Here is a 144,179-nt window from a genome sequence, read left to right as displayed (position 1 = left end):
TTTTAGCTTTTTTCCTTATCGTCGTGAGGTCCGATTGATAGAGGTGCACGTAGTATTGTGGGGGGAAGTTGTTAAACGACCGCCACTGAACAGAGGGGGTCAGACTCGTGTGTTTTTAGGTCAGCGATCTCATTCTCAGTTTTTTTTTTGGGGGGGGGTCAATATGTCGACACCATTAACACTCCATCACTCAGCGTTTCAGACCACGTACTATAATAAAGCCATTAAATGTAACACATGCAGGGTCAGGTTAGGATCTGATGCCCGTTTTTTTGTGTGCGTGCGTGCGTGTGTGTGGATATATGAATGAGTAAGTGTGTGTGTGTGTGTGTGTGTGTGTGTGTGTGTGATTTGGGCAGTTGTGTTATCTTCTTGGACACACACAGATGAACTCAGACTTACAAACTAACAGGTAGTTGTGACATTTACATGTAAACGTTTCACTGTTTAACACTTTTTCCGTTATATTCTCTTACAGTCTGTTACTATTTGATATATTTTAAAATGTGTGTGTGTTTGTGTGTGTGTTTGTGTGTTCGGGGAAGGGAGGGGTGGGTCCTTAAAGTGAGTGGAGGCAGTTGGGTGGGATGGGTGGGATGGGTGGGGGGGTTGAAAGGCCAACGAGCAGAGAGACGACCACATGCCTCAGTCTATGGTGGGAAACAGGACGGAGGAGATTTGTCTTTGTTTTTGTTTTTTTTCTTTCTGTTTTTATTTTTCCAGATCGCAACATGAACTTTTAGTTTTTATTTTTCATCCTCCATGTTTTTGTTTTTATTTTTTATTGTATTTTTTGTTTTGTTTTTCACACACAGTGACAGCTATGAAAAAGCGATGAAGTTAGTGAGTGTGCTGTATTATTAACGTCGACCCTCCTCCTGCAATGGACCCAAAGTATACAGTACATGACCGTGGCGGCGTTGGTGTGGCGCGTCCATAGAGACGGTGGTGACCCCCTTGTAGAGCCGTTGCCATGGAGACAGGATGCAGGAGGGGTCAAAGTGTATGTTTTAGGGGTAGAAACCTTTCTAACACTCCAGCCGTCGCTCAGAGCCGACGGCGAAACTAACCTATAATAGGACGGTAGAAAGTTTATTTATTTATTTTTAGGAAACATTGTTGTTTATTGTTTAGTTCGTCTAATTTGTTTACGTTTTTTTGTGGAAAGTGCTTTCCAAATAAATATTGAGTTTTTTTCCATTCTTGTGTTCTGTTATGTTTTGATTTTAGATTTGTCATTTTTGTTTTATACATTATCCTCATTTTCTTTATTTAGTTTATTTAACATAAGGCAAATTATCATCAAAACATCACGGCATTAACGCACCAAATAAATTATAGATATTTTTATTATGCATCTTGAATCCTAAATTTAATATTTTACTCATTCAGCTGCAAAATAACTTCTTTCTACTTTATCCTATGATGGAAATGAAACGCTTAGGAACTTCATCCCAAAACTGCTGCACCTGTTGTCACCTTGTGTCCACTTCATCCCAAACCAGCTCAGTAAAAGTCAATTCAGGGTTGGTTAAAACAACAATCTGTCTGTAGCTGCTTGTAGCCGATTAGTTTGGTTATTTGGAAATAACCTGCTGCCCGACCAAAGACCAAACAATATTAAAATGAGAAATCCTGAAGGGAAATTCATTTGTCTGTCAGTTCATCTACCATTTACAGAAGAATTAAAAAGCCTGATGGCTGTAGATACAAAGGATCTTTTTTTTTAATCTCTCTGTCCGGTATTGAAGAGAGGAGCCGTTCAGGAGACGTCCTCCGCCGTTTTGTTGATGGTGACAAATTTAGCAACTAGCTGGTGAATAGAGACATTCACATCCATGAAGACAGATATTCCCTTTAAGAACTAAAACACAACTAAAGGCAGCTTTATCTCCTAATTATAGGCTACATTTTTTATTCTAGCCTATCCAGCCTGTTTGTTGACAGCTTGTTGCACTGCTTCCTATTGGTCAGAAGAATTATTAATACAGGTTTGAAGAAGGAGCATCAATTGTGTGGAAATAGACACATCAATCTCCCAGATAGAAAAATAAAACTCAACCAACACTTAGGGCGAGTTAAAGGGATAGTTCACCCAAAATTCAAATTTCACTCATTATCTACTCACCCTCATGTCGACTAAGGGCTGAGTCCTCCGTGCCTTCTCTGAGTTTCAGGGGGGCTCCGTGCAGCACTGCATGTCCATATGATGGTAGCGAATGGGGCTCACTTTTCTTTGTCCAAAAAGACACACCAAAAAACTATTGAAGCCCCAACATGAGAAATTGTTCCGAAAAAACTTAAATAAGTAGGCTATATGTTTTAAGCTTGTTTGTAGCAGAAGCTCCCAGTGCCTCAGTTCACTGCTTTGCCTGTGTCTGTGCAAATCTTGTGCGATTTGTATTGACACCCAGTTCACAGCTCCGCAAATTGCGCGAGATTCCAGCAATACAAGAAGGACATTACAGACGAGCACTATGGAGGTATTTGGATGTTTTTTGGTGTGTCTTTTTGGATGAAGAAAAGTGAGGCCCATTCGCAACCGTCATATGGACATGCAGTGCTGCGCAGAGCCCCCCTGTAACTCTGAGAAGGCACGGAGGACTCTGAAACTTCTCCCAGCCCTTAGTCGACATGAGGGTGAGTAGATAATGAGTGAAATTTGAATTTTGGGTGAACTATCCCTTTAACTCTTCTGGCCATGTAGGGCCTATACCCGCAGTTTCTTCGACCCAAATTTGGCCCGCCATACACAGCATGATATGCTTTGCTATGCTATGAAAAAAAAAGCAACTAAGTGAACCCAGCTTACATTGAACTACAGCATTTTGATTATATCAGATTATATCAGTCGGTAATGGCCTGATGCAACATAGGCTACTGCCTGTTGTATTATGAAATCTCCCGTTAAAGGAATTTCCTTTTAACCTGTTCCAAAAATAATAAACAGTAGTACTTACCAGTTGAATCATTAACTAATACCTGAACAACACAGTCAACTTGAAAAGTGGACATCTGCCAAACACCATTCAGATGATTACGAACAGTAGGCTGCTACAGGTAGACTCGCCTCTGGGAAACCTGTCACGTTACTACACTTACACAGCATCAGAGTCACTGGAGCAAATATAAACGTGTGGTTTATTTGTTTCCTGACTATGATACAACAACTTATCCCATTAATAAGGAGTCGACAGCCATATTCTGTACAATACTGCTACTCAGAAACAACTGCACTGCCCAGGACCTAAATGCTAACATGGCGTCGACACCAACGTGTTTGTGTTTGGAAGGTTTAATGTAATATTCATCAATGTCACAATCTTGATTAGGAAGCATTTTAGCATGCTGGGATTTTCTAATTAGCACATAAAATACATGAGGATGCGATGGCAAGAGGTGAACATTTGACCTGTTGGTGGCGCTGGATCAACAGTCAAGAGGATCAGCAAAGTGACCAAAACTCATCTGAGAGGAACATGAGAAACTGTAGCAAATTTTGTGCTTAATCCATTTGGTAGTTGTTGAAATGTTTAAGAGGACAAGTGCAAAAGTGGCCCTATTGGTGGCGATTATAGGATGATGAATTTGGGATTCTGTGGCTGCAAAAATATTTGTTTTGGGTTTTTTTTGTATGCATTACAATGATAATCTTCTTTTTGTGAATGTACAAGTGTGTTACCTCTGCTGCCTTTGCACCTCTGTTAAACTGCCTTGTGTGAAAAATGCACCAGGACATAAATGGTCCGAATTATAACATTTTTTAAATCTGTTAACTTCCGTTCTAATTTGAAGGCCAGGTTTGCAGGAATAGATGTGGAGTGCAAAAAAAAAGCTGAAACGTCATGTACAAAACGTTTATTGACGTTTACTGACGTTCATTGTGTTGACAGTGTTGACTTTTTGTTGTTGCTTCACTGCTTGTGCTGCTGAGGAGAAATCGATGAACCACATGGCTGCTGGAAAAGTTGTGTCATGTTGACTCCCCCTTTCATACTTTCATTTCGGTGCATTCAGATGCAGTTTAACCAGTTGGATTATAATCGTTTTCCTTTAAATATTTATATGATTTTGTATTTCTTGTTTTTATTCTGTAGAATGAAAATAAAGACATCAAAGTGAAACAAAACTGTGTGGAAAAATAAGCAACGTCCACTGCACACTGTTAGGACTCTACTGTGATTTATTTGTGGCAAACAACGTGTTTCGCATGTGGCGTCATCAGGTTCGCCTCAGCTTTTGGTCACATGACCCATCGTTGTCCCATTTGTACATGCCTACATTAAAAAAACGTACATTATATGGACATTATAATAAAATTATAATAAGATGTGCAATATTAACCATTGTATCTCACTGTAGCAATAAAGTTTAAAACACATAAACATAATTTCGGAATCACATAAATTTATATGAAAAGTATAATAACACATGAAATAGATAGATGTAATCTCCATAAAATTTACAGTAGAATAACCAATACAATCGATGGCCCACCACCACAAACACACTACAAGAAAATTACCCGTCCCAACTGCTACAGTATGTGGGGTGTGTGTATGCTTCGAGTATGAAACCAAACTGTGTTTATCTCTTAGATATACAGTAGACATAGCCCACTGTAAATACCCACTTCCCTTTTTTTGAATGTGCTCTCACCACAGTCATCAAGCAGTAAAGGTTTTATTGGCTTTATTATTCACAAACCATGTGAATCTGAACTGGCTGTAAACTGTTTAGATTAAAGCAGGTCTCTGCAAGGCGGCTCATAACGTTACACTGGGCTGATACATGATCATAGAACCAAACAAACTAATCCTCTCAAGCATTCAGAGCATTCGAAGCAGCCTGGGGGGGAAGTGGCAGGCTGATACAAGGTCAGTTTTACAGTCTCATGGTAAAGGTAAAACATGAGGCCAGGGAGTCTGACCTGTAGACCCACTAAAGAAGCAGCTTCAACATGGACTGACAAGACCTGAAGCAGGTTTTAGGACTTTCATTTTGGTTTTCCATTAACTGCAGCCTGCACTTCCCCTCGTCTCCGTGGAGCGTTTTAGGCTCTTTCACCTCATTGTTTCGGTTTTCTGCCCTCAGCCTCATCAGCAGTGATTACGGCATCAGCATCAGCAGACTTCATGACAAACAACAGACAAACAAAATTAATTGTTTAACACCACAGCGAAGAATTTAGCAGCTTTAGAGCCAGTAGACGTGTCATCACAGGTGGTGGAGTGGAGACCAAAACAGAGCCACAAGGAGAGTGAAGACTGGACTTTCATCCAGGTGTTTTCATCAGGTGTCCAGAAACATGACTCTTATAAAAAACATGCAGCTACAGTAGAGTAAGGAGTAAGTATACGCACACCAAAAAGGCTCCAATGCGAGTATAGCATGACGTTTTGAGCCTAGTTGGCTCTTCCTCAGATATATTTTAAATATATCAAATAGTAAAACATTTTTATATGTAAGCATCTGAGGAAGAGATGACTAGGCTATAATAGATTACACTCACACTGGAGCCTTTTTGGTGTGCAGACTTTCCTTACTACATGTGATTTCTTTGGTCCAGCACCCATCCCTAACACTAGAACCACCGTGAGGTCATTTTGACCTCTCTCGCTTCTTAAAATGCACGTAACTCTGTTTGCGTAAAAACCCTATGTCTCCCAGTCGGTGACTTTTCCTAAAAGTGTGTTCTACATCATCTTATGCGTTTTCATGATTCTAGTATAAAAGAGAACGAAAAAAAGAGTGATTTTACCTAGAACCGCCAAGAGGTCATTTTGACCTCCATTCATTCTAATGCAAAAATGCTAAATGTACTACATTTATATAGCCATATATATTATATAACCAGCCAGACACACAGTTCAAAACACTTTATAGTAATGCTTCACATTCATATACATACACATACTTTACCAAAAATAACAATAGTCGTTGCTAGGCAACCAATATAGACGGCTCTTTATTTTTCTATTTTTCGAACAGTGTGTGTATATAAAAAAAATATAAAACTGATTTTCCAATCATTGCAATCTGGGCTAAAGAATGTCCATTTAGTCACTCAGTTTGTCAGTTAGTTAGTTAGTTAGATAGTTAGTTATTTAGTTAGTTAGTCATTTTGACCTCATCCCACAACACAACACGAGTTCAGATATTAGAAAGTTAAAACAGGTGTCAAACAGATAACAAATGAACATTACTCATAAACATTGAACATAACAATGACAGTCCCTTGCTCTCATGAGAAATGGACATGAATTCAGAAATTTGTAACAATTTTGAAAATTTTTATATACACACACTGTTCGAAAAATAGAAGAATAAAGAGTCGTCTATATTGGTTGCCTAGCAACGACTATTGTTATTTTTTGTAAAGTATGTGTGTGTATATGAATGTGAAGCATTACTATAAAGTGTTTTGAGTTGTGTGTCTGGCTGCTTATATAATATATATGGCTATATAAATGCAGTCCATTTACCATTTTTGCATTAGAATGAATGGAGGTCAAAATGACCTCTTGGCGGTTCTAGGAGTACATGGAATGTTGGCGGTTCTAGTGCTAAACTAAGAGGACGTGCATGTTGTTTTTTCACACCCATGTTTCACTGTAACTGCAAGACGTATAATTAATTAAGCAAATGTTTGATGATTAACATTGCTTAAAGGGTGGTGGCAAACGGTAATGGCATTTACACATCATCACATGACATTGTGTTGCACATCCACGTAGTCAAGAAAGTTACAGGAAGTGTGCATTTGCCCTTGAATTGACCTCAAACCTACATAACAGGCGCAATGCTACTGTGAAAGAGTGTTTTAGGAAACTGCCCCAATATCGGAGGCTGCGTCAGGTTGCTGCAACATTTCACAGGGAGGCCTCAGGTGACCCCGACAGTCCCTACCTGTCATGTCTCAGGACAAAGAACCAGCTGAGTCTCAGTGATGCATGTGTGAGGGATGGTCATAAGACTGTTGAAGCAGGAATGTGTGTGAGTGTGCGTTGGGCTGTTGCATAGGGGAGAAAGGTGATGACAATAGGGCCAGAGCAATGAGGCCGTGTGGTCTTGGGCTTGGCCATGCCAGTTGTTATTACATAGACATAACACAGTAACTACATGCATACAAGGTATTGAGTAAATGGTGTGATGTATGATGACGTGAATGTGACTGAATGGATGAGACGATGTATGGATGAGTATACTTTTTAATTTAACTAGAGTATTTAATTGTTTTATTTTTATGCTACTGAGCCCAGCATATGAGTGCAATGAAATTTTGTTGTATCAACCATACAATGACAATAAATCTCTCTTTAATCTCTTGTTATTAACTTTTATGCCTTGTTTACTGCTGAATGTTTGTATAGTTGTGCATATTTGCTATTGTCTTTTAACCTATCTTTTCTCCCTCACAGCCCCCCTCAAGAAGCTTATGCCTCTTGTCAGGCCATCATTGTAAATAAGAACTTGTTCTTAATTGATTCTGCCTGGTTAAAGCAGAAGTAAGCGATCCGGTCGTTTTGGGTAATGCTGCGTTCTTTTGAAACCGTAAATTACAGCTTCAAGTCACGACTTACGACTTTGTAGCGTTCCAGGCAACCCACTCGTGTTTTTCCGACCTGTTTTACCTGTGAAAGTCACTATAACGGCCACTCGTAACTTCCGACCCGTGAACTCGTACCAGATCGAACTGGTACGAGTTCACAGGTCGGAAAAACACAAGTTACGAGTTTCCTTGAACGCACCATAACAGTCCTCGTCCCTACGTCACCACATTCACGGCGTTCCTTGGCTGCACACACAGCCCTGCATGCCGTTCTCTCTCCTCATTGGATAAAAATTGTAGGATACGAGAAAGGTTTTCTCCTCGGCTCAGAGCAGAGCAGAGTGACTGACAGACCCGTGTTTCGGTCCAAACACTCTATGTAAGTGATTGCTGTTGGAAGATATAACTATTTAAGACTTATATTAACACAAAAATATCGCTTACTTCTGCTTTAAATAAAGGTTAAATAAAAAAAATAAAAAAAATCTCTTTAATCTTTACACAGGAATTGCCCAAAATATGGTTTGACATAATGAATAAAAACTGATAATAATACTGGATCAGCCCATATAATACATGACCCTCCCATACTGACAAATAAAATGCACTGTCCCTTACCATATCAATGCTAAATCAATCTATACTCTAATGCTACACTATGTTTTTACATGTCTGGTATGACATTAGAAACAAGAAAACCAAAAGTTACATAAGACATTGTGGAGAGGCATTACATTTGAATGACAGGCAAGTCGTTTGTTAGTGTCACTCACTGTCATCGTTGTCCTGGTTGAAATTTAAAAAAAAAGAAGATAATACCTACATAGTCTATGAAAAAAGTAGAATGAAAAGTCAGGAAGCAGGGGCCCAGAATTACTGCCCTGCTTCCAGCTAAAGTCACCATTGGAAATAAATTGTAGATCAAAGGTGGACCATCTTTTGTTGAACTGTGCATTTCTTTGTATTTCTCATCAGACCTATCCCTGCTGTTTTATTGCTTTGCCTCTTAACTCTTCCTAACAATGACCTGACAAAAGAGCAATTCTTCTCCTTAACAGGACATAGTAATTGGAAATACTAAATCAGGTTAGGTTAAGGTTAAGTTGGAGACTGCGTGGGACTTTTTTTTTTTTTTTTTTACGTAATGTAAGATAAATTCAAGCAGAGTTAAGGTCAGGTAAATTAAAGTTAAAGGTGAGGTATCGGTAAGGGGAAGGTATGGTAGGGTTAAATGAAGTAAAGTAAGTTAAGATTAGGTAATTTTAGGTAAGTAAGGTATAGTTTGGTAAATTTAGGTCAGGTAACGTAAAACAGAGTAGGCTAAGGTAAAATATGGTAAATTAAAGTAAGGCAAGTCAAATAAAGGTAAAGTAAGATTAGGTAAAGTAAAAAAAAAAAGGTGAGGTAAGGTGAAGTAAAGTAAAGCAAGGTACATACATTTTATCTTGTCATACAGAGTGAAAATGCCAGATTAGCACATGCTCCAAGACTACTGACTCAAGAGTAGATTTAATCTAACACCCTCTCCTGACTGGAGACCAGCTAAACTAAAATACATATCACATCTGCAAATGTGAGCTTGATTTGCGACAGGATGCAAAGAGGCGGATGAATCCTACTACTTAATCTCTCAACAGAGGAAATGATCATTTCTGACTGTGTTGCTGGAATCATCTAATCAATGAGTCACATGTTCACTTTCTTTATCAGTTTACTATATTTAACTTTAACTGGTGGTGCATGGCCACGGTCTCTGGCAGTAATGCAGAATAGATCAAATCACTTTATTTGTGTGTATTTCTTGTGTTTCCCACACATCTCTGCTGCTGCTGCTGCTGCTGCTGATAAAGTCTGGGTGAGAGGAAGCCAGATAGAGCAACGGCTACAGAGGAACAAACAGTCTGTGTCCACACTACGGGGAGCACTGACAGGTGTGAGCTCTGATTTTCCCTTCCATGTATAAACACACACACACACACACACACTGAAACATCCACATGCAGCAATGTACATCACACACAAACACATAAACACACAGTGCTGCACTGGGATCAAACAGCCACTGTTGAGTTTGTCTTTCTCTATTGTGTGTGAGGTTTAAAGGAGGACAGAGGAAGAAGATGTGAAATGCACACACACACACACACGGAGGCAGAGCAGGGATAGAAGAACAAGACTTTGATCAGGAGGCCTGAGGAGGACAAAGAAGTTTGATTGGGAAACAAAATAAAAATCATTGGAAAGAAGAAAGTAAAGAAACCATGAGAGATGAAGAGGTGTGGATCAGTTATTTCTTCATACTGTAGGTTCATCATGACTAAAGAATCAGTATGAGTCATTAGGTGTGGACGGATTAAACTAATTGGAGCAGAGAGGATGGGTGAGAAGAGGATAAAGAATTTTTTTTTATTTTTTTTTTTTCTGTATAGCTTGTGTTACATAATGATAATCTCATAAACTACCACATAATCAGGGTGCAACTCTGGCAGTGAGAACTGTACGTGTTCAGTCTTTAGAAACATCAATAAGTCAAAGAAAGCAACAGCAATAGGATGTGTTAGGTTCAGTATTTTAAAGGTGGTGCAGTTGCGCAATTACATGCAAGGTTACGTAATAGAGCAGTGCAATACGAGACCAATTAAAAATGTTTAATTAACATTGGGCGTGAGCTCTGAGCCTTTTCCACAGTGTTGAGACAAGAGCAAAAAAGAGACGCTCAAGTTTCAGATGAGTCAGAGGAGATAATAACTCTCTGAGCTATATGGGAGGGATGAGCAGCTGATAGGTGTTTGTTCATCTTACAGTAAAGACTCTGACACACTACAAATTCAGAAAACATAATTTATTCATTGGACATATGCTGACAAATGTGCTGCATATTCACAACAGAAGTGATTTGGGAGAAACAAAAATGTGATTGACTCGGCTACGGTGCTGTTTTGTGGTACAAGGGATGAAACTGCACAAACTGGGTCACTTGGCCACCTCGGCTAATCTCCAGTTGAGCGCCACACCTGGAGATCGATTACTCATCTAACTATCGCTCTGTTCCACATCTACACAGACCAGTGCCTGTGGTTTTCACACCTCTGATCTGTCGGTGCGTTCACGTCTGTATGGAGGAAAGCTCTAGAGAATCTCGAACCACCACAGGGAGTTCCACCTTGCCTTGCCGAAAAACTGCCCCAGATGGGAATGTGCATCAGCGGTTTTGCATGAATTTACCTCTAAAACAACTCAGTCCTATAGCGTTACATTATTATCTCATAGTGTGGTGAATGTGCAGGTCACAACTTGTCCACCAGAGCGTTTTGGAGTTGTTGGATTGTGTATTTGATGAGTTTGATGAGGGAAACCAAGAAATCCCATGAGCCTCCGTAGCGTGGCTCTGAGCAGCTCGCGGTTCTGCTCTGCCGTTCTAAAAATAGCTTGCACCGACAATTAAAGGTAACGAACCTACTTCTAAAACTGTAGGGATTATGGCAATGGCAATCAATTTGCCAAAATGTTGAACTATCCCTTTAACACAGAGACATTTAACTGGTATTTATGGTCCCATCTAAATCCTGACAGAGGTAAAGCTGTTTTCCCAAAATGTTGGTACAGTGGGAACTTATTGCCATTTCCAAGCACAGATCTAATGAAACAGCAGAAATAGACGGTTTAAGCAGAATAAAACAGAGAAATAATTTTATTAGATTTGGGATTAGGTTAGTCACAGGACATGAATAAAAAGCCCAAAATCATTAAGAGATATTGTATTGTGCTTGGTTTTCATAAGATATACTATATGTGTATCTAGACTGATAGCTTTGTTTCTGAGCAACAGAATGATATCAGTTTTCCATGATGGTTTCAGTTCACGTGTCTGCAAGCAGCAGCAACAACAACAACAACAGCGAATGTTTAAAAAGCCTTTACCATCACAGCCGGGGTAATTTCCTATCTATTCAGGTGCTCATCTCATCACCGGTGTCCTTTATTCTCTCCCCCCCAGCATCAGTCACGACCAGACGCTCGGGCTAACAGGCAGAAGGCACCGTGCTGAGGGCAGTATTGACGCAATGATGCTGAGTCACAAGAGCGTTTGAGCCTGTGTGTGTGTGTGTGTGTGTGCGTGTGTTCATGCGGAGGGCCACAGGTGTGAGGCAGCCATCTGTCCTGATGTCTTCATCAGAGTAAACAACATTTGTTCAGAGAAGATGTTCCCTTTTGCCTCACTGACCCGAGCATGAACAAGTACCTGTGTTGTCAGGGCCGGTTAAATGGTCGTGAATTACTAAGTCGAATCACATCAAGTCAAGAACATCAGAGGTAAAACTGGGCAACGCAGAGTCAAAGTCAGGGCAAATCTACATGACAACAATGCACGATCACTGAGAGACCCTATAGATGTGAGAGAGCCTTCATTCTTCCTGTAGCAAGTCATTTAACCATCACATTTACTCTGAAGCTGTTTAATTAAGGTGCACATCTTGCATAGTTCCTTCTTTAAGTCTTGTCAAATCAATTTAAGTCAAGTCAAATCAGTGTAAGTCAAGTTACTTCATATTATTATCAAGTCAAGTCAAGGCTTCCATTTGATCTAAACATCCTTTAGATACATTGACAGTCACCGAACGGCATCGATCTAAAACATTGTATTCACGGGAGCATGCCTATGTTCCCACAGCCCTATGTTCCCTCAGCCCTATGTTCCCAATGGACTCTCTCTACCTATCTGGACTCTATCTATCTGGCCTGTCTAGCCTCTACCTGGTCTTTTTACTATAACCAACTCCTTTCTTCATTGCCTAAACCCAACCAATGGTGGGACCAAAGGGCTGTGGGAACATAGGGCCTAATTTTCAGTGACAACAAAAGTTAGAAATGTGGGAACATAGGAATGACCCCGTATTCACTTGTACTAAGATGAAAACCTATCTGCTCTGGTAAATGGTGATCACTATCACCACCCTCCTCACACCATATGACACAGTCAGACGTTTCAAACATGGTATTTTCTTTTTTCCTTTACCACCACAGGCTTCATGAATAAACTGAATGAATACCCACCATGTGGTGCCCTGTCTGCCTACATGATCTGTGCCTTTAGGTCATGGAAATGCATCTCACACAATTCCTTGTAGGTCTCTGTTTTATGGATCCTCACATGACCTCAATAAGACATGGTAGTGGGCCTGGCTCAAAGGAAGCTGGATTGGGGCTGGGAGGCATTATTATTTAAGTTTTTCGGCTGTGAATAACCTGAAAGGATACAACGGTAAGCAGCAAAGTATCCAAGTTATATGTAAAACAAAGAAAAGGAAACAAAAATAAAGTATTTCTAATAGAAAATCCTGAAACTTTCATGGGTTAAGACTGTCTTAGTCACAACATGAAGGCTCTGGATGTGAACCTGCGAGCTGGGGCCTGTGTAGATTTAAAATGTCGTGCACGTGTCTGCATTGACTTTCTCCAGTTGCTCCGACATCCTCCCACATTCCTGAGAAATACAGGTTAGGTTCACTGGTAAACTGCCTGAAGGTATGAATGGGAGGGACTGTTATAATGAAATGAATGAACAAATGAATGAATGTACCTCCAGCTAGGTGGCAATAAAAGTCAATGAAACCTTGAAAGTTAGCTCCTATAAGATGATGATGAAGACTGTACCCAATCAATGCTGCATCAAGCGTAGTTGCTGCACAGTACTGTAATGCTGTCACTTTGTAAAAACTGGGAAGTGCTTGTCTTTTTTTAAACATGAAAACAATTATGTTATTAAACTGTTTGATAGGACTTTATCGCACAAGAGGGGAACTTGTGATTACAAATGCATGACTGCCCTGAGGTGGAGGACACGATGATCCCTGAAGCCACCCAATACATTTCTCTCAGTCTTTGCATCTTTTGCTAAATATAAAACAACACAGTAGCTCACACAGGGAAGATCACGATCCACATTAGATATAAAATTGAATTGTGTCCGTTACTCACATGCAAATGCGCAGCTGCATACACACGGGAGCATACTGTACACCCATGTGTCCTCTGACAATTACTTACATGCAAATGCACACAGAAACACACTCTCAAACACACGCACACACATGCACACACACATGCACACACCCTAGGGCGCCTCAGACAAGCAACAAAGGTTAGCAGTCAGGAGTGAGTGGTGGGCAGAGCAGTCATGTGAAGCATTGATGTCTGTGTCTGTGTCTGTGTATGTGTGTGTGTGTGTGTGTGTGTCTCTCTGTGTGTGGTCAGCTGATACAAGTGTGTGTGTATGCCTGTATAACCTTTTGTGAGTATTTGTAGTTCCTGGGAAGGAAAATTAATATCACAGTTTGCTGACAGATGGTTGGAAAGAACTGATAGCTGCAGCAGAATCCGGCTTTGATGAATTAATGTGTTGCTTCTAAACGTTGTCTCTTTTATTTTATTTTATTGTTATTACTGCGAGCAGTTATGAAATAATAACCATGAAGATAAGGAACAACAGTTCTATTTAACCTGAGAAGAATGGCCCATTTTAAAAGGGGTAAAAGCACAGATGAGACATCCTGACTCGTATCATGACAGCAATATATCAGCCAGCTTGTACAATGATTTCAGCAGCCTCTTTTCATTCTGGGTAATATCAGCCTCCCATCACAAAGCAAGGATTATTGCTCAATATCCAGATGTCATCTTGGTGGGACATTTTATCTTCTTCCCAGTGTCAGGTGCTAAAATATTTCCGATCCTCTAATTACTAAAGCGCTTCAAAGGTCAGCTGGAAGTTGTTGTGTTATTGTAAAGCAATAAGTTATGTGTGAAGGTTTTTGAATGACTGGGTTCAGAGAAACACACACCTGCCCTCTCTTGGTCATTATGGGAACTGTCATCCATTATTAAAATGTGCTGAAATTGTCTTTAGAAATAAAAAGACTAAAAAATGACTCTTTAAAATTCAATTTAGTTAAGAAAACTAAATATTTCTTACATAACAAACCATAATAAAAAGAATGAGTCACTGCTGCTGCTGCTGTTTCTATGTGTGTGCGTACAGGGCATCTATACTTTATTGCTCATTAGTACCTGTCGGTTTCTCTCTGTGACATTCCACACACACTGAAGATAAATGCACACGTGTATTTAAACACATTCAACACTTCAGCTTACGCAATGCACATGGGGATATGTAGTGTATAGGCCTTCTTTCTAAGATCACTCAATCACTGCTACACTTTTATTGTTTTACATAATTTATTAATTTTTTGATTGTTTGTTAGTTTCAAAGTGATTTAATGGCAACTTATTTCCGTATATAACACATAACACTGTCAATCTGTCCCTTGATTTCAGTGTTGTACAGTAAGTCATTGTTACATGTGGTGTTTGACTATAAAATGTGTTTTTATTTAGGCTATCCATTTGTTTAATGAATGAGGGAGACAGAATAATAGAGACACCTCACATGATAAAATGCCACCAAGCTCAGCACCTTCAAACAGCATCAACTGAACGAAAGGGCACTTCTTTATATTTTGAGTATGTTTACTGTATATGTCTAAAGCCTATATCTTATGACTTTTTTCTTAGGTTTTATGAAATGAGAATGAATGCAGGAGAATCCCACTTACAGTATCTATTTTTATTAACCTTTTATTTCTTTGTGACTCATTGGATTGTGGATAGTTTTATTTACTTATTTATTAAATAGTTAAATAATCAGAGGTGTATGAGATTAGGCTTTGAGTCAGTTATGTCGCGAGTGAGTATGTACATGTATGTGTCGTGGTGTATCTGTTGAAGTGTTGTCTCTGTTAGGGACACCCCAGGAAGAGTCGACATTATTACAATTCAGTGGCCAAAAGAAATATAATGAATAAAGACACATATACTGTGTGCTTATCTATTCAATAAATCCTACAATACAAGTAGGACATATTATTACAATAGTCACATTTGCAGTAAGAAAATGACCTGCATCATATTACTGTAAACCGTCTTTGCCTGTGCTAAGCAACATCCGGGTCTCTAGGGGGCGCTGCTTTATTTCCGCACTGCTCTCTTACGTCGAGTTTGTTGCCGGAAGTAAATCCCTCCTCCCTTGTCAGTGTAAAAGTACTGCCATGCGAGTTTGTTTGGACGTCCACGCGGCACACAATTCACACAAATAACGGAAAACTTCACAAATAAAAACAAAACAACAATAAACCGAAATGGGCAAGAAAGGCAAGAAAGAGAAGAAGGTGAAGGGAGCGGAGAAGACGGCCGCTAAAATGGAGAAAAAGGTTTCAAAGAGGTCAAAACGAGAGGAGGTAACAGGTTTAACATGGACTAACTATTTATAACTGTGTCTAATTTTATTTAATTACAAGTTATAATGTTAAAATCAAGTTTATCGTTTGTTATTATCCATAAACGGCCGGTAAATTATTGAAAATGATTGTGCGAGCTGGTTGCTAGCATCAATTGTTCACCACAGTGTTTGCTAAAAGTGTTCATTGAGATTCATCTGTAACTTTCTTTCTTTCTTTCTTTCTTTCTTTGCATCTAGGAAGACCTGGAGGCTCTAATTGCAGAGTTTCAAAATCTGGATGCAAAGAAGACCCAGGTTGTGGAGGCATCATGTCCACCTCCATCACCGAGGTGAAACACTGCTGCTGCTTGACAAACTTTTTGCTTCATTGACCTTGTTTGGAAAGTGTGTTTCTCACAGCAATGACCATCACAGTTATTAATAGTTAAAACAGCATTATTCTCAAATTCAGTTTGGAAGATTATAAAGATTTAACATTTAGATAAATAATGCATAATATTCAGAGTTGTGTCTGATCCTGTGAGACGTAGCCGTTTCGAAATATACTGTACAATACTTTAGATGACACTCTGACATGTTTTACAAAACCAGTTGACCACTGAAGCGTCAGTCGCAAATGATGCAGTGCAATGGATGATGGAAAAATCCAACCCGGAGGTGGATCCTGACTGGACGCTGGAAAAAAATTGTGCAAAAAATGTAATAGTAATCCACCTAGTTTACTTTAAACCATGAATAAGTCTTAATGATGCAAGATGAAAAGTCACTAAATCACTAAAGATGACTAAACTCATCAAGATAAATTGGTGTTAAAGCAACCAGTCTGCATATTTCAATCCTGACCAATTGGCCAACACACTGACATTCCCTTTAGCCATGGGCATTAATAAAGCAGACTGTACTGTGACGTTATTCATAAGTCCTTGTTGGAGGATGTACTTTTTTTGTAATCAATATCGCATTACAACATTTTTGTGTATTATAAACACCATAAATCACCTATTTTTCACCTATCATCTATTTCATATCATTTTAAATGAAAAATAAAAAGCATAATGAAGACTCCAACTGTTATAACATATCACGATATCTGCCCATATAATCTCAATGTGGTCATTTTTGCACATCGTACCATCATCACTGATGTCACTTCATTCTTTTCAGATTGAGCGCGTCTCTCTCTGCTCATCCTGAGAAAGATGAACTCATCCTGTTCGGAGGAGAATTCTTCAACGGAAGGAAGGTTGTTATAAAAAAATACATGCTCCTCTACATTTGTGAGATAAAAATCTTTTCACTTATGATGCAGACTTTCCTAATATGTCTGTTCAGGCATTAAGCAGTTATAACAACAGCTGTTATAGATGAAAGCAGTCTTTATTCCTACTGTAAATGATCTCTAATTAACACACCAGCACTATGAAGTAGAGCTCATGAGCTTTGATATATTTGTTTCCTTCTTCCCCAGTTTTGTTATCATGCTTCCCTGAATACTAATTTCCTATGTAAAAACCTGTTGCTGCTCCTTTTGCAGACTTATCTGTACAACGATTTGTTCTTCTACAACATCAAGAAGAACAGCTGGGTTAAGTCAGAAATCCCCAACCCTCCTCCCCCACGCTGCTCTCACCAGGTAAGTCTGTTATAAGTGGATCCTCAGGTTTCTATTGGTAATATATCAGCTCAATATGAGAGAGCTGGACACATACTTCAGCTAAAGAAATGATTAATTAAAACTCATCTTATACCCCTTTCCCACTGGCCAAAAAACTGTTTGTCTGTGCTGAACTTCCTCTGCCGTCTGCTTTTGCCTGCTGTCACCAGACCTCCTCCATGTCCATGTACCTGCATGCTCTGCTTTTATTGAGTCAGTCTGTTTTGTATATATTGTCCACGCTTTTCATGTCTGTGTTCTTGCTCTGCACGACTGTTGGGTGTTTAATGATCTTTGTTGTCTACTGTACGTTGTCCTTGTCTATATTTTATTAACATTTTAATCTCATTTTATTGTTTGCATGTACCTCCTTTACTCTTATATTCTGTTTTAGGATGACATTTTAACATCTGTCCAGGGACTACAGATGAAAAATAGCCTTGTCGGAGCTATTTGTTACTTTTTGTATTATTTAATCACTTATTATTTAGTTATTTATTTTGGTTTAGTTTTGGGAAATACACCTTTAGTTTGTTTATGATATTTAGTATTGATTAAGTTTATTTTAGTACTTAACCATGCTTTTATTTTGAAGGTACTGGGTAGCTGGAGCGCACTGGGTGAGTTTACATATAGGGGTTGGCAGACACAGGTGAGCTAGGCACCTGGGAGGGCAGATGGTTTTTTAGCAGGGCAAGAGAGGTGGCAAAGGGCCATTGTTCTTTGTTTGTTTGTTTGCCAATGGAGAGTAAACCCAAGAAACTTTCATTTTTTGCCTGGACAACAACAGTTTTGATATTTTGAGTTTTTTGATTATTGACACCGAGGACAAATGGCTAACTCACAGCAATGTTTATTGATGTGCACTGCACTGTCCATGCTAAATAAACTAATGAATAAAAAAGAAAAGAAATAAGATCTCTGAGAAGTATATTGCTCTTTTATTTAGAGCCCAGCTGCCATCAAATCCCACATTTCCACCTATTTGAGAGCATTTCATTCATAGCTGAGGGTCACATTTTGACTGGGAGTCTTTTATGAATGTAAACTTGATCAATGTGAGTCTCCATTTGCGCCACAAGGGGGCAGTCTGCTGTAAACAGATCTGGGGAAACTAAAGCATATCAGCAATGTCATCATGGCTGATGGCCTGTTGCTAGAAAGCCAATTAAATCTGAGGACATCAAGAGCTCCTTATCTCTCTCTGTTTATACACTCCTCTTCTTCCCCTTTGTCTCCCTCCCTCCCCTCAGGCGGTGGTAGTTCCCCAGGGCGGGGGCCAGCTCTGGGTGTTTGGGGGAGAGTTTGCCTCTCCAAATGGGGAACAGTTCTACCACTACAAGGACCTCTGGGTGCTCCACCTGGCGACAAACACCTGGGAGAATATCAAGTGAGTGCACGGGGACATAAAAACACATGTAACAATAAATGAGACGCTGGAGAAATGGAAGTAACGGTCAGTGGATTTAATGCACAAATTTATGGACTATAAAACTACTGTTTGTTAAATATTATATAAGAAATAAATGTACTAGGACATGTTAAAGAATTGCACACAACTAGTCCCATAGGTTGAGGTGTTTCCTACAGATTTTAGACACTTTTTTTTGTGTTTATAAATGACTGTTGTGTTTCTCCAGGGCGCCTGGTGGTCCGTCGGGTCGCAGCGGCCACAGGATGGTCCTCAGCAAGAGACAGCTGCTGGTGTTTGGAGGTTTCCATGAGAGCACGAGGTAGGTGGAATAATCACTGATTAATAATGATAATAATAATGAATTATAGTCTATTTAATGGTGATGATAGTAGGCAGGTAACATCTATGGTTACACCATCACGGTCTTAAAGTAGCACTAATAATAATAGATTTAATTTTAGGCACCTTTCATATAACCCCTAGGTCAATTTATATAAAAAGCAAACAAACATATCAGAATTACAATGTATGTAAGTATGATTGTAGTTTCATCTGTGCTCCTTATTTTACTGAGGTGATGCTTAATGGCAGTATAAAAAAACGACACATAACTTGAACTCTAACCCGACTCTGCAGCTCCTCTCAGTGTTATGAAGTGTTTCAGTGTCTTTAAGTGTGTCGTTTGGGTTTTGTGTTACACAACTTTCACTTTTTGGTGTACTGTCTGTCACTACTGCCACCTCCCTCACCTCCAGCAGCAGCAGCAGCAGCAGCAGCAGCAGCAGCAGCAGCAGCAGCAGCAGCATCATCTATTTGCAGATGATTAATCCACAGTAGACTAGAAACAACAACAGCCTAAATTCATCAGAGAACAAAGACGTGACTCTAAACGAGTGCTCGTGCTGCTCTGTGTCCGCTGGGTGTGTCAATAAATAACTTCATAAGGCCACAAAAAGTCAGGTGTGCATGTTTTGGAGTTCTATCCCAAAGTGACCCCCCCCCCCCCAAAACAACAACACCAGCTAAAAACCCATTACCACAGGAAAAGCAGCAGCAACCAGTTCACTCACCCGTGTTTGATTTCTGGTCTGTTTCATCCTCTTGGCATCAGTCGGTACAGTATAAAGTATTGCAGCAGATCTGCATGAGAAGATGGATGAAATATTCTGTGTGCAGTGTAGTGGTACACTGGTGTTGTTGTTATTAAGCTCTTGTCATTCATGCGTGAAATTGCTTCATGGAGCTTGAAGATCTTTTTGGTTCTTCGTCTTCCTGCAGCCGGTTTTCTACTTTTTTTTTGCAAGGTTTCCACTCATCTCTCTCCTCTGACCTCCTCAGGGACTTTATCTATTACAACGATGTCTACTCCTTCTCCCTGGACACCTTCACCTGGTCTCGCCTCGCTCCGTCAGGCTCTGGACCCTGCCCGCGCTCGGCTTGTCAGATGACCTCCACGCCCGACGGCATGGGTGTCATCATCTACGGGGGATACTCCAAAGTGGTGAGTGTACTAATTGAATGTAAAACTAAAAATAATCTTCTGTTATAAAAGTTTAAAAAAAAAAGAATTACAAATAAAACAAGTGCATTAGGAGTGTTATAATACCATTCATTAATTCTAGAGAAAAAAAACTTGCACTTGACAAAAACAAGTGCAACTGGCAACTATTATACATATTGTATATATAAAAAAAAACAAGAGACGAACATCAATGTTGGTTTACACAGTTAATTTAGACTAGATGCCAGTTTCTTTGCTGGTGTTTTTGGTTCTGTCTGTGTTCATGTCAAGAGGCTTAAAAGCAGCGGGATAAGTTGTTGCACACAACTTGTCTTTTTCCTTATTCATTCAAATTCAAATATTCACTCAGACGTATTCGTCGTGTGACTGTGTGCACTGAACCGTGACCCCCCATACCCTGACGGCACGGGATGAATTCAAATACTGTTACACCCCTACTTTTCATAATGTGAATGAATAAATTAATGAATGACTTTTATTATTGTGTCATGCAAAACAATACGGGACCAGAGCACATCATCAACACATCAAAGAAATAAGAAAACAAACAGGGGTTCAAAGCCATTATCCAAAAAAAGAAAAAAGAAAACAATGCCAGGGTTCAAGGGAAATCATCAGATATTAATTAAATAAGGTCACAAAATGTCGGATGTGCATGTTTTGGAGTTCTATCACTGATAATGTGATGTGCATACGTTTATTTAGAGGGTCAAGAGGGACGTAGACAAGGGGACCATCCACTCTGACATGTTTCTTCTGAAGCGAGACGGAAAAGACGGCCAAGGTATTAAAAACAAAAATGACATTCAGCTTCTCTCCTTCTGGTTTTCATTTATGTGTTTTTGTGTGTGACCTACGTGTCTCTTTCTCCGTCCTGCAGAGAAGTGGTCGTGGTCGAGGGTGAGTCCCTCCGGTAGCAAGCCGCCTCCGCGCTCCGGTTTCTCCCTGGCGGTGGGCCCGGCGGGGCGGGCGGTGCTGTTCGGCGGCGTCTGTGACGAAGAGGAGGAGGAGACGTTGGAGGGCGACTTCTACAACGACGTGTATCTGTACGACACGGTGAAGAACCGCTGGTTCCCGGGGCTGCTCAGGGTGAGAGTCAGGCAGCGAAGTCACGCACACACCAGCCGCAGTTCACACATCATCACATCTGTCGCACACGAACGCTGTCTGTGGCTCTGTGCAGATTCATCTTAATTTCTGTTGCCCGTGTTTGTCTTCTTATGCTTACAAGTTGCAAAATGAATCAGTGGATCTTCTGCGCCGATGCTTTGGATCAAACACTGTCAATTACTGTATATACAGCTCTGGAAAAAAATAAGAGACCACTTTCACAAATGTTTCTTAAAAAGCATCTCTACATGTATGACAGTCATTATTTTCTTTTCTTTTTTAAACACCAACACAAACACAACTCATTCTACTTACTGAGACACTGATGAGGTCATCACCTGAACCACATCTGGTTTTATAGGAAGATTATAAAAACCACTGCTGGGATTAAACATCGACATTATCCCACAAAAACTGATTTATAAACTCTTCCTGAGTTAAAATATTCTTGCTGTGTTGTTTAGGAATAAATATGAACATGTTTTCTTTGCATTATTATTATTCAAGGTCTGAAAAGACTTGATATTTTTTGTTATTTAGACTAGTTTAGTCATTTTCAGCCAATAAAAGCTCTAAATGACAATATTTTTATTTCAATTTTGGGAGAAATGTTGTCAGTAGTTGATAGAATAAAACAATTTTTTTCAAATTTAATTTTACTCAAACACATACCTATAAATAGTAAAACCAGAGAAACTGATCATTTTGGGAGTGGTCTCTTTAATTTTTCTCCAGAGCTGTATTTTTCACTGTTATTTCCACTTTACAATTCTTTGTCAAACTGAACCTGATGAGATTCATTCAGGTTGGAGCGGTGCTTTGCTTTTTCTTGCCAGTGGAATCCGATCCTGCCAGCTCGTGGATTTAGACATTTTATCAATTACATCTTATCAAAAATACAAACTCTTTGCTTTTTGGCTTCAGCAGAACAGGCTGCATCCGTCATCTGATAATCGCTCCATTCATCCATCCACCTCACTTCCACTTGACAATACCTATTCACCTACATTTGTTCCGACCGGCGTCTCTGGCGCGTGACCAAATCATTACAATGTGAAGTGCTGCCAAAACGGCTCCAACATCTGTCCGTGGTTATTTATCGTTTGTTTCCCGATCAGGGGAACAAGACGGAGAAGAAGAAACGACGAAGGGGGAAGAAGGGCGGAGCGGAGGGGGATGGAGCGGAGAAGGAGGAGGACGCGGGGGAGGGGGCGGCGCCTCAAGGACCCACCGAGGTCGTCAAGGAGATCGTCACCGAGGACGGCACGGTGATGACCATTAAGGAAGTGATCCCTGGAGCTCAGGGGGAGGAAGAGGAGGAGGAAGAGGAGGAGGAGGAGGAGGATGGCAAGTTGACACACACACACATGAATACTTAAACCATTTAAAGGGATAGTTCAGCATTTTGGCAAATGGGCCCATTGCCATAATCCCTATAGTCATAGCAGTAGGTTCGTTACCTTTAATTGTCGGTGCAAGCTGTTTTTAGAACAGCGGAGCAGAGCCGTGAGCTGCTCAGAGCTACGCTACGGAGGCTCATGGGATTTCTTGGTTTCCCTCATCAAACTCATCAAATACACAATCCAACAACTCCACAACGCTCTGGTGGACAAGTTGTGACCTGCACATTCACCACTCTATGAGATGATAACTGAACTTTATGAGACAGAGTTGTTTTTGAGGTAAATGCAGAGTCTGCTGATGCACTGCCCGTCGGGGGAACGTGTCAGCAAGCAGTCTCTGCATTTGCCTCGAAATCAACTCTGTCTCGTAAAGTTCTGTTATTATCTCATAGCGTGGTGAATGTGCAGGTCGCAACTTGTCCACCAGAGCGTTTTGGAGTTGTTGGATTGTGTATTTGATGAGTTTGATGAGGGAAACCAAGAAATCCCATTAGCCTCCGTAGCGTAGCTCTGAGCAGCTCGCAGCTCTGCTCTGCCGTTCTAAAAATAACTTGCACCGACAATTAAAGGTAACGAACCTACTGCTATGACCATAGGGATTATGGCAATGGGCCAATTTGCCAAAAATGTTGAACTATCCCTTAAAAATTCACAGATCTCTCACATGTAGGTCATTTTTTATTCATTATTTCATTATTTATCTCAACAGCCTCCGCTCCCCTGGTTGAACCCTGCCCGAGGTCCAGCGCCATGGCCACAGCGCGTCAGGGCAAACTTTACCTGTACGGGGGCATGTTCGAGGTCGGGGACCGGCAGTTCACCCTGAACGACTTCTACTGTCTGGACCTCCACAAGATGGACCGGTGGGAGACTCTGGTTGAGATGGATCCGAGTGAGTCAGACAGCGAAGTGACAAAAGATGATCTCAGATTGAATCGTTGTCGCCTCAGCGACGGATGTGTTGTTGTGTCTGAGGAGTTAAGAGTGAGGACGAGAGGAGAGGAGAGGAGAGAGAGGTGGGTGTGAGGTTTCATTTGGATTTATAATTCTTTCACCACAGAGACACAGGAGTGGCTGGAAGAGTCTGAGTCAGAGGATGATGATGAAGAGGAGGAGGAGGAGGAGGCGAAAGGACCAGGAGGAGGGGAGGAGGAGGAAGAGGAGGAGGAGTCTGAAGAGGAGAGCGAGGAGGATGAAGGCAAGGGGATTAATTCTGCCTCTTTTTCTTTTTTTTTTGTCTTTGCACTCATCTTTCTTCCTTTTCATGTGATTTATAATGAGCAACAAGCACTGATCCAGATTAGGATTCGCTCAACATTAAACATTCACAGCCACTTCACTCCACAATAGCCCAGCTGTGTGGAGGTGAAGCAGTCGGCACGCGCTCCCTCAGGCCTCATGTCTTCTGTCTCTGCTTCTGTCACGTTCCATAGAAACAATTCAACACAACAATATGAATGAATCCCAGGAGAGATGGGTTCAAAATGCACACATTTATCCCCACACATAATAGAAATAGTAACATAACACTATTATTTTTTTATTATCGCTACATTGACCTTTTGTCTGACCTGTAGTTTGAATCAGCTACAGTCACAAACTAAACCATCTCTGTGAATGGTTTCCACTCGGATGGCGCCATCAAGTCACATTTGCATAGAGTACGGAGGTACATTTGTGTCTTTATTATTCAGTAAAAAGAAAAGTTGATTTAAACAAAAAAGATATTTTCAATCAAAACAAACTTCACTTCAATCAAAGAAAAAAAGGGTTTAAATGCAATTTTTTGGGTCTCAAATATTTTTTTTGCATTCAAACACTTTTTTTTTTGATCGAAAAGGTTTTTTTTTTTGATTGAAGTGAAATTTGTTTTGATTTAAAATATCTTTTTTCTTTTGATTGAATAATAAAGACACAAATTTACCTCCATATAAAGCAGCATCTTTGTCCCTATCAATAGACATTTGAACATGTACGATTATTTTATAACTAATTGTGATTAAAACGTGGTTGTTGGCATGTTGAAAATGAATATTTGCCTAAAATACTATAATCAGATGTTTGAACTCATGAGATCAGATGTTGGTTGAGCTATAATCTTGACTTTAACTCCTTAAATTGTCATTTTCTGCGACAAACTTGCGACAGGTTATCTCTGCAGTCCGTTGGTCATATTACCATCATTTGTAGCCGTATGTCTGTGTTGCTCTCACAGATGTTTGCAGCATTATAACACATATAATCAGATTTTTGTAAACAAACGAGTCCCTGGCAGCTTCTACTCAACGCCCTCTTTGCCATCAGATTTGGCAAAAAAAACAAAAAAAACAGCTGGATTGCAGCTGTCCTCCTCAGTAAATGTTCACCATGATATTTTGAACAAGCACCTTTAACCTCTCTGACTGTGTGTTTCCAGATGAAGAAGACCACCCGCCGGTGAAGGAGGGGGAGAGCGTGACGGATTACCAGACCCGGACGGAGCAGTACTGGACCGGACTGGCACGAGCGAACATGGGCTCTGACGCCAAGGACAAAAAGGTCGCCAAGGTCGCTCTCGCCATGGCTAAAGTCTTCTATGAAGACCAGTAGTGGGACATGCCAAACTGTTGTGTGAGTGTGTGTGTGTGTGTGTGTATAAACAAATATTTTGTTTTTGTAACATCGCTACAAATAATTGTGCAAGGTGCAAAGTGAAATTTCAAAACAAAACAACAAACATTTTACAATCCTCCATCTCATCAAAATGAAATTTAACATCTCTAAGTATTGTTAATGTTAATGTGTAGGTATATCTATACATTAAATGTGTTATTACAGTTTTTCAACATCAACGGTTTTCATTTTCAATAAAATAACGTGATAACAACTATTCATCGACTGGGAATTGACAAAATTATATTGCTGATATATGATAATTGTGAATGTCTTTGACTGATGAATGATAGAGTTGAGTGATCATAGATCCAGAGACTTTAAAAAAAACAACCCAACAACAACTCTCCTGGCTGTTTGAATCATACATGGCCCAGCTATATACTGGGGTTTGATCTAGTCTTGTTAGCAAGCCGTGGCTACAACTCTCACATAGCAGATATTGGTGAGAGCAGTGAGATGGAAGCAAAACATTACATTAAAAGACACTAAAACTCTCCATTAAGGATTTATTAATGCAGCCTTAAAGCCCATTGAGGGTAAAACATGTTGAAATGACATGTCACATGACCTGATAACATAATAGATATGCTTTTTGTACCAAATCATGTGGATATTTCAGAAAACTTGGGCAAATCCCATCTATATAAATAAAATTCAATCACCCATACTGTGCAACATATACATGCTTTTCTAAATAGGATTTGTCCCCATCTAGTGGACGTCTTTGTTAGTGCAGCCAGTCGCACGGGTGGAGAGTGATATTCGACTACTTTGCAAACTTGCAAATATTAAGGGGTGATGCAAATAAAATGAAGGAACCAGGTATGTTAATTAGAAACAGCTTTTTATTGGAGGCTTGAGTGAAGCTACTGGAAAAGTACGAATGGTACAGCTCATAAAAACACAAGTCTTTCTTCTTCTTTCCTCTGATTCCTGCTTCCTCTTTTTTATTTATTTCACTCACTGGATCCTTCTCTCCCTCCTGTCGTGAGATCCACAGATATGATGCAGATAGAAAGCGGCAACACATTTCCCTTTGTCTGAGTTTCACTCCTCTACAACGAGAACGAAAGGAGCCTGGGAGGAGAGAAAGAGAGAGAGAGAGACATTGAGCTGAGCAGAGGAATGAAAGAAGTCAGGAATCATCAAAAGATGGGAGGGATGTGAGAGGATGGAGAGTCACACAGAGAGGGAGAGAGAGAGAGAAGAGAGCAGGTGAGGAAGATGGGATGGCAGGCACGACGGTGGTGGTATCAGCAGTAAGGGGAAGTAAAAGGGGAAAGGAAGAGGAGCGAGTGATACGGGGGAAGTAGGAGGGGATGAGTGCACAGTGTGTCAGGCAAGACATCAGTCAGTGTGCGAGCACCAGCCGATCCCTCTGTGGCCTATTTTATCCTCCATCAGCATGCTGTACGAGGGATGAGAAGAGGCTGATGAATAATAGAGGAGAGGAAGAGATGGATGAGAATGAGCCTGCCTTCCTCTTGTTCACTTCTCCCTCCTCCATGGCCACTCTTCCCCTCCTTTTTTTTTTTTTTTTGCCTGCACACCCCCTCTCTACCACAACCCCCTTTTTTTTATATTATTTTATTTTAACTCTGGGGACCAAAAAAAGGCTTTATAAATAACTAAAGAGGTGAGATTTTTTTGGGTGCACTGCTGACGTTGGGGCACGTTGTGTTCAATCGTCACAGATACGTCAGCTGTGTGTGTGAGAGAGAGAGAGAGAGAGAGGAAGAGGAAGGCAGAGGAGAGTTCCTGTCCTTCTCTTAACTTTATGAACCTTTTTATTGGAAGTAAAGATGATTTTAATAAAGACTTTTCAGCCGTACAGATAAAACGAATAATCCATCAGGAGTCAAAAAAAACATTCATTTCCCTTTTGGAAACCAGAACATACAGAACCGTATATTGTTAAACCTTGTCAGCAGATCTTTCATTATTTTTGTTATGGGGGAGTGTTGCACAGTCTCTTCATCCTTATACTACACAAGCAAGTCTTATGTAATCATTGACCACCCAGAGGAGCGTCCCTTATCGATTGCTTGGAGATGTCACGCACTACAGATGGACCAGATGGTGAGCAAACACAGTATTCTGCTAGATGAGGCTGCTGGATAAGAAAAAGGAAATTAAAACTGAGAGTCAGCACAATTTTATCATGTATGTATTTAATCATTTATAGAATTTATTTGATAAAGAAGATGCATGTTAATCATCATCAGGACAAAGCACACTCATAAGAATGATGAGTACAGATTACAGTATAATAAAACTTTATTTGGATAGGGACAGTGCATATTGATGAACAATAGTAAAAAAAAAAAAAAAAATACTGTTGTAAATATGCCGGATTATAACTGAGGGAAATCTGTTAAATTTCCTGTAAATGTCCAACCTCAATCCCTAATAAATAAATGAATACATAAAATACAGCAGACAGTACACTACATAGAATAAAAACAGTACAATGAATAAAATACAAATAACAGTACACTACACAGTCAGGATAAGATAACACAGTTAATAGATTATAGATTACAGACAGGATAAAACAAAGCAACAGCATTAAAACGACGCGATAGATTGAGTCATCAACAAGAGTCTGATAACTGTGTGGTGTTAACAAAGGTGGGTATGGTGGCCCTGAGGGCTCAATGCACTGCAACTAGAGGAAATGCATGTATTTGCATGTGGTTTGAACTCTCAGGGCCACCGTAGCTGAAATTTTAGTGGAACAAATTCACATTTTGCTCATTTTCCTCAGTCTGTGCTCCTCATAGCAACTACATTTTGAGCAAACAACTGCTGAGGGTTTTGTCAGTCTCACCTGTTGCTCCTGCCATCGCTGGTTCTCCCACAGCGGCATGTTGGCTGCTCTCCTCCTCCTCCTCCTCCTCCTCTTCCTCCTACAACATCCCTCTCTCCACTGGCTGCATCTATCCCCTGCCTGACCCTCACTTCCTACTTGAATCCTAGAAATAAATTAGAAAGCTAATCACACCGGTCGAACCGTCAGTTTTTCCCACATGTTTCTCTGTCAAAATCGGTTGATATCGACCAGCAGCTCTGACTGTCCGTCGTCTTCCATGTATGGTCATGTTTTCAGAGTAGGAGCGGCTTTTCACAGACCTGGTAACCAGATCTCTGTTGCAGTTTTGTGCAAAATAGAGAACACAAAACACAACTGCGTGTTATCTGTGTTTCTATCGAGTGATGTTAATCGAATACAGCAGAATTTTCTCCTCTTGCGATATCACTGCAATTAAATGTGATGATAAATTTCCAACAGTCTGTCTCCCTGGGGCGAAATACAAGAAAATTGTGATATTAGTTTGTTTGTTTTTTTCTTGGAAATTCATGTGTTTGGATATTAGGTTTTTTTCTTTTCTAGGATATTTATGTGTTTTCATTTCTTGTTTTTAGGTTCCCTGGTTGAAATTGCTCCTTCAGCAGGTGTTTGTGAGGGAACAAGAGAGAGAACAATATCTTTAGATGTAGGACTCTTTATGAAAATACATAGAAACTGGAATAGGACTATAAACTCAACCGTAGACCTGCAGCCTATAAAAACCTGAGATGAGTCTTGTCATTATCTCATGTGTTAAAAAGTTACACAGTCTGTCTTTAATGAGACACACAAACCTGCACTGGACAGATTTAGTCAAATAACCCTGAAAGAGACGTTTTTTAAACAATTTTTTGTGTGTGTGAGATAAATTGTGAATGGCTCTTGATGATACATACTTTTTAATTGCACCTGTGTTGTGCTCTTTACAATATAATGGCCCGGTAATCGTTATCCATGGTTGTGTCAGTAGTGACAGCTTTATTCTAATTGATTGTGTTCACATGATGTCATGGATTTGTGAGCGCACACACACTCGTGTTACTAACTTCTAAGTCCTAATCCCTCTGTTGTGGTCAGGAAATCACACTAACTCTACAGTACCTCCCCCACCTGTCCTACTATTCACCTACTCACCTTTTATGCTTCCTCCTCCTCCTCTCTCTCTCCCTCCCTCCCTCTCTCTCTCTCTCTACTACTAGTGTGTTTAGAAGCCTAAGCCTTAATCCGCAGCCTCACAGTGATTTTATTACTGTAATCTGGGCTGGAATTGGCTTAGCTCTCCCAGACACTGGCAGGCAGAAGGACAAGGACAACAACAGCAACAGGACAGCTGCAGGGAGGAGCTGAACAGGAAAAGGAAGACGAGGAGGAGGAGGTGGAGGAGGAGGAGGAGGAGGAGGAGGAGGAAGATTGGTTTAAAGGTGACTTCGTATTGTGTCTGTCACCTGTTGTTTCATTTCTGTGGAGAACAGGAACAAGTAAACTAAGCACATATACGAACCAACAGCAGCATCAGTGATACTGTAAAAGGAATAGATCTCGATAATGTACTGTTTTTACTGACATTTAAATATGTGATAAAGACTGAATTAATGTTTAATACAGCTTCTCCATCTCCTGCTGCTGTTAAAATATCAGCTGACAGAGATTCCGCCTCATAATACAATGCAAAATTGCACCAGCACAACTAAACAAACTGTTTTTGAGAACAAATATGACTTCCTTTCTTTGCTGATGATCCAATGAAGGACAGAGTCAGTTAAGTCCTCCTTTATGTTCCTAATAAAATGCTCAGCAAGTGTTAAAAATGCTGCATGTGAGTGACAAACTATTGTTTAGTGTTTTGACATCTGATCAGTCTTTAAACAAACTGGACTTACAGGATCGAACCCACTGCCACAGTTGGTTTTGTGCCTTTGATGCTCCTATACAGAATCCCACCAACATACTACAGTAGACCTCTTTTTTTATATATAAGGGTTAGGAATGAAAATGATGAGGAACCAAGTTAGTTATTTGTTTTTGTTCTACTTGTTTTGTCCTATAGACTTTCCAAGACCCTGGACTCCTCTGGCAGATGCTCCCAGGTAGGAACTTACACTGGCAAACCTCACAGCAGGAAGATCCTGTATTCAATATCTGTGTGGAGTTTGCATGTTCCCTCTAGGTTCTTCGTCTTACTCCCACAGTCCAAAGATATTCACTATAGCCTGACTGGTGACTCTAAATAGCTGATTTAGACCTTGTCCCTCGCCCTATGTCAGCTGGGATCGGCTCCATCCGCTGCAATCCTGCGCGGATAAGCGTTATAGCTAATGGATGGGTGGATGAATCTGAAGCTTCTGGTATCATAATATCTAATCCTCTGAGCATTGTTGCTTTGCTCCCATCGTGGAGACATCTGGTATTGAAATGAAGCACAAACCACAAATCAAAGTACCAACTGTCGAATGAAGAAACATCCCAGCAATCCCAGATCACTTAGGATCCATGAGTCGGTCCAGTCAGATCCATGAACGTAAAATGCGTAGTAAAATTCACCAACATTTTAAACCACTTCCCGTGCTTCAACCGGAAATGTGTCCTTTTGAGGGAGAATTCAGCAGCAGCGTTTGGTTTTCAGGTTGACACGATGAGTTGCTCTTTAGCCGTTAAACTGCTTCTCAGAGGCCACCGGTCAGTCACAGCCCTTCGTGGCTATAAGGTATCTATCTATCTATCTATTCCCTGGTGCAGCCTGGTGTCTCTTAGCTGGATAATGTGCTGCCACTCTGCAGAAGGTTCAAGGTTTCAGATCTGAATCTGATTGAACATCAGTCTGACTCACAGACGCCCAACCTTACGACTTGTAGTTAAAGCAGAAGTAAGCGATCCGGTGGTTTTGGCTAACTTCCTGTCAGCCGATGGAGTTAGCAGTCCCCGCCCTCGTCCCTACGTCACCACATTCACGCGCATCCCTTGGCTGCACACACAGAGAGGACCGCCCCTTTATGCCGTTCTCTCTCCTCATTGGATAAAGGTTGTAGGATACAAGGAAAGTTTTCTCCTCGGCTTACAGCAGAGCAGAGTGACTGACAGACCCGTGCTTCGGACCAAACACTCTATGTAAGTGATTGCTGTCGGAAGATATAACTATTTAAGACTTATATTAAAGCAGAAGTAAGCGATCCGGTCGTTTTAGCTAATGCTGCGTTCCAGGCAGGCTTTTGAAACCGTAAATTACAGCTTCAAGTCACAACTTACGATTTTGTAGCGTTCCAGGCAACCCACTCGTGTTTTTCCGACCTGTTTTACCTGTGAAAGTCACTATAACGGCCACTCGTAACTTCCGACCCGTGAACTCGTACCAGATCGAACTGGTACGACTTCACAGGTCGGAAAAACACTAGTTACGGGCTGCCTTGAACGCACCATAACAGTCCTCGTCCCTACGTCGCCACATTCACACGCATCCCTTGGCTGCACACACAGCCCTGCATGCCGTTCTCTCTCCTCATTGGATAAAAACTGTAGGATACGAGAAAAGTTTTCTCCTCGGCTCAGAGCAGAGCAGAGTGACTGACAGACCCGTGTTTCGGTCCAAACACTCTATGTAAGTGATTGCTGTCGGAAGATATGACTATTTAACACTTATATTATTTTAATTAATCTAATCGCGATTAACGCGTTAACTCTGACAGCCCTAATATTAACACAAATTTTCCGCTTACTTCTGCTTTAAGCGTCTCACCTTCAGAGGTCTCATGAAGTGCATAGGCTACTGTGCCTCGATGGGTTGGTTTCTGTGGAACAAGGCGGACCTGAGTAATTTTAGGGCAGGTGGTTTTGGCGTTATGGCTGATGGGTGTTTGTATGTATGTATCACCACCACTGCAGTCGTCGTCTTGCCTGTCTCAGATCAGGCCAGACGGAGCGAGAGACGGAGGCTGAGTTAATGATAAAAGCTACAGGTGAAGGAGGAAGAGAGAGGTTCCTCTCTGCGTGGAGTGTGTGTCTCTTTAAGAGCCGGAGCGTGCTACTGAGCTGGAGGAGGGGAGGGGTGGCTGGCTGCAGTGGAACAGTCCTCTCTAATGAGCAGATTTTCAGAGAGAGAGAGAGATAGACCTACACGGGGGGAGAGAGAGAGAGCAGGAGCAACAGAGAGTGAGAGAGAGACAGAGGGATTCAGCCATAGGAGGAGAGGAGATTGTAAGACCAAGACAGCAGGCAGGCAGGCAGGCTGTGCGTCAGCCGGCGCTCCATAGGGAAACATGGAGCCGAGCAGGAGATGCTGAAGAGGACAGAACGCTCCATAACAGGATCACGTAGATGGATGTTATTTCATCAAGCCAGGCAACCTGAAGGCAACCCACGCAGAGGATAAACTACTTATGGACGCAGTGGATTAAAGACCTGCAGACAGACTGAGAGGGAGAGGAGCAGGAGCAGAGCAGGAGAAATTAATCAATTCGGTTGTTTATTTTCATTGTCTGTGGCGTGCGCATTTGCTGTCAGAAAGTGTGTGTAGTGTGTGTGTTTGCGTGCTTGCATAGTGTGTGTGTGTGTGTGCGTGCATAAGGAAGGAGACTGCATTGCTGCTCTCCAGCACCACAGGACAAACAAAAAAAAAGAAGCAGCCAAGCAGATTACCCTGTGTGTTTTCTCCCATTTTTTTCTCCCCCCATCTCATCTCTCCCTCTCTATCTCTCTATCTATGCATGTGCGACCCTTCGCTGTGTGATCAGACACAGTGTGTGTGTGTGTGGAGAGGATGGTGAAGCCTGAAGTGAGCCACACATCGAGAGCCTGACTGTTTTTTTTTGTTGTTTTTTTTAATGTCTGATCAGTAGGAGCAGACTCGAAAGAAAGAAAGAAAGAAAGAAAGAACATTTCTTAAGAGGAGAGTCTCTTTCTCCGTCACACGACTCGTATGTCACAGCTCCAGCCGGGTCCCGGTCGGTGCTGCTGATCAGGGTGGCTTCTATGCTCGAAGCTCGCAGCAGGATTGAAGGGTTGCCACCGGGGAGACTTCTTCTTGGCTCTGCACCCCAGAGAGGTGGAGGCATCATCATCATCATCATCAGGTAGGAGGAGGAGGAGGCAGCAGCGGCAGCGGCGGCGGCGGCGGCGGTGGCAGAAGAGCGAGTGGGCCTGAGCGGAAAGCCGGATTGGAGGGAGGAGTAGGAGGGAAAAGAGTTCTGCATCTGTGTCGTAGACTGACTGACTGACTGACTGACTGACTGTGTGTAGGCAGCAGGAGGACGATGATGATGATGATGGTGGTGGCGGTGGCAGCAAGCCGCCGGTGGAGCTGCCTGATGGTTTCATCTCCTGCTGAGAGAGGATAATGGCAGCTCTGGGCCCACTCTCCTCCTCCTCTTCCTCTTCCTCTTCCTCTTCCTCCTCCTCCTCTCTCACCTGCGGCTCCCACAGAGAAGCTGGGAAGTGTTAGCCGATGCTCCAAACTAGCGCCCATCACCACCACCACCACCACCACCAAGAAGAAGAAGAAGAAGAGGAGGATGGTGTGAACTGAACGGCATCACGCTGCCCTTTTCCCCACCACCACCACGCCGGGAAACCCCTGACGCTCCTGTGAGGGGGGCCAACGTTTTTGTCATTAACCTTGTTTCTCCTTTTCTCTCCTCCAAAACCAGCTGAAAACAGAGAGTGGCTTTTTCCTCAATTTGTATGGGAGCTCTTTCCCTCTCCCTCCCAACTTCCTCCTCCTCCTCCTCCTCCTTCTCCTCCTTCTTCTCCTCACCCCTGACCTCACCGAACTCTTAACTTCAGCTCCATGGATCGGGCCTAGCACCAACCTGTCCTTCCTTTTCCTCCCTTTGTTTTCTTTCTTTTCTTTTCTTTTTCTTTTTGTCGAGGCTTCAGGGGAATTGCCAAGACCTGTTTCATGCATGTCCACTGGCGGCAGGTTCAATTTTGACGATGGGGGGTCATACTGCGGAGGGTGGGAGGAGGGCAAGGCGCACGGCCACGGGATCTGCACGGGGCCCAAGGGCCAGGGCGAGTACTGCGGGTCGTGGGCCCACGGCTTCGAGCTGCTGGGCGTCTACACCTGGCCCAGCGGCAACACCTACCAGGGCACCTGGGCGCAGGGCAAGAGACACGGGGTGGGCGTCGAGAACAAAGGCCGCTGGGTGTACAAGGGCGAGTGGACGCACGGCTTTAAGGGACGCTACGGCGTACGGGAGAGCACGGGGACGAGCGGGAAGTACGAGGGGACGTGGAACAACGGGCTGCAGGACGGATACGGGACAGAGACGTACTCAGACGGAGGTAAGAAGAAGGGGTGCATTGTGGGTGTTTTTTGTATTTGGGGAGTATGGGAAACGATTTGTTATAGTGGAGAGAATGATTGACAGACTGGTGGTGACACTGAAGGTGACAGATTGTACAGTAGGAGATTGTCTGGAGGTCTTCCTGGGTCATCCTTTCTTCTGCCGCGCCCTGTCAACTCTCTCTCACACACACACACACACACACACACACACACACACACACACACACACACACACACACACACACACACACACACACACACACACACACACACACACACACACACACATTCGTGCAGAGGCAGCAGGGGTTGCATGAGGACAGGATTTGACAATTATACCCAATCTGTTCTGTTCCCTTCATTTTCTATCGCCTGGTTCCTCTTTTCCTCTTTTCCTCATTTCCCCCCTCTTCCTCCTTCCTCCCTTTTTATTCAGCTGCATGAGGACGCGCTGTATTTGCAGGGCTTCAATTCAGGCCACGCAGTCTTAAGGGATGAGTAAAAGGTTAGAGAGACAGAAAAGGACAGTAGCTCTCAACTAACAAGTCCCAAGATAATGAAGCATTTTAGAAAACACATTACGGCGTTGTAATGATCCAATAAAAGAGGTAGAGACATCAATTCAACATGTGGCAGTGCAGCTCGCCAATTTTCAACCATTCTTTCACTTCAATAGAGACGATTTCAGGTATTCAATGTCTGCTACACAAAACAAGACTGAGGCCACGTTCTCAACAACTTGATCCCTGCGTCCTCAGTTGTAAAACAGGCCGATGTTTGCATCTCTACATTAGTTTAGAGTGGAGTATTTTCTGACAGAGCAGGAAAAAAATCAAATTTGCGATGGCAAAGTTTGGCCACATGACTGTTGTCTTAAATTTTATTGCAGAAAAAGCTAAAAAAAATATATGTAATATTTTAAAAGATGTTTAAATTTGCAGAATAACCATTGAATCTGTGCAGATTTGCCCTGAAATCAAAAATCAATGCCGGGAATCTTCTTCGAACCTATAAGACTAAAGCTCATTCAGTCACTGTTGAGAGACCATGAGACCGTATGGATCCCTGATTGAAAACAGAAATAACGACACACACACACACACAAACACACACACACCCATGCATACGTGCAAAAATACACATGTGAACCCTGGGGAGTGTGAGTTTGAGTTAAGCCACAGAGCTGACAGTAGCATACATGCAGTTAAAGCCTTGTTACATAATAACTCTACAACTAGCAGGCCGTTTTACAATGCCAGACTGGACCACACACACATACACACACACACACATACACAAAATCCGCAGGCCAGACTGGTATGAGAGGTTGAATCAGGACATAGAAGAAGAAGAAGTCGGCTTGATAGATGACCAGACAGATGGATTGGACGTAGGGATGGAGGGATGGAGGGAGGGAAAGGTGGATTGACAGCTGTAGTGATTGATGGATGAATGGATCAGTCGAACGATGAACAGATAATAGAAAAATGGCTGGCGCGATGGATGATTATCATGATTGCAATGAGAGATACTCTAATCAGGAACCGAGTGAGGTCATTACAGAAAAGAAAGAGAAAGATAAAAATGGAAAAAAGAAAAACATCTGGTGGTGGATATGAACACTGTAGCTCTGTGAAGTATTTGAACCCACATACTGTAAATGCAGCAGAGATTGGCCTAGTTATGAGTGTTGATCTCGCTCCAACAGTACACAGTGTCCTTATTATAACAGCAAGCATTTGACTTTTACATATACTGTATATGTAAGGTAATAAAAACACCAGTCAAACTAATCGTATGAAATAACCTCAAATAGTCTCTTCAATAAAACTAATAATGACATTGATAATGATGAATAGTGATATTGATAAACCATTAAACTTGATGTTTTTGCTGCACATTTTCCTCCTTTAGCTCTACGCCTGATGCTTTAGTCCTGTATAAGTTCGCTTGATTGCCAGTTGGTAGCTAATCGAACCCAGAGCCCCTGAACAAGGCTTGTAATGTGTACTTTGACTTTTTGTGGCTGGGTGTTGGCTAATTCATACATTTAATACTATAAAGTAGCTACTGCACCTTTTACAGTTAACTATTTTAGCGTACAAATTCAGTAATCTCATCAAAACTAATAATAACGATAAACCTTACACTTGTTGTGCGTTTTTATGGCAAATTCTCCTCCTTTAGCTCTATGTAAAAAGCTACAGTCACTTTTCTAGAGATTATCATTAAAATAACACACATGTAGGCCTACTATAGGCCCGACTGTGATTCCCGTTGATTGCCTCCAAAACGTTTTACAGTTTACCGGTACTGTTTATTTCACACATTCAGCAGACACAGAGCTACAATATCATTCAATTGTAAGCAAAGTTAATATAAAAAAACAACAACATATGTCACTTAATAAGCTGCTAAAGCTTAGCCAGCTGCTAATTGCTGCAATTTTTAGTGACATAATTGCCAGTTTATGGTGGTTGTTCAGTCATTTAACAGTTGTTATAGGAAAGCATTTTGTATGCTACTAACACTGGATATCTGTCCAATGTAAAAGGGGCCATGAAAGAAATGTTATAGCCTACATTTGGATTTTTACTTGTGAATTAATTCATAACTTTGTGTAGTTGTTGTAACCGCATGAATAGAGTGATTGTGGTCTAAAAACCCCAACAAGACTCAATCTTTGTGTACTGGAATTCAAAATCCACAGTAATTATGGTGCAGCATTTAAGTGGTTAAATGACGACAGGTAAGTAAACACCCACAGTCAATAGCTGTAGCTCTAAATAGGTCACAGAAATTGGCACCTGCTCATTGCCTGTGAAATGAAAAAGACAAAGTTATTGAACGTGACCTGTCGTCTACATAACACAAGACATTTTAAGATAAACTCTGCGACGAGGAGAGGCGCAGTTCTTTAAGTGGTCATCATCATCATCATCATCATCATCATTGTCTTGTTGCTGAGCACGACGACGTAGACTCGGATCAAAGCTGACAGTCCACCTCCCTCTGCAACCTCAGGACTCTGTCATGTCTGAAGCAGAATAAGAGTGAGGAGCCAAAACAATCAAAAAGATGCCGTGTCGCCGAGGCCTCTTCTAGTCTGTAGCTACATACTTCATACTCTCAACACGCTGTGTCACTTTTGGAGCCCGGCGTCGTTTCCCACAGTCATGTCTGGCGTCGTCCTGCTCTCCCTCCCTCCCTCCAACTACACCTGATGCCACAACATTTCTAGGAATTTATTCTCATCGCTGCTGTTTGGCTTTTTTCTTTCCTCGTTCGCTACGTTTGCTATCATCCCTCCATCTCTCCTCTCCTCTCCTCTCCTCTCCTCCCACCTCTCCCTCTCTCTCTGTCTCTTTCCTCCCTCGCTTCACTCACTGCGTTATCACCGAGCCACTCTACTGTACAGTAGGGTTGCCATAGCAACGCTCACCGACATGCAGCAGGTCAGCATGTCACAGGGAAAGCAGGAAGGGAGAGGAGGAGGAGGAGAGGAGGAGGAGGAGGGGAGGATGAAGGGAGGAGGAGAGGAGGAGGTGGAGGTGGGGATGGGGGGGAGCTCAGTGTTCCTCGATGCTATTGGCCACTTAGCCGGCTCTGCTGTGCTCTGATTGGCTGGTTCGGGGCTTCCGGGGCTAATTGTTTACTGAGATGAAGAGCTAAGCTGACTGATTACCAACCGCACACACACATGCACATGCACACACACACACACACATGCACACGCACACACATGCACACACACACACACACACACACACACACTTGCATAAAAAGACAGCAAGTAATCATTTTAGCGAGAAATGATGAAGTGAGTCACAATGGGAGAGGCAGAGATTACAACTGTCGGTGTGTAGCTACAACAGTAAGCAACAGCTAAAGATTACACCGGTTCTCAAGCTAATGTACCACACACAACGTCAAACACACACACACACACACACACACACACACACACCGACTGTCCTGCTAGCCTATAAGTATGAAGACAAAATCTTATTATGTGTGGCAGCGTTTATATCACATGGCACAATGTCACATCCAATCACGGACGCTTCATGACATGACATGACACGAGGCCTGGAGGCGTCCCAGGACTCTCCCGTCCTCCCGTCCTGTCCTGTCCTGTCCCGTCCCTCCAGCTGTTGGCAAATACGCTACAACAACATTATAATTGTCCTACATCAACATAACTCGCCGGCTCTCTAAAGGCCACTATCAGCGCTGTAATTATTCCAGCTCTGACCACGTCGTTATGTAAGCAAAACATAATGGATTCGCTTCTCATGTTTCACTACATAAACCATTATCAACACTGAGATATGATAGCTGTTTTTTCTACTTAAAGTGGGAAACCAAATTGAGTCAAAATCCCTCTTTCCTTGGAGTGTATTTGAGAGAATATATTTGCAGCCTGTTTGAGTGTGTGGGAGGAAGCTCTTCAGATTGCAGTGCCAGCTAACAGTGTTTCATGCCCATGGATGTGGTTGGTTTATGTTCAAATTGAAAATATTGAGTAGGATTTTTTAAATGTATTTATTTATATTACATAGCCTGACAGGTGGTTCAATACTGTATATATTCTCACTGCTGTGGTATACTTATCACTTTCAAGGCAAAACTATCTTAGACGACATGAGGCCAGAGTCTCAGACGGACAACTGGGCCAGGGCTCATCCTGCAGCATGGCAGTGTGTCCGGGGACCGAGGTCGCCAACTGACCGAGTTGATAAGCAGCCTAATCCTGGTCTGGACATGTAGTTTCTTGGTGTTGTTCACCTTAAAGGAGACATATTATGCCCCCTTATCCACAAATTAAAATAGTTCCCAGGTGTCTTAAAGACATGCCTGTGACATGCCTTGGTCAAAATACCCCAAGGATCAAACATCACGGCTCTTTATATCCTTTCAAAACGGCCTTGTTCAGAACGGCTGGTTTCAGTGCCTGTCCCTTTAAATGCAAAAGAGCCACTGCTCCCCCGACCCACCCCCTCTACCGGTACCAGTATTCTCAGGTAGGGGTGGTATTATGCAAATTCGAAACCTAATGACATCATTGTAAGACAACTGAGGGAATAGCTCGTAAAACCACATGGATTTCAACCTTGGGAGCCTGAAAATTACAGATCTTTTTGTCAATTCTCACATTTTAGGGACCGGAAGGCAAGTCAAACACCCAAATATATGTTAAAGAGCCTTCAAAAAGTGATATTTCCATAATATGTCCCCTTTAAGTACGGCTGCTGCTTTTGCTTTTCCACTTCCTGCTTTTAAGGCCAAAACCCCTTACAGTCCTGGTTGTCAGTGGCACAGCTGGGGTGTGTGCATGTTTGTAGCCCACACATTCACCCATGTACATAAGAATGCCCAAACTCTGAAATGAATACTAATCAAGATAATAATGGAAATACAGGATCTATAGAGCATGGTGTAATAATATTATAACTTCAACTGTACTAAAAGTAATTTTGTCAAGTTGTCAGTTTCTTTCAAACAACCACAATGCTGATGCATCCTCAAAAAAAAGAAAAAAAAAAGAAGCACATGTGGAGATTTTGAAACGCCGTGGCATCTTCTCATGGGTCTTTTTCATGACATTTTTTAGCAGATAAATAATCCTCCAATTGCAATCTGAAAGACTCAGACAGAAAAGGGGCCCAAGCAAAATCCCTTAAACGGATCATGGTCCCACACAGTGATTTACGCAGGCAGAGGTTTAGGTCTGAACTGACTTTTCCTTGCTTTTAGCTCGTCTGACTGTCGGCACGCCTCCTCTAACGTATCAGCTACGTGTCTGTCCAGCTGTTTATCCTGCCTGTTGCCTGTCACTTGTCTTGTCTTACCTGTCTCTGGTTCTTCCCTGTTGCCTGTGCAGCTGTTGCTCTTTTTTCTCCCCAGCTGATGTGTCTGTGTTGCCTGTTCCTCTTTAGGGTCGTCCTGGGGTAAATCTGTTTTCTGTCTGTCCCTTTTATTTCCTTTTGCTTTTACAGTATGCATCATTTCACTGCAAGTGCGGCTACACAATATAGATGCACAGACATTCAAGGACACACACGTCTGACTAGATTGACCCCTGTCTTCACATTACATCCACACAATTGTTAGGAAACAAGTGTTTTCCCATCGCTTGCTCTGGGTTTTGTTAGGGCCACTGCAAATACAGTACACACCTCCTCCTCCTCCTCCACCACTACACTACACTACCACCACTACCACCACAACGACTCCACTGCAGGCTTTAGCTTATGTAATGGAAGTGGTTTGATGTTTGTAGTGAGGATTAGCGGTGCTGTCTGAAACATGAAAACTCTAAAATATCTATCTTGGATGTCTGCCCTTACAGAACTAACTACACATACTAATGAGCGCGTTTGCCTGGTAAAAAAAAAAAACACTTGGAGCAGCACAGTGCTGCAACTTCTGTAAAAACTCTTTGTTGTTAGGGAACATCTGAAAATTAAATTAGTGAGTGAGAGTTTTAAAAAAAAAAGGACAAGTATTGAATATTTTCCTCCTTTTTTGGGGGAAGAGTCAATTTCACATTTCAGAATTTTCATTTGCAGATGAATTAAAAAATATCGGGAATGACACAGAAAGGTCAAACATTGGCGAGAGGGTCCAACATCTTGAATTCTTCATGGTTTACCTCTTTAAATTAGTAATGGAGCATTGTTCTACCAGCACTGCTGCTTTGTTCGGAGGTGCTGGGGGAAGGGTGTTGTAGTCAAGAGCAGAATCCAAATCTACAGTCCATTATTATTATCATCAATACCGGTATCATCAGCCCTAGATGGGAGCTTGGGAATTAAAGTCTTTACAGTTGAAACCCCCACTGACACAACCATGTTGTTAATGTTTCTTGTTCTTTCTCTCTATCTCGCTCACATACAGTAAGACAGACATTCTGCAGACATGCAAGTGCTGACACGGAGGAAAGAGGATATTAATAATTCACAAAATAACAAATTTCAACTCTTTCACAGTCTGTCCTGCTCCACGCCTCGTCCTTCCTGTGCCTTACAAATGAATACTTTGAAAGTAGCAGCCTGTGCTCCTACGCAATAACGCAGCAGCAAATGAACTTAGTTTTGAAGTCTTGTCATCATAATGTCATCATAAATACAGTAGTATTCTGGTTATGAATATATATATATATAAAAAGGGACAAGTAGAGTTCAAACAAACAAGCAGGATTTACAGATTTCGACAAGTGTCTCCCAGTGTCACATCCTTAGAATGAAACAAAGGCCCTAAGAGACAGATGGTTTTTAACCTAGAAACAGAGGACAGACGCGCGCATTTGTTAAAGAGACAATTATGAATTCAGCCCGGGGGTTGGCGCGTGATCAAATCACTGTGCCTCTGTGATGTTTCCGCAGCTTTGATCTCTCCGCGTAAACTCTTTCCGTGCTGCTGCCTCGTGCCCGCGGTAGCCTCGGCCTGGGTTACAAGCCCATATGATTTGAGAGCACTTCCTGTTGGCCTCCAGGCAGAATCAGTGAAATCGTTTTGGCGTGCGAGTTGTGAAGCGGATTCTCCTCGCAAACTGTAGGCCGGGGGTTGAAGCATTTATATATCCAGAAGTCTGTTTTTCCTTTTTTTTTTTTCTCCCCCTAATACAACTGTGACAGGTTCATAGTGAATATAATGAAAGGGGGATAACCCGATCCGCTGCTGCATGTCTCTCTTGTCATTGAGTGGGTAAAGTGTTTTTTTTTTAGAGCCTTGTCACTGACTGATTTCACATAAATACTCAAAATAGGTTTGATTTTGAAGAAAAGCACCACCAACTGTTTTGCTTTGCAGAGCTTATTTTTCAGCACCATGGAGAGCGACAGGCAGACACTGAAAAAAGAAGCGTAGTGAACCACTGAATATTTTATTCATCCAAGCATTACTGATTGAGGACGGGTACATGCTTCCAAGAAATCATGAAAAACACACACTGCTCCACATGTATTCATTCATTTACACACTTATCTGCACCTTCTTTGAAACTATAATGCAGTCTTGTACGGCAGACCTGTTGTAGCTCCTGCTTCAGTTCAGCTTCTGTTTAACATTTCATTTTCCTGTTTAAAGAGTTGTTGATTCAACTCAATGGTCATTTTGGAGGCTGCTATTGAACTGCATTGTTGAAATTAAAGATGAAATATCAGAAACACACTTTAAGCAGCAATAAAGCAATACTTGGTAGTAGTAATAAGAACAAATGTAGTTATAATCATTTTCTTTTTTTTAAAACATTGTTGACCAGAATTGGCAGAATTGGCCTCGGCTGTGTGGGAAAACCCACTGTTTTTCACACTCACTCAACTAAAGTTGTGAAGGACTCTGTTTAGGCTGACAATTTGTTTTTTGGAGAAATGTGGTGGTGTCATTTGGTCTCTCTACCACAGCACCAGAGCATCTGACATGTTACAACAAGTATATATTCACAAATGCATTTGCCAGAGCGTGGAATAACCAAAACATTGGGCACAGAATAGATATTGGTGTTTTATATGGTTGAGAGACTGTATGAATGATGACCAGCACTTTGTCTTCTTGGGAGAAAACACATGAGAAATGTCCCAGATTGCACAAACCATTGAAGCCCTCAGGAAGTTTCAGCGGAGCCGTATGTACCATTTCAGTCAAACCTCTCGTCAACCATGTCTGATGTGCAGAAGAATAAGACACAAGGCAACCATCCTCTTGCAGCCACCACATTTTGGGACATTAGGTTCATAAAAATAGTCTTTTGTTTTATTGGAAATGTGGAAACCATTGAATTACGGACCATTAGACATCCAAGTTGACGACTATATGGCAGGAGTTGGACACACTTGTTACAGCTTTTCAGGCGAATCGCACAGGGAAACTATGAAATGCAAAGATACAAGGAGGAAAAAAGTAATCGAAGGGAGTGAGGACCTTTTTTGCTTTGGTGAAAAAGACATGAGAGCACATCTCCGGTGCTCAGCAAAGTGGCAAAGAGACACGTCAGGATTTTTGCAACCTCTGCTCCAACAGGGAGGCAGCAGAGACAATTATTCAGAGGTGAAACATGTTAACACCTTCCTTTTCCTCAACACCAAAACTACAAGTCATGTAAAATGTCAGCTTATATTCATTGAGGGCTCTAAAGAAATGTCAGAGTGTAAAGGAAACTGTAAGTTCCCCTCCCCGGCTGTTAGGAAGTGTTAAAGGTTTTTCACAAAGTTTTTCTGAAAAGAAAACTTTGGAAAATGTCAGAATCTGTTTTTTTTTCTCTCACTATCAGCCTAAAATTGGTTCATGTGAAAGTTGAAGTTGTAAAAATCATGACCTATGTGAGAAAATCAAGAAATCCTCAATAATTTACAAGTTATATTGTTCTATTCTATTTTATTTATATTCATTCACTTATAGTGTATGCATATTACTTATTTTTGTTATCATTTAGTCACAGCATTTATTTAAAGTATATTTTTTTGGCTTTACTTGACAGCACATAGTGAGATAGACAGGAAAGGGAGAGGCAGAGAGAAGGGGAATGACATGCAGGAAAGGTCTGCCTGACGCGGGATTCGAACCGGGGATGCCTGCGTTGAGGACTGTAGCCTCTACATGGGGCGGCCGCCTTAACCACTGCGCCACGCACCGCCCCCACAGCATTTATTTAAAATATATTTTTCTTAATAACACTGTCATTTAAGTTTAATTTACTTCATTTCATCTCTTTTGAAGAATTGCAAACCCATTCAATTTTCTTTTTTTTTTTGGCACAGTTACAATACTTAGAGTAAAAGTATTGGTGTCATATTGAGTTCAGATAGTTTGGTATATCATCCATCCGTAGCTGTTTCCCTGTTGTGTGAGAGTGTATTTCCTGTCAAAGTATTTCTTTAAGATCTTTGGAGCTATTCTCACCTGTGGTTTAGTCATTGTTATATTATTTTCCATCTGAGAGCAGCATCGAACATCAACAGCATCTTTTTTATCAATAATTTTTATCAGGCATACTGTTTCATCACTTTTTTTTTTTACTGTATTGTTGAATATAGATGTTTGTTTTGGTTTATGAGCTCTTCAGTAATCTCATCACCTCTCTGCACTGTCGGCACAAACCCAGAGAGTCTCACACAGACACAGGTGAGACGCTCTATCTGTCTCCAGATGCTCAGGCCTTGTCTCTCTCTCCTCCTGTTGTCCTCCGTCTCCCACTCAGGAGCTCAGCAGCCATTTAATGACATGGTAATCTCATCACGCAGTTGCATGGACGTTTGTGTGTAGGTGTGTGCTTGTGTGTGTGTGTGTATGTGTGTGTTCTTTGATCTGTCTGTCATATGGTCGTACAGCTGTGTACGGACATGATTACAAAGGCCTGGCCAGATGTGCTGGCCAGCTGTCTACGACTCAGACTCTGAGTGTTTTTGTTTGTGAGCATGTGTGTGTGTGTGTGTGTGAGGGGATAAGAGGCAGCATGTCATCCTAATGACAAGGGCAGGTTCAGAAACAGCACCTTGTTGTGTCCGCTTTGTAATCGTTTTGCAGAAGTTTGTGTAAAAAAACAAACAAGAAAAAAACTCTGTGTATCTGCTTGTTGAGCGAATCTCTCGATGTAAGTAACGTTACAACTGGCTCATAAGATCGGCTTCATTCAGCAGTTCCAGTTTCACTGATACTTGAGCCCACCAGGGAGATGTTTTGCGTATGTGTGTGTTTGCGATAGAGACGGAGAACGTGATTGCAGCCCATATATGGTCATGTAGTTTGGTTGGAGCAAGTGCGTTTGCTACAGAATGAATCAGAGTGCTGTTACATCAGAGGTAACGGGCAGGCGGGATGGATCAGTAGCTCTCTGATTGGAACACACACTTCCGTTTGAGAGAGAGAGAGAGAGGAATGACGGAAACACACACACACACACACACACAAAAACACACACACTCGGTTGCCCTACTTTTCAGCAACATGGAGATGTAAGGACTGTTATGCAGCAGCAGCAGCAGTCAGTGCGGGTAGTGCAGGCAGGGACATGGTGTGAATGAATGGGGATGGATGGACTGAAGAGGGAGGGAGGCCACTCCCATGCACTACTACTCTTACTCGCATTAAAACTTAACATTGTTGTAATAAAACTATAACTATGTGCACAATGTCCTACACACAAATCAAACATTGTATTATTTTAGTTTGGGGATATTTGTAGGTCCAAAACACAGTCTTTCCACAATAAGAATGACTTTATCAGCAATGCAGGCTATGCATAAGACATATGGAGCAATGGAAACATTATAAATCGCTGAATGCTTTACAGAGGGAAGACATTGACACAGCTTTCCTGAAATACTGTTTTAAAAAAAACACTGATTTATGTGGGAATAGGACTGCGAGCAATATTCTGTTATTAAAACAAATATTGAAACCAGACTGACTGAAATCGCAATTACAATACAATGTTTTTTGCATATCTTGCAGCCTTACTAAAATGATATATTATCATAAAACAATATAACCTCTTGTCTCATCTCCGTCTAGTTTCAATATTTTCTATAAGGCAGAGTATGCTCACAGTCCTATTGACGAGACAAGACTAGGTTATATTGTTTTATAAAAAATTATCGATCATGTTAGTGGGGCTGCAAGATATGCAAAAAAACAAAACAAAAACAAAATTGTAATGGCAATTTCAGTTGGAGTGGTTATTTCTACTTTTCACTTTCAGTTAAAAACAATATCACATTGATGATGTGAGTTTTGTTAAGTCCCAAACAAACAAGTCCCTTTATGTCTTGAGCATATGATAGGCTAATAGAAGTTGTCCAGGGTATTTCTATACTGTAACAGCACAACACTTATGGTGCTTCTGACAATGCACAATAATATTATGATAAATTTAGCTCCTATTATTTGGATATTGCACTTTTGATTAGCCTATATTGTGATTAATTGTGCAGCACTGGTTCAAAGTTTGAATGTATTAGTGGTTGTCACTATGGGCTCTCTCAAAGAGCATCACACTTTTCTCTACAACGAGTCATAACAGGCCTATAAATGTATAAAATGTGTTTCTCTCTCTCTCTCTCTCTCTCCAGGAACATTTCAGGGTCAGTGGGTTGGCGGGATGCGACATGGCTCTGGGGTCCGTCAGAGTGTCCCATACGGCATGGCGGCCGTCATCCGCTCCCCGCTCCGCACCTCCATAAACTCTCTCCGCTCCGGTTCGGAGCACAGCAACGGTACCGCTCTGCTGGACCGGACCGGGGCGGTGGTTCCCGGTCCTCCCCCGGTCCCCGGCACCCTGACCACCAGCGTGTCCATGTGCAGCACGGGCAGCAGCGGCAGCAGCCCCGCGGTGTCTCGGGGGGGCTTCGTGCTGATGGCGCACAGCGAGGCCGAGCTGCTGAAGGGCAAGAGGAAAGGCGGGCTGTTCCGGAGGTCCATCCTGTCCGGGCTCAAGCTCAGGAAGTCCGAGTCCAGGAGCTCTCTGGCCTCACAGAGGTCTAAACAGAGCTCGTTCAGGAGCGAGGCTGGGATGAGTACCGTGTCCTCAGCTGCGTCCGATATCAACTCCACTATCAGGTAATAACAGGAGGGGATGAGCAGACTCTGCTTCCGCTCAGACAGTCTATAATTAGTTATCGAGACTCACTAGGATACAATGAATTAAAATTGGATAATAAAAATACATTTTGACCTTTGGTTTGGATTCCAACCCAATATCTGGTAAATCATGTCCATGGATAATCCCAACAGGCATACTCACAGTGTCAATGCATTATGTAGGCTACAGCACACTAGCATAGTAAGTCTTTCTTTGATAGCCTACAGAAAACTGGAGTTTGTGGTGTCACAAATCCTCACTTAATGTTTACCCCCGAGCCTTAAAACTGCACTTGACCACTTTTGACGCTGGCTTCAATAGCAAGTCAACCCCTATAATAGCTTCCCATGCTATAATGTCCAACTTTGCAGCAGATAAAAACACCCCTAAACCAAAAACTCTCTGATTGAGCATCAACTACTGTAGGTTTCTGTGGAATAATCTTAGATGACGTCCTTGCCTGCAAAGTGGGTTGTTTTTTTGGGGGGCATTTTTGCTATTGTGGAGAGAGACAGGACGATTGGGAAACGCTCCAGCGATCACTACATTGGGCATTGCCAACATGGGATGTGCTCTTAACCACTCCAACACCGAGTGGGTTCTTGTTGTAAAAACAGTATACTATGTGAAACAATGTTTTTACATATCACATGAAAACTACAGTTTCTCTGGGGTTAAAAGCTTAAACCGCTCACACTGTCTTGTTATATCTTGAGGCCTGGTAAAGAGTGGAGATTTAAACAAAACAAAAAACAACTTAACCCCATTTAGTACTCCATAATGTACTGGCTGACTTTGCGGTCTTTCTACTGTCCCTCTGTGAGTGAGTGAAGCCTAAAAAACAAAAAAAGTTACATAATAGGCGACATTGGAGAGAAGTGTGTCAACAGTGTCATGAGATCATGAAATAAAAGAAAGTAGGGAAAAGAAAGGTGGAGTGAGAGGACGAGGGAGGGTGGTGTACTACGAATGGGAACTGTCCTTCATCTGGAGGACATAGATTTAAGGCACACCGAGCACCTGACCTACTTAAGTACCTTTAAAATGGATTGTCATGCAGTGTAAAGTGGCTTATGGGTCAAAAAGTCAATTTACTGGTCAGCTGCTCCGGTGTCTGGTAAAAAAAAAAGTTACTGATTGTGCGTAGTGTAACTTGGTGATAAGCCTGTTATCTATGTCCTCCTGCTCTGCTGTTATACATATTCACATTATCTCACCAATCATACTGGTCTCACCAGATCGGAGCCAACCAGAGAGTGGGACGTCCTGGTGTACGCTGTTAACCAGAGTTTATTTGAGTCGGATGTGATCAATCATTTCTGTAGGACTTCCAAATTCCAAGTATGGTGGCCTAAGCTCCGGCAGCTCTTAACCCTTGTATTAGCTCAGTGGCTGACAGCAGCTTATCAGGTCTGATTAGTAATTAGCAACGTAGATAGTGAGATAGACTTCTAGGTTTTTTCCTTTCTGTTGTTGTAAACATGCAGAGAAAAGCGTCTGTACGAATCAAAGATGAAATACAACATTTATTAATTTGCATATACTGTCTAATCAGTTATTTAACAATATGCAATTTACTTTTGTCATCTGATGGTGCATGTTATTATGAGCACCTTGTAACAATCTTATGCTTGGCTAGTGAAGACATACTAAAAGTAAGTCGTATCTTATTGAGTCATAAGGAGGAAAGATGAAAACAATTGAATCCTATTTAAGGAAGACATATTATTTCCTACTGGAGGAACTGCTCTGTGGCTTTCCATTAGGGAGTATTATACCAAGGCTTGGTATTGTCTCCATATATAGGGACAAAAGCAGGGCTAATATGTACCAGGATAGGATCAGAGACCTCCCAGATTGAGACCGCCGCCTATTTAATTGGATTCAGAACATGGTCAGACTGGTCATCAGGTGCACCTAGAGAAATCCTGGTCTGTGGCCTGATCCATAAAGTCTTTTTTTATTTTTTAACCATCCCTACCTCTTGAGTCTATAATGCATTCACTGAGAGTGTGTAAATATCTTGACCCACCAGAACAGCACCCTCCTGGACTCCATCTTTACATATTAAAGGGACTGTGAGGAGTTTTAGAAAGCGAAGTGTTTTCACACTACATTTCCCATGAGCCTCCGCGCACATGGTGAAATTCTTGGACCGGCACGGCGGACAAATGTTTTCATTAATCAAGAACGAAAGTCGGAGCTTTGAAGACGATCAGATACTTTCGTAGTTCAGACCATAAACGATGCCAACTAGCGATGCGGCGGCATTATTCCCATGACCCGCCAAGCAACGTCCGGGAAACCGAAACTAGTAAATGCTGGGCGAGTTGACCACTAAATAATAATATCAAAATAACTATAAAGACAAAACGATTATCGAAAATGGACCCATTAACAAGTGGGTATCATAGATTCATCCACATTAATATGAGACTCTTTTATAACCAAAAGCAAACTCCTCAGGGTTTCTTTAAATTCAAGATTTTGGTCAAACCTGTTTTAGTTCTTCTCAAACCTTCTTATACTATAAATATGTCGGACTGAACGCACCATTCAAACCACTATAACCTTTCATCTTTCCAGTCTCGGAGATGCAGATGCAGAGTTGGCCGTCGCTGACGATGATGTGGATGCCACGGCGACGGAGACCTACTGCGGAGAGTGGAAGAACGACAAACGGACAGGATTTGGCGTGAGTCGGCGGTCTGACGGATTGCAGTACGAGGGGGAATGGCTCAGCAACAAGCGACACGGGTACGGCTGCACTACGTTTCCCGATGGCACGAAAGAGGAAGGGAAGTACAAGCAGAACATCCTGGTCAGCGGGAAGAGGAAGAACCTGATCCCCCTGCGGGCCAGTAAAATCCGAGAGAAGGTGGACCGGGCTGTGGAGGGAGCGCAGAAGGCCGCCAAGACCGCCCAGGAGAAGTCTGGGATCGCTCTGTCAAGGTAGTGGCTCTATGGTGGTTTGTGGATGAGTCGGTGTGTCTGTCATTTCTTTTTTTAAGTGTGCGTGCGTTGTGTGCTGCCAAGGGTACAGAAATCCAAAGTGAGGAGAGTGATGAGAAAGAGCTGATTGTCAGATTGTTTCTCCAGCTGGAACGCAACAGATGTTAAAAAGGAACTAGTATGCAGGATTTGCACATTAATTAAACAGCTTTGGAGTAATCATGATGGGGAGAATGGGAGCTTTCAGCCTTCCACCTAGCATCTCTTGGCCAAAAACCAACCTTATTGCAAGATCAGGTGTCCCAGATTTCGTCTCATGAGAAACATGGACTGCCTCTACGGCACGACGACACAAACTGGTAATCTGTAATCTCTTGTAATCGCTACCCACCTCGGTAGACTTCGCTCTATGGATTGCCTTCTCGCTGGCTTCGTTGAAAACAAATACACATGGCCAGTGGGGAAGGAGGAGGGTTAGCAGTGAGTTTTTAAAAGTATACTTCACCCAAAATCAATAATTCACCAATTTTCTACTCACCATCATGCCAAGGAAGGGTTTGGAGAACTGCTTGTCCGTACTGACCCAAGTGTCCTGAAGCCGTGACATGAAAAAGTTGATTAAATTTATTTGATCTCTGTTTTTAGCCTTGTTGTAGTAGTAGCTCCCAGCGGCTCTGTTGATATTTGTGCGCATGCGTGAGATTTGCTGCGAGATGTTCGTTCGTTGTTGTAAACCATTGGATGTATGATGTAAACACGGAAGAACATCTCGGAGCAAATCTCACACAGCCACTGGGAGCTACAACAAGGCTAAAAACAGAGATCAAATTAATTTGTTCCGAACAACTTTTTATGTGGCGGCTTCAGGACATTTGGGTCAGTACGGACGAGCAGTATGGAGGTATCTGGATGTTTCATAGTGTGTGTTTTGTACGATTCAAAAGTGAACTGTGAAATCTGCCGCCATTATATGAAAATCCGTTTCCAGCCAGACCCCCCCCTGGAACTCCAAAAGCGTTTTGACGACTCTGAAAGTTCTCCAAACCCTTCCTTGGCATGACGGTGAGAAGAAAATTGGCGAATTATCGATTTTGGGTGAAGTATCCCTTTAACGACAGTGAAAATATGCACTCTGAAACTGTAGGGGGAGCTCCGTGGAGAAAAATGTGACCAAGACAGTGAATAAGTGACCAGACCTCATAGTTCCCCTTTAAAGGGCACATACCAGGTCGATCTGAACCACCAAACAAAACAAAGACATACCCTGTGTGTCCATTCGGATACTTACGTTTGTACACTTCAGTGTGGTATACTATGTAGGTACACTATGCACTTACAGTACCTCTGTAGTGTGTGGATTTCCACAGGGCAGTGTTGTTTCAAATCGAATACGGTCGTTGTGCACTTACCAGAAATGATGATCGCAACATTTGCTAACTGAAGTTACCGACCGTGGAAGTCCCTCCTCTTTGGCTACGTAGCCGAGATGGCGATCATTGAGGGTGAGAAGTGTCCAGTGCACCGTCTGGGTACTTACAATGCTACTGCGTTTTGCCGTTAGTGTAGGTACGGAAGTGTGCGAATCAGTTTGTGAAATTTAAACCCTGTTGCCCGATTCTTCTAAAACTTTGGTAAACTCTGGTCATATTGTGTTTTAGACGCTGCCTTTTATCAACTAATTACTCACTGTATTAACTTAATCAAGCAATCAAATCATTTATCTTCTAGTTATACTCTTCCTTTTTTCCAACTACCAACCCAACTATTTTCTTGCCATGGTCTTTGAAGAGGTGTTGGAAAAAGAGACTCACAGGACTTCCACCAATAAAACTGAAGCAGAGTTAGGGTCATATAATCTGATTCATTCCTCTGTCATTTACTATCCCTCTCTTTTTGTTATTATGTATTGTATCGGTGTCCACACGCAGCTGATGCCCTGCGTTTGTAGCAATCACTGGGGAAGATGACCCTGCCTGTAAACACTTGTGGATGGCTTCGGTTCCTCTATTTAATTGAGATCAATGACAGATTAAGAACAGGATTAAGGTTAAGGTGAAAGAAGGGTTAAGGGGTGATGGTACGACTGAAACAGCGAGTGAAGCGAGACCGTCTGGAGCTGTTAAGACTTTGATGAAGGTGCTCTGCTGAATGGAAATGAGAGCCTGCTCTCATTATAACTCTGCTCATTCAACTAAAACAATGAGCACAGTTGGGGTTATGGTGTTAATGGGCATGGCCTGACCTTCTTTATAGTGGCAAGAAACTTTTGGACAGGAATAAAAAAGCAACAATTTTTGTTTTTCAGCTCAGAAACTCAAAGCAGAAATTAATTAGTCGTCCTGGGACCAGTAGTCATGGATACACATTGATAGTCCTGTCATGTGGGGACCCATCAGAAGTAGGCCTATGACCCATTTTGGTCTCAGTCCTTGTTGTTTCAAGGAACAAGGTTACAGGGCCATAGATGCAGTAGTTCTGTCGCAGCATTTGTCGTTTTTAAAATGTTTATTTTTTATTTTTTAAATGCTACAAGTACCAAGGTGAACAGTTTGGATAACCTTAAACTACGCAGATCAATCCAGAGAATAAAAATTTGTGTACTGCATGAGATGATTTACCTACCTACCTATACTGGCTGTATTGTCCTTTAACATCCTTAAAGGAGGAGAAGAGTGTGTTGTATGTTCTTTAACACTGAGTATTGAAAAGGTTTAGGTTTAGGATCAGGGTTAGGTTTGAGTTTACATGAGTGTTAACAATGAATCGTTTGATGTTATGGTACAGTAAAAACCCATTTTCACTTTCTGGGTGAAAGTTCAGGGGACCAGTATCATGCACAAATCTGTCTGTATGTAGATGTTAACACATGGCTGGTCTAAGACTGACTTTATTTGTTTTTTAATCTGCTGCTTTGTCATCTAATTATCTGAACTCAGCATGAAAAACTTGTCTATATGTGCAACAAAACCAAATCTACATGAAACCTGCATTTAACTTTATTTCATAACACTCAGTATAATGGGAAGAGAGAGAGAGAAAAAAGCAGACTGTATAATTTCAGTGTTATCCAGTCAGTCAGTCAGCTTCACAGTTTTGCCTCTATTGGAGCAACAACTGAAGTAAATGGCTGCAGAGTGAAAACAGCCTCAGACAGTGTTGTAGTGCAACTGAGTCAATGATGTGGTTGAAAAGAGGTTAGGTTCTTATTATCTGATTAACAGTTGACCTTGGAAATAGAGCGGTGATGTTGCACGCTGACGTTATGGTCAATAGCTGTGACTTATGTTCAGTATATGTATGTGTGTTTACTCTGCATGTATTGAGTGTGTGTGTGCATGTCTGTGCGTGCATGAAACCAGGAGTAGATGACCTGTTTCGAGGCTTAGATGGTCGAGGTCGGAGATGGAGATGGAGAACTGACAAAGAAATGGTGTTAGGCAGGAAAGAAAAACGAAAGTGAGATAAAGAGAAAGAGAGTGAGACAGAGACAGAGAGAGAGAGATTTCCGCATTATGCCAACAATGCTGGCATGCAGCCTGAGAGAGCAGGGAGGCTGAACTAGAGGGACACACACACACACACACACACACACGCTCACACACGAACCTGCTCCTCCTTATATGCTTATAAGCTTACTTGTGCACTGAATGCAGCTGCTGCTGGACATGCCTGTGTCTGTGTAGTGTGCATGCAAGAGGACACATGAGCTGAATCAGTGAAGATCCAATCCTATTAGTCCTGATGACAGTCTTCTGTTGAACGCAGCACGACCACAGAGCGCTACAGCTGCTCAGCCTAACTCATCTCACACTGTTGATAAGTCACGCACAAGAAGAGAAAGGCAGAGATAGAAACAGGAAGAGATGAACAGGGATGGCAAAGAACGCATCAGTCATCAGTTGTCAGGTGGTGATAAGGTTTCTTTCCTCTTACATAGTTTAAAATTATTTGTGGTTAAATAATTATCCGATCTTAATTCTATATAAAACACTATTTTGATGCTATTCACCATAACTTGCTATTTTTAGGGCTTAAGATTGGAAGATTAGGGTCATTTCTATTCCTCTGAATATTAAAGTTTATTATTGCTCGTATTTTAGATGGCTTTGTAGCCTTGATTTTTGAGTAAACTTATGATCTACTGCTGCCAACCTAATATGAATAAAGAGGACTATTGGACTCTCCATTGCTCTTTTTTGAAATAGGAATAAGAAACATGAATTTGAGCTCAGCTAGAGTACCAAAACATGCCATAAATTAACCATTTCCAAAGAAAAAGCAAAAATGAGTGGTTCAGGAAGTTGGCTGGTGTGGCAGGTGGGCAACAGCAGGTATGTGTAATAATAACTGTAATTAGGTCACTGGTTATTTCACCTCTTAAAGTGGAATTTCTCCACTTGGTTTTTTATCCGTCATCACTGTGATTCATTGTTCATGGACGCGTTAGCTCAGCAGTAACTCTGGAAATGAGTGGAAACTCGCCAGCTACATGTTGTTTCTGGTGCATTTGGATACAGAAAAGGAGACAAATGTAACACATGAGCTCCAACAGCTGAACCTGTAACATCACACTTAGTGAACTATGCCTTTACTTTCCTAACACTGACTCGGCAATATATGTTATTCTGATAGAGGCTAGATGAACCTACAGCTGCGTTAATGCTTATCTAAACTAATCTCTTGTGGGAGCTCTTTATGGATGTGCAGGGATGATATTACTACTGAATATGTCTTATGATAAGACAAACAATAACCAAATTGACTGACACTTTATTAGAAGTCAAATATTGAATCGTGGCATTAACCACACAGCAGTTGTAGTTACAACGATGACATGTACTCTGGGGCCTCCGTCAGATTTTTAATTAAAATATAATTCTGTGTGTGTGAGAAATTATTCACACACGAGTTGTCATTGAACCCATAAGTGGATCTGTCAGGGTTAAGCCATGAAAAACACAAATGAAGACACTCTGGTAGGTGTAAAGGAAATCTGTGTTGAGGAGAATCATGCTCAGATATTTGGAGGGCAGCAGCTCATGCACAAGGGGGGCCTTGAATTATTTTTGGGGAGGGACAGAGTGTCCTTGTTTAAAGTAGGGTGCCACTTTATGCATGCTTAAAGCAGATAAAAACCCAGATCTCAACACAAAAAGTACTAAATGAACTTAGACGGTGAGTTCAGGCGGAGTAGCAGAAAGGAAAAACAAGACATTGTCCGAACCTGGTGTACTCTATATGCAATATTGATGACATAGTTTAAAAAAGGTTGTAAACAGCTTCTTTCAGTGGAGAGTAGCTACAGTAAAGCCTGGTAGAAAAGTTGTTGGATATCATATCGCAATGCGGTCATTAGCATTAGCATATCCATGATGTCATCACATAAAATTTGCATTCTAGCCAATTTGGAGCCAGTTTCATCTGTTTACTTAGCGCCTCTGTGCTCACATAATTTGTATTTTTATACAGTCAAATTCCCAATCAAGTTGTTCTCATTTACAGTATTTTCATTTTTTCATATTTTATTTCTTGCAAAGGTCCTACAACATAAAAAAAAAGCTGCTTGTTGACTTGAACCACACTCTTTTCCTAAACCTAACCAAGTGGCAGTCCAAAAGTCTAACGGCCTCTGGGATAAAACCAAATTCTCATTTACTTTAAACAGGTGATCTAAAACACATGATGACTCTTACTGTAGCTCTCAGCTTAGTATCGACAGAGAGGGCATGTGTGGTGTGTCAGTGATTAAGCTGTGCGAGGGATCATTGTGTTTTGCCATTCATCTCAGAGCTGGGCTAAACAACACCTTGAAATTAGCTCTTGAAATAAGAAAATAAATGAAAAAGTTTAAATACTTATTTACTCTGATCTGCTTCAACAGATTTCAGTTCAGATCTTCTTTGCTTCATCTGCTACACTCTTTGTTTTTTCTGTTTTAAATAAACAGTGCAGAAATATTGCCATTACAAGTCAAAGCTCGAAATTTGTACGAGATCTAAAAGTCATAGCACGTTTCTCGACGTCTGGAATCAGCTTTTTGAAGGTGCTCAAGCTCACCACACCTTCAGCAGGAGCAGGAGGCAACATGTCGATTTTACTGATGCGACCAGAAGCAAAGTGTTGGCGACGCTCTGAATATTTGCCGATTAAGGCCAGTCCAGCAGACAGGTGTTGCACTGTATTGTACTGTAGGTTGTGTGTGTTTTTTGTTTTATTGGATAATCAGGAATCCAACTTCACACTATACAGCCCTAACCTAACTGTACATACAGTTAAAGCCTGGCCTGTAAAACACACACACACACGCACACACAGAGATGTCTAACCCAGATTCAGACAGCAGCATGGCCCAGGACAGGACAGCCTCCCTCCCTCCCTCCCTCCCTCCCTCCCTCGTTCTTTCCCTCTCTGCGTGTCCCAGAACTGAACAACAGGGTATTTCCTTGTGGAACACCAGGAGAAGCCCTGAGAGGTGAAACACAGTCACAGGATAATTGCTGCAGATATTCTTTCTTGGAGCTGAACGAAAGCCCCCGTGGCAAAGTGGTTCAAGGATGATGCGGCTCTTTCACTAACTTCCTAAAGTGTGTTTCTATCTAAAGACATTTCTAGATAGACATCCGGCTTCTTCTTCAGCATGGTGCTACAGTAGTGATACTTGATAGGTCAAACGTCAACGCCATAGGGCCGTGTCACTGTGTCAGCTGCCTGTCTGCCTGGTGTGACAGTGAATCATGGATTTATATATACTGTATGTGTGTGTGTGACTGTGTTTATGTGTGTGTGTGTGTGTGTGTGTGTGTGTGTGTTTATGTGTGTGTGTGTGTGTGCGTGTGTGTGACAACATGTATGATGTGAGCTGATCTCTGTACCTGTGATAAGGTAGCTACTAGTTACCAGCCAAACACGACTCGCTGCGCTCCGTGGATCGAGCCGTTCACTGCAATCCTGTGACCTCGTTTCATCAGCAAGCCTAGAGCCCAACACACGCAAGCTGCGCACACACAAGCTCACACACAAGCTCACACACACACACACACACACTATTAGCCATGATGCAGACCGGAAAGCTCTGTTAGATATTCAGGTATGAATCATCATCATCAGCTGGTTCAGAGTGACATGATGGAAGAGCTTAGTGCCTGAGTCCTGGATTAGACTTTCCCTCCCCGTCTCTCTGCTCATCCTCATCGTAGCCTACGTGGTTGTCTTCCTCTATCTCTTTCATCTTGCATTTTGTTTTGGTTGAAAGGCGCCACATCATGTAGCATTTTTTTCCTTTTTTTTGTATCACCAACATAACTCTTGTCAAAGCGGCTGTGATACTTCAGTGTAATTGACCTTTTGCTAAATCAAACCAAACAAACAGTAATTATCCCATCACAGCTCAGCTAATGTAGCTACCCAGGCGCAGCCAGGTCTCTCAGACTTTGGATTTCTTCACATGTTGATGCCTTGTAGCAAAAATCACACGTTTTCAATCAAAACATAAGATCATATTCCAACTATTAGCAAGTCTGGCAGGTACTACCTAGAGTAACAAGTGTCACCTTTGCAACATATAATTTCTAATCCCACAATCTCAAAAGCTTCATTAAAGCAGAAGTAAGCGATCCGGTCGTTTTCGCTAATGCTGCGTTCCAGGCAGGCTTTTGAAACCGTAAATTACAGCTTCAAGTCAGAACTTACGACTTTGTAGCGTTTCAGGCAACCCACTCGTGTTTTTCCGACCTGTTTTACCTGTGAAAGTCACTATAACGGCCACTCGTAACTTCCGACCCGTGAACTCGTACCAGATCGAACTGGTATGACTTCACAGGTCGGAAAAACACCAGTAACGGGTTGCCTTTAACGCACCATAACCTCTTGTCAGCCGATGGAGTTAGCGGCCCCCGCCCTCGTCATGGATCTATTGGTCCTCGTCCCTACATCACCACATTCGGGCGCATCCCTTGGCTGCACACACAGCCCTGCATGCCGTTCTCTCTCCTCATTGGATAAAACTTGTAGGATACGAGAAAAGTTTTCTCCTCGGCTCAGAGCAGAGCAGAGTGACTGACAGACCCGTGTTTCAGACCAAACACTCTATGTAAGTGATTGCTGTCGGAAGATATAACTATTTAACACTTATATTAACACAAACATATCACTTACTTCTGCTTTAAAATACAATCCTGTGATGTTTTTTCAATAGTATCAATTAAGCACAATATCATGTAGCCTACAGCCCTTTACTTGTGTTCATGTTTAGAAACATTAAACAGTTTTCAGCCAACTGAAGATGTTAGTACCAGCTACATTGTGCTTATAACCACAAGTGATATATCTACATTTCAGCAGCCAGAATCTACAGCCATTAGCTAGAAATCATTTAAATAAGTGATTTTGTTTACTTCTCTGCGAAACAGAGGATGTAACAAATTACTTCATTGCTACTATTACCATTTACTTTATTTCATGATAAAATACCTGCTAAGCTTAATACACCCAACAGCCTCTGCTTTTTTTTGTGTCTAGCATCAGCAGATCAACCTAAAATGGTGAACATGTGAAATATCGTACATGTTAAATAAAATCATGCTAGCACTGTCACAATGAGTAGGCTACGTTAGTATGCTGATGTCAAGTCAAGTCAAGTCAAGTCACTTTATTAAATGTCCCTTGGAGGGCAATTTGGTTGCAACAGACACACACACATTCGTGTGTCAATAAGTTAACTATTTCACCACTGTTGATAATAGGCTGTTTGATAATAGCCTATTTTATGGCAAGATTGTTAGATTTCTTTGCCGTAAATAGTTCCTGTTATGTTTGTTTTACAATTTTTCCTGTTTTAACTTCCTTTCTTTTTTGTATTTGTCAGTGCACTTTGAACTTACTACTACTTACTACTAATAATAATCATCATACTAATAGGCCACTAAAAATATATAGGCCTACGGTAATAACAATGAATGCACAATCAGTTATAAAACTTTTCAAATGTAAAATCAGTTTCATGTTGCAATATGTTTGGAATTGATAATGTGGGGGCGAACAGAGTTTTATAGATTATTTCGTATAATGACGATATGGTCATCATACAGTAGCAATGTGATAGCCTACTCATTGAAAGTAGATATGTTGATAACCAATTATCCTCCAGGCCCTCATGAGACCACACCAGCAACAACAGGTAGCTTTGTCTTCGTATCATCTGGCGCCTTCCTCTCATAAAGGAGAGCTGGCTGCCCGTCCTCCCTCCGCTCCTTTAGCTTTAATGTAGAGGTTGTCAGTCTTTGAGGCGCCGCTATAATTATGCTGGCTCACAATTAATCTGGTAATGATTCATTAATGTTGAATATGTAACACCTTTTAACTCCATCTTCTTCTTTCTTCCTTTGCAGTCTCTCCCTGTGCCTTTCTCCATTATATGCTGCACCCTCCTCTCTTCTTCGTCATACACCACCTCCCTCCCTCCATCCCTCTTTCTTTTTCTCGCTTCTTGCCCTCCATCCATCTGCAACTCTTTCTCTCTTTTTTTCTCTTCTCTCCTCCTTCTTCTGGACAGGATGTTGTGTTGTATAATCAAGCCTCCTTTGAACAGGCAGCTCTTTTCTCTCCAGGCAGTTGATTCATCCAGAAACAGGTTGTTCCTGGGGAAGACAGGAGGAGTGGGCTCGGAAGTTGTGGAGGGAAGGAGAGAGAGAGAGAGAGAGAGAGAGAGAGGGAGCGAGAGTGAGGGAAAGAGATTAAAGGAGTCTTTTGTGTTGTGTTGAGCACCAAGGTGAGAGCAGGTTGTGCCAGTGTGCAGCAGTGTGTTTGCATGGGAAGTTTTTTTTTTGTTGTTGTCTAAAACCTCGTTAAAGGGATAGTTCAACATTTTGACAAATTGTCCCATTGCCATAATCCCTATAGTCATAGCAGTAGGTTCGTTACCTTTAATTGTCGGTGCAAGCTATTTTTAGAACGGTGGAGCAGAGCTGCGAGCTGCTCAGAGCTACGCTACGGAGGCTAATGGGATTTATTGGTTTCCCACATCAAACTCATCAAATACACAATCCAACAACTCCAAAACGCTCTGGTGGACAAGTTGTGACCTGCACATTCACTACGCTATGAGATGATAACAGAACGTTACCAGACAGAGTTGTTTTAGAGGTAAATTCATGCAAAACCGCTGATGCGCGTTGCGTTCAGGGACAGTTTTTCAGCAAGCAGTCTCTGTATTTACCTCGAATACGGCTCCGTTTCGTAACGTTCCATTATTATCTCATAGCGTGGTGATGAGGGAAACCAAGAAATCCCATGAGCCTCCGTAGCGTATAGCTCTGAGCAGCTCACGGCTCTGCTCCGCCGTTCTAAAAATAGCTTGCACCGACAATTAAAGGTAACGAACCTACTGCTATGACTATAGCGATTATGGCAATGGGCCAATTTGCCAAAATGTTGAACTATCCCTTTAAATGTCACATTTTAACATGTGATTGTGTCTTGAGAAAGAGTGAAGTTGTTCTTCTTCTCCCTCCTCACACCTCCGCTCAACACACACACACACACACAAACAAACACACACAAACACACACACTCACAGTGGTGTTGAGTTTACTGTGAGCCTGGCATAGCAGTGTTGGCAGAGAGTGCAGAGAGGGGTAAAGAGAAACAGAGAGGCAGAGAGGCAAAAAAAAATCAATAGCCATCGACATGCAACACTGCATCAAGACGGTTACTGTCCAGCGAGAGGGAGGGAGGGAGGGAGAGGCTTCGGCTCGAGAGCCCCTTCGGAGAGACAGACAGACAGACAGACAGGTGAATAGAAAGAGAGAGAGCGAGGGAGGTGAGGGTGAGGGAGAAGGTTGTAATTGAGAGAAAACATCTACTTGATATAGCCAGAGAGAAAGAAACGAGAGGGTGGGATGAGAGGCAGATGAAAAGGGGGGATTATGACAAAGAAGAAAGGAGCAATTAGGGAGAGGGAGAAAAGAAAATGGGCCGAAATAAAAGAAAGAATAAGAGAGATATGAATAGATGAATGTAGAGGAGGAGTTAGAAAGATGAGGGAGATGTGAAAAGCACCTTCAGGCACAGACACAGCGAGATAAATTATTTTTTGATGGTAAATTCATTTTCTAGCAAAAGATGACAGTAAACAGATGAATACATACTGTCTCATCACACGGTGCTGCCGGAGTAATTGTCCTCCCTCCTGCTACTGTGTGAGGCATCGTGTAATAGGTAGATGTCCACATGCTGTGTGTGTGTGTGTGTGTGTGTGCGTGTTTCTAACCCTGACTCAGGTGTCTTTCATAATGAGATCAGTCAGGCATAACAAGACCCACTAGAACAGATAACTCAAATATAAATGAAGCTGCTTATTCTTTCAATAAAAACACCTGGAAATAAATGCTTCATATGAGCAGCAGCAGCGGCGACGTGATTGTTGTAGACGGATTATTTAAGTTGTGTAATCACCAGGGGAAAAACGACGAAAATGACACTGGCGAGTAATAATGCACAGCAAAGATACGACCTTTAAAAAGATACAACCTAATTTAATGCAAAGTTTTCCACTAAAATCACATCTGTCCTTGACTTCTCAAAGAGGGAACCACAACAGGGGTTGTTGAGTGGGTTCCTGGGGGTCCCCAGAAAAAAGGGGAATAATCTATTGTAACTATAAGTAACACAATAACATAATACAATATATGACACTCCTAAAAATCAAAAACCTTGTTAGAGAGGAGACTGTGGGTCATTTTTTTATAATGCCTTGATGTCATAATGTTAGAGAGAAACAGTATTTTAATACATTTTGATACAACCCAATAAAGTTGTTATGTGCATGTTTCCCCATGTCTTTTGTCAGACACTTAACAAGCCTGCAGAGTAACTTTCCAGTCTAATTAAGCTCAAAATGCTGATTTCATAATTATGATTTTGTCTGTAAAAAATCTAGATAACACTGTGCTGTGACTCTGGCTACATTTACCCAGGGGGACACTTGAGGGATAATAGTCACTCTTGTATGGAAAGTAGCTAAGGTTTGTTCAGAAATTGTTGCTTGTTGTCACTAAATCAGCTGCTGAAGGGGAGTTAGTAAATCTAGCAACAAATGTGCTGCAGCTTATACACAGGTAGCTGACCTTTAACTTTTTTTTTTTTCCAACCATCAAAAATCAATGCATTCACATTGGAAGGTATACAGTACTGTCACCCTTTGAGTAGCAAACACAATAAGGAGGTGAACTGTTTGTCACTGTTATTGTCCCGAATGTCAACTTCTCTTTTTTTCTTTCTTTCTTTCTTTCTTTCTTTCTTTCTTTCTTTCTTTCTTTCTTTCTTTCTTTCTTTCTTTCTTTCTTTCTTTCTTTCTTTCTTTCTCCTACAGTTTATTAGACGATTATTTTCTATTCTGTTTCTTATCTCTCTCCAATCTGTTTGTACTTTGTTCTTCAAACAAATTAGTTTTGGACTCTCCAGCCTGTGTGCTTTGTTTGTACTCTCTCGCTTTCGGAGATTAAAAGTTAAAGTTTACTTCATTTATTGTATACTGTCCAACTTTGTCCCCTGTCGTCTGTGTGTGTCAGGACGGCCCATGCGCAGGGTAAAGCGGAGGCAGCGGTGGGAGCGGCCCAGAAAGCCCAGGAGGAGAGTCGTATGGCCCGGGTCACCGCCAAGCAGTTCTCCCCGTCCTTCCAGCACCCGGGAAACGGTGAGACCGACCGAGCGCAACATGTGCATCCATATGCAGCAACATCCCTTCAAGGGATAGTTCAACATTTTGGCAAATTGGCCCATTGCCATAATCCCTATAGTCATAGCAGTAGGTTCGTTACCTTTAATTGTCGGTGCAAGCTATTTTTAGAACAGCGGAGCAGAGCCGCGAGCTGCTCAGAGCTACGCTACGGAGGCTCATGGGATTTCTTGGTTTCCCTCATCAAACTCATCAAATACACAATCCAACAACTCCACAACGCTCTGGTGGACAAGTTGTGACCTGCACATTCACCACGCTATGAGATAATAACAGAACGTTATGAGACAGAGTTGTTTTAGAGGGAAATTCATGCAAAACCGCTGATGCCTGTTCCCGTCAGGGACAGTTTTTCAACAAGCATTTGCCTCTAAAACAACTCTACCTTGTAACGTTCTGTTATTATCTCATAGCGTGGTGAATGTGCAGGTCACAACTTGTCCACGAGAGCGTTTTGGAGTTGTTGGATTGTGTATTTGATTAGGGAAACCAAGAAATCCCATTAGCCTCCGTTGCGTAGCTCTGAGCAGCTCGCTACTCTGCTCCGCCGTTCTAAAAATAGCTTGCACCGACAATTAAACGTAACGAACCTATTGCTAAGACTATAGGGATTATGGCAATGGCCAATTTGCCAAAATATTGAACTATCCCTTTAATGTGGCAGAGCAGCCAAGCAGACACATCCGACAAACAACACATGCGTGTACACGTGTGTGAACAAACGAAACACATATACCTGGTTGTGTGTTTGTGTGTTTATGTATGTGTGGGTTGGTGATAAAGGTCAGTGCCAACCACCCTCTAGCTTTGAGTTTCTGTCTTTGTCACTCACACTTGTACAGCGCTGCAGGTAGCCAACCCACATGAACATGCATCCTGACACACACACACACACACACACACACACACACACACACACACACACACACACACACACACACACACACACACACACACACAGCCACTGACTTCATGACATGTACTGTACACTCCCACACACACATACCTGAGATGACAGTGATTGTTCTTTTGCCTTCTCCTCCGCTCTCAGCAGCTGTCTGTTTGTCCGCGTTATTGTGACGACATCTATGTCAACAAGCATCAGCGCTGACATTTTGCAACGTTTTTTGTGTTGATATCCCGCGTATCATCCTCCTCTACCCTGGAGTTTCCTCCGCATCTGTTCCCAGATAAAAACAATGGACTGTGAGGGATCGTATTATTTTTAGGTTGTGAGAAGGTCCCAGAGAAAATATGATCAGAAATCTTGCTTTTGTTTTGTTTTCCTTTAAAATATATATATATATTTTGTAACCCCTCTCTCAAACATAATATTTTGGGCTAATGATTAAGGCACAAACCACATAATTGCCTTGTCGACAACTCAGTTCCAGCTGTTCAGCTCTTGTTGCACATCAAAACAGTTTCTCCTGTCGAATGAGGACAAAATGCTCAACAAATGATCCTAAAATAAAACTAAAATCATTTGTAGGTGATTCACGTCCAAACATAGCAGAGGACATGAAGGTGCCTGTTCTTTTCTCTCTCTCTCTCTCTCATTGCATTTTTTTTTTTGGGCCATTTTCTAGTTTTAACACAAAACAGAACCTGTTTTTTTTTTCATTTGCTAATAACTATTGATCATTTTCTACCTCACTGGGCTTTTATGTGTAAGCTAGAGTGTAAATAAAATCCATTTTCATCATTGTCAAGACACATTCACTACAGATATGAAAGTAAAATACAAGAATGAAATGCATTGATTGTAAATTGTAAATCTAATTTAACATGGACTTATCCACCTTTTTCCGAATGTCACAAACGTGTGCCGGTTTTGCTTACGTTTCCATGGTTTCGGTAGTCGCGGTAAATGCATGGATTTTTTTTTTTTTTTTTTTTCAATGAAAATCTGTAAAACGCATTGGATCATCACACCAGCTATATCACACAAATTGACATCCGTGTTAAAAGCCAGCGTTAATAGATCCATGCTTTTAACGCAACTATGGCAATGACTGAAAACCATGGAAACGTAAACGTACAATTCCACCGGAAATGCAAAACCTGCTTCCGGTTTTGACCATAGATGACGTTCGGAAACTTGTGGATAATATTAAAGGGGACATGTTATGCTCATTTCTGCTTCTTGACGTCTAAAAGTAATGTTAGTAACGTGCTTTGGTCAGAAAAACCAAAAGATTGAGCACAGCTGGGTTCTCTACACACCAGTTTGTTTCACAGCCCTGCTCTGAACGGTCGGTTTAGAACCTTCGCTCTGGTAGCTGAGGTAACCATGGTAACCACGGGAGCGAGGGCTGGAATATTCATATCACCCGGCTTGTGATGTAATAAACCCGGTGAAATTAAAACGGCTAGTTAAGAGACACATTTTCTGACTATGGCAGTTTACAAAATGTTGACGTAGTTGTCAAGACGTACATTTAAGGGGTTGAGGAGGCACAACGGATATGCAAATACACATACTAAAGCAATGAAAAAGTGAGTTTTGCATAATATGTCCCATTTAAAGGTCCCATATTGTGAAAAACAGGTTTTTTTCTGGTCTCTACATACATAAACTGATCCTCCCACCCTGAGCCTACCAACTCCTAGAATGAGGAAAGCAAACGGGTCCTGCATCGACTCTACAGCCCACCCACTGGTAAAACGGTGCTAAAACAGGCTGTTCACTCAGCTCCTGTGGTGATGTCACGACGGGAATTAGGCCGGCCCCTCAGCGCTATAAAACGCCTACCACGTCTATTTCTCCTGAGCTAAATTGATGAAATACCGACCAATTTTAAATCATAAAGTGGTAATAATCTTTGCCGTGTACAGTAACCATGTTACTTAAAGGTGCAGGCACAGAAACAGCTTGTTCTCAGTAGAGCTCATTTGAGCGACTTTTAGACAGCTGACATTCAGGACCACGGATCAGTTTGGGGCAATACATTTCGAATACAGTTTAGTTGGACGTCTGACAGCTGAGTGAAATTGAGTAAAAAGAGTATGATATGGGACCTTTAAAATATAATATGACTGCAGCATCACCTCTGTCTCCTGCAGGCATGGAGGTGCAGCGCCCCAAACGCCAGGTGTCCAGCGAGGTGGAGGGCGAGGGGCTGTCGAGTAGCGCCGGGACGGCCGATAGCCCCGATCTCTACGTGAAGAGCGGCGCATCTGACGACCCCTCCAACGACGCAGCGACCCCCGACCTCAGCCCCCCGTCCTCCTCGCCTCCCCACACCCCGCCTCCCCCCGCCCGGCCCACCCAGCGCAGCAAGAGCGCCCGCTTCCACCGGCAGACCGCCGTCGACCACGGGGACAGGAACAAGGAGGGAGGGGACAGGGGGGAGAAAGCTGGGGGAGGGAAGACGGAGATCCAGGTGTTGATGGAGGGAGGAGGTGAAGGCAGCGGGGGAGGAAAGGGGGAGTACCCACGGGCCAACAGCTGGAGCGAGGACAAAAGGAGAGGGATGTTGTCAAAAAGCGGGAGCGCGGTCAGCGGCCGAGGGGCGAGTCGGACCAACGGACACAAACACAGCTCCTCCAATCACAAGTCGCGGGAGCACGGCTCGTCCAATCACAGACAGGCCCGCGCGGACAGGTGGACAGAGTCGTCCTCGTCGGCCTCGTGGACGTCGTCGGGGCACAGGGGCGTGCACGGCCGCGGGGGAGGGGGAGGGGGGCGGCTGCTGGAGCAGGACGAGGAGAAAATTAGCAACTACGAGATGGAGATGAAGCCTTTACAGCCCAGAGACTCCGCTACTACCCACAAGCCCCATGGGCACGGGGGCGAGGAGAGGCCGCAGGGGCACGGCGCGCACGCCCACGGAGAGGGGCGCTCGCACGCCGCGCCGCGACAGAGACACAAGAACCGCGACGGGAGGGAGGGGAGGGAGGGGAGGGAGGGGGGGAAAGAGGGGGGGAGTAAAGACTCGTCGGTGCACAAGCTGGACAGACCGGGGGAGAAGATGGATCCGCGGCCGCTGCGCCGGGACCTCACCCTCTCCCCCCCTCTCAAGTCCTCACCCATCACGCCGGAGCAGCAGGACCACGGCCTCACGCAGAGCAAAGGCAACTCGGTAAGACGCACACACACACACACCGCACTGACGTAAAAACTCTGAGAGGCAAGTTTGACCCTCCTGTTCCCTTCCTCCATCCTTCCTTCCTTCTTTCCACAATCCTTTTCCCTTCCTTCCTTCCTTCCTTCCTTCCTTCCTTCCTTCCTTCCTTCCTTCCTTCCTTCCTTCCTTCCTTCCTTCCTTCCTTCCTTCCTTCCTTCCTTCCACAATCCTTCCTTTTTCCCTTCCTTCCTTCCTTCCTTCCTTCCTTCCTTCCTTCCTTCCTTCCTTCCTTCCTTCCTTCTTTCCACAATCCTTTTTCCCTTCCTTCTTTCCTTCCTCTTTTGATCAAATTGACCTGATTTGTTCCCTCCCTCCATCTTTCTTTCCTTCCCCTTTCCCTTCCTTCTTTCCCTCTCTTCCTCTCCTTCATCCTTACTTCTTTCTTCCTTTTTCACCCAATTGACCCAGGGTGTTCCCTCTTTCCATCTATCTTTCCTTCCTTTCTCCCTTCCTTTCTTCCTTCTTTCCACAACCCTTTTCCCTTCCTTCCTTCCTTCCTTCCTTCTTTCCACAATCCTTTTTCCCTTCCTTCCTTCCACCCTCTTTTGATCAAATTGACCTGGTTTGTTCCCTCCCTCCAGCTTTCCTTCCTTTTTCCCTTCTTCCTTCCTTGAACGAATCTGTTCCCTCCCTCCATCTATCTTTCCTTCCTTTTTCCCTTCCTTCTTTCCTCCCATCTTTCCCTTTGTCCGTCCGTCCTTCCTTCCTTCCTTCCTTCCTTCCTTCCTTCCTAGACCCAGGAGGAAAACAGGAGGGTTAAGGCCACAGACTGGGACCGAGTGTCCCCGACAGCGTAAATAAACAGTTTCCTACAAACATTCAACTGGAGCAGAGTTGACTTTTGCAGCTTTTAATCTGTGTTAATGTGCTGTATAACGCTGCCACAATTATGAGCCTGTTGACACAAAATACAACTACACAAAAACCCGCAACCCTGTGAATATTCCCAGCTTTAAAAGAAAAAAAAAAAAACCACAGCCTAGAGGATTAGAGGATTAAATAGTTTTTTGGGTGCACTGTTATGGGTTAGCAGCACTATGTGGCACGGCACGAGCAGAGAGCCAAACAAACAGCTCCCACTCTGCCGAGGTGTCGGCGGTGCAGACACACTCAGGAAACTACGTCTGTAGCTCTGAGTCTGACCTCTGACCTCCCTGTGGAGAGGGTCAGCAGGCAATTTCCTCAGGATCAGAAGTTCCTCCACACTCACGTTGGTTCAGTTCTTAAGTTTTATCACAGCTACCACAATATATTTGATAAATAAACACATAAATAAATCATAGATTAGCACAGTGCAATAATAACACAGAGATGAATTACAATCATAGTATACAAACAAAATATACCTTACACACAATCTGTCAGCTTCAAAGGCTACACACGGTTAAATTAAAGGCTAATTAACTCTAATTACATTGTTAACGATAAATGAAATGCTGGGGGACTACAGCACTGCTATCATAGGAAACATTTATAATCACAATAATCTACAAACATTATACTGTACATAAACAGAAGAGATAAGAAAGGGGGGGGGGGGGGTTATTATTGTGCAACCATAATAACAAACCCCACTTCATACAACACTAAAACATCAGTCATCATCATCTTTTAAAACATTTTTTCTCATGTGCAGGCATTAAACTATTAATACAAATGTATTATATTTTCATTTAATTATTTGGGTATTTACTCACTTAGTTTTATTTTTTTTGCTTTGTTGGTGTTGTCTTCAGTTTGTCTGTGTATATGTGTTTGTATATGTCTTTCTGTACATGCCTATATATTAGAGAGATAAAGATTAGTGATATTAGAATAAATCCAGCTAAATACATTTATAAATTAACTTGTTGTATAGATTATAATGACAAGGAAGCTTGATAGTTAATTTATGAATAGGGGGTGGGAGTAGATAAGTTTCACTTCTTCCCACTCCTTCCATATGAAAAATCGAATTATTTTAATTTTTTTCATGTGTTGTCTTTGTAAAGTGTTTATTTGTTATGTCTAGTCTGTCCATTACTGTATTATTTCTTATTTTTCTTTTAACATGTCCGAAATAAACTGAAACTAACTAACTAACTAACTAAATAAATGAACACAAATTATACTTATCTAAACTGGAATTGATTGAAAATAAAAATATATAAGTGCCTCACAGAGCCAAATTCAAAGATCAGATATCTCCCTCCAGTGAAGTTAGTTGGACCTACATTCATCAGGTGCACATGAACACAACTCTAATAAGCAATAACGTTGTTCTGTATGTGCTGGATGTAAACGTTTCCTACATGTCAGCATCAAAAGTGATAATATTTCAGTGTTTACAGCTTCCACTCTAAATTATTTAGCCAGTGAAGAGTAAAGCTGATCATGCTGCACAATATGGCCTAAAGCATGTCGGCACTGTGAACATTGCACCATTTGTGATTGACCCATTTATGACTGATGACCATGTTATTCCAAAACCGTAAGCAATAATCTGCTGCTGCTGCTGCTGCTGCAACAGGCTCCACTTTTTCCGGGAAGGCTTTCCGCCAGATGTTATGTTAGAACCTGGCTGCAGGGATTTTGCCACTCGGCCGTTCAGCTGCAGCAGCGTTAGTAAAGACTGTGCTGCCGATGCTGAGCAATAACGCCGCCTGGCTCGCGTTCCACTTCACTCTTTTAATGTGTCGGGTGGAGTCGAGCTCATTACGTGGGGCTCCGTGTCAACGTCCTCCACATTAAACTGGGAAAACCTTATCTTATAAAGTTGACATTGCAGAGGGTTCGGCCATGCAATTACAATTTACACCCTGCAGAGACGTGTTGTTGAAACGTTAACATCCATTTGTTGACCTTTCTCGCAACCATGATGAAGCATAACTTTGCATTTTGCTGTTTTTCATTGAAGGGAAATATCAATAAAATTCTTCACGATCTAGTTTGTAATTTAATCTGCCATCTGATGCTGAAATTGAACCAATAATACATCTACAAAGTTAAAAAAAACAAAACAAAACACTGTTAATTCCCCCACTAAAAGAAACCCAACCCATGTCCTTTTACATGTAGCTAGTCATTTTACCAGTCGTTGAAAATATAAAAATATTGATGCTAGCAGCTTCAGGTTTTCGTAGTTTCAACCTCTGTGTGGCTTTGTTTGGCCTTAATTTCTCACTGGACGGTCGGCAGCTGTACGGTGCATTTGTCATATCTGTCATGTCACTGCCACACATTGATTTGACTAAAAGGATTTGTTGCCCACTGTCATGAGGATACATCCCATCCCCAATGACATAACACAATGTTATCCCACATATTAAGATAATCCTGGGGGAGAGGCACAAGGTTTAACCTTGTGAAATAAAGAAAGATTTTTTTTTTTTTTTTTTTTTTGCAGTATGAGCTAGCAGAGGGGATTACGCTGTTCTAATATAATTTTTTGGCTACGTCTTGACTCAGCCTGGTGGATGGCCCCAAACACACTAATCCTGGATGATAATACGGCAGCGGCATTAGCTAATGAAACCAACAGGAAAATCAGCAGCGAGCGCAAACCACACATCGTACGCTACAGACATACACTGAGCATATTATGAATAATATCCCACACACACACACACACACACACACATGCAATATTTATGTGTAAACCATTAAATGTAGCTCCATTCTCCCTCACACAACTCAAACTTAAACACTGATATGTATCAAGCAGTGAGTTAAGGTATTTAGTACCAGCCTTAAACACATGCACACACACGTGCATGCACACACACACACACACATGCACACGCTCTCACTCACACACACACACACATGCATACAGGCGGAGAGAGAACCTCGGCGGTCCTCTCTGCACCTTAGTAACAGCAGATTGGCAAACTAGCCCCTTCCTCACAGAAGGCCCCCTATTGGTTAACCAGCGCTCTGTTGCTAGGGAACAGCTTATGCCTTGCTTCAATAGCGGCCAATCGGTGGGCGTGTGTCAGTGAAGGGGTGGAGGTAGGGAGGGGAGAGGGGGGTAGCGGGGGTTGAATGGAGGTGGGGTGCTTGTTGTGTGTGTGTGTGTGTGTGTGTGTGTGTGTGTGTGTTTGCAGCCGCAGAGAAGAAAGTGAGATTTGTGTAAGACAGGTTCACAGCACATACACAGATACTATCACACTCTGATATATATATACACACTCGGAGCGCACCGCGAACACCGTGGGAACGCTGGGGCTGCTCTGACACATGTGCACACACACACACAGACACACACACACTGGTTCCTCTCTAAGTCTATCCATCAATTGAACTATATTCCTAGTGCGTCATTTTGTGTAAGATTGCTCATTATGCAGAAACAACAATACACAAGATGCTGCTGCTTTTCTCTTTTACTGTACCCAGTGTAGCATGAAACCTCTTTTCCAAAATAGCTGCTGTACCTCCGTGTCCACTCAAACACATCATCCAGTCGTCATCATGGAACACACAAACGAACCTCTGTGCATCCCAGAGGCTCATATTTACTGGAAGATGCGTCCCCGAGGCGACCGACCGACACCATCATGGTCGACAATAACAAAACTTAACGCGCTGACGAAGTAAAGAAATAAAATATTAGAGTTAAATATGAGCGGTTGATACACAGATTAGGGATTTCAAGAGCAAGAGCGTCGACTGATTGTGATGCGAACGGCTCCGGAGGATTATACACTCGTCTATCTGTGGCAGATCATGAACACACACACACACACACACACACATATCTTTTCATATAGAGCTGCTGCTCTTTGTAATATTGATTACAGAGACCCAACACCACACCATTAGCACCCCTGGTAACAGTATGAAGGAAAAAAAAACCTCCCCTTTTAACACCAGCATCTAAAAATGTACAAAGAGGAATATGTTACCAGAGGGACTTTAAACAGGTGTGTGTGTGTGTGTGTGTGTGTGTGTGTGTGGCCTCTCATACTGGTCAGCTCACATGCTGCTGCATTTTGGCCTCTCTGCAGTTTATCTAAAGCTTTCATGGGTCGGCCACACAAAAAAGAGGAAGCATTACAGCACAGCAGTGAAACCCGATAGTGATAAAAGCACGCATCGGCCTCTCGGTATCTGCGTGGGAGAGATATGGCTGTACCTTTGCAGAATTTCTTAAGATGATACAAAAAAAAAACAAAAAGAAAAAAACAAGAGGCCATGTTGGTGACACTTTATATGTGAGCTTCAAAATTCAGATTAGGATCAGGAAGTAGGAGGTTATTTTCATGATGGGACTATTAGGACTTTGCTGTATCTGTATGTCTGTAATTAATTAAATAGGTTTGTGACATAAACATTAATTTAAGAATTTAAGAAATAGTTTTCATCCAGAGCGTTTAGGTGTGTGTGAGGCAGCTACTGTAGTTAAAGGGGTAGTTCAACATTTTGGCAAATTGGCCCATTGCCATAATCCCTATAGTTTTAGGAGTAGGTTTGTTACCTTTAATTGTCGGTGCAAGATATCTTTAGAACGGCGGAGCAGAGCCGTGATCTGCTCAGAGCTACGCTACGGAGGCTAATGGGATTTCTTGGTTTCCCTCATCAAACTCATCAAATACACAATCCAACAACTCCAAAACGCTCTGGTGGACAAGTTGTGACCTGCACATTCACCACGCTATGAGATAATAACAGAACGTTACCAGACAGAGTTGTTTTAGAGGTAAATTCAGAGACTGCTTGCCTCCGACGGGAACGCGCATCAGCGGTTTTGAATTTACCTCTAAAACAACTCTGTGTGGTAACGTTCTGTTATTATCTCATAGAGTGGTGAATGTGCAGCTCACAACTTGTCCACCAGTGCGTTTTGGAGTTGTTGGATTGTGTATTTGATGAGTTTGATGAGGGAAACCTAGAAATCCCATTAGCCTCCGTAGCGTAGCTCTGAGCAGCTCGCGGCTCTGCTCCGCCGTTCTAAAAATAGCTTGCCCTGACAATTAAAGGTAACAAACCTACTCTTAAAACTATAGGGATTATGGCAATGAGCCAATTTGCCAAAATGTTGAACTATCCCTTTAAGGGTTAGCATCATTTGGTCTGGACCACCTGATGAATCTAAGTCCAGTATTATTCACTCTCTTTTTTAGCTCTGCTTTGGTCTCAAACATCTGGCTTTGCCCTGTGTTGCTAGGCAGGTGGAGCACATCTGGCTTATAAGAGGTTGCCTGCCAAAAAACATCTGCAGCTGGAAGTGGTAAAAGTGAAAAAAGAAACAAAATGCAGCGCATTAAATAAAATTTAGCAAAGAAATTTGCTAAATGGACGTTGGGAAGTAAAATTCAGTGATGGATCATTTTCACACCACTCGGTCAATTGATTAAGTGTTAATGTAAAACACAATGATTAAAGTATAGTGCTGTTAAAACTGTCCCTTATGATGATTTCAGCCGTATATACTGTAAATGTTAGGAAGAAGAATCTCAGACGCGGCTTGTCTTTAATGGATGCTTCACAGTGTCAGCGCTCTGTGCCCAGGGGAAGATGTCAGTGGGCTGAGAAATTATTTGTTCTGTGCCAGCACTTCATCCTTGTGATAATGTGCATTCTGTTATAAAAAGGTGTTTGGTGGGGGTCAAGCGAGCTGGTGCAGAGATTTAATTAATGGCAGCAAAGTGGTTCATCGTAGTTTCAGGCAAAGGGAAAAGGAAACCAAAGGCGAGGAGGGCTCACACAGCTTTGCTCTGCGATCATACTTAACCTGACCTTTGCTATCCCTCAGGGCTGCTGCCCTGTGCTCTGTCTGTGCATTTGCAGGATTTACACACCAGGAGGATTAAAGAATAAACCAGCACTGTTGTGGAAAAGTAAACAACAGTTAAGTACAGTAGTAGTGAGTTCAGCATTTTTAGTGGCAACTGGCAAGCCTGTCAAGTCACACTGAAGGATCGAAGAAGGAATGATTGTTGCATTTGGGTTTTTAAAGCACTATAGGTAAATGAATCACTGTGAAACCGTTTTAGATGAATAAATACAGGTTTTTACAAAAGGCAGTGTGCTGAAAATGCACCAACATAAACTGCGACGCCTCAAAGTGTTACCCCTAAAAAGATTCAAAGTAAAGAACTTTTCCTTTCGTGTTGATGGTGGCGACCCCTGCTGACAAAAGCGTTAGTGTTTCTCTCTTTGCCGATCCTGCAGTTAGCAAAATAAAGCGATGAAACTGAGCTCAGGTTTTTACTGGCTGGCGTAGCAACAACTCAATGCTCAGGTGTGCCGTCTTCTCCGGTCTGAATGCCGTAAATCGTTTCGTCCGGCGGACCACTGCCTCCCGAAGGTTAAGAGTTACACTATTTAGAAATAGCGTATCTCCCCACCGATGGCATCATTTGCTGTTGTAGGTTATACAGAGACACCAGCAGAAATGAGAGACTTTTGCATATCCAGTTAACAGTTCTTTGTAGTTGCTTTAAGTGACAAAAGAATACGAACCATCCATTTTCTTTTTATTTCTCAATTTTTCTCCTTGTGTTTAGGGTAGATTTAACCAAAGTCCCATTGTGAAACTTAAAGGGCCACCGTATAGCTCAATAGGAGATGCAGAGGCTACAGTCCTCACTGCATTTGCTCCTCATTCCCCCTCTCTTTGCCTCCCCATTTCCTGTCTCTCTCTACAGTACTTTCCCATCAATTAAAGGCAAAAAGCCCCCAAAATATACTCTGAAACTACTGTATAGCCCCTTAAATGTTTATATTAAAACACGGAAAAGCAACAACAACAAATATGTCTTCTAACGCAGGGAGGGAAGGATAATAAACACACAAATACCAAATAATTATCATAACTGCTCAGTAATGAACCAACCACTCAAAGATAGAAGCTCCTGTGTGAAAAATTATACAAATGTCTAAATGTCAAGGATACTACTGAAGTGTGTGGCTTCATATTAAAAATAACTTTCTTATAAAATAGAGGCAGAAAAGACGGATGATGAGAGGATTCATCACCTGTGGTCCTGTAATCACTTTGACACAGATCTGGGATAAGCCTATCGCCGGTTTGATCAGCAGAAACCTTGTTAGCAGCCACTCTGGACTGATTCATTTACAACAATGTTACTGATGCAGCTTAATATCAGTGTGTAGTGTTACTCCGAGTCCCATTTTCTCTCTCCCGCTGCAGCTATTGTAAAAAATTATTTTAGCCGTAGTAGACTTAATTAAAAACATAGGTCTTCTGCACCTCCCTGTTTGATTAATCCTTTAGTAAGACCAGAATATAGGCTGCTCCATGTTAATACCAATGCAACAACAACAACAACAAAAAAAGCTGCTGCATCAATGATATTAATGTCAGTGAAAATACTATATTCACTTTCACATATTTACCCAGAGGTAGACAGGTGGTCAGAATGACTGGCCTTCACCCACGTGACCCAGGTTGTCAGCAAGCAGCTGCTGAAGTGTCACTGAGCAAGACACCGACCCCCCCAACAGCTACAGGCTACTGGGCCACAGCCACGATCGACCTCTGACCTCACTCTGTCGGAGGAAGTGGGCGTACCGGTGGAATCAACACTGGATTTAGTTATTTGTCTTAAAGGGATAGTTCAACATTTTGGCAAATTGGCCCATTGCCATAATCCCTATACTGTAGTCATAGCAGTAGGTTTGTTACCTTTAATTGTCGTGCAAGCTATTTTCAGAACGGCGGAGCAGAGCCACGAGCTGCTCAGAGCTACGCTACGGAGGCTCATGGGATTTCTTGGTTTCCCTCATCAAACTCATCAAATACACAATCCAACAACTCCAAAACGCTCTGGTGGACAAGTTGTGACCTGCACATTCACCACGCTATGAGATAATAACTGAACGTTACGAGACAGAGTTGTTTTAGAGGTAAATTCAGAGACTGCTTTCCGAAAAACTGCCCCCGACGGTAACGCGCATCAGCGGGTTTGAATTTCCCTCTAAAACAACTCTGTCTGGTAACGTTCTGTTATTATCTCATAGCGTGGTGAATGTGTAGGTCACAACTTGTCCACCAGAGCGTTTTGGAGTTGTTGGATTGTGTATTTGATGAGTTTGATGAGGGAAACCAAGGAATCCTATTAGCCTCTGTAGCGTAGCTCTGAGCAGCTCACGGCTCTGCTCTGCCGTTCTAAAAACAGCTTGCACCGACAATTAAAGGTAACGAACCTACTCCTAAAACTATTGGGAATTTGCCAAAATGTTGAACTATCCCTTTAAGAAGTTTCATTCTTCATCACTTCATAACTTTGTTCATAACTTTGTTTAATATCATTAACTTCCTGAAATACTGGGTATAGCTCAAAACAATAATTCTGTGCGGGACTTGTGTTTATCAAACTTGTAAAAGTAAAAAAAAATGGACTCAAGCAGAAAGCAGGTAAAACAAATTAAGAAACATACAACCTAGAAGTTATTTTGAAGGTAAAACAACTCCAGGTGTCTCCTGAGTTGGTTACGAGTAGATCTGAGACAGTTTGTGATAAACAATGTCAACAGAAGCTAAATAAGTAGAAACCAGAATAAGGTGATTAGCATCAGAGATGTAAGCACTACAAATAAAGCTGACATTTATTTTTCAGTGTCAACGTGGCACTAGATTCTCTTTATAAGAATTTATTCCAGCTGCAGTTTTGCTTTATCTTTCATTTCCAGTTATTTCATCCATATGTATTTCCTGAATAGATTATACTGTAAGCATATTAGATTGTAGTTACTTTGACATGGTAATTGCTTTTGGAGATATGGAGGATTTGACACAAATTAAAATTAGATATTGGATTAATTAGATTTTGAAGGATGAACTGTGAGGTGAATCCTGTTCTCTGATTGGCCGCTGCTGTTCTGAGCGTTAATCATGAAGGCTGCTGTTAAAGTTTCCTCTTCACTTTAAATATTCATACGCGTCACTATCATTCACGACAAGTGACGATTATTTTCACCTCTGAGCTGACTCTATCATTTGTTCTCAAGTTTCTCAGAAACAATGACCACACATGGTTTATAGCTTTAATGTGGACAGACTTTGTTCACGTCACCAAATAGATGGGCTTCCTCCGAAGAGAACATAAACCACACTGTGGCAACTCAATACAGGTTGTCATGTGGGAAAAAAAACTCTAAATTGTCACAGGATTGTATTTAACTTGACACCTGTGTCTTTGAATTCGCTTATATTTTTCTTTCTGAAAAGGGGTTTTTATAAACCCCAGGGCTGTGGGATTTTCTGAACTAGTAAAAGAGCCTCCTCCTCCTCCTCCTCCAGCTCAAGTGACAGTTCCCAGAATTCACCAGACAGCAGAGCAGTGATTGATGCACATGCTGTTACGCAGTCCAGTGAACACTTTCATAGAAATATGGTTATAAAGGAGTCGGGGTTGTTGACCTTTCTGTTCGAAATAGTGAGTTTGTTCTGTAAAGTGCATTAAAACTACCACCTACACGCTGGTTTAGAAGTTTATGTGCCCTATTATATTATTATCTAATTGAATAATCCTATTATATCATGTCGTATTGTATTGTAAATGTATTGGTTGTTGTTTTGAATGGTAAATGGGTGAGTATGTGTTGTGCAGGTTAGATATAATGAACGCTTGAAAACAGCTTTCTGTGTGTGTGTGTGTCCTTATTATTGACACGCTCCCCTTCTCTCTCTCTCTCTCTCTCTCTCCCACGCAGGCCTACAGCTCTATCCTGGTTGTCATGGTGATTCTGCTCAACATAGGAGTGGCTATTTTATTTATCCACTTTTTTATTTAAAGACAGCACTGCTTTCAGAGTCGGCCTATCTATGCTACAACAACAACAACAACAACTATAAATTCATACTGTATGAGTATTATGACAAACCCGCTGTCCCCTCCGCCCCCCCACTACTTCGTGTTTTTCCGGTGCGAGGACTGAACTGAACTGACCCGGACCAAGGAGGGCTAAACGGGGGCTAAACCAACCCGGGCTAACTTTGGACCAGCTTGGTGCAGTTGTTGTAGTGAAACAGATGTGCGACGTTGCGTAGAAGCCCAAAGACGTGGACGACGTGGAAGAAGAAGAAGAAGGAGAAGAAAAGGAAGGTGGACTGTGTGTCCAGTTTATACCGGACCAAAGGGGGGAAGATGATATATAATTAGTCCCCAAACCGGACTCAAGTGGGCTGAACCGGGTCTGACTGACTCTCAGGCCAGGAGAGATGCATCTGGCATTTACAGCTAGGATGTCTGCTTCCACTGTCTGCAGACAGGACTGACGAGACAGACTTTTTCATCTTCAAATCATAGTTTTCAACAGATTTGTAACTTTGAATTTATTTATTAACATTTCCTCTCATGTACAAATACGTTGATGATGATGGATATATTCTTTATTTTGTAACCCTCCACACCTCTTTATATATAACAACTCCTGCCTTTTTTTGGTTTTTCCTCCACCTGCCCAGGTGCCTGCCCAGGTGTTGTTACTGATGGTTCGAGGTCTGTGTCGGTGTGTGTGTGTGTGTGTGTCTGCGTTGCTTATACTGCCAAGTGTGCGCTGTTGTCTGGATACATGCTTGGTTGATGGCTTCCCCACACACACACACACACACACACACACACACACACACACACACATACACTCACACACACATGCACACTTCATCTACCCTCTGATTCATCTGTCCTCTGTTGCTCTGTTGTGTGTCTCCTGAGCAAATGGGTGCATGCTTGTGTGCATACTGTACTGTGTAAATACAGTATCGCCGGCTGTGTACATCTGTGTAAATGTTTTTTTTGTGCAGAATGTGAGTGTGTTTGCATCTGTGACAACCTTCGACGTCTTTTCCATCAGTGTATGTTTGTGTGTGTGTGTGTGTGTGTGTGTGTGTGTGTGCGTGGCCTCCAAGTAGCTCAGTGGCCTTTCACGCTGTTCATGAACTTTACAAGAGCATCTCATGAGGACACAGTCACTGCTCATCCACATCTAGCCTACTAGCATCGGCTGACAGCTGTGCTCTCTCTCTCTCAGTCTCTCCCTCCTACTCTCTTCCTCCTCCACACACACACACACACACACACACACACACACACACACACACCAGTCAGAGGACGGAGCTTCCTCTGAGTTGGTGGTAGTTCAAGGATGACCATCCTTCGCCTACTGCTCGCCAAAAAGTATGTAGAGGAAACACCGCCTTCAGTGAAGTGTGTATAACAACGTAAATATGGCTTTTAAAAGACTAAATGATATTGATAAACCAGTGTCTCCCACTGCTTCTCTCAAAACTTAACCTGAAGACAACAACATCTTTTATACTGTACTTGCATAAGATGTCTGAAAAAAAACATACTAGTCGACTCGCCACCTGCCTTTGCTTTTGTAGCGCAAATACAAAAACAACAACAACTACAACAACAATGCATGTATATGTACTGTAATATCTTAGTTGTGCATTGAATCTGAAAGCAAAAAAGAGATGCTTCAGAAGCACATGCGACACGTTAGGTTTTGATAGGAGCAGCGCCTGGAGAACGGCCTATTTGGCACCGAGAGCTGAGTAAAAGCAGCAGATGCCAGAAACCAACTGGAAGTCTCTACGTATGTGGGGCTAAGTGATGCTCTGAACAAACTTTCTCAGAGAAATTTTTAGTGCAAATGTATGTTGGAAGTGTGTCGTATAGCGTATAGTCGGCAGCAGTGGCTTGGGATCGATGTCGAGATTTACCGCCTCCACTCTTTAGCTGCTCCTCCACCTCCACCTCCACCGACCCAGGACCCCTCAGTCAGAAAAACACCAGTGACAGTTTGTCTGTTTTTTTCTCCCGTGTCCCTCGAACTCATCACGCAGATCGACCTCTTGTGTTTGTTTGCATTGTGTGCACATGAATGCTCATCAGAGTGTGTGACCATGTGTGTGCATCTTCCTCCTTTCACATGATAGGATGGGATGGCTGAGCCTGTTGCCATTGGTAACAACTTAACAGGGAGGAGGAGGAGGAGGAGGAGGAGGAGGAGGAAGGGGAGGGGGGTTGCGCAGGGGGGGGGGGCGGCAGAGAGTATATATGTATTGCTGTGTTTCTTTTTTTTTGTCCGACAGCAATTCTCAAACTATATGGAATCGGAAATCAAACTCTGCAGTCGGTTCATCTCTGGTGTTTCCCCCACATCCAGTCTAACGTGCCTGCACCCTGAGAGGCAGAACAGAACAGATTGTGTTTCTATTTCATTTTGGGTCCCAGACGGAAACCGGTCTAAAGAAGAAGCTCTGCTGTACCACCACCACCACCACGCCATCATCAGCCTGGTGACGATGCCCTGCGCCACCCTGTTAGTCCGCAGCATGCTACAGCATGCCACGCTCTCTCTCTCTCTATAGTTTGACTCTTTCTTTCTTTCTTTCTTTCTTTCTTTCTTTCTTTCTTTCTTTCTTTCTTTCTTTCTTTCTTTCTTTCTTTCTTTCTTTATGTTTCTGGGAATTACTCTGTTTTGTTTTTGAGTTATGTGGAGAAAATAATGAAAGTGTTGGAAAGAAAATGACGACTGGCTCTTGTGTTTTTAATATCATACTACTCACTCTGTGTGTGTGTCTGTGTGAGTGTGTGTGTGTGTGTGATTGTGCATTAGGCAGCATCCCCGGTGCGGAGATGGGAGTGGTACAGGCCTGCTTGAGAGGATGTGGTATGGTTACTATAGCAACATTAACTGAATTTTCCTCTGTCAGTGCAGGGGCGGGGCCATGTTGGATGGGAGGAGAGGGGGGGGTTTATACCTCTAGAGACCAAGGTTCTCAATGGGAGGGAGGGAGGGAGGGAGGGAGGGAGGGGAGGAGGATGTGAGAAAGAGAGAGAGGATTAACACAGGAAAACAAACATTAAAGAGGAAACACGTCTCATTACCGAGTCAGTCTGAATCTGTGTTTAACCAGCGGTGATTTACAGTGAGGGGTGCGGATTCAGACAGGTAATGTGCAGGTGTCACGGAGGCTACAACACCACATCCATCATCAGCGTGCAGACTGAGTGCTCTGCTCTGCTCTGCTGCATCAACATGGACCATCTTCTTCACATCCACTCTGTGTGACTCTCTCTGTGGGTGTTTGACGCCATCTTCTGGCTCTAGATGTCAACTACAAATCAGGGGGGCGGCTGCACAGTTGGACACAAGAGGAGTTAACTCAAAATGTAGTTTATAACCATCAGTATATCAGGCTACAGAATAATAATAAGAAGTGCAGCATAACAGCTGGTGTCTTTATAGCCACACTTTATGTTCATACAGCTATATTTTTTATTTGTGGTGTCCAAAAAATGAACAACATTGGCATTGTTTTAAATTATTAAAGTATCTTCATAAGTTTGAACACATGTGGTGATTGTCACACTCCTTTCTAATTCAATTACATTTTTTTTTTTAGCTATCTTTATTGTTTAGTAAACTATGATATCTGATAATCATCCCTCTAAAAAAAGTCAAATAAAGTAATATGAACTAAGTTAATAAATAATAATTAGTCGTCAGGAGTATGAATATGAACTTTTATCATCTTAAAATAGTCGAATACACGTGTGTCTGGCACTTTAAAGCTCCGGTAGCTGATATATGTATGAGCACATGAGAAAAAGATGTGAAACAGCAGGGTTGGGTTTGGGCCAATCACGAGAGACAATCGATGACAGACCGGACTCTCAGCCAATCAGAGCGAGTATTTTTTGTATAGTGGGCTGGTTTCGGTGCCAGAGTTGGGATAATGTTAAACACAGCTGTTTTTTTCTCGACTTGAAGACTCATGGCAGATTACAGGAGCTGGACTGGACAGCTACGATTCTGCACTAAATTCATTCATGGACATTGAAGAAACCCCGCGGTATCATCGGTGAGTCATTTTTTCCCTCCACCACAAGTTGTGTGGAAATGTTAATAATGTTATTTCCAGCGGCGACAGCAGCAGCTTTAGGCCAAACCAGCTTTGTTTTAAGAGTTTAACCCCAGCACCGTCTCTTCTCGGTAGCACAGTCGAGACTTTGCGGTTTGTTGCTTTCTCCTCCTGCACAAGTTTTTTTTTTTTTTTTTTTTTTTTGGAGGTGGTGGGGGGGGAAACCATGAGGACGGAGGAGCGACTCCACAGGAATGGGTTGTTGTGCTGTGCGGGACAGCAGAGCGGGGCGGCTCCGATCAAATAGTCTCCTTGAATGGGGCGGCGTGTTTTCATCTTCTGTACCAGCCTGCAGGATCCGTCTCTGCGGCTCCAGGGGAGGGGGGGGGCGGGGTGGGGGGCTGCGGTCCGACCGGCGGAGGGGGACAAGCCGGAGGGACTCCAGTCCGGACTGACCGTGCTCTACAAAAACAAAACAGGCGACTTTGGAGAGGTTGTGGTCGGGGAAAGGCCCGGTGCTGCTGCTGCTGCTGCTCGGTTCCTCCAACAAAGGAAACGACTGTTGCTTTTCCCCGTGGCCGCCGTGAGTGGAAACAAACGTAGCGAGAGAAACAGCCTCAGTTCAGTCACCGAGTTCAGCGAAGTTGGTAAATAAACTAAACTCTGACTTTATGGCCACTTGAGAGCAGCGCCGCTCACGCGCTCCTGCGCAATTACGCACACACATACACACATACACAGTCCACACATACACACACATACACCCACGCTCCCTTTGTTGTCAAGTTCACTCTCAGTAGAAAGTCTGACGTTTCCGCACCACTTGTTGTCCGAGCAGCGCCGGTTCAGTGGATGTATGAGGATGGTGGAGAGCCGCAGCTGCGTCCAGAGGGAGGGGGTGTACCGCTGGTTCTCCTCCCTCTCCTCGGCCCAGAGAGCAGAGTTCCTGTGCGGGATCCTGGACCTCTGCGTCCCCATCGAGCTGCGCTTCCTCGGCTCCTGCCTGGAGGACCTGGCCCGCAAGGACTACCACTCGCTGCGGGATGCGGAGATCAAAGCCAACAACCCCGCCGACCTGTCGGGCCTCACCAACATCACCGACGAGGTGGTGCGCAGCAAGCTGCTGGTGTCGCTCGCCCTGCTCAGCTCGGACAACCGGGAGGCGGCGGGGGTCCTCTACCGGACCCTGACCCACACGGACACGGTGATCAATAACTACGGGCTGGCGCTGAACGACGGCAGGACAGAGGAGCAGTTCCTGCTGCTGTTCACCATGGCCTCCAACCACCCGGCCTTCAGCTTCCACCAGAAGCAGGTGCTGAGGCAGCAGCTCAGCCAGATCCAGGACATCCTGCAGGTGAGAGGGGAGGGGAGGGGAGAGGAGGGAGGGGAGGGGAGGGAGGGGAGGGGAGGGGAGGGATGCTCTGAGCAGAGAGTTTACAAACAACACGAGTTAGGAGGAGAAGTTTAAACACTGGTCTTACAATCTGCTGAGAGGGGAAATAACTTATGTCTCATGCAAACCGTATGCATCAAGAAACCACCTCACATGTGTTGAAATTTAATAGCAGGGAGATTATGAAATCTTTTTTTTTCTTTCTCATGTTTTTATTGTTTTGTTTTTTTAAACATAATACATCTGTTCATTTGAATACAGTAGAAGCACAATTTGAACTCGAACCCCTTCCACCCTGTCAAGCCCTTATTCCCCATATACTGAGACCATACATACATTGTCACACTCATCTTGTATCTTGTATATGAATACACAAAGGTAAAGAAAAATAAATATACACACATATATATATATATTTAACTAGATCAGAACACAAGCACATGGAGCCGATTAACACACCTCTGCTGAAAGTAATGGGTAATGTTTATAATGAAAGTGGAGGAGAGGGAATAGCTGAAAGCAGGGATAGATTAAGAGTAAACCCTAACCCATGTCAAGACAAGTTCTAATCTAACTTTATTATTTATATGCTCTTAGAAATTAACTTATTATCACCAATGCAGTTTTTAAATAATAAACACTTTCCATGCGAGGATGAAGTGGAAGCAGCTCCCAAAAATGATCCTGTACAGTCTCATGGTACAGGTAAAGGTCTCATTGAGGGGACTGGTTGAAAACATGGAAACCCAACGACGGTTTAAACAAATAGTTGTTATCAAGAATCTGATGAATCAGGAGCGATAGTGCTGTGAATCCTCCTCCGTCTGATAAGATTCAGAGCACTGGGTGTTAAACCAGTGTCTGAGTCATCGCCACCTCTGCACGTCCGTCAGGGGCCACAGGTGGAGTTTCACCTGCTCAGAGGAAACAGACGGTGTCACAACAACACACCAGGTGAAACGCTGACAAAATGTCAAGGTGTTTCCACAACGAAACCCAGGACAAATGTATGACAAATGAGTGCAACAATCTACCATAACCGTACACCCAAAAAATTACAGGTGAGCCGCTGTCAATGACAGAGCTGCTGTTAACACGACGCTCCTCCTCCTCCTCAGTAAATTACATGCTTGTGAGTGAAAACCGACAGTGAGCGGGAGTTCAGCCTGTCGATTGCAGCAGTTAGTTTTCTGGTGAATTTATCGTTTTATAGCTTCTGTATTAAAGGGATAGTTCAACATTTTGGCAAATTCACCTATTGCCATAATCCCTATAGCCTCAGGGGTAACTTTGTTAAAGCAGAAGTAAGTGGTCCGGTCGTTTTCGCTAATGCTGCGTTCCAGGTAGGCTTTTGAAACCGTAAATTACAGCTTCAAGTCACAACTTACGACTTTGTAGCGTTTCAGGCAACCCACTCGTGTTTTTCCGACCTGTTTTACCTGTGAAAGTCACTATAACGGCCACTCGTAACTTCCGACCGGTGAACTCGTACCAGATTGAACTGGTATGACTTCACAGGTCGGAAAAACACGAGTTACGAGTTTCCTTGAACGCACCATAACAGTCCTCGTCCCTACGTCACCACATTCACGGCGTCCCTTGGCTGCACACACAGCCCTGCATGCCGTTCTCTCTCCTCATTGGATAAAAACTGTAGGATACGATAAATGTTTTCTCTTCGGCTCAGAGCAGAGCAGAGTGACTGACAGACCCGTGTTTCGGTCCAAACACTCTATGTAAGTGATTGCTGTCGGGAGATATAAATATTTAAGACTTATATTAACACAAATATATCACTTGCTTCTGCTTTAACTTTAATTGTCGGTGCAAGCTGTTTTGAGATCGGCGGGGCAGAGACGCGAGCTATGATATAATCATGTATGATTATGTAGCACGATTAACGACACATGAAGCAAATACTCGGAAATAGTTGCGCATTTGAAATCACTGTATGGGATGTAGTTCTAGCTTTGCAAACAACTCGAAAACAACTCTGTCTCTCATAACGTTCTGTTATTATCTCATAGCGTGGTGAATGTGCAGGTCACAAGTTGTCCATGAGAGTGTTTTGGAGTTGTTGGATTGTGTATTTGATGAGTTTGATGAGGGGAAACCAAGAAATCCAATGAGCCTCCATAGCGTAGCTCTGAGCAGCTCATGGCTCTGCTCTGCCGTTCTAAAAATAGCTTGCACCGACAATTAAAGGTAACGAACCTACTGCTATCCAATCCAATCCAATCCAATTTTATTTATATAGCACGATTTAAACAAACACAAAGGTTTCCAAAGTGCTGCACAGCAAGATAAAATATAGGTAACACAACAGAAGCACAATAAAAACAATGGACACAATAAGATAAAATAAAATACGATAAAACAGAATTAAAATCAACAAATAAAAACAAATAAATAAAATCATTAAAATAAAATAAATGAAGTCAACTGCCTACTGGGTGTTAAAAGCCAGGGAGAATAGGTGGGTCTTAAGGTGGGATTTAAAAACAGACAGAGAGGAGGCCTGTCTGATGTGCTGAGGCAGATTGTTCCACAGTTTTGGAGCTGCCACAGCGAAGGCACGATCCCCTCTGAGCTTCCTCTGACTGCTATGACTATAGGGATTATGGCAATAGACCAATTTGCCAAAATGTCGAACTATCCCTTTAAATTTCCTCTTCAAGCAGCAGCTTAACTGTAACTTAAAGGCCTGCAGAGCTTTAGTTTGATAAGATATCGACTCAAAATCACTGCCACACATGCAAAATATGTGAATCACAGCTGCTAAAGGTTCAGATCAGGATGTTGATCATTTATAAACTCTAAACGCTGCCTTTACAGTGAAACCGACTCTTTTGACGGACAGTTCCCTTCCTCCTCTCACTGCCCCTGCATGTTGCTTGTTCCAGGTGAGCAGCGGTGGAGCGGGAGAGGCTCAAGCAGCAGGGCCAGGCGGGGATCGAGCTGCCGTTTGTTACGCTCAACCGCATCACCACCACTATCAGCATCATCAGACCGTGTCGCTGCCTCCGGCCGCCGCCTCGCTGTCCCCCGCTGTCTGCTCGCTGCCCGATGCCAGCGCCGCCTACCTGCCCCTGTCTGCCTGCCAGCCCTGCCACGCACACTGCACCTGCTGGCACCGGGTAGGGAAGCGACGTATAGTCTGGATCTGTTGGTGTTCATCATCTACATTTAATGACAGCAAAACATTCTCAGTATATGACTTATTATTAATATTTGGTTGTTTGAACTTTGGCTAAATTGGCTGGATATCAGTTTATGTGTTCAGTTGTAAGTGGATGCAAAGGAGGGAGGAACCCTTTGAATAGTGTTTCTGTTGCAAAAATCTTCATTAATATAGATTCATTGTAGATATAAAGCATGATATATTTCATTTTAGCCACGGAGCGCTGAAATTAAAACGCAAAATATAAACAAAAGTCACATTAAAGGGATAGTTCAACATTTTGGCAAGTTGGCCCATTGCCATAATCCCTATAGTTTTAGCAGTATGTTCGTTACCTTTAATTGTCTGTGCAAGCTATTTTTGGAACGGCGGAGCAGAGCCATGAGCTGCTCAGAGCTACGCTACGGAGGCTAATGGAATTTCTTGGTTGCAAATACACAATCCAACAACTCCAAAACGCTCTGGTGGACAAGTTGTGACCTGCACATTCACCACGCTATGAGATAATAACAGAACGTTACGAGACAGAGTTGTTTTAGAGGTAAATTAATGCAAAACCGTTGATGCACGCAGTCTCTGCATTTACGTCTAAAACGACTCCATCTCATAAAGTTCAGTTATTATCTCATAGCGTGGTGAATGTGCAGGTCACAACTTGTCCACCAGAGTGTTTTGGAGTTGTTGGATTTGATGAGTTTGATGAGGGAAACCAAGAAATCCCATGAGCCTCCGTAGCGTAGCTCTGAGCAGCTCACGGCTCTGCTCCACCGTTCTAAAAATAGCTTGCACCGACAATTAAAGGTAACAAACCTACTGCTAAAACTATAGGGATTATGGCAATGGGCCAATTTGCCAAAAATGTTGAACTATCCCTTTAAGAGCACTCACAAGTATTACAGTATTGTGTATCCTGTGGTTCCACAGTGGGAAGTGTTGAGTATTTGATCACTGGTGGCGCTATAGAGCAGAGTGTGTTTGTGTGTTTGTTCCTGCTTTGTTTCCATCTGAGGTTTTAACTTTAACAGCGGAGGCGTGCAGGGCTTTACACCCTCACAGTTACAGTTTGTGGCTGTGACTTGCTCAGAAATGAAAGGCTGCTAGCATCAGCACACAGCCTTGCAAACTTCTGAGTCACAGTGAACTCATGTTGGACGGCATTTTAGGGTCACTGCAGTAAAAAAAAAGACAAGCTAAAGGAGAGAAGGGCAAATTTCCAAGTTTAAAGTTGCACGTTTATGAGAAAAATACACTTTTTTTTTATATAAAAATGACAAATTCATGAGAGAAAATGCAAAATCTAGTGAGAAACGTGTAAGTGTGCGAGAAAAAAGTCACATTTGCAAGAACACAACTCTTTTTTTTAATCATAGAAAGAAACACGTGTGTGGAAGAGCACATGCACCAGAGTGATGAGGTAATTCTGGGCTAAAATAACAAGTATTTCCTTATTGCTAAATCCAAATCCAACTGAAAGTAGAGTTTGATAAGATCTTCCACTGCAGGCGTAACGCAAAACAAGCAACAACTGTCTGGGTGTGCAAAGTTGGACGTGATTCCTATTTTGATAGAAAAAAAACCACACAAATTTTAGAGTTTTTTCTTGCACATTTCTGAGAATATCTGAGGTTTTTTCTTGTGAATATGCAACTTTAAAACGCCCTATCTATTAAAAAAAAGTGATTTGTTATGGCTTGAGCACAGAGCTAACACACCAAATATTTGGGGTTTTAAATATTAAAGCTGAAAATGAAATAACTCCAGATTGAACGGCTCAAAAGTAAGAAACTTAAAACATATGACAAAAATCTGACAAACATTATTGTTATTACTGAACCATGAAGAGGGGTACTGTAGGAGAACTGTAACTTCACACATCTGTATTTGCATAGATAAACAAACGATGACGTGTTGCTCAGATGTTCAGAGTTTTTCTCGATGTCCCACTCTTTTTTTTAATTTTTACATCCTGTGTAATAATAGCATGTGCTGAGTTAGTGAAGCAGCATGTGCAGTTTGAACAAGCCCAGCCTCTGTCATGTGATCATTTTCTTTTGCAATGTGAAGTAATGCGCTCCACTCTAACAACAACAGCATCAGCAGCAGTCAAACCATAAAATGTCCAAATAGGGTTTATACAGTAAAAAAAAAGAAAAGAAAGAAAGAAAGAAAGAAAGAAAGAAAGAAAGAAAGAAAGAAAGAAAGAAAGAAAGAAAGAAAAAAAAACATCAGGTAGGAAAAGGCAGCAGTTGTTTACAACCAAATGTGGTCGCACTGGCCTGGACGTGTTGTAATAAAAGACGAAGATCACAGATGGAGGGATGGGAGGGGGGTTTCCCACTGATGCAGGGGAAATGAGTGGTTCATTAACCTCCTCTTACAGTAACATCTGGGATCATCTTGTGGAGATTAAGGAAGAGAAAGAAACTATTTATCAGCGTGAAAGAGATGAAGACAGATGGAAAAACAAAGTCGAAGAGGCAAAACGGTGCTTATTTTTTCCTGTCTTCTGCAGAGACACACAGACACACACTCACTGAGACACATACACACACACACACACTGTTGAATGTTCAGTGAGAGGCAGGCAGAGGCACACACTGTTTAAACATGTGTGAGCAGTCAAGGGAAAGTACCCAGCTCAGAGAGGAGCGTTTGTATTTAGTGTTTTGTTGCCCTTGGCTCCTGCTTAGTGCAGGTCAGCACATTTCTCTATGCTGAAATCAACCCACTGTGGTGTGTGTGTGAGCGTGTGTGCCTGTGAGCCTGTGCATGTGTGTGTATGTGTGTGTGTGTGTGTGTGTGTGTGTGTCTCCAGTGAATCCCCAGGAAGTTATAAATGCTCTTACTCTCTCTCTCTCCCTCTCTCTCTGGCTGTCTTTCCTTCCCTTAGTGCTCGGAAAAGGAATGACAGGGTTTCATTGTGAACCAGTGGAGTCTCATACATTATCTACAGTAGGGCAGCGTTTATCCAGGCCCACTGTCGTCAAATGTAGATACAATCTGACACAATAAGTAAAGGGCTGAAGGCTGTAACGACGTGTTTTCTCTTGTGCAACAAGGTTTACGAGAGCCGCAGCGCGAGGAAGCTGGAGAGGGAGTATAAATAGTAACCAACCATCGCTAAGGTCTCATTTTATCAGTGGTGGAAGAAGAAGTGTTCGAAACCTTTGCTTAAAGCTGCACTAATCCACATTTTTATATTTACAGTAAGTCAAATGACTCAGAGTAATGGGAAAAGGATCAGGTCTCAGCTGTGTCTTCGCTTTACACAGTGTTTAAGCTCATTGTGGTAGTTTTATAACAACTTCTCATCAGAGGCACAAACTTTAAAGTGCTACTGATCAGCACCAAACAGACTAAAGTTGGCGCGTAGTGGAGGAACAGATGTGGAGCCAGATGAAGCCAGGAGATGGTTGAAAGCTTGCTAAAAGGAGAGAGAGTAGTTATTGGAGTTTGTTCTACTCATCAAGTCGTCATTTACTTAATTTAATTCAGCTCTAATTATGTAAATCTCACAAAACAGTTGTCACTGTGGCCAAAAAGTGTCAATCGTCAGCAGTGGCACATTGATTTTCCTGTCATTAATCTCCCCCTGATTCTCTTGAACTTTAAAATGTCATCATTAGGTGAAAACAGTAAAAAACTACAGGCAGATCTTTAAAGGAGACCTATTACGCCCCCTTTTCCACAAATTAAAATAGTTCCCAGGTGTCTTAAAGACAAGTCTGTGACATGCTTTGGTCAAAATACCCCAAGGATCAAACATCACAGCTCTTTTCATCCTCTCAAAACAGCCCTGTTCAGAACGACTGGTTTCAGTGCCTGTCCCTTTAAATGCCACTGCTTGTCCCGCCCCTTCTACCAGTACCAGGTAGGGGTGGGATATGCAAATTCAAATCCTAGTTACATCACTGGAAGACAACTGAGGGAACAGCTCGTGGATTTCAAACTAGGTAGCCTGAAAATTATAGATTTTTTTTGTCAATTCTCACATTTTGGTGTCCGGAAGGCAAACACCCAAATATATGTTAAAGAGCCTTAAAAAAGTGATATTTCCATAATATGGCCCCTTTAAGACTTTTCCAGAAGCTGCAATTCCATCTCTGATCACAGTGTGGGCTGCGACGGCAGAGTTGCTCTGTCTGTGTTTTTACTTGTTGCCTCCGCGGGCAGACAAGGAGTGAAACAGTAACAGTTAACAATGGTGCTTATATATAAGATTTTTCTTTTGTCTAGTGCGAACAAACTAGTTTTTCTCATTAAAATGCAAAATAGGCGGCCTTGCCCGTAGTTTTTGTTGGAATGAAATTCAATATTCAGTTAGAATTAAAGCAGAAGTAAGTGGTCCGGTCGTTTTCGCTAATGCTGCGTTCCAGGCAGGCTTTTGAAATCGTAAATTACAGCTTCAAGTCACAACTTACGACTTTGTAGCGTTCCAGGCAACCCACTCGTGTTTCTCCGACCTGTTTTACCTGTGAAAGTCACTATAACGGCCACTCGTAACTTCTGACCCGTGAACTCGTACCAGATCGAACTGGTACAACTTCACGGTCGGAAAAATACGAGTTTCCTTGAACGCACCATAACAGTCCTCGTCCCTACGTCGCCACATTCACGGCGTCCCTTGGCTGCACACACAGCCCTGCATGCCGTTCTCTCTCCTCATTGGATAAAAACTGTAGGATACGATAAATGTTTTCTCTTCGGCTCAGAGCAGAGCAGAGTGACTGACAGACCCGTGTTTCAGACCAAACACTCTATGTAAGTGATTGCTGTCGGAAGATATAACTATTTAAGACTTATATTAACACAAATATATCACTTACTTCTGCTTTAAAAATGTGATTTATTGTGCAATTCTTTTGCTGTTGCTCTTAAATGCTGCTCGGCCAAATAAAGAGGCCTCAAGTTGGAAATCTTTTCCTCTTCATGTTACAATAGGTAGATGTTTCCTCTGAGCTCAGGGATCTTTGGCTGAAAAGGCTCGATGGCCACTGCTGTTGACAAAACCTGTAGAAGACGACCCACTCCCCATGTAGACATGCAGGGGTGATGCTAATCTAATAAAAGTACTAGTTCTCAGGTGATCTACTCGAATGAAAACACAATTTTGAATATTGTATCCTTCGCCCAACACACAGGTCCTTAAAACTTAAAATGAACCAGTGACTCTACTGTGTATGTAAGATAAATGTAGTGGATTAACCATATTTCATTTTGAAGTGGATGTACAAAGACGTAAAAGGACTCCTCATCCAAATGACTCACTTTAGCACAATTTTAATGTTGCTCCAGATGCTGCAGCCAGTTCTTCCTGCAGGATTTTAAGTCAACTTGCACAAGTTTATTTTAACACAAAGCAGCTGGATGCCGAGTCACTCCGGAGGAGGAGTAGCTGAAATTGGTTTTCTCCGTCAGGGTCCTGAACAACAGACGTGCTGCGGTGGGCTGATGAACGGCACATTCAATGCATCGGGCCACAACTGCTGGGCCTGTGCAGACCTGCATAATCACCCTATTATATGAGTGCTTTATATATCTATAAAAAGCAATGCCAGTGTCAGAATTAACAGCAGAGTTAAGCTGACTGCTGCTGCAGGAGAAGGGAGGGCGAGCTGCTGTCGGCACACGCTGGGTTTTTATAGTTTTTGGTTGTTTTACTGTACTGTTGTTACAAGCAGCACTCGAGGAGGTTCATGTGTTATTGAAATATCTGGAACATGTATTTATTTATTTAATTTCCCAATGTCTTCTTTCTTTCTTTCTTTCTTTCTTTCTTTCTTTCTTTCTTTCTTTCTTTCTTTCTTTCTTTCTTTCTTTCTTTCTTTCTTTCCTGACAATCCATGGCGCTGACTCACGTCCCTGTTTTTGCTTCGTGCACCTACAGTGTTGCAGAGTTGGATCCGCTTCCAGTCTGCAGAGAGTTTGCAGCTTGGGCCACTAACATGCAGATGTGGCAGTAGCACACTTAATTGTTTTCAGATCTACTACCTCATACTGTGTGTGCACGTGTGTGTGTGTGTGGGTGGGTGGGTGTGTGTGAGTGTGTGTGGGTGTGTGTGACTCTATGTAATAGCACATATTGGATTTTTTTTGGACAGCCGTACTCTCCAGTGCAACATTTTTATCTTTAATGGCGTGTTTCCTGCTGACATAGAGAAACATGAAGGTTGAAGTAATAACCTTTATTTAAACGAGGGGAGATACAAAACCACATTGCATCTGCAGCCTGTTTTTAAACGTAACAATGTGTTACAGTCGGTTTAAATATACTCGCTGGCCAAATGTCCATATATTATACAGAGCAAACAACATTGAAAGATACAGTAAACAATGAATTGAACCTAAAATCTCTTCTTCAAACAGAAATATTTGGCCAAAGTGAGGCAGAATATGCTTTGATAATGTGTCATTGAGATTATAAACAGTGTAGTATAGTGACAAACTGTTTACAGCGCTGGCTTTGGATCGGGGGTAATATTTCATAATCATGTGGTCTTTTTGGGTTTGAAGAATCGTGTTGTTTGTGTGAAGAGACTGACTCTCTGTGGTTCAGGATTACCACATGCTAATGTTCTGCTTTTGGTAAAACATTCATTAAACTAACCAACAACAGATTTGCTTTAAAATATCAGTTGCAGTTATCAGTTTTTTGTTTTGTTTTTTTGTTTGTACCCAGTTTTTTTTTTTTTTTTTTGAGGGCACAACATGACCCGCTCCACTCCTGCCTCCTAAAGCTGATGAGACGTGAATGATGGATTTTATTTTTAGTCCGCTCACTCTTTTTGACTCTGTTTTGGTCTCAACTGTCTACCTGGAAAAAAAATCTTAGCTGTTCAATCTGACGTCAAGATAAGGAATTAGAAAACTTTATTCATCCCTCAGTTGGGACATTTACATAAAACGGCAGCTCAAGCACACAGGTATAAAAACTGAAAAAATATGTATAGAAACCTTGGCTATATACATTGTATGCATAACTTAAATAAGAGTGGGGGATTTAAATATTCAAAGTACTTCAATATTGCACATACAGCAATATTAGCTTGTTAAGTACATTGACTGAACAGTGCTACATTATGACATGCATTATTACATTACATTATGTTGTGGAAGCTGTTTTGTCGCTGGCCATGTAAGGTACAGAGTTTTAGTTTTACGTTGTGTTGATCCAACGTCTTGATTTTGATGTCAGTGTGACATCACATCAGACTCATCGCTGCAGCGTCTTCCTGACGCCACATTGCAGCCGTTGTTTGTTCATCCGATTCATCCGAAAAAGCAGCTTCGGGTTCAAATATGCGAATGTTGTCTCTCTGTCTTCCTCTATCTCCCTAAAACTGCTCTTCGAGGGTGTTGCTATAAATACGAGCGCCCTCTCAGTCAAACTGCCTGGTTAAATATTGGTTTGCTCTGCGCTGCCAAATCTTTCTCCTCACTTTGTTTTAGCACCGTGCCAGCTCTAGAGAGAGAGAGAGAGACAGAGAGAGAGAGAGGCTTTGAATTTGTTCATGCATTGACAGCACTGAGCTTAAGTGATGCATTCGTTTTAGATGTTGGTTGAGTGTTGCCCTGTGTGTGTGAAGAGGGAGAAACAGTGTGGGAAGCAGAATTCACTGTTTGACTGATCTTTAGCAAAGACATTCACATATGACACAAGAACAAACTCAGTCACTATTTTCAAGTGTGTCCAAGCAAATTTCCATTGGTAGAATTTGATGATATATTTAAAGGGATAGTTCAACATTTTGGCAAATTGGCCCATTGCCATAATCGCTATAGTCATAGCAGTAGGTTCGTTACCTTTAATTGTCGGTGCAAGCTATTTTTAGAACGGCGGAGCAGAGCCGCGAGCTGCTCAGAGCTACGCTACGGAGGCTCATGGGATTTCTTGGTTTCCCTCATCAAACTCATCAAATACACAATCCAACAACTCCACAACGCTCTGGTGGACAAGTTGTGACCTGCACATTCACCACGCTATGAGATAATAACACAACGTTACCAGACAGAGTTGTTTTCGAGGTAAATTCATTCAAAACTGCTGATGTGCGTTCCCGTCGAGGGCAATTTTTCGGCAAGCAGTCTCTGCATCCCATTAGCCTCCGTAGCGTAGCTCTGAGCAGCTCGCGGCTCTGCTCCGCCATTCTAAAAATAGCTTGCTTTGCACCGACAATTAAAGGTAACGAACCTACTCCTAAGACTATATGGATTATAGCAATGGGCCAATTTGCTAAAATGTTGCACTATCCCTTTGACATAGAATAATACATAATACAGTATTATTGAATGGCCCCATCACTAAACTTATGTATCGTGTCATGTGTGGGCTGTACAGTGAGAATAAAGGTTGAATTTAATTCATACAAACTGTCACAACGTTACTATTTATTACTACTGAAATTAGCTTGGACACACTTTATTGATCTCCCACCTTCTCCTCGGTCTGTGATCATGTGGTCTTGACCCTTGACCCTTTCCCCCATCGTCCTCCAGGGCCAGGCCAGAGAGGCGGCGGGCACAACCACCGGGGTCACCAAGGGACAAGGGGATCAAACTGTCGGCCAAGACCTCACCCCTCCTCTCCCAGACCTTCCTCTCCTTCCTCCTCCTCCTCCTCCTCCTCCACCTCCACCACCACCTCCTCTTCCTCATCTGCCCCCTCCTCTACCTGCTGCAGGACAAGGCCTGGATGCAGCAACAACAACAACAACAACAACAAGGGGAAAAGCAGGAAAAGGTGAGCGACTGGACAAGCTGCTGTTTTTATGACAATTTCTTAATAAAATGTTGCTTCACTAACGACGACGACGACCCTGCACCAGTTACATTACACACACTCTTATGTAATGGAAACACTTTCTCCTGTGCTGATGTGTTCTTCTACTCAACCTCAGTGTCTCTCTCTCTGTCTGTCTCACTCACTAACTGTGCTGTACGTATGTATTTATGGGGCTTTTTACCCCCACCCTCCATCTGTGCATGTCGGCATGCAGTGTGTGAGTGTGTGTGAGTGTGTGTGTGTGCACCCAGTTAAGCCCAGTTGAACAAGACGTGGCATGTTGGCACATCTGAGCTCTTCTACTAAGCTTAAAGAATGCTGCCCTAAGGCTGCGTGTGTGTGTGTGTGTGTGTGTGTGTGAGAGAGAGTGATCTGCGTTGTAGTATGTGAGTTGAAGATGGACATGAAAACAGGTTCAGGGTCGATCATCGTAACTCTTTAGGATCTGTCTCTGTCAAGTTAAAGCTGAATAAAAACTGTTGAGATTTGAACTCAAAGTCGTGCATCTCGATATTTTCATGTTAACTTTTTTATTCCATGGGTTTAAGTGTTTATTTTTTTGTTGTTGTTAACGGGCAGAAAGAAATCTCAGTTGCATCTCAAACACTGGGAAAATAAATCAAGTCTCTAAGTATCAGTGATTCGTACTCAGAAATGAAAAAGGCTAAAATGAAACAAACATGATAATGACAGAAGTCTTAATCAGTTCAAGGCAAGGTCTTTATTTATATAGCACATTTCATACCAAGGCAATGTCAATAAAGACAAAAAGCATAAAAAGAAAAAACACAGTTAAAAGCAGGAGCAAAGAGGGAATAAAAAAGTAAAAGAAAAGAACATAGATAAAGTTTAAAGTTATTAAAAAGAGCTCAGCTATAAGCACAGGAAAAGAGAAATGTTTTTAACCTGGATTTAAAGGTGCTCACAGTTGGAGCTGATCTCAGTTCTGCTGGTAGTTTGTTCCAGTTGTGTGCAGCATAACAGCTAAATGCTGCTTCACCATGTCAAGTTCAGTTCAATTCAAAAGGCGAAATCATAACACACATTATCTGAAAGCACTTTAAACTGTGAGGTTGTTATTCATTATAACTTGTATGTAGACAAATCTGTAAGTAACATTATCATAATTTTTCTGTCAAAGTGGGACAATAAACCGTGACAGTTATGAGGCAAATCAAAATAGTCTCATTTATGTATTGATATCATAGGACCCCACAGTGCAGCATGTGGTTTGAGGCGGGGTCGGCAGCCCACTCTGTTATTGTCTTGGCCCTGCGCCTCTGTCTGTAACACAATACCCAGCTATCTCACTACCTCATGGTCACACCGCATAGCTGTCACCAGCATAGAAAATACACACAAACACATTCAGTATGTAGAAACAACATAAAACACGAATGCAGGAAAGCGCAAACACACACACACACATACACAGTACCTCATTTGTTAAGTCGTACAGCAGCGAAGTCACAGATACAACATGAGAGATATTTATTATCTCTGTCATCAGCGTGTCGTGTCATGTGCACAGACACACACACACACACACTGCTGCGCTGAAGAAAGAGTGTGTGCCCAGTTCTGTGTGTGTGTGTGTGTGTGTGTGGGTGGCGGTTCAGATTGGCATTTTTGATCCTGTCACAGTTGCTGCCCAACTGTCACGATGCAAGGCGATGAAGTGTGTGTTTGTGTGTGTAGTGACAATATTAACAACAATAAACTTTATTTATATAACGCTTTTCTTAACAATTATTCACCTCCTTCTCCGTCTCCTCACATCCTCCTCTCCCCTGCTGCTTGTCTCTACATGATGTGGTTTCATGTCTAAATCGATACCTGGAGGTCTCCTGCTCACACACACACACGCCCATCTATTAAAGGGATAGTTCAAGATTTTGGTAAGTTAGCCCATTGCCATAATCCCTATAGTTTTAGGAGTAGGTTCGTTACCTTTAATTGTCGGTGTAAGCTATTTTTAGATCGGCGGAGCAGAGCTGCGAGCTGCTCAGAGCTGTGGAGAGTTGTTTTAGAGGTAAATTCATGTAAAACCGCTGCTGCGCGTTCCTGTCAGAGGCAGTTTTCCAGCAAGCAGTCTCTGTATTTACCTCTAAAACAACTCTGTCTGGTAACGTTGTGTTATTATCTCATAGCGTGGTGAATGTGCAGGTCACAACTTGTCCACCAGAGCGTTGTGGAGTTGTTGGATTGTGTATTTGATGAGTTTGATGAGGGAAACCAAGAAATCCCATGAGCCTCCGTAGCGTAGCTCTGAGCAGCTCGCGGCTCTGCTCCGCCGTTCTAAAAACAGCTTGCACCGACAATTAAAGGTAACGAACCTACTGCTATGACTATAGCGATTATGGCAATGGGCCAATTTGTCAAAAATGTTGAACTATCCCTTTAAGCATTCCCACCGTTTCAACTCACTTTTTATCTAATGACATGGATCTAATAGCAGTGGAGCCGTCCTAACCTGCCTCTTCACCAGAGGCGGAGAAAATTACATGTAATGTCATGGTAGTTATCAAAGTACAGAGCAGATGGATTGTGTGTGTGTGTGTGTGTGTGTGTGTGTGTGTGTGTGTGTGTGTGTGTGTGTGTGTGTGCGTGTGTGTGTGTGTGTGTGTGTGTTTTCAGGTTACGTGGAGGATGGATGACTTTTTAAGAGGTCATGATGATCATACTGTACAAATATCTTCTCCAGTCAGGCTGTGGTGGGACTGGAGGACAGAAAGCAGATTTTAGGGAAGTTGAATCCCAGGTGTGGAGCGGTGTCGTGTCGTGTCGTCCTGAATGAGTTGTACAGTCGGTGCTGTAGCAGCTTTGGCAGCGCAGCCACAACAGAGTTTCTGTCCAGATGGGAAACCAGAGTGGACACAGTTCATTCCCGTGGTGGGAGAGTTGTGGGCAAGACTTTTGTCCAAGCTGCTCAGTTAGTCACGGTCTCAGTGTGTAGAGCTGGAGATCACCAAGTTATTACGTGAAGAGAAGTATGAAATGGTTCAAATAAGGGCTGCACAACGAATAAATCGTGATGTATTCAAACTCGGGCAAAAACGGCCCAGCAGAGGGTGTGAAAATTACATAGAAGACAGAGGAGGCATAATATTGTTGAAATTGCACATATTTTTATCAAGAAATTTCAGGTTGTTCATAGTATGTTTTGTAAAAGGATAGCTCATTAACTGTAAACATTTTAATAATGTACTAAAACAAAGGTTATCATGCTATTATTTGACTGGTCCCGTCCGGCCCACTTGAGATCAAGTTGCGCTGTTTGTGGCCCCTGAACTAAAATGGGTTTGTCACCTCTGCTGCTCTATAGGGAAATAATATTTCAATTTCAGGAGCTGCTGTTTGTTGTGCATCAAATCAAATCATACAAACCTAAGACATAAATGGACATGTTTGTTTGGCCCAAGACCAAGAAAAAATTGACAAATATTTGTAGACGAATGGGAAAAAAAAGAGAAGAGATCAATATATCATTGTAAATAGTAGCAAAGGCTGAATTACAGATCAGTTTTGAAAAGATAGAAACTATCCATGCAAATTAAATTTTTCAAAGAGACAGAGTGATACCAAGGTGAATGATCAACGAGCTCTTTTTGTTATGAACAAAGTGCATGGCTGGTTGATGCACTGGATCTTCCTCAGCTTGAAAAAAAAATGTCACTGTGGGATTTTGATTTTTGTGTAAGAACTTTGCCGATCGTCTCAGTTTTAAAACTTTGTGTTAGTGCAATTGTGTCGAAAGAGCTTATAAAAAATAAATAAATAATAAATGATGTTGACAAATTGCAACCGTAATAACGATTATTATATTGTATTGTACTTCGCCACTTGAGGTTTTGTTGACAGGCCTCATTTCAGTTCCTCCAGGCCGTTAACTTTCCACCAGTCGATGTGTTAAAGCGAAGCCTCGGATGCTCGGATGTTGTAGCGCAGTTTTCTGAGCTTTACCGGAGCGCGTGAAGCTGTGAAGTGTGTTTAACGGTCTGTTTGACACTCTGCTCGTCTTTCAGTGACGATAGAGAGGGTGGCGCTGAGACGAGTGACGCACAAGTCTGAGGACGCCGGTGAATATGTGTTCGAGGTGAGCACAGAGGAAACTGACACACACACATCGATGTCTGCTCGTATTTCCAGATGTTTTTTGTTCATGTTTGTACCTCACCCCCCATCCTCCTCTCCTCCTCCTCTCTCCTCCAGGTGAGCTGGTCAGATGGTTTTGTTTTAAACGTTGTCCGAACTCAGCAGGAGGTGACAGAGCTTTTGACCCAGGTCAGGATCGCTGAATGTCTCATTTTCAGTACATGATTGTTAACTGTCGTCATAGAGATGCATTGACGCTGTGTATTTAGTTAGTTGTCTCACTTGCGGGACCTTTCTCTTTAAGCTGTCACAGGCGTTTCCCGACGAAGGAGTGGAGAAGTTCCTCCCTCAGTCCACAGATCTGGACCCCAGGTCAGTTTCCTCAGCTCCACCTGTTTGTTTGTTCATTGTGTCTTTGTCTTTGTGGTCGGCAACAAAGGATGAAACCCAGCAGGGAGGGGAAGTACATCAAGACGCAGCTCTGCTTATGCATCCCTGACCAAAATATCTCATCAACTACTGGATGGAGTTCAATGAAATTTCATGCAGACATTTAGATATTAAATTAAATATTTTCTCCAGGTCATTCGTGACTTTGCGTGAAGTCAAATGATTTTTGTGAACTGTGGTGGACCGTATTGTTTTATATCTCACAGGATGAATTAGCCTATAGTGCCTTTGATCATATATTAACACCTTTATCTCCTCTGTTAGTGCCAGACAAAAAGACATTCCCATCAGTCTTGGCTGTCTTGGCCTTTGAGTTGTAGCCCCAATTAGCAATTGTTAGCACGCCAACATGGATGAGCTAAAATGTGAACATGGGAAGATAACATAAGGAGTTTTTCCTGTTTAGCATCAAGAGGTTTTCACTACTGTAGGTGAAGGGACAGTCTTAGCATGACAACACTCCCCGTCCCTGTAGGCCTATGTACAGCCTTTTTTTTTTTTACGTTTATTTAATCTTAAGAATCATTGAAAGAAAGCCCTCATTTTCAATGATGTTGAGAGAACAAGACAGATATGTACAGCACAATACCGTATAGATAGATAGATAGATAGATAGATAGATAGATAGATAGATAGATAGATAGATAGATAGATAGATAGATAGATAGATAGATAGATAGATAGATAGATAGATAGATAGATAGATAGATAGATAGATAGATAGATAAGCTTTATTGTCTGTCACGAGTGACAGAAATTCATCTTTGACAGGCTCAATAAAAACACTAAGAAACAAACAGACATTAAAAACAACAATGTTGTGCAATCATTCTAAAAAGAGGAGGGGGGGGGCTGTTAAAAGCAGCAGAATGTTCATTTCTTATTGTTCAGGATGGTTATTGCAGAGGGGATGAAGGATTTTTTGTAGATGTTTTTCCTGGCCAGTGGGACCTTATGGCGTTTGCCTGATGGCAGCAGCTGGAAGCAGTGGTGAAGGGGGTGGGAGGAGTCTTCTGTGATCAGGGTGGCCTTCCTGATCACAGACCGGCTATACAGTTCTGAGAGGGGGGTTTGTGGTGCTCCAATGATTTTGCTGGCCTGGTTAACTGTGCGGGAAAGTTTGATCTTGTGTTTGGATGAGAGGAGGCTGTACCAGGAAGAGATAAGACATACATACAATACAATACAGCATCTGTGAACAGCTGTTTCAAAGTTTCAAGAGGCTTAGTGTCATATAGATGGTAAAAACAAAGCAATTTGAAGCCATGTAATGAATGAATGAATGAAATTCTTATTTTCCATGTCAACCTGAACACAACTATCAACAAAAGTAAAAAAAAAAAAAAATCTATTAAGAATAAATACATTTTAAAAAAGCTAAGACTATAGCGTGCAGGAGAAATGAGGTAACCTGAGTGAGAAGCGAGATAAACTGAGTATATCACTAACCTTAAAACATAAACTGAATAAACAGAAATGTGCACCTGCTATTCTTGAATGATGAAATGTTTGTATTGTTAATTTCTGAAGGGACAACCTGGTAAAATTAAGGTTAAATTAATAAAACCTGAGTGTATTGTAGTAACTTGTAGCCTACTATTAGTTATCTGGTGAGCATGACTGATACTGAATTCATCTACAGTCTCTCATCTACCGCAAACACTGTTGTCAAGGTAACAAGGCATCCTATAATGATGCTACTCGGATGTGATGTGGAGTCAAAGTCACAGCGTCCGTCTTTTCTCCCCCCCCCCCCTCCCCTCCCCCCAGGAGTCTGACAGCGCTGCCCGGCCACGTCCTCCAGCACCACAGCGTCCAGCTGTTCTTCACCTCCACCAGGCCTCTCTCACCCAACTGTCCTCCCTCGTTCCCTCCTTCCTCCTCCTCCTCCTCCCTGCCTCCCTTACCCTCCTCCCCTCCCACAGCTCCCGTAGCCCCGACCTGTCCGTTCACCTCTTCTTCCTCCTCCTCCTCCTCCTCCTCCTCCAGCTCAAGTAAGTCCATTATTGGAGTTTCATTTGCTTTAGAAAAACAACATGTAGCTGGAATCGTCAGATAGATGTGAAGCGCTGATATTGTGAGAGAGTGAGGCAGCAAAGTCTTTAAGGTCAAGGGATATAAAAGATGAGATCTCTATTCTTAGATGCAGCGAGAGAGAGAGGAGATAAAAGAGTTCATGTCATGTCTGGGCTCTGGGGTTTGGACAGGAGAGAGTTTTTAAAAAAAAAAAAGAAAAGAAAAAAGAAAAAGAAAAAGAAAAGGCAGTGGAAAGGACAAGGCCGTGATTCTGGATCGTGGTTGGTGGCGGTGACGAGGTGAGAGAGGTGAGGCTGCAGGCAGGATTTTCAGTTTGTGTTTTGGAGGTGTTGGAAGCAGCGGACGAGGTCTATTTTAGTCTGGTGTGGGAATTCAGCGTGGCATGTTTGTGTTGGGAAGCCTAGAGTGTGGTGACCTCATGTTGATGTGTGCGTGTGTGTGAGGATGTGTGTGTGTTTGTGCGTGTGTGTGTGTGTGTGTACTCAGTTCTGTGAGTGTGACTTCATCCCAGAGAGTATTTATAGTTGGCGGTGCAGTGTGTTTCTCTGTGTGCTTGTACATTTAGTATCTGTTTATACCTCTTTGTGTGTTTATGTGTGTGTGTGTGTGTGTGTGTGTGTGTACGCGCGAGCCAGACTCACTGGAGACCCCGGGGTAGCAGGGATAACATGAATGTGTCTATAACTTTGCTGTAATGCGCAGCCACAGACACACGGAGCTGGGCCCTGCGCCACCACAGTCTAATCACAGTCCATCTTTCATGAGCTGGATATTAGCGCCGTAATGTCACAGCGTTGGATCGTCGTGGCTCACCGGCGTTTTTGGTTAATGGCTTCATTTCAATAAACACTCAGTCAGCAGTCACTTCTGTCAGACAGGAACAAAATGAAGCGTAGGTTTTGGAATAATAATAACAATACTGATCTAAAAGTGTTTATTTGCATTTGTCTATATTTGCATTTGGCTTCACAGGCTGGTTAAAACTCTTGGTTGACGTAGTGACTTTAAAGCTTGTAATAAGAACCGATTTATAACATTATAATTCACCAAACATACACACACTGGACACTTAGGTAGTTTATAGTAACAATTTCACAGTGGGGGGAGGGAGGTTGGTCTCCAGACACGAGATCTCACAGAAAACTCACGAGATCAAACGTGATTTTAGATGAAAATCAAATACCTGTGGAGGATGATAAATGTCATAACACTATACTGTAGTAGCTGTTCTGGCGTGCGCTCCATGGATCTATTTTAAGAACATATAATATAATATAATAGGCCTAATAATAACTTACATTCATATAATACATGGTGCACACTTTTTAACAGCGAAAAATGAAAAAAAGAGGACTAGGATACGGTGGTAACTTTCACTTAAACGATGTAGAGGTGTGGCCTTAACACATTGCAACGCGTACTGGATGTGAGTACGTAACATCCAGTTGTTGTCGCTCACCTGTTCTGCTTGCTCTCGGATTTCCGTCGGAGGTATGCAGCCCGATCTGATATCATTACGATTCAGGATCGGGGAGGCTCCAGCTTGATCGGGACCAGTAGGAAAATCATACACAGGATTATTTTAGCGACATGCAGCCAACCTTAGTGGTGTCATTATCCACCATCCCTCATCAGAGTTTGGACTTTAGTGAGTGCAAGTGTCTCTAAAGCTGTATTTATCTTTATTAACCATTTGAAAAAAAGATAACAGGAGAACTGATACCCTGAATATGAAAGCTGACAATGACTTGTTGCAGTGTCACAGAATTATAGGCCTTATATAACCTACACAAATACTGATTCTGGACTGAGAATAGCTGCTGCTGACTTTCCAGCTGCTTAGGACAAATATTTGGACTCTTTTTCTTTTTGCTAAATGAGTCAAGATAAACTTGGAACAGAGAAAGAGAAGAGGAGAAAAACTGACACCGTTGCACAAGTGTGACCTTTTGATTCAACCACGATTTACTCTCTCATCTAAAAAAAAAACATTTATTTTATGAAAACACAACATTTCGGCCTCCGGAGTTAAATCAAATCATCATCACGTTAATATCACAGTTTCCACAGCAGCAGCAGCAGACGACGGCCGCTCCTCCTCCCCCCGGTGCAGCATCGCTCACACTGATTAAAGAGGAGCCTGCGTCCGGTTTACAACTCACACTGCACCGGATTCGTCTGTGGTTGTTTGGGCTTATAGAGGCGTCCGGGACGATGGTGGTCAAAGATGTTTACAAGCGTCTGATTTCCACCGGAGGAGTGAACATCACTCATTCGGTATGTTGCTGATGGTCGTGTTGTGTTGTGTTGTGTAGCTACAGCGCCGTCTGACACATCGCTCCCTTAGGCGCTGGACTGGGTTGAGATGTGCGGACTGTGATGATTCACTATCACTTTCACACTGGATACCAGCAGCAGCAGCAGCAGCAGCAGCAGCAGCAGCAGCAGCAGCAGCAGCAGCCTTCGTGCGTGCGTGCGTTCGCTCTGTGGAAACATCTGCATTTCATCCGAGGACTCACAGTGTCGTCGTTGTTGTTTGGTCGATGAGAGACTGTGTTGTTCTAATGATGCTGATGCTTTTGTTGTTTTTCCTCTCAGATCTCGGCTGCATGCTTCAGTACAGAGGAGCAAACAGGTGAGATTGTTTACTCTGTCCATCCTCTGTCCTCCTCCTCTGGAGATGCACCGATCCCATACCTGGATCAGATATCGGCTCTGATATTGACTAATTAGCTCTGATCCTGTCATTTCTTTTTTATTAATATCATACACAACAATACAGTTACAGCGATCTAGTGTTATTTATTTATTTTTGCTGCTAATCTACACTTTATTATGTGTTAATAAATAATATTAAGTACATTTATATCTGTGTTAATTTGTTACCTTTTTTTTTAACAAGGCTAGATGTTTATGTAAAGGTATACGGTGCATTCATTCAACAGTAGTATCGGATCGGTATTGGATTGGATTGGATTGTACTTTATTGTCCCAAAGAGAAATTTGTTTTGGGCTCTGAGCCACTGCATACACAAAACAATACATACGAGACATTCATACAAAGTACTTTCACACATTTAACACACATTCAAAAAAGTGAAGGGTGCTTCCCATCAAACCAGCAGCTCTTAAGTTAAAGTGCTATGTGCGCAGTGGTTCGATACGGAGAAAAACTAAACCAATAGAATAAAACCAATGGTACATAAATAAACTAGAGTGCTACATTCACAATGTTTGCATATAAAAATAATAAAACTATAAAACATAATAAAACAATAAAACTATACAAAAAAGGTATCAGCCGATACGCTCAGCCCAGATATCGGTATCGGATTGGATCGGAAAAAACTGGATCGGTGCATCTCTAACCTCCCCCTCCTCCTCCTCCTCCCCCTCCTCCTCCTCCTCCTCCTCCTCCTCTCCCCCTCCTCCTCCTCCTCCTCCTCCTCCTCTGACGGTGTCTCCTCTCCCAGGGCGGTGTACCGAGTGGCCAGCATCCAGCCCGTCGTCAGCACCCACAGCTCCGTCTTGACCCGCTCCGCTCCTCACCTCTCGGCGTTCCCTCCTCCCCTCCCTCCGCCTCCTCTCCCTCCTCAGCCCTCCCCGCAGCTCTGCTCCCTCCCTCCGGCGCTGCCGTCCCCCCTGGCGGGCGGGGGCGACGGCTCCTCCCCGCTGCATCCCCAGTCGCACGCGTACTCCCAGCAGCACCACCCTCACCTGCAACCCAGCGGCCAGTCCGGCGGCGCACAGCAGCCTCCTCACCTGTCCAATTCCCAGCCGGCGTCCCACTCCCACTCTCTGTCCCTCTCCTACTCCCAGTCGTCCCGCTCCCAGTCCCACAGTCAGTCCCCGTCGTCGTCTCAGTCTCAGCCCAACACCCCGGAGCAGAACGGCATCCTGGACTGGCTCCGTAAGCTTCGGCTCCATAAGTACTACCCCGTCTTCAAGCAGCTCACCATGGAGGAGGTGGGTCATTACTGTAGTTTATATAGGACATGTAAAGGGATAGGTCAACATTTTTTGGCAAATTGGCCCATTGCCATAATCCCTATAGTCATAGCAGTAGGTTCGTTACCTTTAATTGTCGGTGAAAGCTATTTTTAGAACGGCGGAGCAGAGCTGCGAGCTGCTCAGAGCTACGCTACGGAGGCTCATGGGATTTCTTGGTTTCCCTCATCAAACTCATCAAATACACAACCCAACAACTCCAAAACGCTCTGGTGGACAAGTTGTGACCTGCACATTCACCACGCTATGAGATAATAACAGAACATTACGAGACGGAGATGTTTTCGAGGCAAATGCAGAGACTGTTTGCTGAAAAACTGCCTGGACTGGATTGTCTATTTGATGAGTTTGATGAGGGAAAACCAAGAAATCCCACTAGCTCTGAGCAGCTCGCAGCTCTGCTCCGCCTAAAAATAGCTTGCACCAACGATTAAAGGTAACTAACCTACTGCTATGACTATAGGGATTATGGCAATGGGCCAATTTGCCAAAATGTTGAACTATCCCTTTAGCAGAAAACAACAAATTCCCTCTCTTTAATGTTTCTATATGTTCTGATTGTGTGTTTTCCTGTACAACCTCCAGTTTTTAGGGTTGACAGAGGAGGACCTCAACAAATACGACTTGACCCAAGGAGCGAAGAAGAAACTCAAGACCCAACTCGAGCTACAAAAGTCAGTGGACAAACCTACAACAATCACAAATCACAACTTTTTTTCTGCCTCTATGTTGTCCTGTCCTCAGTGGATCGCCTCTGCTCACTATGTTTTTATCCCTTGTGTGCAACAACTCCACCGAGGCCAAAACACGTTTGGTTGTGACCTCAAAAGCTGAAGTGTCATCCTGTTAGACTCTCCATGTATGTGTCCCTTTGAAGCTTGTTTCCCAAAACTGGATCACTGTGCTTCCTCTCACATTCTCACGTGCTCGGAAACCTCCAGAGCATCTGGAGAAAATCACAAGAGCAGATTTTGAACTAGAGGGGGGGAAAAAAGCTCAGATATTGCTCCTAAAAGAATCATTCTGTCCTTACAAACTTTATCAATGTGCACGCTCAGATCTGGACCAGCAGATAGATTATAGTGGGATTTCAATTTTCCTTCCTTGCATAGTTGTGAGTGAATTAAAATCTCATAATTTTAGGTGTCTGTGAGCAAGATACGTCTACATGCGGAGTGAGGTATAAATTACAATTTTGATTTTATTCCCACCTGTAAAAACATTAATATAAGTGATTGATCTATGTGTGTTAGTGTGTGTCAGTGCAGCTGCTGCCTTCACAATGAATATAGAGCAGGAACGGTCTGTATGTCGTCAATGGTTAACCTGCTGTCGGTGGTCCGGAGAGATAAGATGTACTTAGCAGGAGATAACAGACAGAAATAACATGCAAAACCACAAAAACACCGAGGTGCAAGCAAATGCACCTTCATGCTCCTTCGCCCTTAATTACACAAACACACACACACACACACACACACCTGCATTCCTCACATGTGAACCTGCTGTTCCTATCTTGTAATCATGTTTCCATCCGCATTATCAACAGGTTTCCATCAGGCAGGTGACAGAGTGTGTATGTGTGTGTGTATGTGTGTGTGTGTGTGTGTGTGTGTGTGTGTGTGTGTGTGTGTGTGTGCATGCTTAAACAAGACATGAATATGGAAAGTTCCTACAGAGGTTTTCCATGCGACGTGTTTGCAGATGTGTTTGTGGAGCAGCAGCTGGGATGCTGAGGAGCCTGTTGAGTGGACAGTGTCTCCCCCTGCTGGTCGTTAAAAGGACATTTTCATTAAAAAATAAATAAAAAGGAATAGTTCACTAAAAAAAAAATGAAATTCAGTCATTATTGACTCACCCTCATGCTGATGAATACTCCGGAGTAGTTTTTTATTCCTCAAAGTGCATCTGGAGACCCGAGACCCATGAGTCAATAATGTCCGACACAAATACGGCTATAAAACTACACAAAAACCTTGTAATCTTCCTCCTTACTGCTCGTCCGCTGCAATCCAAACGTCCTGAAGGGATATAGTCCAGAGTTTACTCGAAACAACATCATTTAGGACATTTTTACAGCCTAAACAGTCCTGTATTGCACTCTGACGTTCACGCGCCCCAGGCAAATTCAATACAGGACTCCTTGACTGAATTTCAATTTTTGGTGAACTATTCCTTTAACAAATCAAGCTTCTAAAAACATTTTTAGATATATTTAGAAATATAAAAATGTCTTTTTTTGTACTGTTTAATAAGCCTCTTTGTGTCTCTAGCAGGGAGATGAAGATGGAGAAGCGATCCTGCAGCGGCATCGCCAGGGTGACGCCTTCTAGTCACATGGGACCCTCAGCACACACAACCTCCACTGCAGGTAAGGGTTAACTTTAGTGTTAGTTTTCATTTTAATTATGTTTTTCATTCATTACATTGACATTTTTCTCATTTTAAGCAAGATTTTATTTTAAAAAGTAAAAATAAATGATATGAAACATGCGTATACATCCCTTTATACACACAAATGCACATATATATATAAACATTATTCACCATTAGCAGATGCACAGTGTGAAACTGTTGGATGGTTACGATGATGATGTGCTGAAATGTGTTTCAGGAGAGCTGCGGGTGGAGGTGGACGCGGCGTCGCACCATCACCCCGTCTCCACAGACAGCAGCTCCTCCTCGGGCTACTCCAGCTCCTCCTGCTCCCCTCGGACGCCGCTGTGCTGCGACTCCACCTTCAACAGGAGCAGAGACGTTCACAGGCGTAAGTGTCTAAACTGGACCGAGTGAAAACCTGAGAACGACAAAGGAGGGCGTTTAAAGTGCAGTTTAAATCGCTTTTGTCCAACAAAACTCAAACATTTATCAGAAAACAACATCCCATCCCCAGGAATTTAACTTAGAGCGCTTGTCTTTAGTCGCCCCAGTATATTCACAAATGCACAGCTCTGTTTTTTAAAGGGAAACTATGCAAGTCCGGTCGCTTTCCCACCGTTCTGCTAACCCTCCTCCCGGCCATGTGCATTTGTTTTTGCATTTGTAACAAAGCCAGCGCGAAATCAATCAATAGAACGGTAGCCTACTTAACATATATATCATATACTGTTACTATATTATGACATGTACATTTGTGTAGTTTAATCTGTCATAAACAAGAGGTCACAGGGCGCGTTTGTGGCACTGATCTTGCAAAATTGTTTTTCAGCAATTTTAAATTCTCCCTCGAAACAAGTAACATGTCATTTATAGTTAAAGGGATAGTTCAACCTTTCGGCAAATTCACCCATTTTTCAGCAATTTTCAATTCTCCCTCGAAACAAGTAACATGTCATTTATAGTTAAAGGGATAGTTCAACATTTCGGCAAATTCACCCATTTTTCAGCAATTTTCAATTCTCCCTCAAAACAAGTAACATGTCATTTATAGTTAAAGGGATAGTTCAACATTTCGGCAAATTCACCCATTTTTCAGCAATTTTCAATTCTCCCTCAAAACAAGTAACATGTCATTTATAGTTAAAGGGATAGTTCAACATTTCGGCAAATTCACCCATTTTTAGCAATTTTCAATTCTCCCTCGAAACAAGTAACATGTAACCCCCCGTGTGTGTCTCAGGTGTCTCAGGTGTGTCGGACGCAGCGGGAGCGGCTCCGGAGAAGGACCGGTCCTGCCTCTTCATCCTGAACGCCAGCGGCTCCAGTCGCCCCACGGCGCAGGTCCTCCCCGTCCAGACCGACTCCGCTCCTCCTCCTCCTCCTCCTCCTCCTCTCCCCCTCTCCTCCTGCTCCTCCCACCTCCCCTTCGGCCTCCCGCAGCCACAGCAGCCCCCCCCCTACCACCACCACCACCACCACCACCACCACCAGCAGCAGCAGCAGCAGGCCGGCGGCTACCCCCAGACCCTGCTCTCCCCCGTCGTCTCCAACCCGGCGCGCATCATGACCTCGCCGCGCAAGCCCCGCCCCCCTCCGCTGTGCACGGACGACAGGACTAAGCCGCTGCCGTCTGCTGCTGCTGCTGCTGCGGCGGCGGCGGCGGCGGCGGCTGCAGGCTTCAGCCCCGGGGGTCTCGGGGGTCTCGGGGTGGGGATGGGGATGTCGGGGATGGGGGCGGTGCGGCTGGAGAGCCTGTTCCCGGCGCTCGGCGGCGGCGTGGACGGATCGTCGGCGCTCCAGGACTCGACGGTTTGTCTGGGCGCCGTGGGTCTGATGGTGGAGACCAGCTCCGCTCTGACCTCCACCTCCAACAGCCTCCACCACGTCTCCCACCCCCCGCTCCACTTCCACCTCTCCTCCTCTTCCTCCTCCTCCTCTTCCTCTTCCTCTTCCTCCTCCTCCTTCTCTTCCTCTTCCTCCTCCTCCTTCTCTTCCTCTTCCTCTTCCTCCTCCTTCTCATCGTTTTCCTCCCCCTGTCCCTCCACGAAGTCCGGCTCACAGTCTGGGAACTCTGGAGGAGGAGGTGGGGGTGGCTTCGTTTCCATGGCAACCGCCGGCAGCGTTCCCGTGGCCGCGGTGCCCGGCAACACTTACTACCCCCCCCAGCCCACCTCCAGCCCCTCCTCCCCGTCCCCGTCCTCCGCCTCCGCCTCTTCCTCGTTGTCGTTGGATCAAAGTTCAGGTCACGCCGCCACTTCCGTGTGTGTTTGCAGCTCCTGCGGTTGCCGGGGGAACTGCGGCACCTACGGGGCGTTGCCTGGATACGCGGCGGCCGGCTACCTGCAGCCGTTCGCCTCGGCCGGCCCCTCCCTCTTCACGCTGGGACCCCTGCTCCACCTCAGCCCCCTGCTGGCCTCGTCCAGCGGCGCCGGCGCCGCGGCCGCGCCCTTCTCCTACCCCATGATGATGCCGCCGCCGCCGCCGCTCTACCGCCACAGCCCCGTGTCACACGACCAGCAGCACGGCTTCGGCTTCTACCACCCGCACGGCACCATGGGAAACGGAGGCCAGAAACGGGCGGCGGGGAGTCTGTCGTGTTACAACTGTGGCGCCAACGGACACAGAGCAGAGGACTGCAAACAGCCGCCCATGGATTCAGCTCAGCAAGGTGAGTTTATTCCTCTATTTAACTGTAATTTTATTATCATTATTATTATTAAAGCAGAAGTAAGTGATATATTTGTGTTAATATAAGTCTTAAATAGTTATATCTTCCGACAGCAATCACTTACATAGAGTGTTTGGTCTGAAACACGGGTCTCTCAGTCCCTCTGCTCTGCTCTGAGCCGAAGAGAAAACATTTATCGTATCCTACAGTTTTTATCCAATGAGAGAGAACGACATGCAGGGCTGTGTGTGCAGCCAAGGAACGCCGTGAATGTGGCGACGTAGGGACGAGGACTGTTATGGTGCGTTCAAGGAAACTCGTTTTTTTCCGACCTGTGAAGTGGTACCAGTTCGATCTGGTACGAGTTCACCGGTCGGAAGTTACGAGTGGCCGTTATAGTGACTTTCACCGGTAAAACAGGTCGGAAAAACACGAGTGGGTTGCCTGGAACGCTACAAAGTCGTAAGTTGTGACTTGAAGCTGTAATTTATGATTTCAAAAGCCTGCCTGGAACGCAGCATTAGCGAAAACGACCGGATCACTCACTTCTGCTTTAAGCCTTTATTTCGAACATGGAAGTATAAGTATTTAGAAAGTATAAGTATTGAAAGTATAAGTATTTCGAACATGAAGGTATAGCCTAAAGCAGAGGTCTTCAACAGGGGGTCCGTGACCCCTAGGGGGTCCGCGGAGGTGCTGCAGGGGGGTCGTGAAATCTTTGGTTGACTAGACAAAGTTTTATATCTTTTAGTTTTCACATTTATGTTTCAGATAAAAATGTCAACTGGAATAGCTTGTCTGCATGATTATCATACAGTTGACACACAAAGTTGATATTGGCATTGGCATCAGTGAACAAGGTCTGTTTATAAATGGCAGAGGGACAGCCCCCTACTCACTGTACCGCTTGTACACGTTTAGAAAAAACATGAATGAATAGCTTAGTATTGAATGCACAATAACAAGCTATGTTTATACATGATACTGGGCCCAGTTCAATATAATACACAATTTTTTAATATAGTAGGGGTCCCTGCTCCATCTCTCCGTCAGTTTGGGGGTCCTTGGCCTGAAAAACGTTGAAGACCCCTGGCCTAAAGAAACTGACAGAAGACAAAGCAAACAACTACAAAAAAAAACACAAAAAAAGAAAAACAAATATGGTAACACTTTATAATAAGTACACACTATTAAGCATTAGTTAAGCCCTAATAAATACTGAATTCTTCATTTATAACGCATGAATACTAAGTAGTATGTAGTTTATAAACACAGTTTATAAACAGTGCTTATCAATGGTGAGTAAAACATTTTTAACTGTGTTTATAAACTACATACTACTTAGTATTCATGCGTTATAAATGAAAATTCAGTATTTAAAGCAGAAGTAAGCGGAATATTTGTGTTAATATAAGTCTTAAATAGTTCTATCTTCCGACGGCAATCACTTCTATAGAGTGTTTGGACCGAAACACGGGTCTGTCAGTCACTCTGCTCTGCTGTAAGCCGAGGAGAAAACGTCTTGTATACTTCCTTGTATCCTACAAGCTTTATCCAATGAGGAGAGAGAACGGCATGAAGGGGCGGTCCTCTCTGTGTGTGCAGCCAAGGGATGCGCGTGAATGTGGTGACGTAGGGACGAGAGCGGGGACTGCTAACTCCATCTGCTGACAAGAAGTTAGCCAAAACCACCGGATCGCTTACTTCTGCTTTAATGCTTAACTAATGCTTAAAGGGATAGTTCAACATTTTGGCAAATTGGCCCATTGCCATAATCGCTATAGTCATAGCAGTAGGTTCATTACCTTTAATTGTAGGTGTAAGCTATTTTCAGTACGGCGGAGCGCAGCAGCTGGCTGCTCAGAGCTACGCTATGGAGGCTAACGGAATTTCTTGGTTTCCCTCATTAAACTCATCAAATACAAAATCCCAAAACTCCACAGCGCTTTTGTAGACAAGTTGTGACCTGCACAACCACCACGCTATGAGATAATGACGGAACGATACGAAACGGAGCCGTTTTCGAGGTAAATACAGGGTAAATACGGAGACTGCTTGCTGAAAAACTGTCCCTGAACGCAACGCGCATCAGTGGTTTTGTATGAATTTACCTCGAAAACGGCTCCGTTTCATATCGTTCCGTCATTATCTCATAGCGTGGTGGTTGTGCAGGTCACAACTTGTCTACAAAAGCGCTGTGGAGTTTTGGGATTTTGTATTTGATGAGTTTAATGAGGGAAACCAAGAAATTCCGTTAGCCTCCATAGCGTAGCTCTGAGCAGCCAGCTGCTGCGCTCCGCCGTACTGAAAATAGCTTACACCTACAATTAAAGGTAACGAACCTACTGCTATGACTATAGCAATTATGGCAATGGGCCAATTTGCCAAAATGTTGAACTATCCCTTTAATAGTGTGTACTTATTATAAAGTGTTACCACAAATAGTAATGGAAAAAAAATAAAATGAATAAATCATATTCATCAACAGTCTTACATGCTCGAAAGGGAGTAGGAAGAAGTAAAAAAACGTATATGGTCCTACCCCTTGTCTACACAGTATAATCAAGTCATTTAAACCAATGATGAATTAAACAACTACTTATCTTATCTTATCTTATCTTATCAATCCGCTTCAAATCCATTTTCCTTCCACAGTTTCCATCAATTTGAAAACGTATCTCTGCTTTTACAAGACGTGTAAAGAGCCACCTGTAAATTAAAGTGCTCCAAACCACTTTGTTTCATTTTTAAGTGGAAATGTCACATTTTTTGGATTAGAAAAAAAGTGACAGAATTTATTTGGTTTCATTTGGTTTAAGTTTCATTATTTCTTATTTCCGTGTTTCACAGGGACGTTCCGGCTGAAGTACACTCCTCACTCCGACAGTAAGGACTCAGGGGACTAACCAGCAGAAACACCAGTGGATCTGAAGACTCCTGAAGACAACAGCGACCTCATGTTCCTGCTGAACGCCGGGCAGCAGCTGAACGGCGACGTGCCTGCGTGAAGAGCCAGCGTGCGCGTCTGTGCACGACGAGGCAACGCGAGACAAGACTCCTGCTCCTCCTGATCCAAACGCAGACACCTTCTTTCATCCTCTGTGATTCTTTTGCAGCGGATAAAAGAGCCAAGACGAGGATGGAGACGGAGAACAGATCCCTCCTCAGATCTCAAGGAGAGGTGGGATTTGTAAGGCCTGACATCCACAGAGGAAACACCAGCTAGATGACTGAGTCTCAGTGCATTTTAACTTGTTCTGAACCATAAAACCCACTTTAAAGGGACAACGAGGAGTTTTGGAAAAGCGAAGCGTTTTCACACTACATTTATGAGCCTCCGCGCGCACCGTAAAATTCTTTGACCGGCGCAAGACAGACTCATGTTTTCATTCATCAATAATTAAAGTCAGAGGTTCGAAGACGATCACATACCGTCGTAGTTCCCACCATAAACGGCGATTCGGCTGCGTTATTCTCATGACTCGCCACGAAACCGAAAGTAAAGAAACGCTGGTCGGCTCGCCCAGCATTTCCGCCACCACTAATAATAACAAAATAACGATAGAGACAAAACGATATATTTATCGAAAATGGGCCCATTAACAAGTGTGGGTAGCGGAGATTCATCCACATTAACGTGAGACTTTTTTATAACCAAATAGAAACTCCTTGTTGTCCCTTTAATTGATTCATGCTCTTATTCTGAAAGACTGGACTCCTTGGATAAACTGTATGTTCATGTCTCTAAATGCACAAAGCAGCTCCAGTGTTATTTTCCCTTGTCAGGAGAAATGAAGAGAGACGTTTTCTCATCTTCTGATCAGGTTTGATTGACTTCTGTCCACAGATCTCATCCTACAAGGGCTGTGTCCCATTTCCATACTACACTCTAAGCTATATATCTTGTATATTATATTCACATTTCTACTTTACATATATTTTTGGCAACTATTATACAACAGGAAAACATAGGCAACTTTACTGCCGCTGTCAGTTTCACTTCGTAAAGAGACAGAAAACATGCTTTTCAAAATATTGTTATTTTATTTTCTGAGGTGTTTCTGGGTTAGTTTTTAATTTTTTTGCAGCTATTTTACTTTCTGAAACACTAAAGAGTCTAGTGTTTTTAATTTTACATACTGACATACTGTTTGAGTGTAGTCTACTTTGTCACTTTGACCCTGTGGTGGAAACTACACAGGGTCATAGGAAAAGTGTGCAACTGTACTATGGATTCAGGACACAGCTCAACTGTTTTTAAGAGTTTTTGTTTTGTCTAAAGTGCCCTTTGGAAATACTCACAGCAATGTTGGTCACACCTCGAGGAAAAACACTAAATGTTCACAAAAGTGTCTTTTTTGGTTTGTTTTACATTTATACATCAAGACGTCTCCAATCTCAGAAACTGATTTGAGGGATTGATCCTCTAGAGACCAGTCAACCAGTCGATGCACCAGTAGAAAACGACACGCAGCAGCAGCATGCAGCTCCATTAATCTGCATGTGACAAGACACTGTGCAAATGATGCAGCAGCTTCACGGTACACACACTATATCCACACGACTTCAGTGTCTGGAGCTGCGAGGCTGCTGCTGCTAACAGGATCATAGGACTTCATCCCTGGGCTCCTCACAGAAACTTTTTCCATTGTTGCCTATTGTGATGCGTTTACTAGTAATCAGTAAACACAGCATCATGTGTATCGATGAGGATCATTGGGGCGCCTCATTAAAGAGTCGACAGTAACTTTGTGGCCTCTGACGGTCGTTACAGATGGAAACTGCACCGGTCACCTTCGTGTCTTCATCAGTCGTGCCTTTTGGATCCGCAGCTTCTCTACCTCTGGCACAGGCGGCCACTTTGCTGTCAAACAGAGCTCCTATCAGACTTTTAGCACTGATAGTATCAGCAGTTCACACCAGCGTTTGCAAGGTGTCATCCAAAGAGAATAAACAGAAACAGAAAGAGATTTTCTTCCCGGTCTGGGTTTGATGATGTCAACCTGACCGGATGTTTTTTCGCTCCAGGAACGATGGAGCTGCCTCTTTTTTGTAAGGAATATGTACAGTGTTCATGGCAGATTGAAGCCAGGACGGCTGATTTTTTGAGAGTTGTTGTTGTTGTTGTGTTGTTGAGTGTGTGTGAGTGAGTTGCTGGGCAGGACCCAGAGTTTCACAGACAGACACGAGGACAGCTGGTCCTCCAGACGAAACTCTATCTGTGCCCCTGGAGGGCGCAGCATAGGGATGTGGTATGTTTATTTAAAATAGTAAAAAAAAAAAACGAAACTTCAGTATGTTAAACAATTTCTGTCTTGTGTTGAAATTTAGATTTCAGCTGTGCAACTGTCCTGATGGAAAAAAAACACCTTTTTTCATCAGTTACAAATCAGAAAACAGCTTTATTTTCATCATTTTATAAACGTAATACCAAAGAATACTCTGTGAGGTTTTTTTTTTACTTCTTATTTTCACAGTACGGCATGGTAACGTGATGCTCCAGCATGCATGTTGCTTTTGAAATATTTTGTGCAAATGTTTGAACCCAGTTTATAAGTATGCACTTCATTTGTAGGACAGATTTTATATTGTTAATTGTGTTGAACTTTAATAAAAAAAACAACATTTGCTGATCCTCTCCTTTCATCACGTCGTCCATGTGGTTTATTCATTACACAGACGTTGATTCACAATGATTTGCAGTCCTGATCCTTCGACAGCAATGACAATGAGCCAACATGGACAGAAACTGAAGCAGCCAATTGGACTTCAGCCTCCATTCATTTCAATCTGTCTGGGTGAGTGTCTGTATCTCCAACAACAACTCGTAAAACTAAGGAATCAGATCTAAATCTTGTAACTGCAGGACTTGGGTTAAAATTGTCCCATGGCGCAGCGCTGAGATTACAGGTCTCACTTTGTCACAGAGGATAAAATAAAAACACAATTCTCATCCACCGAAAATTACAGAGAACACAGTGGAATATAAAAACTCTATTTATACATGTAAAAATATATATTTTCACGATGCAATAAAACACAGGGACAAAAAATGACTATTGTCTTTTTTTCTGCTCTCATTTGATTTGTTTTTAAATGGCCATTATATTTACATGTTCAGTTTCAGGCCAATTATGATAAACTGACTGATCTGGGAAAACAAAAAGCCCTAATATATATTATACATCTTTCTTTAAGTTCAGGAGCAATATTTAAAGACGTCACATTTGGCCCTTTTCTCCATCAATAAAAGATGATCATCAGATAAATCTACTTGCTACCTCTAAAACTAATTTAACGTGAGAATAACACAAGAAACTCGTAATCATTTAATTTTTTTGCATTTTATTTATTGTTTACAAAATACCAACATAAATACATAAGAGGAAGCTGTGTGATATTGCTGTGTGTGGAGGTGTGTGTGTGTGTTTGTATGTGTGTGTGTATGAGACAGGAGGACACTCCTCCGCTGTGACAAACACACAGTGGCTTTCAGTCAGAAAGAAAACATCACCTTCACATACTGTCGACAAGGAAGAGCCAAGACGATGAAATAAAAATCACATTAAATATAAAGAACCAAAAAAAAAAAAAAAAACAGATAAAATACTGCGATATAAAAGCAGCTAAACCTCAGATCTAATAAAAGAGGAAGAGGAAGAGGAGGAGGAGGAGCACAACAGCACAGAGAGCGCAGGAAGGACCATCTACAGGCAAACTAGGATGCTCAGCCCTTTGCAAACCCACTGGGCAGGTGTGACGGCCCCACAGCGACAGTGAGAAGACCTGACGTTCATCAAACATGCCCGCCGGGTTTCAGGACCTTTTCTCCATAACAAGATCAAAACAAGACAGAAAAAAAAAAAAGGGAAACGACAAATGACCCCTCCTCCCCCTCATCAGCATTAACAGAAACACCATCGTCATGATCCTCCAGTCACACATGCAATCAGCCCATGCTCCTCTTAGTGTGTCCAAATACAACTTGGTTACACTCTCAATTGAAACCCTCTTTACTGTAATATTCAAAAAGCCATAAAGTCAATATTATCTGTACACCAAGGCATCTTTTTTTTCTTTTCTTTTCTTTTTTTTTTAAATTGCAAACTACAATCATCAGTTTCAAGATCAAAAGCAGTTTCCTAACATCTTTTTGTTACAGTGAAGAAGACGCTTCAGGCTACAAGGAACAGAGGGATTAAAACAAATAAAATAAGATAAAATAAAGGACCATAGAGGGAATGTGAGGAGATGTGTTGATTAATAAGGGTCTTCTCTACTTCAGTTTGTCCTCAGACTGCCATAAAAAGCTTCATTAAAAACAATGTGCGAGTTGGGAAACAAAAAAAAAAACATAAACAAAATAAAACCTTGAAATCAAGGTCGGCTTTGTTCATCGGCTAATGTATATACTATAGATAAATGGTGGAGCCTCACCACTTCTATGTACTATCACTAACTGAACTGTATATATATACATTAACATAGAGAGCCTTAGCGGAAGCAGGAAGTAACGGCGCCATGGGACCTCAACTCTGAAAAACACCGCCATTCAAATGAACGGGACTGAAAGTTTTATTTCGTGATCCGATTGAATTGCACCATGAGAAAAAAATATGTCCTCTACCTGTTTAAAACATCACGTTTCATGAAGAGAAATCAGCAGTTTATCGTAAAACGGCAACAGAAGAATGTATTTTGTGTAAAGACCGCTCTACGGACTACAGATCTGTGTCCCACAAAAAATACGTCACCAACTGACACGGGAAAGGGCGGCATTTGGTGTGTGACGTCACCTACGCGACTTGTAGTCTTTCTGCTTACAGATTCTTCTGAATTTTATTTTAAACTGCTGATTTCTCTTCATGAAATGTGATGTTTTAAACAGGTAGAGGACATATTTTTTCCTCATGGCACAATTCAAACGGATCACGAAATAAAACTTTCAGTCCCGTTCATTTGAATGGCGGTGTTTTTCCAGAGTTGAGGTCCCATGGTGACCGTTAACTTACTTCCTGCTTCCACTTAGGCTCTCTATATAATAAGCACAGCCTGGGAGACACATGACGACGACGACAACACTGAGGACGTCGACAGCACGTTGCTGTAACGACATGATTCACCAGAGAGGAAAGGGACATCACAGAAGCCGAGACACACGGTGAAAGACTCTTTAGGCCCGAGTCCAAGTCATCTGATTTTTTTGGGGGGAGGGGAGTTTCTCTACTTTAAAGGGATAGTTCACCCTAGAATGATATTTCGCTCATTATCTACTCACCCTCATGTTGACTAAGGGCTGGAAGAATTTTCAGAGTCCACCGTCCCTTCTCTGAGTTACAGGGGGTCTTGGCGTAGCAGTGCATGTCCATATAACGGTTGCAAAGGGACACCAGAGCTCTTCGTAAAAAAACACACACAAAAAAACATCCAAATACCTCCATGATGCTCGTATGTAATGTCCGTCTTGTGCTGAAGCCCCAAATTGCGTAATTGTCCCGAAAAAAATTAAATAAGTCTATATTTTAAGCTTGTTTGTAGCGGAAGCTTCTCGAAGCTCCTCTTCCTGGTCCGTCCAAAATCTCGCGTGATTCGCAGTAACCGCACTGACGCCGGCGCAAATCACGCGAGATTTGGACGGACCAGGAAGAGGAGCTTCGAGAAGCTTCCGCTACAAACAAGCTTAAAATATAGACTTATTTAATTTTTTTCGGGTGGACTCTGAAAATTCTTCCAGCCCTTAGTCAACATGAGGGTGAGTAGATAATGAGCGAAATATCATTCTAGGGTGAACTATCCCTTTAAACTCTGTTGTTGTTGTTGTTGTGGTGGTGGTGGTGGTCGACCCCCCCTCCCCTCCCCTCCCCTGTGGCTTTATGCTACTGGGTGAGTGTGGTCGCACACAATCGATCAGTTTATCCGCTCGACCTGAACCGATTAGAGCTGAGAGACGATCGTGGCCTACGTTCGCCGTGTTTTAGGTTTAGTAGTTTGTGTTTTCGATCTTACACAGTCAGGACTAAAGGTGTGCAGCAGGAGCTATGGAGGGGGGATGAGGGAGGGGGGAGGGGCTATAAACTACAAGTGTCCAATCGCCAGCCAGGTGGAGGAAGGAGGAGGAGGAGGAGGAGGAGGAGGAGGAGGAGGTTCACTGGGAGGAGGAGGTGGTGGTAGAGCCGAAGGTCTCCTGGGAGGCGTACACCATGTAGAGGAAGCCATCTTGGTCCCGCTCCCGCTCGTACACCTCGGAGATGGCGGCCGACACCGACACCATGCTGTGGCCGTTGACCAGCAGGAAGAAGGCCTGGTTCGAGTTGAGCTGGAGGCGCCTCCTGGTGGAGGGGAGGAGGACATGACACGAAGTGAGGAGGAGGAGGAGAAGAGGAAAAATGAGAAATGGCAAAAGAAGGAAAAGGAAACAGGTTAGGAGGCTAAGAGAGGTATGAAAGGAGGAGGTGAGAGAAGGAGAAAGAGGGGAGAGGAAAGCAAGAAGGAGAGAAGAAGAGAGGGGGAGCTGGGGAAGAGAGGAAGAAGGACATGAGAGAAGAAATAGGGGGAGGAAAGGAGAGAATTAAGAAATGGAGAAGGGGAAAGGAAAGGAAACAGAGAGACAAGGAGAGGTGAGAAAAGAAGGGGATGAGAGGAGAAGGAAAGGAGGAAGGAAGAAGGACAGAAGAGTGAGGAAGCTGGGGAGAGGAGGATAAAGGACATGAGAAAAGAAACAGGGGGAGGAAAGGAGAGAATGAAGAAATAGAGAAGGGGAAATGGGAGGAAAGGAAAGGAAAGGAAAGGAAAGGAAAGGAAAGGAAAGGAAAGGAAAGGAAAGGAAAGGAAAGGAAAGGAAAGGAAAGGAGACAGGTTAAAAGGAAAAAAATAGGTAAAGAAACAGAGAGACAAGGAGAGGTGAAAAGGACAAAGGAGGATAAAGGACATGAGAGAAGAAACAGGGGGAGGAAAGGAGAGAATGAAGAAATGGGAAAGGAAACAGAGAGACAAGGAGAGGTGAAAAAAGAAGGAGATGAGAGGAGAAGAAATCAAAGGAGAAGGAAAGGAGAAAGCAAGACAGACAGAAGAATGAGGAAGCTGGGGAGAGGAGGATGAAGGACACGAGGGAAGAAATGGCAGGTATGAAAGGAGGAGGTGAGAGAAGGAGAAAGAGGGGAGAGGAAAGCAAGAAGGAGAGAAGAAGAGAGGGGGAGCTGGGGAAGAGAGGAAGAAGGACATGAGAGAAGAAATAGGGGGAGGAAAGGAGAGAATTAAGAAATGGAGAAGGGGAAAGGAAAGGAAACAGAGAGACAAGGAGAGGTGAGAAAAGAAGGGGATGAGAGGAGAAGGAAAGGAGGAAGGAAGAAGGACAGAAGAGTGAGGAAGCTGGGGAGAGGAGGATGAAGGACATGAGAAAAGAAACAGGGGGAGGAAAGGAGAGAATGAAGAAATAGAGAAGGGGAATGGGAGGAAAGGAAAGGAAAGGAAAGGAAAGGAAAGGAAAGGAAAGGAGACAGGTTAAAAGGAAAGGAGACAGGTTAAAAGGAAAAAAAATAGGTAAAGAAACAGAGAGACAAGGAGAGGTGAAAGGGACAAAGGAGGATAAAGGACATGAGAGAAGAAACAGGGGGAGGAAAGGAGAGAATGAAGAAATGGGAAAGGAAACAGAGAGACAAGGAGAGGTGAAAAAAGAAGGAGATGAGAGGAGAAGAAATCAAAGGAGAAGGAAAGGAGAAAGCAAGACAGACAGAAGAATGAGGAAGCTGGAGAGAGGAGGATAAAGGACACGAGAGAGGAAATAGAGAAGAAATAGGGGGAGGAGAGGAGAGAATGAAGTAATAGAGAAGGGGAAAGGAAAGGAGACAGGATAAAATGGAAAACATAGGTAAAGAAACAGAGAGACAATGAGAGGAGAAGGAAAGGAGAAAGCAAGAAGGACAGAAGAGTGAGGAAGCTGGAGAGAGGAAAGAAGAGAATGAAGAAACAGAGAAGGGGAAAGGAAAGGAAAGGAAAGGAAAGGAAAGGAAAGGAAAGGAAAGGAAAGGAAAGGAAAGGAGGCAGGTAAAGAGGAAAAAATAGGAAAGGAAACAGAGGGACCAGAAGAGGTAAAAAAAAAGGAGAAGGACAGAAGAGTGAGGAAGCTGGAGAGAGGAGGATGAAGGACACGAGAGAAGAAATGGCAGGGGAGAAGGAGAGGATGAAGGAGTGAAAGGAGGGAAGGGAAGATGAGCTCTTCTACCTGATGATCTTGATGAGTTCGCTCATGTTGACGTGGTCCGGCACCAGGAACTTGGTCTTGTCCAGGATGGGCAGCTGTTTCTCTCCTTTATACCTCTCAATTATCACCTGCAGGAGACACACACACACACACACACACACACACACACACACACACACACACACACACACACACACACACAGAGACACAAACACACACAAACGTCATCATCAATCAATGATTTCTGCTCTTGTCTCGTGTTTCTCGCGGCCGTTTTCAGGGCTGACAGCTGAAACTGCTCAGACCCGCCGGCCGGCCGGTGTCTGTGTGATCAATAGATGAGATGAAACAGAGAGAGGAGGCAGCACACATATCAGATGATGAGGTAAAAATAGAAGACAGCACTTTCTCTCGCTTCTCGACTTCTCCACCGGACCGAGACTGATTCCACTTGGAGCTACGAACGAACGAACGAACGAACGCACAATCTTTTGGTCGCCGGAAAACAATTCAGTCGAGTTTGTGTTCCCCTGTTACTGTATTGTATTTATGTTCTGGGACTCCGGATGGAAATTAGCATCGATGCTATAATCCGGCACATTTACATGTTTCTTATATGTACATTGATGTGCGCTGTCCCAGTCAAATAAACAAATAAAGTAAAGTAAAGTAAAGTGAAGATGTGTTTCAGATAAATAAAAATGGCACAAAAACCTCCTCAGCGCTGACTGCAAGTTACAAATGACATGAATCTGCTGCTGCACTAATCTAGTTCACACAAGAAACGACTGTCTCCATCACTCACAGCCTAAACTGCTGAGTCCTAACGATGCTTATGTAACATTTTAATAATGTTATCTGTAATTAATTAGTGGATAAAACTATTCTATCAGAGTATAAGTAATGTGATTTATTATCAAACATTACATTTGATTAGATACGAATGGGGTGGAATGAATATTGTCGCTTCTTCATGCTCTTGAATTGCCCCTCGGGGATAAATAAAGTTTTTTGAATTGAATGGAACTGAATTGAATCAGCACGTGTGGAGTTTTATTCTAAACACATTAAGAGATAAGTGATAAATAAATAGATGTCGCTTCAAAGTGAGAGGCAGCAAAAGACAGAGGTGACTGTTGTGGTTGTTTTCTGCGTTTATATTTACACACAGTTAAATTAACAGTGGCCTCGTACTTTATTAAGTCTTTGAAAGATGTTCGGTTCTAGTGTTGAACTATAAGATTAACTGAACTCTTTTTTTTCAGACTGTCAGAGACAGATTTAAAGAAATTAACAGCAGCAGCTGAGTCCAAGATATTTTTTATTTGAGGCTCCAGACACACGGTGACATTTTCAGTCACTCTCTCTCTATGTCGGGAGCCACAGACAGAGGGCATTATGCTCAACCGTCTTGTAAACACTTCATGTTTAAAGAGTGTGTCCTTGAGGCCTAAAACATATGATGGATGCATAAAACTTTTGAGAAGCTGATTTTCTTTTCTTTTTTTATAATATATACATTTCCTTACATTTACATTTCTCCCTTTTTTACGGCTGCACATAATCTTTTTACACTTATAATTAGGAATCATGTAAGAATAAAACTTGATACATAACTATACATTTTAAAATATATATAGGTGATGAGATAAATAATAATAAATAGAAACAGTAACAAATATATTACACAAATTTAGAATGAAAAAGCTGATTTTCTCTGCATTTTACCCACATGTTTCCTGGTGAACTTCTCCGTAGCGCAGCCAAGTGCACAGAATTGGGAAATACAGTGACTCAGAGAATGAATCATGCATACAGGATATTGATATCACATTGATTCATCATATCAATCTATTTCCTAGTCTGCCAAGAGTCAGTGAAACGAAATTTCGTTCTATGCACACTGTGTAATTTGAACGACAATAAAGTATACCTATTCTATTCTAACTTGAAAATGAAAGCAAAGTGGTGATTTAAAGTTTCAGCAGAGTAAGTAATTGAGGCATAAATGGAAGCAGATAAGCAGTTGCAGGAGGCAGGGCCGGCTCTCACAGCTATAATCAGTCTGTCACACTGCCCCCTGCCCCCACCCCCCCCACCCCCACCCCTCCCTCACCCACAGGCTCCACTGTGACTGTGGCTGTCTAGATGAGGTTGCGTTACAGTGAGACAGTGCATCTGCCTCTGGTCTCGACACTTAACCAACATGACATGGCAGTTTATAACCCCGGGGGAGTGCACAGGAAATACACACACACACATACACATATACACAGTGTGTGTGTGTGTGTGTGTGTGTGGGGGGGGTGCTTTTAAGATGAGTGGAGGTCTTAAACGACACAGCAGGTGGACTGGACGACTGCTGCTGCGACACTCTATCTCAAAATGATAAACTGAGCAGGTGAAACACGAGGTGTGCGTTTTGTTTTGTTTACTGCCGGTTGCCAGGAGACGCCAGACATCTGACTTGTTGGCAGTTACAGCGGCGGCGGCGGTGACGATGGTCCCACCCTTTGCTCATTTACAGAGCCGCCAACAGAAACAATTGCTGCTGCTGCTTGAGCCACACTGCTTGTGAGCTATATAGACTGAATTATTGAATAACAGGAGATAACACATGTCTCACACGCAGAGAACAACCAGGAAACATGTGGTCAGACTTTCCGTTCTGCGAGGGAGGGAGTTTGTCTTGTTCTTAACTTGTGTGTCTTCCTGCTGCCTTGTTGTGCGTGACATGATGACAAACAGTTTTTTTAAAGTTTAAAGTGTGTGAACATAATGAGTGAACTGACTTTTCTCGTGTGTATTTATTTCAAACTCACAGGTATCTTGTTAGGGTGCTGCTCCCGGATCAGTCTGACATCCTCTACTCTCTGTTCTGCAGGGCGGAAAACAAAGGGAGAAAAAAAAAAACAGACAGGTTAACAGAGGTGAAAGTCATCTGCTGATAAAACACAAATGAGATAATATACAAAGTAGACACACATGCAAAGTCAGGCCAACGGTAAAAAAAAAAAAAAAAAACCCAAACAAGGCCAGAGAAGAAGACCAGGCAGGTGTTAACGTCTTATCATGCTGCTTAATTTGCATAAAAAGTATTGAAACCATTCCTTTAGCGATCACATGAGGATCAGTTGATTACTACATTGACCGGTTCAACAGGTTTGTGTACTGTAGGTGTTACACATCGCACCTTCTCATAAGATCTCAACCAGGCTCCAAAATAAAATAAAAAACTTTATGGTTTTAATACTGAGCTGAGCAGAAACATGTGGGAACGATGTATTTAACCAAGCGCTTAGTAGACTAATGCTCTCTGGTGTAAACATAATGGGCTTTCCTAAAATCCACTCATGGTGGAACCGCATTGTTCCACCACAGCGATTAGCAGATTATTATTATACAGAAATTATAAAGAGATCCAACTCAGTTTTCACTCATTTAGAGCAGTTTGTGCAGACAAGTGTGTCAGTGCTGTGTAATATGCTTCCCAATTTCCCAATCCATTTCATTTATAAAGCACAATTTGAATAAACACAAAGGTTTCCAAAGTGCTGTACAGTAAAATAAAAACCATATAACATACTAAGAAAGGAAAAAAATACTAAAGATAAAAAAAAAACACAATAAAACATAGGGAATAAATATACTAGTGTCCACCCCAGGTAAAATATCATTCTGTGCACATAAAATCAACAACCTACGTAGCGCAAAAAGCCAAAGAAAAGAGGTGGGTTTTAAGAAGAGTTATATTATATATTATAGTTAAAGCAGAAGTAAGTGATATATTTGTGTTAATATAAGTCTTAAATAGTTATATCTTCCGACAGCAATCACTTACATAGAGTGTTTGGTCTGAAACACGGGTCTGTCAGTCACTCTGCTCTGCTCTGAGCCGAGGAGAAAACATTTATCGTATCCTACAGTTTTTATCCAATGAGGAGAGAGAACGGCATGCAGGGCTGTGTGTGCAGCCAAGGAACGCCGTGAATGTGGCGACGTAGGGACGAGGACTGTTATGGTGCGTTCAAGGAAACTCGTGTTTTTCCGACCGTGAAGTCGTACCAGTTCGATCTGGTACGAGTTCACCGGTCGGAAGTTACGAGTGGCCGTTATAGTGACTTTCACCGGTAAAACAGGTCGGAAAAACACGAGTGGGTTGCCTGGAACGCTACAAAGTCGTAAGTTGTGACTTGAAGCTGTAATTTACGATTTCAAAAGCCTGCCTGGAACGCAGCATTAGCGAAAACGACCGGACCACTTACTTCTGCTTTAAATTAGACAGTGACGAGGCCTGCCTAATGTGCAGTGGTAGATCATTCCATAGTTTTGGAGCTGCCTTCACAAATTCTTAAACACACCAGCATGGGAGAAATCAAACTAAAATGTTTTTATCATACAATAGTGATCCTAGAGGCTGCACAATGTTCACGAGTAGCTAGATGTCTGTGTTTCGTTTTTTTTGGGGGGGGGGGGGCTCAGCTGAAAAACTTGATGGCAGCAGCTCCAGAGGTCGGGTCGGGTCAGGTGCTGAAAGGACGGTTCACTTGTTCATCAGTGACCTCGGGCAAAGCAGGCAACTTCCTTTCTGAGTTTAAACCTAATTCGAAGTGATTTGTAAGGCACTAACAGATAACAACAGATAACAACAATTGCTCAGTCGGTGCCCTTTGACCTAACAACAACAACAACAACAACAGGATCAGTGGGCTACACATGGTCGAACATGGCAGCGCACCGCCACCGCCGACCCTTCTGAGCTTTGTCAGTCAGCTGAAGTCGTATTAGTGAATTGAATTAGCGGTATCCTGTCCTGTCTTGTGTGTTTTTTTTGTGTTGGCTGAGCGGACGATTTATGTGCCCTCCCCTCTGATGGGATATCTAATTCAATCAGCTGATTACACACTGCTTCCAAAGGGACAAATGTTTGTCTTCCTAAGGGCAACGTTTTCATGCTTAACTCGAGGAAATGTGGGACATTGTTCCATGATTACATTTCGACCAACCGGGGATGAGCTAAAAAACCTGCTGCATGTGAAAACAGAGCGGCTCTGTATCTCATGACCAGTCCAAGCACCGTCCGGACAGCATGTGAGTCATCATCTTTCAGTCAAACAGGAAATAAAAATCAACAAACCGAACAAAAAGGGGAACCAGTTGACCGCAAAAACTTGAAGTGCCCCTTTTAACTTTTTCAGTTCTGTCATAATATGGGAATATTTGGTCAGCAGCGCCTGACACACTCCCTGAGTCATGTTATATGGCCTTATACTATACGGATGAGTAACCTGAACCATTTCCCATGTGGAAGTTGAACTTTAGACACAGTGGTTCACACACAGGTCTGGTGACAACGTAATGTAGCCTACATGTACATGTGATAACAACATATAGAGCACCAGAGGTAAAATAAACACTCTGTACCAGCTGGTGAACAGTAGGCCTATCACACTGTAAACCACCATTACTAATACACAGACTATTCCTTTATCAGTAAATATATAACCTGTTCACGTGTTCACATAAAAGTTTTAAGTTCAAAAACATCAACTTTGATTCACTTTGGGGTGTTTCTCAAATACACCCTCAACACACGTGACATATATGTTTCTCTCTGGCAGGCCCTCACGTGCAGTGGCTGTGTAAATTTGGACCAATCACGTGAGTTGGGAACAGGAAGTGCAGATACTTTTTAGTCACACTCGGGAAATGCGTGTCCAGAACAAAAAAAGAAAAAAGAAAAGATGAAAACATGTTTTTTCCATCCCCATTGTTCAAGGTGTATAGTTATGTATGACACTGAACTAAACTGGATTTCACAGTTTAACTATGGGCTGTCATATGCTTTTTATAGGTGAGAGGATGGATGACCACAGTTACCATGTGAGTCCTTTGTCTGTAGCTGGGGAAACACAAGTGAAACTAAAAACTAAAAACCCTGCATTGAGGCTTGTGAGGCCTTAAAACATCCACAGCTTTAAACTAAATAAAAACTTATCATCATTTCATCTAGTGCCCTGACAGAAACTCTCTCCCTCCCTCTCTCTCTTTCTCCTTCTTCTCCTCCTCCTCCTCCTCCTCCTCACACACACACAAACACACACACACTGTCCCATCCCCCAATCCTGCAGCTCTCTCTTTCTGCTCTGCCCTGCATTTCGACACCACTTTGTTTTCCCCCACCGCTCCGATGCAAGTAAACACACACACACACACAAGATGAGGCCTGCATGCAGTAAACACCCCTATGCTGCTATTCTTCTATTGTAGCTATTATATTTCTATTCTATTCTATATTTAAACCTGTGATGTAGCTATAGCGCCTACATATGGGAGCCATTTGTGTTTCGTCTTTCTTATAGATAAGTTGACAGGTCTGAAAAACCCCTGTATGTGTCTAATTCAGCTGTGCACACACACACAAACACACACAAACCTCCTGTATGTTTATTTAACTGTCCACTGGACGTTAATACTCTGGGATATTAACCAGCAGCAGAGTCTATAGGCTACCTGCATGGCCTGTCCACATTAGCGCTGCTGCACTTCAACTATGTTTTCTGAGGCAGAGGGAGCAGCTACAGCTACTAAGCTATAGTGTTATATAAAATGACAGTAGCCGGGTTGATAAAAGCAAATGAAGTGCATTAATAATAACAATAATGATAATAAAAAACATACCGTACGTCCTTCTTTGTTTGAAGGTTTTCTCTGAAGGCATATTGCGTCAAAGTCAACCAGTTGGCAGCGGCTGGAAACGGGGAGGTAAAGGCTGTAACAACGCAACAATAGAAAAAATAAAATAGAGAATAGAAAAAGAAGCTTTTAAAAAACAGGTTTATATATATATATATATATATATATAAAAAAGTGTCCGCGGCGTAAATACAAAATAAAACACTAAAAAATACTGGCAGGAGAGTCACTAGTTTCACAGACGGTTTGATGTCGTCGCTTCCTTCCTTTGCCTGTGTTTTTATCCGAGCAAGCAAAACAAACCAGTCAGCTGACCTCTGGCGTCATCGCCCCTCCTCCTCCTCCTCCCTCCCTCCTCCTGCCAAATTCAATTAAAGACAAAAAAACACTTCATTAGAGTTACATAAACACATCGAAGCACCAGGGTTGGGTGAATGGATGTGGGCCAGTGTTTCTATTGAGTTTCTATCTTTTTTTTCTTTTTTTTTAGGACAGTTTATATAGAGTTTGTTGGCCCTGGGAGCCCTTGCAAACAACTGCAAAGAAATGCAAAGACACAAGCCTACTATACTTCAAATTCAGAAAACAACTTCTGCAGTATCCCACAGCACCTGCAAATATACAAATGCACTATATAAACAAGAGTGAAGTGTTTCCGGGGACAGCAAAAAGTGACGACCCTGGTTAAAGACTGTAAGGAAAAGCTAATAGTAGTACATGTTGATAAATGATAAATAATAGGCCTAACAGAAATTTCTTTATTTCTGTATAGAAAAGAAAAGAAAACAGGGGTTTACAAAGTGCTTTGGCATGAAAGCAGTAACACACCAAAAGGAGAAACACACATGAAACAACAGGGACATAAACCCATAAAAACTCAAGCAACATACTGTATGTTTGTAATATCTGAACCATAGGCCTACAATATTCTATATTGACATTATAATAAATCAAACAAACTTAACTCATTTTCACTTCCATTGTTTTTGCAACAAAGCGAAAGTGTTTCTGTGAATACAAAAAAGTGACGGATCCAGTTAAGCTATAATCTTTCACAAATATAGCCACATGTCTCATGAAGGTAGGTTTGTTGGATTTATTTTAACATCAATATTGTATCACTTAGACAAATATGTAGACTCCTGTACTGTAATTTTGAAATATTGTGTTATCTTAGCATCACTTTCTTTCTTTTTTTTCATTTAGCCTATATCAGTGCATATTTTCAACTTGATGCAGTAGTTTTCTGAATTTGTACCATGTTTGTATCCGTGCATGTATTTTCTTAGGTTGGAGAGTGGGCTACTGTAACAAAAAAGTTAAATCAATATAAGTTTGAGAGGTGATTTGGTTTCACAGGTTGAAAATCACACATAGCTACAGAATAACAGTAAAAATGCATGAAGAAAATTTATTTATTTATTTATTTATTATTATTTTTTTTTAACTTGTTTTTATTTGCAATTATAACATTTACAAAACATTTAAAGACAGACAGTCCACACAAACACATTCCCATACCCTACCTACCCCCCGCCAGACCGCGCAGGATATGAAAAATACATACGATAAAGAGCAATTTGAGACATGTGCCATAATTATACATGATTATACATAATTTTACATGATTACATTCAATCAATGGAAGCTTCGATTTGGGGGATTATTTTCATCAGAGGCCCCCATATATTGAGGAATATTTCTGGTTTACCCCTCACACTGTACATGATTTTCTCGGGTGTGCAATATGATAAAATTTCATTCCACCATTGTTTTAGAGATGGTGGAGTTGTTGACTTCCAATTTGTTAAAATACATTTTTTAGCGGCTGTCGTGGAGAGCAGAATAAGCCTTTTCTGATGCAGAGTAAAACCAGGAAGTCTGGCCAAGTCCCCTAGAATGAGCACTAGGGGATCTGCAGTAACTGTTTTTTTGAGTATCCTAGACAAGATGCCAAAGATGCCCGGGACGGCAACCTGGTTCATATGTTGTGGGAATGTGTGAGCCTTCAACCGTTCTGAAAATTTATTTATTTATTTAAATGTTTATTTTGCAGGGACGATACATACAACATTGCCTCAAAGAATGAAAAATGTGATGCATACAAGACGTCTAGCTTCAGCTAATTTGCAGTCTTTGTCCCTGGTCAGGCTAAAGAAGGATAAAAGATACTAAATACCGTTACAATAAATGCAATAATACAAATACAGTGAATAATACAGTGAATAGTTATCATGAATAAATAAACACAGCTACAAAATTTAGATTAAGAAAAGCTTATTGATTCCCTGTGCAGTACAGTATTGTGTGCTTCACATTTTCACACATCACTGCAACTTCTATACCATAGTTACGGTGCCCCGTGTCTTTGTACGGTGTTAAAGACCCTGGGTTTTATTCATTTATAAAGATCTTATTGGTCATTACTTCAGTGTTTTTTTTTTACTTGGGCTCTAATCAAACACAGTCAGTTTATTGGATCACTCTGCAGGTGTCGAACTGGTTTCAGTGAACTATGAAGATCCAGTTTTTCGGATTGTGCAGCTACGACACCGAACAACTTGCAGAATAATATAAAATCTTCTTAATTTTTATCCTTAGAGCGCGATAATTGTAAAAGGAGGAAGGCAGAAGGCAGAGGATGTTGTTATGATGCTATGTAAAGCCCTTTGAAACAAACTGTTTGTAAAAATGGGCTATACAAGTAAAATTGCCTTGCCTTGCCTTGCCTACATCTATGGACAACGATGTTCACGTTTTGGATGTTGAAGACAGGAGGCCTGAAGGAGAGAAATCCCTCAACAGAGGAGGAGGAGGAGGCCTCAGACGCAACCTCACATCCATGTTCAGCCATGTCTTTTCATCACTTCCCAGGACCAACCATCGATCTTAACGACTCTGATGACAGTCATCACACCAACCAGGAGTAGGCTACTGACCAACCAACCAATGGCCTTGTTAACGACCCCCGCAGGGGCAAAGTCGGCTACCTGGGTCTCCAAGCTGCCAGTCAGAGCCGGACTGAACCTTCACTGAATGATTGTTAAGGTTTTTACTCATCCTTAATGTTCCTGTGTCTTTTATTGTTGTTTTATTTCTTTACACTTTTCCAATTTTATTGTGTTTGCGTTTCCTGACACTTTTATGTGAGCTCAATATTGTTATTTCTCGTGTCTAGGACCTTTTTTGTATTATCTACCTCATTGTATTCCTGAGTTTAAAAAAAAAAAGTTGAATGAATTAAAGAACCATTTTTTAAACCAATATCCTCCGTGATGAACAGAACTTTTTTTAAAAAATTCTGCCCGATGTCAAAGTTTTAAAAGCAACAAACTCTCTCAAACCGAAGAGTAAGGAGTTGTTTTGCAACTTGACTTTTGGCACATAAAAAGAGTGTGAGGCGTAAGACTTTGTGTGATATAAAACACAGTGACCCAGCACATTTACAGAGGTTGGTGACACTGTGTATAAACTTCAGCTGATGTGACCCAATGTGACCTCCACCACAAAACTAACAAGATTAGTTCAGATCATCCAGCGGGCTGGAAGCAGCAGCAGCAGCAGCAGCTCACACACTCTTGTTTGCATTTTCAGTGTATTCGTTGAAAACAGCCCCTCACTATGATTTCAATTACTTGTCTTCCCAAAAGAGATAATCAGTACAATGCCGAGGCAAGTAAAGCTGGTCTCAGTCTGAATCTTTGAATTCATTGCTCTCAAACTCATAAACATATTGTTATGGACAGATGTTACTGCTGTTGACACAAGGTTGAGTGGTGAGGTCAGTCCGATACACACTGTGGAATAAAAACTTTCAAGTAGAAGTGGCACAATAGTAAAATACCGTTAAAATGGAACTGAATCCAATACTGTGGTAAATAAACGTAGTTACTTCTCATCGTTGGTCAGTGTAACCAGCTTTCAAGTTCCTTAATATTCTTAAAAAACTACTAGAAAGCAGAGCAGGCCGAGGGGAAGATGCAGTTCTCAGTTTTGTCCAGCAGGTGGAGAACTCTGATCATTTGTTGCAGCAAACTGGAGCAGGTCTAATTGGCAAGAGTCTGGAGGAGGGGGGGGAGGGGTCAGGTTTTATCTAACCTCTATCTTTACCCTTTGGTGAAATAGTAAAAAAAAAAATCTGTTTTATCCTCACCTTAGTCTTGTTTTAATAAGAAAAATCTGTGATACAGGAGCAGACTCACTGACAGTGCAACAGGGTCACGTCTGTGTTTGTTTTCCAAATCTAAATGAATGACATAAGCACATTTATGAACGCACACATGCAACTCATTACATCTTTGACAGATAAGAAGTCATACTGGAATGATTTCTCTCTCTCTCTCTCGCACGCACACACACACACAGTTACCACAGTGACGCTGTGTGTGTGTGTGTGTGTGTGTGTTTGGTTTGAGGACTGTACTAGCGCTTAAATGAAACATCAGCCTATTTCTTTGCAGCTGTAGTTGCAGATTAAACATAAAAAAATGTGAGTGTGGGTTTTGTATTGTGTGTGGTGTGTGTGATGTGATTTGATGTGTGTGTGTCTGAGCATACATCCATGAGTCGAGGGGACACCTCTGCCCTTGAATCAAATATTTGCTGTCAATATTTAGACCCCCCTCCGTCCCTCCTCAACATGCCTCCGCCTGCTCCCTGCTCTCATTAGGTGATGGTGCTGTGATTTCATGGCTCTCACCGGGAGGCTGCACAAGTCCAGGCCGGGCCTCCATCAGTCAGTCGGCCGGCTGAAGAGCTAATCCATGTAATATGAAATGTTGACACTGTTACACTGTCATACGCTCGGGGGAGGAACAATACTGGTGTGGTCGATAACAATAACAGGTGACGGATATGAGGAGGGCAGAAGGTGTGTGTGTATGTGTATGTGTATGTGTATGTGTATGTGTATGTGTATGTGTATGTGTGTGAAGCTCGGACACGAGGAGTGGGTTGTTGTAGTCGTGGCTCTGAAGTGCTTTGGCTGTTTGTGGGTCAAGACTTGGTTTTTAGGGTGCAGCTCTGAGTCGACACACATCAGAATAAGGCTGTAGCAGCCTATACTGAAGATTTTTTACTTTTGTTGACTGGGCTTCTTTATATCTTTATTTCAGAGCTAGGGGAGAGTGGGGTAAAGTGAGACACTTTTTACATTTGCTCCCCTCTAAGCGAGCTAAAATGATTTATCAGTCAAATTTACACATTTCCCATTAATTCAGGATGTTGCCCAGCAATGGAAATTATCAGAATGTGTTCAGGATGAAGGACAGTGAAAATATGATTGTTTTAAAAAAAAAAAGTGGTCTTGTGTCTCACTTTACCCCAGTTCAGGGGTAAATTGACACAAACTAGAGAAATCAATGGGGTAAACTGATCCACTTACTTTTTCCACTCTGAAACTACCATAACAACACATGTTGTAACAGTTAGAGTCCTGACAGCTTGACAACCACACTCCCCAGAACTAATGTCGGACTAGTAGCAGAATCACGGGGATTGGTCAATTAAGCACTTTTGTTTTCTCAACACAAAGTGACTCAAAACCAAAATCAAATACACACAAAACACAAAATGTTTTAATTAACATTTAAATGACAGATAGAACCAGTTAGATAGTCTGGGGGTCAGATTGTAGGCCCCGACAATCGTGACCATTTTGATCAAAAGTCCTCTTGTGTGTGGAGGGAGCCGACAAAGTGGAATGTGACTAAAATTGAGTTAATTAACCAATAAATAAACAAGCTGACTGAGAGCACCTAGCATAACAAAGCAGTGTGGCTACAGATCATTGATCACGCAAGATTTCTGGCTTGGGGGACGAGATTCTAGTGTAAATCTTTGTGTGTGGTGTGCTCACAGTGTCTCACTCATGGATTTATTATAATACATCCATGGTCTCACTTTACCCCGCAGCATTTGTCTCACTTTACCCCAACACCCCCATTTTAGAAAAAACGACCTCTCTTAGAAATTCAGGCTAATTTTCAGCCAGAATCATCACATGGTTTTATGTGCTGGTAGTTCATCATCATGTATCATATACGTTTTTCTACCTGAATCAATTTGCTTTGGCACAACAGTTGATGAAATTGACTAGGTCTCCTTCTTTTCTGGAGGAGGGTCTGGCGAGCGAGACTACACATTACCCCACTCTCCCCTACGAGGAGCACAAACCTCCACTTCCACTACTACTACTACTACTACACACATACATTTTGAAAATGAAATGTCAATACCCAGTCTTTCATGTGCGTATTTATGAAATATATCAAAAATGTCGACTAATGCTGATTTACTTTCCTACTAGACCCAGATAGCAAAAAAGGAAATCCTGCCACATATTTATTGTTTCTTCTGGCTCAGTCCACTGCTATTTTGTTTGTTTTCTTGTCACTACTATGTTTCATCATCTTTAATATTTTGAAATAGAGTATAATATTGGTGTTGAAGTAAGCCAATGTAATTATACGTAACAACAGAGATGGGCAGGTACTATAAGTTTTCTTCATCCTGCTCCTTTTCAATTCATGGTGACAATGTGTACATTATGTAAATATGTGCAACCATGTGTAGAATGTATACCATGAATGGAATAAATCAAAATGAATGAATGAATGAAAAAGACCCAGGAAATCACCCAGCATCTGCCCAGAAGTGGAAGTGTGTGGGTCCAGGGTTCAGGCCACATGTTGGGCCAGAGGTTTTATTTTGAAAGGGATGGCAGTAATAAGGCCAATTGTTGGATTTGAACCTGTGCAGTTATGAATAATAAGATGTGCCATTATTTTCACAGGACACAAAGCTCATCAGTCCACTGCTCATCGTGTCATGTCTCTGTACTGTACTATATATGTGCTGAAAACCATTCACAATAAAGATGATTGTGATTAAGCATCTACTCTAACCACATAATTAACAACTCGTTTTAACTGGAGCATTCATTTATTCCTACAGCAAAATGAATGTGTAGAGAGGATTGGTAGTGTCCAAGTGGGGTGGAAGACAATGATGAGAGTGAGCACTCAGCAGCCATCTCCAGAGTAATAAGGCTATGGTGCCTCAGTTATCAGTGGACATACTGTCTGCTCTTTATATGTCAAGGAATTATGAAATCCCCTCTTCCCTCCCCCTATAAATCTCTTCTGACCTTTATTCTGTCATAACTCTGTATCCATATGATTATCTGGTCTTTCCCTGCTCTTAAATAGTAAACTTAAAACACAGACTCATTCGTACCGACCACCGAGGCTCTTTCATCCATCCATCAGAGATGAGGAAGAAGAAGAGTTGGGGGTGTACAGTAGCGTTGGTGATGATGATGCAGTGATTTGGCAACAGACTCGTCCTGTTGGAGAGGAAATACCGTCCGCAAACATCTTTACATCAAGATAGTGAGTGTTTGGAAAGTGTAGCTACATCGCCGTCTCTGTTGAGATTGTAGGAAAAAAGGTTGCAGTCAGACATGCACTGTCAAAACATTTATTTTAGAGTTACTTAAATCAAGCCTGAAGATGTTAAACATGACTTTTTCAGCCCCGTGCAGGATTGTATAACATTTTTTAGAGCAGAAAATCTTTTTATTATCAGGTGGGACTGGCAACTATAGGAGAGATTACAGGACTGCATTTCTCACAACCAGACGTTACAGTAATACACCTGTGTACCACTCAAGGATGAATACATCTGGCGTATCGTTCACAAATATTGAATCTGAATGGAAGAATTCAGATTTCTTCCTGGTGAGAGGAAAGTCTAACTGAGCATGTGCAGCATGAGTTTTCACAGGATGACGACTTGTTGCAACCGTCTCTAAGTATCATAGAAAATGAACTACCACAATTTTAAACCTCAATATCCTATTATATCATTTATGTCCATTATTTTCAAAGTTATTTCATCGATTAATGAATCACTTTTTTCTGTCTTTTTCAGCCGTGTATCATTTTCAGTCATTATTTGAACTTTACTTTTAGTTTGAGAGCCATTTGCTTCATAACTGCAGCAAAGTGAAGGACCTGTGGTTGAGAATATGTAATTAAAACATAGAAATTGGTCTTATTTTGTGAGATTTAGAGGAAAAAAATCTCAGTAAAGTGTAGCCTAGACCTACACGGTCAAGTGCTATTTCTCTATTTTCTCTCCCACGGTGGACCCAACTTGAATTATGATGCTTTGACCATGAATTAATAATAATAAAGTAATGATGTGTGATATTTTTCATATTTATTTTATTTAAACTATAAAATGGCTTTACATTGGTGCTATGGTGTATCTGTGTCTAAATCTGTGTGTTTATTAAGACAAAAGCCTCACAATATGAACCACAGTTGCTGAATTTTCATAGCCAAACGATGCCTAAATGCACGTGTGTGTGTGCATGTGTGTGTGCGTGCACGTGTGTGTCTCTCGGTGTGTGTGTGGCTGCTCCGAGAAGCTCGAGCGCTGCTGCTGCTGCTGCTGCTGCTGCTGCTGCTGCTGCTGCTGTTGCAACAGGAAACACTTTGTGGCCTTCTCTAGATTACATTGGTTGCGCTGTTGCCAAGACAACAGCAATTAGAAAAGACTAGGTTACCACGCAGAGAGCGGTTATGTTTCCGTAGCAACCAAGGTCAGGGAGGATGCTCTTGGTTTACCTAAATCTCAGGAATAAGACAGATACAACATACTTATTATTGTTCCTAGTACGAGGAGGAGGAGGAGGAGGAGGCAGCAGGTTCATGCAGAATCTGTTTTTTTTATTTATTTTATTTTATTTTTCAGTTTGCACCGGAGACGCTGACGGTGGGAAGTCCTTAAACATCTGTGGGGGACATCGCTTACGTAGTTTATATATATTTTTTAAAGGCTATTGAAGATCACTTTTGCACACAGGAAAAACTGAAAATGCCACAAACGACAAACCATGACATTAGAAAGAGGAAGTGTGTTGTCCATCCATAACCCTCCCCTTGTTTTCAGCACCCAGCAGCCGGGGGACGAGGACAACAGACATCGTGTCCTCCTCCTCCTCCTATATGTAGGTCTGTCTGTCTGTGTGTCTGTCTGTGTGCGCCCCGCTGCGTGCGCTTCCTGTAATTAGTTGATTATCACAGCATGTTGTCACACACCAGCTTACACAAACACACTGTAATGACAGTGACATACCGCGGCCTCCTTAAGCCTTTATCTGGAAGATAGTATTTACTGTGCTTATGCAAAACTAAGCAGCTGCATAACAGTCACTGCACTCGCACACACACTTATACACACACACTTAGACACACACACACACACACACCTCCCTCTGTCCTGCTTTGTCGACCCCCGTCTCTGATCTATTCTCTACTTCTTTCATCCCTGCATCATCTTTCCATTTGTAGATACCTTCTTCCCTTTGCCTTAAACCCTAGTAAGTCCGTCTCTCTCTCTCTGTCTGTCACACAAACACACACACACATCTCCACTTTGGTGTGTAACCAGAGGCTAGGAGAACACTTAATCCCTCTGCACCTGCTTTCCATACCACCATGACCTCTCCGCAGCTGCCCTGGGTGTGTGTGTGCTATTTTTTTTTTTTTTTTTTTTGCCTTTTGTTTATTATACATGTTCACATATTAGCAAATTTGCATTAATGTGCAGACTGTGGGGGAGAGAGAGAGAGATGGTGTATGTGTGTGCCAATTTGAATAGTTGTGGATGTGTTTCTATATGTGTAGGTTTTGTTTTAATAACACATTTGAGCTAAACAGATGTTCTCTTTGTGCACTTTGGTCCACGCAGCAGATGGATGTAATATCAAATCAGCAGCGTTATGAATGATCCTATACGCTGCAGGAGAACAGACTGCATGGATCAGTATTCAAATTTAATATGATGACACTTACACACTGTCTTGTCTGCTCTCCGTATGTGGTACAAATGTGTTAAAATCATTTCAACTTCATCGCAAAGGCACATGCCCACTGTCCATTGGCTGTACAGATACTACAGAAATACATAAGAAAAACATGATGGGGAAATAAAATACTGATTTGATCCAAATGAAAAAATGTTTGCACTTACTTCCCCACTCACATGTGCATTAATAAACTCCCTTATTTACTTACAAAGAAGCTCAGACACAGGGACAGCGAATGAGTACATGTTTTCTACCACCACATATAGTAGAAAATACATCAATCAATTGCTTTTTCCTCCCCAGCACAGAGGTAATAATATATATTTACAGTTAAAATGTGCAAGCTCAGAAAAAAAAAACATGGTGAGCAAAATTTAAACAAGTTTATTGACATAAAATATATACAATCAGTGTTAAAATGTAAAAAAAAAAACAAGAAAAAGAAAAAAAAGAAGCGTAAAAACAATATATATATATATATAAAATTACCTCTTTCCAAATCCATATAAGAAACAAGCAAGTTGGTTGTTGCTGTTCAGCAGTTCTGATATTAATGCACAGCGTTCAGTGCATGGTAGAAAAAAGAAAGAGAGAGGACAAAACACCTGATTCCCTCTAAAAGGTCTGGCTACCTATGGCTTCTTCCTCTCTTGTGCGTCAATCACTCTCTCTACATCTCCATTTACACTTACTCCTGCCTCTCCTCCCTACAGCTCCCTCTTTGTTCTGTGGAGGAAGGGGGGAACAGGAGGTGAAAGGAAAAAGGCAGAATTGCTGCCTTCTTGTGGAGGGGGAGGAGGGGCGAGGGTGGAGTGACCACTGTGTGATGGAGGGGGAGAGAGGAGAGGAGCAGTAGTTTCCATCAGGAGGAGGGCGACCAGCAGAGCTCGGCGTTTTATCCCTCCTGATGGAGGACGCGCTTGTTGTATTATCACCAATAGCCGCTAACAGAAGCCTCCACGCTCCTGCATTTTGTTTCCAATTGTGAATCCACAGGCTCTCAGAGGCTCTCACACACACACACGCACACACACAGTCACACACACGCACAGTCAGTCACACACACACGCACCTCACGCACAGACGTGCCTCATGTGGAAGTTGACCACATACTCTGCGTTGGTGCGCTGGACAGAGATGGCGAAGGGTTCAAAGGGATGGAAGGTAAAGGCGACCAGGCGTCGTACGGCGTGATTCACCGGCCGTCCCAGCAGGCCCGCCTGGATCTTAAACTTCAGCAGGCCCGAGTCACGTGCGTAAAACCTGGAGGGTGAAGGAGAGAGAGAGAGACGGACAGTTATTAATATTACACTGTCTTTACATAATTTGTTGTATGTCACTGAACGTCAAATTAACTGTCACTTTGTTGTATGTCATTGCTATATGTTAGGCCTACTGTCTCTATTCTTCTTTTCTTTGTGTCACTGTTGTTATATGTGCTTTTATTGTCTATATTTTAATGTTATACTCCCCCTCTCCCTTGCCCCTTAGGAGGTCTTTCACCTCCTACCAGGCCATTGCCCTAATAAGCAATGGCAAGCTTAGCAATTCTTGCCTGGTTAAATAAAGGTTTACTACTACTACTACTACTTCACGTCTAGATGCTTTCTATCAACAGAGGAAACAAATCATCATCATTATTATTATTATTATTAATGATTAATCTATCAACTCCTCTCTGTAATTCGTTTTAATCTGCAGCTTACTTTTAAAAGCAGCACATAGGCTTCTCCAACTCCAACACTGCGCTAAAAATAAATTTCTCTGCCTGTTGCTGTGAACTGAAATGATTTAATTATTAGTTAATAGTCAGTCAGGTGAGGATGAAACAATATTGATCACTCAAACAAACTGGAAACAATCGTTTACTGGTCTGATCTCAGTTTGTGCCGTCAACCTGAAACCATTTACAAGGACGTTTCCAGGATATTTCAGTGATGATCTTAAAGGGACAGTTCAACATTTTGGCAAAATGGCCCATTGCCATAATCCCTATGGTTTTAAGAGTTGGTTCGTTACCTTTATTAGTCTGTGAAAGCTATATTTAGAACGGTGGAGCAGAGCCGCGAGCTGCTCAGAGCTACGCTACGAAGGCTAATGGGATTTGGTTTCCCTCATCAAACTCATCAAATACACAATCCAACAACTCCAAAACGCTCTGGTGGACAAGTTGTGACCTGCACATTCACGACGCTACGAGTTGTTTTAGAGGTAAATGCAGAGACTGCTTGCCGAAAAACTGCCCCCGACGGGAACGCGCATCAGCGGTTTTGCATGGATTTACCCTGAAAACAACTCTGTCTTGTAACGTTCTGTTATTATCTCATAGCGTGGTGAATGTGCAGGTCACAACTTGTTTAATGAGGGAAACCAAGAAATCCTGTTACCCTCCGTAGCGTAGCTCTGAGCAGCTCACGGCTCTGCTCCGCCATTCTAAAAATAGCTTGCACCGACAATTAAAAGTAACGAACCTACTGCTATGACTATAGGGATTATGGCAATGGGCCAGTTTGCCAAAATGTTGAACTATCCCTTTAACGCTCTGCATACTGTCTGATCGATGAGTATGGAAAGTATGTACAGTAGTATGCGGTTTCGAACACTTTGGCACGCTGTCCGTTTTACACGTTTGTTTTCTTCTCTGTGCTCACATACTGTTTGTTCATTAATTCATTCACTTATTGGTGGACTAATGTATACCTGATGGGATGGTCTCCACACGTCTTCGGTCTCTCCATCACGGACACCCACTTGTCGTCGTAACTGAAGAGGGACAGGTCGAGGTAAGGGCTGCTGCTGTACGACTGAGCGCTGATGGGCAGCTGGCCCAGCAACCGCCGCACCGCCTCGGTGTGGCCTCCGTATTTGGCGTTCACTATGGTGTCCTTAAACCTGAGGCAACGGGAAATGTCATTAGATAATTACACATTTCCTCCGACAGTGTGGCCTTTATGTAAATATCTGCAGTCTTATAGGAGCGCCTGCTTCGACTCTGCTCTCCGCTTCATGCAAGTGGTAGAAATCTGGTTAGTGGAACGTACTCCCGACTCCCTCCCCGACATCATTTTCACCTCTCTAACATCTAATTCTAGCCTATTTCCTCATTCAAACCTTTATTTTCCCCCTGCCTTCCTCAGCCAACCACCCACCCACCCCCCGCTGCTCCTCCCTCTTCACCCTCCACTGAGGATTGTGTCACCTATGCTGCCAAATTCAATCATAGCTCCTCCAGCCGCAAAGACTGTCTTAATATCTCCAGTCGATATCCAGATTAAGTCCTAAAACTCCTTCCTTGTCCTCCAGGCGATCGCTGCTGATCTGCCCCCCCACCCCCGTTCCTAACCATGCTCTTCAAATCCCCCCTGACATTTGGCTGCACAATTTCAGGTGCAGTTTTTTTTTTTCTTTCTTTCATTCAGAAACAGCCAGGAGGTCACTCTGACGTACCTCCTCTGGACCTGACGGGCGTAGTTGTTGGATGAAGCGGAGCAGGGGAACTGGACGGCCTGGCTGTGCAGCGTGGCGTTTCTGAACAGGTCACAGAAATTCTCAAACAGCTCCAGCAGCTGGTCGGAGGTGTTCTCAAAGACGGCCAGCACCTCTGTAGACACCATGTTGTACACCACAAAGAAGGACGGCTGGGAGAAAAAGAGGAGTGGTGATAAGAATAAAGGCTTTCTCTGATAATCTCTTTTGAAGGCATTTTTTCTCTAAGTATGAGGCCTCTACAAGAATTAAAAAATAAGCGTATCAGGGAAAAAACAGAGGTATTTACTTATTTTACGCTTTAGCTTTTATCGATGGTAAAAACCAGTGGTGTGCACTGTGCAGTTACTTTTACATATAGTTTAGAGGCATTTTATTGTGCACAGTGACACATACTGCAACACATTTTGGCTATAGCTAGTCACACATAGCGAGTATACTCTAAAAAAAAAAAAAAGTCCACAAAATGATGCTCGCTCTTCTGATCCAGTATTTGTCAACACAACTTGGTCACAGCACATGACTAAAGCCCTTTTCACATAGGACGCAGTGTTTTTCCATGTGCACCGCGGGGTACAGCACAAGAGCGCACCAGGACCCTCGCACAGCGCACAAATCACACGCCCTTTGTATCTGACAAATAGGCAGAAGAAAATCCCGTCATTAGTTCTTCTGAGAAGGAGACGAGTAGCAGCAAACACAAGTGGTCTGTGGATCGATCACTTAAAAAAAAAAAAAAAAAAAATTGTGCCTGCAGTGTGGGAACACTACTGTACATGCGTACCGCCCCACCGAATAGACGGTAGCGCTGCCGAAAATAATTCTTAATTGGATGATTCTGAATCGATGCAGTTATGTCACATTATCGATTTTTAAATTCAAACAATTAATTCTTGCATAGAGAATTTGGTGGCTAACGTGTCCTTTTTAGTTTAAAATCTCCTCTGTTGTTGTCAATAAACACACCTGGATACGGTGCTACAACCGAACTAAACAGCTGTTAAATGAGTGGCTGTTTGCCTGTCACTCAAAGCATTCAGGATGTTTCAATATCCCACATCCTTGAGTTTTACACAGCTGACTTGGCAACATAGAAAATTGAGGATATGATGCATCGTATAATCGGATCGAACCGAATCGTAGGCTGGTGAATCGTGATCGAATCGAATCGTGAGGCCAGTGAAGACGCACACCACTAATAGACGGGCAATTGAAAAAACTCTGCTCTTATATTTGACACTGCAGCTCTACGTCGTGCACAACAACAACAAAATTGTTTCTTTTTATCAACATGTTTACGCCCCGCGCAACACACTTAACACTCTGCAAGAAACAGCTGCTGGTCAAGCTAGCTTCAGATCAGCCTGATGCTGCCACAAGTGGGCAGCAGATTACATGACGCATTGAGACAGGCTAAATTAAATCTTTCATGGGGCCGAGTGCTGGTGCGAGATCAATTCAGTATTCTTCCTGTTACCTGATCGATAAATAAAACTGTTGGTTCAGTGCGACAAAATTATATTAATAGTTTATTCTTCGTCGGTGAGATGGAAGCATTTAATGAGCAAGGCCGTCAGAGTGCTTAGATTTCATACAAATATGAGTGAGCTTTGATCAGATCTATTTACTGTCACCGAGAATGAGACACAGGACTGCACAGAATCTGTAGGAGAAACGTGTCCTTGGAGACCTGAGCGAGGAATCCTTTTAATACAGCACCAACAACAAAAGACACGGGAGAGGCAGGGGAGAGCAACAAAGAGAGCAGGGGGAGGAATTCAGAAGTGTGTGTGGACTTGTTTTTATATCCAAGTGGGGACTCGTCTAAACCTGAACACACACTAACCCAATCAAAAAAAAAAGAAGAGAAATCAAAGGCTCCAATGGGTCCAGACTGCTTTGTGAAGGGTAAGACTGTGTTTTAGCGATCATAGGTGATAGATGATGCATTATAATGGAGATATCCTC

At 42.5% G+C, this 144,179-nt stretch overlaps 5 protein-coding genes and 1 long non-coding RNA gene across 6 annotated transcripts in view; 3 read left to right on the top strand and 3 right to left on the bottom strand.

Moving 5' to 3' along the window:
• The first annotated feature begins 15,637 nt into the window (after positions 1–15,637).
• On the top strand, positions 15,638–25,818 carry klhdc4 (kelch domain containing 4). Its single transcript, XM_085779903.1, has 14 exons — positions 15,638–15,846; positions 16,086–16,177; positions 17,013–17,091; positions 17,383–17,481; positions 18,756–18,892; positions 19,143–19,235; positions 20,255–20,417; positions 21,144–21,222; positions 21,319–21,527; positions 22,667–22,899; positions 22,939–22,943; positions 23,661–23,843; positions 24,012–24,149; positions 25,368–25,818. The coding sequence occupies exons 1-14, from the start codon at positions 15,748–15,750 to the stop codon at positions 25,538–25,540; spliced, it is 1,782 nt and encodes a 593-aa protein (XP_085636029.1). The 5' UTR covers positions 15,638–15,747; the 3' UTR covers positions 25,541–25,818.
• An 8,338-nt stretch (positions 25,819–34,156) lies between these two features.
• On the top strand, positions 34,157–77,978 carry jph3b (junctophilin 3b). The gene is made up of 6 exons (XM_085779916.1): positions 34,157–34,730; positions 46,806–47,292; positions 49,901–50,266; positions 62,833–62,957; positions 66,066–67,084; positions 77,792–77,978. Exons 1-6 carry the CDS (start codon positions 34,349–34,351, stop codon positions 77,870–77,872), a joined length of 2,460 nt encoding a protein of 819 aa, XP_085636042.1. The 5' UTR covers positions 34,157–34,348; the 3' UTR covers positions 77,873–77,978.
• Positions 77,979–78,930: 952 nt separating this feature from the next.
• LOC146986203 (uncharacterized) lies at positions 78,931–79,313 on the bottom strand. Its single transcript, XR_015036071.1, has 2 exons — positions 79,152–79,313; positions 78,931–79,121 (listed from the first exon to the last, which is right to left on the bottom strand). It is a non-coding gene; the product is annotated as an uncharacterized LOC146986203 (long non-coding RNA).
• Positions 79,314–81,808: 2,495 nt separating this feature from the next.
• On the top strand, positions 81,809–116,985 carry zcchc14 (zinc finger, CCHC domain containing 14). The gene is made up of 15 exons (XM_085779902.1): positions 81,809–82,603; positions 82,795–83,313; positions 86,256–86,489; positions 95,030–95,273; positions 99,341–99,411; positions 99,528–99,599; positions 99,715–99,782; positions 101,631–101,854; positions 104,496–104,532; positions 105,371–105,863; positions 106,491–106,579; positions 108,179–108,276; positions 108,520–108,672; positions 109,534–110,952; positions 113,803–116,985. Exons 2-15 carry the CDS (start codon positions 82,813–82,815, stop codon positions 113,856–113,858), a joined length of 3,759 nt encoding a protein of 1,252 aa, XP_085636028.1. The 5' UTR covers positions 81,809–82,603; positions 82,795–82,812; the 3' UTR covers positions 113,859–116,985.
• A 291-nt stretch (positions 116,986–117,276) lies between these two features.
• Positions 117,277–128,920, bottom strand: map1lc3b (microtubule-associated protein 1 light chain 3 beta). The gene is made up of 6 exons (XM_085779901.1): positions 128,834–128,920; positions 124,975–125,030; positions 122,174–122,280; positions 119,744–120,281; positions 119,002–119,173; positions 117,277–118,445 (listed from the first exon to the last, which is right to left on the bottom strand). Exons 1-4 carry the CDS (start codon positions 128,871–128,873, stop codon positions 120,098–120,100), a joined length of 387 nt encoding a protein of 128 aa, XP_085636027.1. The 5' UTR covers positions 128,874–128,920; the 3' UTR covers positions 117,277–118,445; positions 119,002–119,173; positions 119,744–120,097.
• Positions 128,921–139,328: 10,408 nt separating this feature from the next.
• det1 (DET1 partner of COP1 E3 ubiquitin ligase) overlaps positions 139,329–144,179 on the bottom strand; it is a 10,225-nt gene continuing 5,374 nt past the window's right edge. Inside the window, exons 7-9 of the mRNA XM_085779919.1 lie at positions 142,173–142,363; positions 141,426–141,617; positions 139,329–139,988 (exon numbers count right to left, since the gene is read on the bottom strand). Of these exons, the coding sequence (XP_085636045.1) occupies positions 139,799–139,988; positions 141,426–141,617; positions 142,173–142,363 (573 nt within the window). The 3' untranslated portion in view covers positions 139,329–139,798. The remainder of the gene's footprint in view (positions 139,989–141,425; positions 141,618–142,172; positions 142,364–144,179) is intronic.

The sequence above is a fragment of the Trachurus japonicus genome, chromosome 6, assembly GCF_045865225.1.
Source record: "Trachurus japonicus isolate A0001 chromosome 6, Traja_1.0".
Taxonomy (NCBI): Eukaryota; Metazoa; Chordata; class Actinopteri; order Carangiformes; family Carangidae; genus Trachurus; species Trachurus japonicus.
This window is presented reverse-complemented; position numbering and strand designations above follow the sequence as displayed.

Bases quoted from the DNA above. Each gene is read 5' to 3' on its own strand.
- klhdc4 (XM_085779903.1), top strand. From the start codon at position 15,748: ATGGGCAAGAAAGGCAAGAAAGAGAAGAAGGTGAAGGGAGCGGAGAAG. The intron at 17,092-17,382 runs GTTGTTATAAAA...CTCCTTTTGCAG, and splicing joins AATTCTTCAACGGAAGGAAG to ACTTATCTGTACAACGATTT. The intron at 17,482-18,755 runs GTAAGTCTGTTA...CCCTCCCCTCAG, and splicing joins CCCCACGCTGCTCTCACCAG to GCGGTGGTAGTTCCCCAGGG.
- jph3b (XM_085779916.1), top strand. From the start codon at position 34,349: ATGTCCACTGGCGGCAGGTTCAATTTTGACGATGGGGGGTCATACTGC. The intron at 34,731-46,805 runs GTAAGAAGAAGG...CTCTCTCTCCAG, and splicing joins AGAGACGTACTCAGACGGAG to GAACATTTCAGGGTCAGTGG. The intron at 47,293-49,900 runs GTAATAACAGGA...TCATCTTTCCAG, and splicing joins GATATCAACTCCACTATCAG to TCTCGGAGATGCAGATGCAG.
- map1lc3b (XM_085779901.1), bottom strand. From the start codon at position 128,873: ATGCCTTCAGAGAAAACCTTCAAACAAAGAAGGACGTACG. The intron at 125,031-128,833 runs GTATGTTTTTTA...TCCGCCCTGCAG, and splicing joins CAAACAAAGAAGGACGTACG to AACAGAGAGTAGAGGATGTC. The intron at 120,282-122,173 runs GTAGAAGAGCTC...CCCCTCCACCAG, and splicing joins GAACTCATCAAGATCATCAG to GAGGCGCCTCCAGCTCAACT.
- zcchc14 (XM_085779902.1), top strand. From the start codon at position 82,813: ATGAGGATGGTGGAGAGCCGCAGCTGCGTCCAGAGGGAGGGGGTGTAC. The intron at 95,274-99,340 runs GTGAGCGACTGG...CTCGTCTTTCAG, and splicing joins AAGGGGAAAAGCAGGAAAAG to TGACGATAGAGAGGGTGGCG. The intron at 108,277-108,519 runs GTAAGGGTTAAC...AATGTGTTTCAG, and splicing joins ACACACAACCTCCACTGCAG to GAGAGCTGCGGGTGGAGGTG.